Here is a 144179-nt window from a genome sequence, read left to right as displayed (position 1 = left end):
GATACCATTGTTTCAGGCAAACAGGAAATGGCAATCATTGTTTCTTGAGAATTACCAGTGCAAACAGCACAAGTATAGGAATGAAGTATGGCCCATGTAATTCACTGTACTGGTCAAGAAAAGGTAATTAGTAGGGCTGTCAATTGACCTGCGTTAACGCCTGCGATTAATGCAGGACAGGATTAACACGTTAATTTTTTAAACGCATTAACTGCAGGCGTTAATGCTGCACTGCCCCTTTGAAGTGCTGCACCAGTGATTCAAAGGGGCAGCGCAAGCGGAGCCGGCGTGCAGCTGGAGTCCCCAGCTGATCCCCGGCTCTGCTGTTGCAAAGCCCCTTTAAAGCGCCAGAGCGGCACATCAAAGGGGCTTTGCAATGCAGAGCCGGGGTTCAGCTGGCGTCCCCTAATGCGCTGCCCCCTGGAAATGCCGCCATGGTGCTTCTAAGGGATAGCACTGCATGGAGCCTGGGGTCAGCTGGGGACTCCAACTGATCCCGCGCTCCAGGCAGCACTGCCCCGTTGAAACGCCACCGCAGCATTTCAAAGGGGTGGCACACGCAATTAATCGCACGATTAATCATGATTACATTTTTTAATCACTTGACAGCTAATTAGATTTATTATAACTGACATATCTTGTAATGTCAAGTAACTTTTGTTTTAATTTTCCAAGTGTGGAATAGAAGTAGCTGCAAGTTAATGCAAAAATTCATTTCAGAGAATTGTGCAGACAGCAGGCCATATTCTCTCACATATACATCTGCAACACCATGACCACTGACTTCAGTGGGATTGTAGTGAGGCAGCTAAAGGCAGACTGTTAGCCTAGGAACTCTGATTTACAGGAGGGCTAAAATCCAGTGACAAGGACGATATTCAGGGCTTAATCCTACAAAGGGCTGATCACTTTGGTATCAGTCCAGCAAAGTGCTTAAACACATATTTTTCCAATAGCAAATGTAAATTTAAAAAAGGGATGCTTCATTTCCCCCCATGCTATCGACACATTCTTCAGTACATCAACTGATAGCGTTGGTTAATTAAAGAGATTCCATCAACTTGAAAAGAAAATTAACTAAGAAGATACATCAAGGCTTATCGTATTTGTCTTGCTAGAATAAAGGTTGAGAGATGTTCAATTTCAGTTAACGTATGGATCTGATTGATCATGACAATAGTTTTTAAGCATTATCATATATATAGTAGCCCAATGTCTGTGACTCTATAACGCTGAAACGCTGGCTGTTTTCTCTGGGCAGTGCTGTTGCCTCCCGCCATGGTGCTCGGCTGACTTCTGCGCCGCTCAGCTGGGCCACTGCGCAGGAGCGAGCGACACAAGCGGCTGTTTGGGCACCGTGCTCCCCATGCAGCATGACTCTCATGTGACTCTCAAGTCACTCTCATGCTGCATGGGGAGCACGGGGCCCAAACAGCCGCTTGCGCCGCTCGCTCCTGCGCGGCGGCCCAGCTGAGTGGTGCAGAAGTCAGCCGAGCACCATGGCGGGAGGCAACAGCGCCGCCCAGAGGGACCAGCCAGGGGGCGGGGCCTAGATGAGCGTGCATCTCTGACGTCAGGAAAGGGCACCAGATTCAAAAGAAGGAAAGTAGAGCAGACACAGAGGATGCAGAGGAGACCAAGAGGAGAACAAAGGAGGTGGAAGACAGTGAGAGAGAGAGAGAGAGAGAGAGAGAGACGCAGCAGGAGGAGGAGAAGAGAAACACAGAATGAGAGGCGGGAGGGGGAGAAGAAAAAGAGAGAGAGACAGAGAGAGAGAGGCAGGAGGCGGACAGAGCTGAGAGAGAGAGAAGGTGAGGCAGGAGGAGGAGAAGAGAGAGGCCATTTGCGCCACTTGCTCCCGCGCGGCTGAGCGATGCAGAAGTCAGCCGAGAGCCACGGCGGGAGGCGAAGGGGGGAGGGGTGGTGACGTATATGTCGGGGGGCAGGGCCTGGACAAGCGTGCATCCCCAACAGAGACAGAGGAGAGCAGAGAAAGAGTGAGAGGCAGGAGGAGAAGAAGAGAAAAAGAGAGAAGGAGAAAGAGGCAGAAGGTGGAGGAGAGCTGAGAGAGAGGGGATGAGGCAGTAGAAGGAGGAGAGACAGACAGAGACGGAGCGAGAGACCAGAGGCTCAGGAAAGAAGATGGAATAAGATCCTCCGGAAAAGGGCGCTTTTTCCGGAGGATCGGGGCCAGTGTAGACGCTCTTTTCCGGCTTTTCTAAAAGCCGGAAAAAAGCGGCGGACATTTTTATTTAAATGCCGCGGGGGATATTTAAATCCCCCGCGGATTTCCCTATTACGATCGCTGAAATTACCATGCCCCTTCCGGAAAAGGGGCCAATGTAGACGTAGCCTTAGAGTTTGGTATGACATGATACAGTCATAAGATCTTTACTGTCTCTTATTGATAAGCACTGGCAGTTTGCTAACGAGATAATGATGTTCTTTCATTAAAAGCTTTTTCTTTTTTCCTCTAAATAAGTTGGTATCACTGAGGCCAAGAGATACCTGCATAGAAGTGAGCCTAGGTTTGGAGTCCCAGATCCTTAAAGGCATTTAGGAACCTAATGTTCTTGATTTCAATGGGAATTAGGCATCTGAGCACCTTAGAGGATCTTCCTATGTCTTCTGATAGACCACATGGTGGTCAAGAAGCTTGTCAAGTCTTTGGGCCAAAGTAATATCATGCTGTTTAAAGTAGTGTAAGTGGATTCACTTACACTCAGACTCCCATATGCTTGGTTAGTATAGGACTGCTTCCAATTAGCATAGCTCTTTTTAGCTATTTACAATTACCGACCAGTATGTAAATGAGCAGAAAGAAGACTAAGAAACTGTAATTTACACAGTAGGAACTGAAAGGAGTACTAATTAGAGAGCTAAGAGATTCTTTATCTTGCACAGTTTTACACCTTCTTACTACCTGGTTTTCTTGACACATTCTTGTTTTTGGTCCCTCAACACATCACCTCTGAACAGCTGGTGCTGCTGCCCAGCTCAGGCATGTCCTCCCCTCCCAACTGGCCACTCCATCGCTGTGGGGAAAGCAGTTGCCAACTCTCCCAGATCGGACAGACCAGATGCCATTTACTGCAATGGTGTCTGGTCTAAGAGACTTGGCAATGCAGGAGCAGGACCAGAAAAGAGGTGGGGGCCAGAGGAGCAGTAGGCCATCACACAGTCAGCTGGAGAGAAGCAACACTTTTAAGAGGACCGTGCTGGTTCTCTCCAGTCTCTCGTTGCATGGCTGACCTCTGCTCCATCCAAGTGCTCTGGCCCCGCAAGTACCTCTTGCCGCAGTTTGGTGAGTGGATGCTGAGCCCCGAGGGAGTGTCTGGGGAATGGGTCTGAGGGATGCCAGACTAGCGCTGAGCTAGGAGGAGCATCTGAGGGATAGGTTGGGGGCTGCCGGATCCCCCTTCAGGACGGGGGGTGGCCGGAACCCCTGCACTGAACCTGTGGGAAGGTGTATGGGGATAGGGGCTGCCAGAGCCCATAAGCAGCATGCAGCTGCATAGGGTACCATGAAATTTGGGACATTTGGTGCCCCAAATTTCATGGTGCCCACTTGGCTGTATATTTTGCTGATTGTTACAGACAGCCCTGCCTCTGAACTTGAGCCTTTGTATTTTTGTGTATTGCACATAGAGGAAGTAAGCATCATTTCAGGAAGTGACCAAACTATTATTTTAAAATCCTGTTGCTACATATGTAACTAGAACAGAAGCCTGCTGTGCTGCTGATCTGGCTTGTGATATGCAACATTGTTTAGTCTGTTTAGAAAATTGGCCTGTATGGCATGGTGAAAAGCCTAGCTCTTTTCTCCCGCTCTACCTTGAGGGAATGGATTTAATCAGTAGAAGTATTTGTTTACACTACAGTAGCGTCCAAAATGTGCTAGGTGCTTTAGTGACACCTAGAAAAGGACAATCCTTCCCCTTCAAATCTTGGAGTCTAACCACACAATAAGCTATTTGCAAAAAAGGCCTGAGCACTAAGGACCCTAAGTCTGAAAGTCAAAGAGACTAAAGCTCCTAACGGCCAGATTCTGTAAAGGGATCTAGAGACAGAGATAGATGTCTAGTGAGATCGTGAAAGGTACCAAGGCACTGACTCCCATTGCTTTTTCCTATGTGCTTTCAAAAATGCATCTTTTACTACGTAAGCCCCAATGTTCTTTCAGACCGCTTCACTATGTGAAAAAATGTCCACAAAAACAAGCACAGAGGATCAGGTAAAGTACTTTCATGGGAAGTTAATGCAAAAATATAGTATTCTTTGTTAACTATAGTGTTTGGTTTCCAGCTAGGCCAAATAGTTTGCTTGAAAAAGGAGGATACAAAACTGTTAGTAGACCATAGGAATGTTATTTAGTTTGTAGACTTCTCTGCCGTGGGGATTCCTGGCTTTTGCAGATATGATGTGAATTCTTCCTCTTGTTTTTAAATTACTGCATGGTTCTCATCCTCACAGTGTAGAGAAGGGCTTTTTCTTCCCACCTGTTCTCTAGGTCAGTGGTTCTCAAACTTTTGGCCCATGACCCATCCTGCTCTATGCAAACCTTTAAACAGATCATCAGTCAACCACCCATGATGACAAAATGGGTGCAGGAGGGGTGGGAGTGTGGGATCTGCCCGGAAGGTAGGGTGCGGGAGCAGGCTGGGGCTCTGATCAGGAGGTTGGGCGCAGGAGTGAGCAGCAGATCGGTGATAGTGGGAGGCTGAGTGCTAGAGTGAGGTGAGGGTCTAGCTGGGAGGTGGGCTGCAGGGGTGGGCATGTTGGATGCAGGAGGATGTTGGGGGTGGGGGTCTGGCCAGGAGGTAGGGTGTCAGAGCAGGGTAGCGGTGAGGGGTCTGGATGGGAGGATGCAGTAATGAGCTGAGGGTGGGGGGTCTGAGAGGAAGGGAGGGTGCAGGAGTGGGCTGGTGATGGAGGATTTAGGAGGGAAGAAGAGTGCAAGAATGGGAGGGCTGAGATCTTGGCACTCCAACATCATGGGGAGGGAACGTTGCAAGGGGGACGAGCCCTGAGCCTGCAGCCCACCTACAAGATGGTCACCGACCATACTTTGACTATCTGGCTGATGGAGCGGTTTGCTGCAGCCTCAGCTCAGCAGAAGCTACTGGAAAGGCTGGTCTTCCTCAGTGAACAGAGAATGTCTCAGATTCATTTGTATTTCTCCTTTTTTTTCACCCCATGGATGAAGAGGCTACTGGATTTGATGAGGAAATAGCAATGGCTTCCTCTTCCCTTTAGAGAATCCAAAGCTGGTATTCAGCCACGCTCTGAAAATGACTGTGGTTAGATGAGACCCAACCCGCTGTAGCGTCTATGGAGAGCAACAGGTATAACAGCAGCCAACTAAGAGGAACAGAGAGGGGTTGGGACTTTTGCTGTCTAAAACAGCTCTATAGCAGCAGCCTAGGATCCATCTCAAGTTGGGGACAGGTTTGGGGGAAAGTGCTAGTAAAGCCTGAGCAACTGAAGTTACAGAGCTAGATTCTTACTTGTAACACAAGCTTCATAAATCTGGAGTAACTCTATTGAAACCACTGGTGTTACTGGTTTTACACTGGTGTAAAGATCAGACTCTGACCCTGGTCAGAATCTGAATTGCAGCAGAAAGCTGTAATCCACCATCATTATTGTATTCTCCTGTTCATGGATGTTTTGCCTTGTTTACCTCACCTCGACTTGCTCTGAGCTATCTCCTTGCAAGCTTCTTCTGTACTCATTCTCTGATTACACAAGTTCCTTGTGCTGACCATGCAGTACAGGAAGGATTTCCTGAGGGGGAGTGTTTCCTGATGACTTCTTGATTAACTTCTGTGGAAATCAGCTTGGAGAATGTGATGGTGAATCTTTCCCCTCTCCTCCCATCTTTTTAAATATCTTGCACTATAATTTTTTAACTTAAAATGATCATAATAGAAATATGATTCCTAGCAGCTGTAAATTTAGGTTTTCCCCTTTTGGAGGAGAGTAACAACATGCATCACACCCCCCTATCAGTTTTCTGTTATTGCCTTTTTAAAAGTTTTGCCAATGTGCAGCATCTTGTGTTTTTTTATTTTTATCATTATTTGAACAAGGCTTTTGAGGATTAGAAATATATATAGCTGAGTTTGTGATGACTGTGAGAAATTCACAGTGAATTGTCTGGTTGGTATAAAGATTGTGGAGCTTTTGTGACATCTAAACAGACTTGTGTGCGGGGAGGAGCGGGGGGAAAGAGACAGTGGATGAGGTAAAAGTGACATAGGAAAAAGTAGAAGAGAGATCCTGGTGGCCAAATTTAGGCTGCTGGGTAAGATATTAAAGCCTAGGATCTCCATTATAGTGCTTCCTGAAATCTTCCAGCCCCATGTGCAGGACTAGTTAGGCAAAACTACAGTCTCTCATTTTGAGGATGAGACAATGATGTAAGGAGGAGGGTTTTAGATTGATTAGGAACTAATGCATTTACCCGGTGTTGTTGCAGTCCTTAAGGAGGAACTCAGGGCAGGGGGCTGGGGCTGTGAGGGGTGCAGGAGTCAGAGTTGAGCAAGGTTGCCATATGTCCAGTATTGAACCAGACTGTCCAGTATTTTCACCTCCTTTCCAGTAAAAAAATTCAGAAAATACTGACATCTAAAATGTCCAGTATTTTCTGATTTTTTCCTGGCCTGGAGGTGAAAATCCCAGGTGCTTACTGGGTTCTGCAGGGGAGCTCTCTGGCCCGGAGCAGGGAGGCAACATGGCGGGCAGCCGCCAGCAGTTTGTTAGGGCCAAAAAGCCTCAAAAGTGTTTCTTAAAGGGGCCATGCTTTTTTTTTGGCTCAACAACTTGGCTGTGTCTAGACTGCATCCCTTTTCTGTAAAAGGGATGCAAATTAGACACATCACAATTGTAAATGAAGCGGGGATTTAAATCCCCCCGCTTCATTTGCATAAAAATGACTGCTGCTTTTTTCCGGCAAAGCTCCAAGCCAGAAAAAAGCAGCAGCCATTTTTATGCAAATGAAGCGGGGGGGATTTAAATCCCCGCTTCATTTGCAATTGCGATGTGTCTAATTTGCATCCCTTTTACGGAAAAGGAATGCAGTCTAGACACAGCCCTTTGGTCTCTCCCTCAACAGAAGTTTTTCCCAAGGGTTTTTTTTGAGGGTGGGAGGGGGGGAAATGGTGTTCGGTATTTTTGGTTAAACCATCTGGCAATCCTAGGGTTGAGAGGTAAGATGGGACTCTGGGCAGGGGACTCCATTGGAGGTGGGCTGGGGGGGCAAAGCCCCCCCATGCTGAGTTTCGTACCAAGGCTGCTTGCTCTTCCCATTCCTGTCCGTCAGGGAGTGAAAGCAAAGTGCCCAGCTCATCTGCCCCCCTGCACTGCCCAGCCAGTGAGGAATGCAGCAAACTGTGCACTTTCCCTTCACTCCTGGATGAAGGGGAACAGGCAGCAACATCTCTATACAAGTCTGGGGGCAGAAGCCCTCCCTAAAGAGTGCCTGAGGGTGGGAGTCTCAGGCAGTCTCAGATGCGGCAGGAGTATCTCCAGCCAGTACCTTTCACCTTTCTGGTGACTGTCACTTTTTTGTATGGTTTTATGAGAAGCAATCCCATTCCAGGCACATCGGCTGTGTCTAGACTGGCAAATTTTTCCGCAAAATCATCTGCTTTTGCGGAAAAACTTGCCAGTTGTCTACACTGGCCGCTTGAATTTCCGCAAAAGCACGGACGATCTCATGTAAGATTGTCAGTGCTTTTGCGGAAATACTATGCTGCTCCCATTCGGGCAAAAGTCTTTTTCTGAAAAACTTTTGCACACAAGGACCAGTGTAGACAGCAGAGAGTTGTTTTCCGCAAAAAAGCCCCGATCGCGAAAATGGCGATCGGGGCTTTTTTGCGGAAAAGCGCGTCTAGATTGGCCACAGACGCTTTTCCGCAAAAAGTGCTTTTGCGGAAAAGCATTCTGCCAATCTAGACGCGCTTTTCCGAAAATGCTTTTAACTGAAAACTTTTCCGTTAAAAGCATTTCCGGAAAATCATGCCAGGTAGACGTAGCCATCCTGTTTCCCTGGCACAGCCAAACCCTTACCTTACACTAAGTCATGATCAGAGGAAGCTATATAACTCCCAAATATGTAGCCTATGAAACTTTTTGGGAAAGAAAACTATAGAGGAAGGTTGGGGTCCACTTAAACTCAAACAGAACCAGATTGCTGGCATGTAAAATTAAAAAGTTTGTTGGGAGTTAAACTAAAAGCTGACAGAGGAGTACAGTACATGGTTCAGACAGACATCCCTTAGGGGAGGAACTCTTAATGGAGATTCTCTATATCCTAGTAAACAGGAGAGGATAGAAGCAGAGGAAATAAAGGTAGGAGTTGAAGAGAAAATCAAATGAAAAAGAGTCCAATTTAGTTAATCACATGGGGGTTAGACTAGATGACCCTTGTGGTTCCTTCTTATCCTAAGATTCTGTGAAGGCAAACAGCTAACTATTGACAAATTTTATCAGTGCTTATGGGTGGAGAACTTTTTTTTTGATCAGGGGCTGCTGAGCCACAGGGGGGAAAAAATCAGTCAGGGGCCCGCTCACAAGTGAGAAGCAACAAAAAAACCAACCAAACCCCACCATATCAAACCCTCCCTGATGTGGCCCCCTACTGCAAAGGAGAAAGACACTCTCTACATTCTCCTCATACACCAGAGTCTAGGGGGCCCCGGGCTATAAGATGTGTGCTCTGGCCCCACAAGGGAACTGTAAGGAGGTGGGGGCTGGAGCCCCAGCATGGGCTCCCTAATGCTGGGGGGAGCCCTGAGCCTTGGGGGCTGGATCCAGGCAAGTTGGGGGCCACATCTCGACCCCGGGCTTTAAGTTCCCACCCCTGGCTTATGTAGAAATACAAGAAGTATAAATACTTGAGTCTCTGGTATTAAGTCTACAGGTTGAACTCTCTCATCTATGGACAAGCATGATTTTAGTTAGCTGAATGTCTACTTATGATTGTGGCCAAGTTTCCCATGGTCCCATAAAGTTTGTTTAAAACCACCAGTCCAGGCTCTCGGTGCTCTGTGCTGTTTTTTTAGCTCTAGTTTACCCCTAAACACCTTCTAAGACCCCAGTAAGGAGTGGAAGTTTTGATAATGCTGCTAGACAATATTGACCTCCTGTGGTTTGGCAAATTCTCTGGCTCAGTACCAGTCAGGTCCCAAAATATCTTGGTGGAATAGTGATAGTCATGGGATATGGTAATCTGAGGATATGAAAGAAAGAAGGAAAGAGTGGGTCGTAGAGGTAGGGGACTGGCATTATGTGTGAAAGAAAGCAGAGTCAAATATAATAAAATCCTTAAATGACTCAAACTATACCATAGATATCTATGGATAGAAACTCCATGCCAGACTAATAAAAATATAGCACTAGAATATACTGCTGACCCCCTGACCAGGATGGTGATAGTGATTGTGAAATACTCGGGGAGATTAGAGAGGCTACAAAAACAGAAAACCCAGGAATAATGGGGGACTTCAACTATTCATATTGACTGGGAACACGTCAGACTCCATTAATGACTGTTTTTAGACCCATTTAGTCCTGGAACCACAAGTGAGAGGCAATTCTTGGTTTAGTCCTAAGTGGTGCACAGAATCTGGTCCAAGAGGTGACTATAACTTAACCGCTCAGTAATAGCAATCATAATGGAATTAAATTTATCCTTGTAGGGTGAAAATACCACAGAAATCCACCAGAGGAGCATTTCACTTCAAAAAGGGGAACTATACAAAAATGAGGAGGCTAGTTAAATGGAAATGTAAAGGAACAGTCACAAGACTTAAACGCCTGCAAGCTTAGTAAAGGAGGCAGTTAGAGACAAAAATATATCTTTAAAATTGGAAGTCAAATCCTATTAAAGAAAACAGAAAGGAGCATAAATTCTGGCAAGTCAAGTGTGAAAGCATAATTAAGCATTCCAAAATGGAATTGGAAGAGTAACCAGAAAAGGACACGAAAATTAACAGCAAGTTAATCAGGTGCAGGAAGCCTTCCAAATGATCAGAGGGACCACTGGATGTTTGAGGTGCTGAAGAAGCACTCAGAGATGACAAAACCATTACAGAGAAGCCAAATGAAGTCTTTGTATCAGTCTTCATTGCAGAGCATGTGAGGGAGATTCCCATACTCAAATTGTTCATTTAAGGTGACAGATCTGAAGAACTGCCCTAGATGCGAGATGTCAATAAAGATGGTTTTGGATCAAACTGATAAAGTCACCAGGACCAGGTTGGATTCACCCAAGAATTCTGAAGGCACTCAAATATGAAATTTAAGAACTATTAACTGTGGCATGCAACCTATTGCTTAAATCAGCCTCTGTACCAGATGACTGGTGGATAGCTAACATAATGACAGAGTTTAAAAAAGGCTCCAGAGAAGATCCTGGCGATTTTAAGTCAGTAAACCTAAGTTCAGGATCAGGCAAATTAGCTGAAACTGGTTGTCAATGGGCAGCAGGCTCTCAGAGGCCTTTCAAACTTATTCTCTTTGATTGAGCGACCTAGCAGCCACCCAAACTATTTACAGAATTTCCCAACAGCCTCAGTGAATATGCTAGTCCCCCATTCAGGGTATCACAGCCCAGCAGCCTCAGTCAAAATGCACTAGAAAAACTCTCCCCATGCAGGGGTATCTAGGGAGCAGGTAGGGGACCCAGGTCCTCCCTCTCCTCTGGGTCCCAGCCCAGGGCCACGTTGGCACAGTCCACTGCTCACTCAATGGGGAATCCTGCCACAACATGCTGAGCACTCAGGAAGCAATTCCCCGCTCTGGGCCACTTCCTACCAGATCCTGGCAAACATCCTCTCTGTGCTCTCCCTCAAGTCCTGTAGCTTCTTTGGGAGCACTTCTTGGCCCAGCTGCCGCTGCTTGGTCTGGCTGCATTCCGCCCCCCCATGCCTCCTTCCCCGTCAGCAGTCAGCCCAGACAGAGCTGCTCCAGAAGCCTTTATAGTCAGTCTCCAGTTGGAGCATGCTCAGCAGGGTTGTGGGGTGGTGCCCTCTCGGCCAGCTGGCCCAAGGTAACTCCGTCAGCCTCAGGGTGGGGTTGATACACCCAGTTACACTGGTAAAGAACAGAATGATCACACATTTAAATGATCATGATATGTTGGGGAAGAGTCAAGGCAGCTTTTGCAAAGGGAAATCATGCCTCACTCATCTGCTGGACCCAGAGTCATCCCATTCATAGGAGAGGTTGGGGCAGCCACTCCAGGCCATGAATTGGAGACACCCCACAGATTGTGGGGGCCCTGTGCAGGGTGACAGCAGGGGTCAACCTTCCCCTCCTCTGCACTTACTACGTGGGTGGCAAGAGCTGGTGTGGTCCAGTAGCCTCCTCTGCCCTGCCCCGCCCCCGTATCCTTTGTGCTTGGCTTCTCAGTGGCAGTGGGAAGCTGAGCAACCCGGCTCCAGGGCGTTCCATTTCCCACTACTGCAGAGAAGAGGGGCGCAGTGGGCTGGGAGAAGGTGGCAGAATGGAGCAGGCTGCTGAGCAGCTCTGGCTCCAGCCATATGCACGGTGTGTGTGTGTGTGTGTGTGTGTGTGTGTGTGTGTGTGTGTGTGTGTGTGTGTGTGGTGGGGACCCCTGCTAATGCTGCACCAGGCTTCCGAAATCCACCAGGCTGTGTTGCTTGGGGGAAGGGGCAAGGGGACAGAGCAATGGCAGAGCATGGGTGGGGCTTGGGGAAGGGGTGGAATGGGGGCTGGGCCGGGATGGGGCCTGCAGAGGGTGCGGTTATTCAAACCTCTCTTCTGGGGCACTGGGGTGGGGTATTGCACCAGTCCTGTGCCCCCCTTGGGATGGACCTGCCTGGACCACTTTGAGGGTGTCAACAACACATGCCGAAGAGTGATCCAATGAATTTAGTGTACTTGGATTTTCAGAGAGCCTTTAACATGGTCCCTCATCAAAAACTCTGAAATAAAATAGACAATCATGGGATAAGAGGGGAGGATCAGTAACTGGCTAAAAGATAGGAAACACAGAGTAGGAATAAATGCTCAGATTTCACTCTGGACACGTAAGTAGCAGGGTCCCCTGAGGATCTATACTGGGACCGGTGCTATTCATCATATTCATAAATGGTCTAGGAAAAGGGTATACAGTAAAATGGCAAAGTTATTTGCTGTCTTTGTGCTGTAGGGAGCTCAAATAAAATTTTCAAAAGTACTTAGTGATTTGGGGAGCTTCGGTTCCCAACCTGAGGCACCACAAAGCAGCCCAGTTTTCAGAGGGTGGATGTTCAGCACTTTGGAAAATTGAGACATTTTAAGATGTCTCAGTTTGGTAATCCAGGCATGGCATCACCCCAAAATCACTAATCCCCTTGGGAAATCTTGGCTCTTCTGTCCCTAAGATGGCTCAGCTGGTATCCTTCCAAACATTACATTGACTTGATTTTTTTTAATGGATCCCAAAAGCATAAATGTCCAGGAGATCTGATGATTCTCTATCATCAAATAGGATGCGGAATCTCCATCTCTGGAGATATTTAATAGCAGGTTTGATAAACATCAGTGAGGGATGATCTAGATCAGTGGTTCCCAAACTTTTTGGCATCCTGCCCCCTTTTTGATTTTCTAGAAAACCTCCCCCCCAATAGCAGCAAAACTTGTTGAGCAAAACAAGTTTTGACTGGGGCCAAAAACCAAAAATAGCAGCACAACATGGGGGGGGGGGGAATTGACAGGGTGGGGGGACTGGGTTGCTTTGTGCCCCCCCCTGGAATTTCTTCATGCTCCCCGAGGGGAGCACACCCCCCAGTTTGGAAACCCATGAGCTAGATGGTGCTTGATCCTGCCATGAAAGCAGGGGACTGGATTTGATGACCTATCGAGGTCCCTTCCAGTTCTAGTGTTTTATGATTCTATATCCCTAAGTTTCTTGTAGGGATACCATCTGTCCCAGAGCAGCATGCCAGTTCTGGACTTTGGTCTAACAATGTGATGTTAAAAGCTGTGTTTGCCTTCTGACAAATCCTCTAGCTTGGGCAGGTTGCCTTGTGTGCTGCCTAAATTGGATGTTTTGTCATTCCTATGGCCCTGTAATTTTCCAGAACCTTTCCCTGAAAGAACAGCTGTGGTCTGCAAGCAGTGCCTTCTCATAGTGGGAGCTGCAGACCAGCTAGCAAAGCAGCTCTCTTGGTAGGTCTCTTATTTTTTTTCCCGTGGGAGACAAAATACGAAGTTGTGAAGAGTAGTTCCCCTCCATCACAACCTGCTGTTCTCATAGGGAAGGAGGTTATAATAAAATAATAATAATAATACCCTCTGTAGACTCAGTGTGCTCACAATAAGCAAGTGCTCCGGTTTTCCAAGCACGAGTTGAATGTACTTCTGAATTAACACTCCTTTCTCAAACATATATTTCACGTGTACAATCCTGAAGATATGCAAAAGACTAATGAAGTCTATTGAAACCTATTAAAAGTCGCCTGTTGAATAAGTATATTCCTAGCAGTTTTACCAGGGAGAGAGAATTGTACTGTGTAACAATAAAAACTAATTTACCAACACTTTCCTAAAGGAAAGATTTTACCAGCTTTCACAATGGGTGACTCATCGGTATTTTCTGACCATCAGCACAAATCTTGCTGTCAAATCTTAAAAGAAATAAAAATTTTAAAGTAAAAAAGAACAGTAAATTCAAAGTTCAGTGGTTGCTCCTGCTTTACACTAGGGATGTGATAGTGTAAACATGTAAACGGTTAATGGATGAGCCTGGGCTCATCAGTTAACCTTGACGGTTACACACAGCCCCCCTACCCTGCGCTGCTGCTTCTGTTACAGAGGCACCAGTGTGGGAGAAGGAGGGGGTCAGACAGGAGCCCGTACATGTGGCTTTTAAGCCAGCTCCCCATGGCTGTGTCCAGACTCAGGGGTTTTTTCGAAAAAAGTAGCCTTTTTTCGAAAAAACTTCACCTGCGTCTAGACTGCAGCCGCATTCTTTCGAAATTAAATTGAAAGAATGCGGCTTTTCTTTTGACGGTGGTAAACCTAATTCCACGAGGAAGAATGCCTTCTTTCGAAAGTGCTCTTTCGAAAGAAGGCGTTCTTGACAGCAAACAGGCTTTTTAGAAAGAGAGCATCCAGACTCACTGGGTGCATTCTTTCGAAAAAGCGGCTTGCTTTTTCGAAATTCCGCGTGCAGTCTAGACGCGCTCTTTCGAAAGAGGCTTGCAGTCTAGACATAGCCCATGTGTACTGGCCCCCATGGAGCTGCATGTCATCCCTGTGCTGCTGCCTCCATATCAGAGACAGCAGCAGGGGTGGGGGAGTTGGTGCTCTGGGGAGCTGGCTTAAAGGAGCACCAGCTCCCGTCTGCTCCCACCCACTCCCCCTGCAGTGCTGCTGCCTCTGATAAACAGGCAGTGGGGGGAAGCAGCTTCACAAAAGCCGCCTTTCCCCCACATGTAAAGATTTCAGTGGTTACACGTCTACCAAAATAAACGTATTTTAATATCCCCCATTTATACCACATCCCTGTGATCAGTTCTCCAGCTTTAACATGGGTTGCAGCATTTTGGGACTACTGAGGTACACATAAATGGCTGTCCTTAAGTATGACTGCCTGACATTTAGCAACAGACTCACTAGTGTTTGTTCCAAGAAACTGGCTGTGACGTAGTGGGGGTACCTGGCTGGTTTCTATGCTGCTGGCTCTGGGGTAACCCCCACTGGCTGCTGTGGGTACCACGACCCAGCAAAACAGGATGAGTCACTATGCAAAGCCGGTATGGCCAGACACCCCCCATGGAGAGGAACAAAGGAAGGTGGAATGCTGCCCTGGCTGGGGGGCAGGGCTGGAAGAGTGTTAGTTGGTTGCTGTCTGGGAGCATGGAGGAGACAGCCTAGGGAAAGGGGCTGGAGTTTAGGGGCCCAGTCTCCCCCATCTCAAGGGGGCCTGAGGCATCCTAGCCCAGCTCTGTGACCAGATCACATCTGTGCTGTACTGTATCCTGGAGAGGCAATAAACTTCCTCTATTCCACCGGCTGGTGCAGTCTGTTTGTGCCATTTCGGGGTGCAGGAGACGGGGGACTGGCAGAGCTGCTTTGGACTCTCTTTAGAAAGGAAAACTTATCTTAGGCTTATCAAAGCACAGCTTTTGTGGTGCTTTAATCATATTGGTGTGAAACTGGTTTAGTTACATTGGTAGGCTGTGTCTACACTGGGCCACTTATTCCGGAAAAGCGGCCGCTTTTCCGGAATAACTTGCCAGCTGTCTACACTGGCCGCTTGCTTTTCCGGAAAAGCAATGACGATCTACTGTAAAATTGCCAGTGTTTTTCCGGAAAAACTATGCTGCTCCCGTTCGGGCAAAAGTCCTTTTCCGGAAAAACTGTTCCAGAAAAGGGCCAGTGTAGACAGCACAGTAGTCTTTTCCACAAAAAAGCCCCGATTGCAAAAATGGCAATCGGGGCTTTTTTGCGGAAAAGCGCGTCTACATTGGCCACGGACGCTTTTCCGGAAAAAGTGCTTTTCCGGAAAAGCATCCTGCCAATGTAGACGCGCTTTTTCCGGAAATACTTATAACAGAAAACTTTTCCATTTTAAGCATTTCCGGAAAAGGGTGCTAGTGTAGATGTAGCCGTAGAGTAAACACAGTTATAACAGGATAAGCTGTACTAATCTACGACACCTTTTTACTGTCATAACTGTGTCGCGAGAATCACAGGTCCGATAATGAATACCCAAGGGGGGAAGGACAGAACCAGGTGGACAGTTTTACCAAATAAAAAATATTTATTTATGACAGTGGTGAATTTATAGTATTATTCTAAGATTTTTAATAGACCGTGTTAATAATGAATTTACAGTATTTATTATATTTATTCTATGGTTTCTAGTAAAACGTGTCAGAGATATAGGGATGGGAATGGCAAGGGGAATAGTCTCTAATCTTAAAATATCCAGCTACAGTAATAAAATAACCGTGATAACTACAAACTCTTATGTACTACCCACAAACAACTACAACACTAAGCTTATACAACAAGAAAAAATCAAATCATACATACCAACTTACACAGCACACTGAACATTTCACAGATATCGGTTTGGTTGCGAAGGCCTTGGTTACGCCCAAGAGTCGGGGGAGGTGGCTGGTCGGTTGATCAGGCTGGCAGCGCTTTGAAGTATACGAGAAGGCACACGCACGGTGGTACATGTGTTGCGAAGACCTCCTAGAGCAAACTGTGCCATGGGTATTTATCCCCAAATCTGCACATCGCTTTCCCGCGCTTGCATATTACCATATATGGCCCAATGGTCACCAAGTGGGGGTATGTCTACACTAGAAAGTTAGTTCGAACTAACGGACGTTAGTTCGAACTAACTTTCCTATGCGCTACACTAGCGCTCCGCTAGTTCGAATTTGAATCGAACTAGCGGAGCGCTTAGTTCGAACTAGGTAAACCTCATTTTACGAGGACTAACGCCTAGTTCGAACTAGCTAGTTCGAACTAAGGGCTGTGTAGCCCTTTAGTTCGAACTAGTGGGAGGCTAGCCCTCCCCAGGTTTCCCTGGTGGCCACTCTGGCCAACACCAGGGAAACTCTATGCCCCCCTCCCGGCCCCGGACCCCTTAAAGGGGCACGGGCTGGCTACGGTGCCCGTGCCAGGTGCAAGCCTGCCAGCACCCAGCTAGCAGACCCTGCACCTGGCACGGCACAGAGCCACCCACCCGATGCCCCCCAGCCCACCCCCTCTTGCCGGGACCAGGCTGGCGGCTCCCGGGAGCTTGCCCTGGACCGCAAGAGGCGGGCACCTTCCTGGGCTAGTGCGGACATCGTGGACCTCGTCCACGATCTCCGCACTAGGCACAGGAAAGTGGCCGGCTAGGGCAGGAGAGCTGCCAGCCTGGCCACCCAGGACCAGGTGTGCATGAAAATCAAGAGGGTCCACTGAGACCCCCGACACTGAGCCCTGAGCTTACAATGGCCGTACTGGGTCAGACCAAAGGTCCATCTAGCCCAGTAGCCTGTCTGCCAACAGCGGCCAACCCTAGGGACCCTGGAGGGGATGGACCGAAGACAATGACCAAGCCATTTGTCTCGTGCCATCCCTCTCCAGCCTTCCACAAACTTTGGGCAGGGACACCACTCCTACCCTCTGGCTAATAGGACTCCATGGACGCAACCTCCATCACTTGATCTCACTTCCCTTTCAACTCTGTTCTAGTTCTAGCCTTCACAGCCTCCTGCAGCAAGGAGTTCCACAGGTTAACTATTTGCTTTGTCAAGAACAACTTTCTCTTACTAGTTTCAAGCCTGCTACCCATTCCTTTCCTTTGGTGTCCTCTAGTCCTTCTTTATGGGAACTCATGAAGAACTTTTCTGAATGCACCCTCTCCACCCAACCCCTGCTTTTAGAGACCTCTATCCTGTCCCCCCTCCGTCTCCTCTTTTCTAAGCTGAACAGTCCCAGTCTCTGTAGCTTCTCTTCATCTGGGACCTGTTCCCAACCCCTGATCATGTTAGTTGCCCTCCCCTCTCCCAGCCTTTCTCTTCCCCTCTCCCACCTCCTTTTCCCAGTCTCCCCCAGTTTTTTTCAATAAAGACAGAGTCAATGTTGGAAGAAACGTTATCTTTATTTTGTACATCAATAAGAAGGGGGGCTAGGGAAGGGCAAGTGGAAGGAGGTGAGGGAGGAATGGGGTACGAGCCCCCGATGGGGAGGACTGGGCTGGCTCTGCGGGCTTCTGGGGGTGGAAGCTCTCCTGCAGCCCCCCAATTACTCCCTCTCCCCAGATGGCAGCCTGCGGCAAGTGCAGCCGGGCTGATGGCCGAGTGGTGTGATGTGCCCAGTGTGGGCACTCAGGGCACTCCAAGCCAGAACTTCTTTGCAAGCGGGGCACCCCTTAGAACTGTGTGTCCGGGGTGGGGGTCGGGACCCTTTAAGCGCAGCCCTCGGCTAGCCTGAGACAGTATCTCCATGCTCTAAGTCCTCCTTTTATGCCCTGCCGGCACTGCTTCCGGCCATCATTAAGCCCTGTTCAGAGTCCACTCAATGTGGACTTACTAGTTCGAACTAGCAAAACGCTAGTTCGAACTAGTTTTTAGTTCTAGACGCGTTAGTTCGAACTAGCTTAGTTCGAATTAACTAATTCGAACTAAGTTAGTTCGAACTAGCGCTGTAGTGTAGACGTACCCTGGGGGATCTGTGTCCCAGGGGTTGGGCCGAAACTGTGCAGGTTTCATGCGACCAGGTAAGCCCTGCAGTTCTCACGCCAAGGTGACGGGTGAGAGAGTCTGAGGCTATTTTCCCCTTTTCACACCTTTCCTTTTTCTAAAGGCAATGGTATGCAGGAAGGGTGAGGCCGGTTTCTCTCAAGGAGTACTGCAGAACAAGAGCGGCCTGGCCAAACTTTTTTTACTGGGGGGGGGGGGGACAGTTTCTTTTCTCTAAGGGTATGTCTACACTACCCCCCTAGTTCGAACTAGGGGGGTAATGTATGCATACCGAACTTGCTAATGAAGCCCGGGATTTGAATTTCCCGGGCTTCATTAGCATAAAGCCGGCGCCGCCATTTTTAAAAGCCGGCTAGTGCGAACCCCGTGCCGCGCGGCTACATGCGGCACGGGCTAGATAGTTCGGATTAGAAGCCTAATCCGAACTATCTGTACGCCTCGTGGAATCAGTTCTTCGAAGTGAAGAGGAAAAAATGTGGCAGACTAAGTCAATGAAAGAGGATGAAGCATTTCCAGGCAAGTCATAGTGCCTCCCCCTTTTTGCTTGGTATATGACATTGGAAGCACTTAGGAATGGAGGAAGGTTTTCACTGCGCAAAAGTAACTTTGATTTGGTAACCTGGAAGTTCACTGTGTGACTTTGTTCTTCAGCAAAATTTAAAGGTTTTGGGGGATTTGTTTGGTTCGTTTTTTTCTGAAAGGTTGTTGGGGGGACTGCAAAAATGCCAGTAAACAAAGATGGCGAATCTTTACTGAATTTGCATATAAATCCAACTGCGTGAAACCTTTTGATTTGTTATTAGCAATCACCTTCTCTCCATGCCACTTATTACCACTGACTTTGTACAGTAGGTATTCCATTCCTGGGTTAATAAAATAGTTTCTTGAGTTTGGTACCAGACCAACTGCACATTTCCTCTATGATTGTTATTCATAGAGTCAAATTCAGAGATGAGTAAGACCACAAGGGCCCATTAGAGTATGTAGTCTGATCTGCTAGGTTACACAGGCCACAGAATTTCACCAGTTATCTATTTATGGGGCCCATTAATTTCAGCTTGATAACACTTCATATGGTTCCTCGGCAAGTGTATCTGAGTTTTCATCAACATCACTCTCAGTTCTTATAGTCTACCATCTTATCAATAGCACAATGTATATCTAGCAAGCACCTACCATTCTTAAAATAACCATAGCGCTAAATACCAGTAAAATATTTTCCAAACCTTCTCATCACTTGTGGGTATCTAAAAGGGATACTAATGTTGAGACACTTGGACCGTACCTTGTTTTGGCCTCAGTGCTCCTGAGAGAGGTATGTTACCAAAGTCCCAATCTTGCCAGCATTTTTTGTGTGGAAATCCCATTAAAATAAACAGGAGTTCTGAGCATTGAGCAATTGCAAGATCAGCCCAAATAACCACCACACTTTCTGGTTAGGTCCCGATCCAGCAAAGCACAAGCTTCATTTTAACTTCATGCAGTTAATTTGTGTGCACGACACCCCTCGTTGGCTGGCATTATCCACATGTTAAAGATACAGAAACAGAGGCTGAGAAACTATGTCTATACTACAGAGCTTTTGCGGAAAAACAGCTGTTTTTCCGCAAAAACTTGTGGAGAGTCCACACCTCAAGCATGTTTTTGCACAAAAAAAATCAAAAGAGCAGAGTTCCTCTTTCTACGAAGAATAACTTTTTTGCGCAAGAGCTCATACAATGAGGTTTACCAGTTATTTAGAGAGAACAGTTTTCTCTCAAAATAAGTGTCTTAACAGCGTCTGTTATTTCAAAATAGCGCCATAATGCGATTATGCAAATGAAGTGCGGGATATTTAAATCCCGGCTTCATTTGCAATTTCAAATGTCTTCATTTGCATCCCTCTCTCAAAAGGGGGTAAAAGTGTAGACATACCCTAAGGGTGTGTCTAGACTACCTAGTTTTGTCGACAAAAGTGGACTTTTGTCGACAAAACTATACCAGCGTCTACACTACCGCTGAGTTCTGTCGACATAACGTCGACAGAACTCAGCAGTTTTGTCGACGCTGGTATACCTCATTTTACGAGGCATAACACCTTCTGTCGACAGAACTCTGTTGACAGAAGGTGTTATTGCCTGTAACATTGCGTCCAGACTACGGAGTTCTGTCGACAAAGCAGCTTGCTTTGTCGACAGAACTCAATGTGTCTGGACGCTCTTTGTTGACGGAAGTTTTGTCGACAGTATCTGTTGACAAAACTTCCGTCGACAAAACGCGGTAGTCTAGACGTACCCTAAGTGCTTAACTCCCACTGGTTTCAGTGGGATTTAGTTTCCTAAACACCTTTGAGGATTTGGACCTAAGTGATTTGCCCACGGCCATTGAGAGAAGTCAGTGCTGGAGACAGAATTAGACCTAGGACCTACCACCACTCTTCTGCCCCCTCTCTCCCAACTGGCACATCCCAAACCACCAGCAAATGATGTTTCTGATATGTTGTTGTATAACATCCGTTTGCAGACAGAAGGTGCATAAATAGTATTTACCATGAACCCTTCACATGCAAATAGTAAGAAAATGCATTTAAGAGAAAATGAATAGAAAAAAGTGGAAAGGGGGGTACTTCTGAGAGCAATCTTGATACTCAAAATCACTAAAGATCAAGCTTAAATTTTATCTTAGTTTATTAGAAAAAAAGAACACAGTTTAATGTGCAAATATATACAACAAACACCACAATGAAACAGCAGGAAGACAGGATCACTCCCCTCTGCTTAATGACTTTAATCCTTCATACCAGAGATGACTGTTTTAATGCTTTTCCAAAGATGTACATATACTACGTGTAATGCTTCGTTTGCACAAGACTGCATCTATTTATTTTTACCTGAACAACAAATACTCTGTCTTTGAAATTGAAAAAGTCTGTTATTTTGGTGACTTTTTTTTTATTATTAACCTGAGCAATTTCACAGAACAGGGGAACAAAGAAAAGGCATTGCCCAACACCTCATTTTGATCACAGCATCTGGTGGTCTTTTAATAACAAACCCACTGAATTATTTAAAATGACTGCGCTTCCAACATCCACATCTGTGACAGCGCTAGCAACAGTGAAGAGCTACCCCTGGCTGAAGTGAATGGATTGATAATGCTAATCTCAGGTTAGAAACGTGCTGAGATTTTTCAGCGCTCATTTCTGCCCCTAATGTAAATTAATGCTGTTACATAAAATGGTGACCTTAGACATAAGGGAAAATATAACTTTATCCTTCTGAGTGAAAGGGCGCTGTGTCCTGCTGCCCCTTGCTCAAATGACACATAGGCTGCAGAATATGGCTTAAATCCCATGCAGGAATGAATTGAAGCATGTGCTTAATTTTAAGCAAGTGCTTAAATCCCTCCCTGTTCATAAGCATGTGATTAAGCAGGGCTGAAATGCTTTTGCTGAATTAGCACTTTATTGCATTGTGGCAGTGTATGTCTATGCTGCAGTGTGTGTCTATGCCTGTGCTGCAGCTGAGAGGTGTGATTCCCAGCAAAAAGAAACAGACACACGCCAGCTTGGCTTCAGCCAGTATACTACAAAGAGCAGCATGGGCATTGTATCATGGGCAGGAGCTCCGGATAGTTGGCCAAGTCCAAGCCCATTTGCTCCTGGGTCTGAGTTCAGATGGCTACTCTGAGCCACTGCCAATTCCACAACATGCACACTGCTGTTTTAGAAAGCCAGCATGAGCCTGTCCCCCCGCACTAGGAATTCCACCACCCAGCTGCAATGCAGACATACAGAAATTCAGGAGCAATAGTTCAAATCTGCAGTGTTTACTGGGATCAGTGGAAGTTTGGTCTCAGTGGGTCTGGCCCAAATATCTGCACTAAGGAGTTAGAATTGTATGGTCCAGCTTGCTTATTCAGAGAGCCGATCAGCTCATGCTAACAACGATTTACAAATGGGACGACAGATACATTATGTGGCTGAGGAGATCGGATCCTACCTCTTTAAGAGTTAGCACTGTAAGGCAAAGGAAGCCAGCAGGGGAATCCGTCTTCCTTCTTCCAATGAGTAGGCATTAATGTTCTGGCTCATAAATCTGCTGTGTCCTACATCTTGGAAAAATCCAGCTGATCAACATAACTTTCCAACCACGTGGCTCTCTCATGATAAGCACGTGGACTAAAACCACGTTGCTTGTTTACTTTCCACTTTGCCATGCTACTGAATTTCATCTGAATGCTCCATTGAACCAAGCTACATTTATAATTACACAAAAAGAGTTAGGTTATCTGATGCTCATCCCTGGCTCAAAAAAAAGTGGTTGGATAAAGCACTGCTGAAGGACATGTGCTGGACCAAACCTGACACAGATTCCCTCTAAGAAAAGCATGTTAAAAGAAACGACAGCCCCAGCTGCTGTTTGCTAGATTTCCCCACCCCAAACCATACCTCCCTCCTGAGCTGTCTTTCTTTATATTTTTTAAATAAATAAATAAAAATAACTAAATAATAAAGAATTCGTTCCCTATTAAGGAAGGATGTAGTTTGTGCCTCAGGAAGCTGTGGTTTGGCCGATTCCATAACTAGAGCCCTACAAATCCTTCAATATCCATTTTAGATCTGTGGGGATCTGCATCTGCAGATGTGGATGCCGATATCCACAGATCATTTTTGCGGCTCCAGATGCGGATAGCAATTTTGTATCTTCACCGGGCTTGATCCATAACTAGTACTAAAGAAGGATTCTCAGAGTAGATAGTATTTTCAGAGGTGCCACTGTTGAAAACTAAATCCACTTGCATGTGCTTTTCTGTTTCCCCTTTCTCTTTGGCTGAGGGATTGTGATGAGTGTGTTTAATAAATAAATATAAGCTCCTTCTTTTTTCTTCTGCCATCAGGTCAGAGTGATTCTGAGAATTTTGATGCCACAGTAACACACTGTCATGCCATATCATTACAACTATCTAACAGACAGAAGTGCTGATTTACAAGGGGGTGCAATTGTATGCAGATGGAAACCTTGAATAACGGCAGGTTAATACACACAGTGTACGGGAAAGTAACACTGCTACTCTTGTTTGTCACATCATGGCATTTGAGTTAAATGGAAAAACTCAGTTTCTTGCGAAGACGCATGTCACTGTGATCAGATGCAGTCAGCACTGCTTTCAACTTTTACCCAGTCCCACACTCAGTTGCTTGCATTTTCCTATGTTATACCCCTATGTTAATGTCAATGAGCATTATCGCCTATGCCAGGGGAAAATGGAGCTACATCTAGACTGCATCTTTTTCCGCTTTTTTTTCCAGAAGAGGCTTTTTCGAAATTTGGCCAGTTTACATGGGGCCAAATTTCAGAAAAATCTGCTCTTTTGGAACATTCCTTATTCCTCTCACTGAGAGGAATACAGGGATGCCGAAAGAATGCACCCGCTTTTTCAGAAACTGTTCCCTTGACGTAGTAGAGTTTTTCTGTGATCGTAGAATCATAGAGCTGGAAGAGACGTCAGGAGGTCATCAAGTCCAGCTCCCTGCCCAACACAGGACCAATCCCAGCTAAATCAACCCATCCAGGGTTTTGAGGAGATCAGGAGAGATCTCAGAAAAACTCTACAATCTAGACATAACCTGGGTTGCTACACTGGATCATGGGGGAACAAGTTAGTTCTGTATAAAAAGTAAAGATTAAAAGCAGCACAGCATTGTTTGATCAACAACTGCAGGATGTTGTGATGCCAGTAGCAGGCAGGAGGTACAATGACATTAAAGATAGACTCATGATCAGGGATATTCAGATCCAAGTTTACAGTTTGGGCCCATCTTTCAGAAACACTGACAGAAAAGACACTTTCTAGACTCCTCAGTTGACTCTTCAACGCACCTGCCAAAGTTTAAATATTTCAAAGAAATAAGAATAGTGTGTGTGGGGGGGGGGGGAGGGGGAGAGGGGGGAATCCCACTCAATTTTCTTTAAAACTATTTAATTTCTGTTTTTCTACTCCAGAGTAATTTTTTACATCATGGAAGAACATATTCCAATAAAATACAGAAGGCTTTTTATTAAAATTTTACTTTGACCAAGAGGGCAGCTTGCTATCACTAAGCATTTGGGAGCCAGGGAAGTGTAATGGAATTTAATTCCCACTTCTGGAAATTGAGTTGCACCTCACACTGCTCCTAAGCAAGCTGCTCTTTTGCTGAAAAGCTCATCTTGTCTTGTGTTTCCTTAACTCTGTCAAGTACATCATCAGCACACACAAAGCACATTCAGTGACAGTCCATTTGCATAGCCCTATAGACACAGGCCGATATTTTGCCTCCCTCCTCGAAGTAAAAGGAATGCTTTGGGGCATGAAAACAAATCTCTTTGTAGCTGTGATACTTTCGATCTGTGCCAGCCTCCACAGAGGTGTGCTCTGCACCACTGAGTACCGGCAGGCTCCCTGAGTCCTGCCTCCGATGCTGCAAAACTCGATGAGGCTGGTAGAAGATTTTCCTTTTTCTAACTTATCAACAGAAAATTGATTTTTCAACATTAAAATGTTCATCAGAAGTGTCTGCTTTCTGCAGAAAAGACTGAGTTTTCCTCTATACCTTTCTGTCCAAAACGGTCATTTTCAGGGTTTTTTTTGGGGGGGGGGGGGGGGGGGGCGGTTTGGACATAAAGTCATTTTCTACAGACTGCAGAAATACCCCATTTTCTAATTAGCTCTAATCCAGTGGTCCCCAACCTTTCGTGGTTGCTGGGCCCCCGGGGGCAGAGCTGCTCACTCACCACGCTTCCGGGGGTGGGGCCACGCATACGCTGCGTGCCCGGGGGTGAGGCCGCCCACGCACCACACGCCTCAGGCCGGCACCACGCATGTGCCGCGTGCCCAGGGGGCAGGGGCCACTCATGCACCCTGCGCCCAGGGCTGGCACCGCACATGTGCCGTGCGCCCGAGGCAGGGGCCACCCATTGCGCCCTGCGCTGGCACCACGCATGTGCCATGTGCCGGGGGCGGGGCCAGCCCAGATGTTTTGGCGGGCGCACATAAATGCCCCGGCAGGTGCCATGGCACCTGCGGGCACCGCGTTGGGAACCACTGCTCTAATCCATGACACTTTTTGCCTGCAAACTGGGGGATGTGATTTTCCTCCAATCCAATAAATGCACAGATCACCCCCATCCTTCTCACTGGCAAAACCAAGCCAACTTTCTTTGCAGGCTCACCAATGGGTTTTCCACTGATGAAGCAGCAAGAACGGCAAATACTTCAGCTCTCTTGAGGTAGGAGAAAATGATGTTTCCATCAGCTAAACTGCCCTCTTCTAGCAATGCAGTGAGAATCAGGTAGTCATGGCTTTCAAACTTCCAATGGGCTCAATTGTGTGACGATAACACAAAAGGGGGTTTGCATGAAATGCACCAGAGAAGCTTGAAAGGCTAGCAGAGACATTTCTTTGCTATAAACAACATTTTTTCTACTCCCAGTTTGGTAATTCAGCATTTTTGGGCTGTCAATAATTTACAGTAACATAGTGTGGTATCAGCAGATATGAGGAGGAGGAATATGAATTTGGATCCAGCACGAAGGGAAATCCTCCGTAAAACTCCTATTACTGAAGTCCTCACTCACAAGAGTGGTTCTGGGAAACCCAGTGGGTTCTCTAGCATGAGTTATAGACTAAACCCAATGGGGTAACTGATAGGTGGCAGACTTTCTTGATTTCATGGCTCATACACATTTGAACTAAGGATTTTAAGCAAACTGATAAAGTTAAATACATTATAAAACGCACACTTATCTGATCCTGAGATTGTCCCCATAACAAATACCCAAGTAGAGAAGTTTCCTGAATACATGTCTTCACATCACTGAAGTGTATTAAATGGCTGTTGTACACAGGCAGAGCTGCATGCCTACCAATGCTCCTTCCATCATTATTACCTGATTGCCTGACACATTTGCTAGGATGAGGCTAACAAAACTCTTAGTCCGATCATCACCACCAGGAATTTCAATTGCAATTCTTCTTTTGCAGTTCAGACAAAAACATTCTTGATGTTTTGCCAGCCTTTCCAAGACTTGTAGAAACAGGCGCGCACAGCTTCCTTTTTTATTTTTTGGCCATCCAAGAACTGTGTGTCTGCAGCTTCCTGTCACAGGAGCTGCTGTGTTGTGCTGAAGAAAGTCCTCACTGGAGGGAGAAAACATCAGGAGCAATTGGACGGGGAAGACGATGACGTGAACCGCAACAGAAAAAGGAAATTCAATATGATGAACGTCAGTCAGGGTGTTGACTGCTACGCATTCCAATTCCATCGGTGCAAAGACCTATTTATAGTGTCTAACAGTGTCACTCAACTCGGATAGTATATCTGGGGGGAAATATGCTCCAAAATTCTGTTTCTTAAGCACAATATATATATTAAAATGTTCTTTTTGTTTTTCAGTATTTTAGCCCTTAGTCAATTAGTCACCAACACCTTTCTGATACCAGAAGCTATAAACAGCCTTAGCACCTGCAGTATTTGTAGAAAACAGCCGTAGCAAAAAGAAGTTACACAATACAGGGAAGATAAGATGGGGTTAAATGATCAATGCAACATGTAGTGACATTTGTTACAATTAAATGTGTGGTTGCTGCAATCAGGCCAAAAAACTGTACCATGTAACTTGCTTGCAAGGGGTGGCAAAGAAGATTAATGTGTTACTTTCATAATCTACAAACCACTCAACAAACCAGCTGAACTTGAAGGTTTTTCCTTCAGAAACCACCAGGATCTTACATTGTCTTCCTCTGAATTCTGCTGTTACAGCTGCTTGGTTAAGAATGTTGTTCCAGTGCAAAAAAATGAAACCCCAAATCTTCCTCCTTTAAACCTTAGATTGCCTCACATCTGTCCATTCCTGTTTAGTGTTCTGTAGGGCCTGAGTCTTCTGTTCATCTACTTGGACATAGTCTACTCTCTGCTCTTCCGAGAGAAAAGGTTTCTGTAAGGTAGAGAAAGAAACAATTGTTTTACACGAGAGAGAACATGGATGCTAGTAAAACTGTTTTTTCTCCCCTAGTCCTCCTTTTCTTTCTTTTCTGGTCATTTTGCTTCACCTTGAAGATACAGTAACATCAGCTGACAAGAGCATTGCTTTGCAGTCTGTTTTTATCCATCTTTCACTTTGTCACCCAGCCTCAGCACAGTGAGATACGAAAACATGCTCTAGGGGTTAACTCCATCCCAGAGCAAGGATAATTATTTTTTTGCCTTCAATAAGATCCTGTTGCCTCCATCAGAAAGAGAAATCAGGATGTACAATAAATGGTGGGATTTGCATAAATGATTCTTACCTTCTGTACAGGGGATGGGGAAGCAGAATTAAAATCCAATGATAAGTAATCAAGGTTGGACTTCCTTGACCATGGGAAAGCACCACCACATGGAGATGTTGCCTGCTTGTCTTCCTGTTGTGGAATGAGAGAAACTTTTAATGAGTCATTTAAAATCCTAAAATCAGGAATCTCAAGGGAAAAAGTTCAGACTGTTCAGTATTATTCCTAATCCTGCAGTAAGCAAAGGACAGTTCTGGCCCACGTGACTTCCATAGTATGTCAAGGGTACATTCACCAACTAATTGCAAGATTTTAGCAATATCTAATTATGTGACTGTACAAAGAAATTCAGAAACTCTGATTCTGGCTAATTACAGGAATATGGGCAAAATGGAGTGGGTGTGATTTTCATTCAGATTTAGCAAAACCTTAGTAAGGATTTTGTTTTGCAAAACCAAAATTGGGGTGGCTTACATTTAGATCCTATTTCATCTAAGCCATCAAAGTTCTGGGGGCATGGCTAAATGGTTCTGGTTCATCTCCGACAATTGAATATCAAAATGAAGAGTTACAGAAGTTCAAAACATTTTAAAGGTTTTAGCTTTTTGAATGATACAGTTGGATTGTGATTATGACTAGAGCTGAGTTGACAATCTAGTGTGTAGGTAGAGATCCAGACAAGTTTAATTTGGAGCTGGGAGTGAGGTTTCTGTTTGGAGTGGCCAATCGTGTAAACTATTTGTGCAATCATATCCAACTTGGAAATGGAAAGCTGTTTCCTTTGGGTTTTAGATTTAGAACCAAATCTGACAAAGCTGGCTCAGATCCAGGCAGGGCCAGCTGGATCATATAGGGGAATTAGGCAATCACCTAGGGTTTCAGGCTTTAAGGAGCACCAAATTAGACAGAAGTGATTTTTTTTATTTTAAAAAATATATCAACATGTTATCTCTTATAAAGGAAAGTATCAAACATTGTACTTGAGAAACAGTGCATCATTGCCATGTCAGAAGTTAAGTTTCATCTTGTGGAGCATGGCTGTATATGTAAATACAGGTATAATGTGTCACAGCATAACTTCAAAAGAGCACTGACTGGATTTGCTGCCTGGGGGAGGGGTCTGGCAGTTCAGTCACTCTCAGTAGCCCAGTGTTGGCCAGTCATACAGTTGAGTCAGTTTTGCTCACTTCTGGAGGCCATTCAGCAACCCACAACTGCTGTTCTGCCATCTTATGAGCCGTGATCCTAAAGGTGCTGTGCCCATGAATAATTTGAATTGTGTTGGACTTGAAAAATTTGGTAAGAGGTTATAACAAGATTGTAAAAGGAGAATCACATCTACTTATGAGATTAAGATTGTGTATTTATCTTACACGATTACTATTAATGTAATAGTAAAGCCCTGCAAAAGGGTTACAACTGAAAAACAGACTTCATTCAGTATGAAGGAATAAAGATTTTTATAGCTTCCCAAAAATCAGTTCCTTTGGAAGGAAGACAGTTGCAGCTTAAAATGCAACATTTCATAGAGCTGACCAGAAACGCTGTGTGCAACTCAAAATGGTTAAAATGTCAGCCACTGGGCAGTTTACCCCATGCAGTATGATTGTGTTAGAATTAATGAAAAGTTGAAAAAAATCAATAATAATATTTATTTTTATTTTTACATTGTTCATTTCTAATGCCAAGTAAATAAAGATACAATTTCATTCTATACTTCTCATTTTTCTCTATATTGAATGAAGCGGAGAGAGGGTGCTGCCAAAGTCAGAGCTCGTGTAGGTCACCAAAAACCCTTGTGCCAGTCATGAATCTAGGAATTCTAGATCAACTCCACCTGAAATTTGGAGGGGATTAGGTTCTGGCCTATTTCTAGAATTAATGACGAAAAGGGAACCACAATGCCAGGATGTTTCTATTTTATGTAACGGGAAGTAGGGTTAAAACAGTGAGCCAAAACAGGAGTAATAGGAGACTTTAATAGGAGTTCTGTTGCAATACAACGTTGTGTGTGTTCCTTTAGGAAGTGCACTGTCTGTCATTTCCTAGGAGATTCTACAGGGCACCCTGTAAAAGGTGAAAGGACTTCGTTTTCCTTTGCTTTTAATGAGTTCTCTTGTAAATATGCCTGATCCCTTGGCACTGCTCAGCAACGTTTGTGGGGAAACAGCTGAGATCTGCATAGCAGAAAAAGGGCTTCCCTTATCTCTTTATAAATCAGACCCAGTGTTTTTAGTTTAAAACCATTTGATTTTTTTTAAGAGGGCAAAGGACAAACCTGCTGAACATTTTTCTTAGAAAATGAACTTCAGAATTCTCAGGCCATGTGACAGAGCAGAATAGAGCAAAGGATAGCTGTGTGAAAGTGAAGATTACCATTTGAATGTAACTTTCTTCCTCTTCTCCGGAAACTAAATTGGCAAATATTCTTGCTGAATTAATACCGTCTCTTTCTGGAGAGATAAAGCTTGTTCGATTGCTAGGAAAAAAAACATAGGAGAGGTTAAGGAAGCATCTTACAGATGCTCTGAAAAGCAGCCAAAGTCTGACATGGCCCATATGGTGAATAAACCCACTCTCATTCTGAAGCTTTTATGTAGTAGCTATCCAAAAACATTATTTACCTATAAAGTGTGTTATAGTTACATCAGTAACATCTCTGGTGGATTTCTCATTTCTGGGATTTATCTCAACACTATAAAAGTTTGCCAGTGACAGCATGACAAAGAAGAAGACATCAGAGCAATTCCCTAATAAGGAAGGCAAATGGTACAGACATTCATCTGTGTAATATGTGCTGATGGAGCAGTTACTTTGTTGTATGGGTATCACCATTTCTGAGACTGAAATGAATTAATCAGCTACTGCAGATGCATGCAAAGCAAGCTGGCTGGCTTTGAACACAGTACAAACACATGTTATCTATGCTTTGGAGATCTCTGAAATTTAGTCCTTTTAAAAGTAAAAAAATTAGCTGTTAATCTGTCAGAAGCAGTTTGTATAATATAATTGAAACCTACTACAAATCATCACAAAATTACTGCATCTTGGCAAACATGGCTGGTAAACCAGAGATTAGCTGTGTACTTCATACAACATAAACTTTTTAATCCAAACAGTTATCCTTTTGGTTTTCACTTTATTTGTTCTGAACTCATGTGGTCACTTAAACTTGTTTGGTTTGTTTATAGAATCATAGAATACTAGAACTGGAAGGGACCTTGAGAGGTCATCAAGTCCACCCCCTTGCCTCACAGCAGGACCAAGCACCATCTAGATCATCTCTGATAGATGTCTATCTAATATGCTCTTAAACCTCTATACTGATAGAGATTCCACAACCTCCGTAGGCAATTTATTTGTGTTTAACCTCCCTGTTCGTTAGGAAGTTTTCCCTAATGTCCAACATAAACCCCCCTTGCTGCAATTTAAGTCTATTTCTTCTTGTCCTATCATCAGAGGCCAAAGAGAACAATTTTTCTCCCTCCTCTTTGTAATACCCTTTTAGATACTTGAAAACTGCTATCATGTCCTCTCTCTGTCTTCTCTTTTCTAAACTAAACAAGCCCAGTTCTTTCAGTCTTCCCTCAAAGGTCATGTTTTCTAGACCTCTAATCATTTTTGTTGCTCTTCTCTGAACTTTCTCCACATCTTTCTTGAAATGTGGTTCCCAGAACTGGACACAATACTCTGAGGCCTAATCAGCACAGGGTACTGCAGAAGAATGACTTCTTGTGTCTTGCTTACAACACTCCTGTTAATGCATCTCAAAATCATGTTTTTGTTTTTTTGTTTTTTTGCAACAGTGACACACTGTTGACTCATATTTAGCTTGTGGTCCATTATGACCCCTAGATACCTTTCTGCTGTACTGCTTCCTAGACAGTCACTTCCCATTCTGTATGCATGACACTGATTGTTCCTTCCTAAGTGGAGTAATTTGCATTTGTTCTTATTAAACTTCATCCTGACCATTTCTCCAGTTTGTCCAGCTCATTTTGAATTATGACCCACCCTATCCTCTAAAACACTTGCAACCCCTCCTAACTTGGTATCATCTGCAAACTTAATAAGTTTGTACTCTATGTGCCAATATCTAAATCATTGATGAAGATGTTGAACAGAACTGGTCCCAAAACAGACCCCTGAGGAACTCCACTTGTTATGCCCTTCCACCATGACTGTGAACCATTAATAACTACTCTCTAAGAATGGTTATCCAGTCACTTATGCACCCACCTTATAGTAGTACCATCTAGGTTATATTTCCCTGGTTTATTGATAAGAAGGCCATGCAAGACCATATCAAATGTCTTCCTAAAGTCTAGGTATACCATGTCCACCACTTCCCTCTTATCCACAAGACTTGTTATCCTATCAAAGACAGCGATCAGATTGGTTTGACTTGATTTGTTTTTTACAAATCCATACTGACTGTTACCTCGCAACTTATTATCTTCTAGGTGTTTGCAGATGAATTACTTAATTATTTGCTCTATTATCTTCCGTGGCACAGAAGTTAAGCTGACTAGTCTGAAGTTTCCTGGGTTGTTCTCATTTCCCTTTTTATAGATGGGCATGACATTTGCCATTTTCCAGTCTTAGTATGAATCATAGAGCTAGAAGAGACCTCAGGAGGTCATTAAGTCCAGCCCCTTGTCAAAGGCAGGTCCAATCCCAACTAAATCAACCCAGCCAGGGCTTTGTCAAGCCGAGACTTAAAAATCTCTAGGGATGGAGATTCCACCACCTCTCTAGGTAACCCATTCCAGTGCTTCACCACCCTCCTAGTGAAATAGTTTTTCCTAATATCCAACCTAGACCTCTCCCACTGTAACTTGAGGCCATTGCTCCTTGTTCTGCCATCTGTCACTACTGTGAACAGCCTCTCTCCATCCTCTTTGGAATCTCCCTTCAGGAAGTTGAAGGCTGCTATCAAATCCCCCCTCTTTTTTCTGCAGACTAAACAAACCCAAATCCCTTAGTCTCTCTTCATAGGTCATGCACTCCAGCCTCCTAATCATTTTGGTTGCCCTCCGCTGGACCCTCTCCAATGCTTCCACATCCTTTCTATAGTGAGGGGCCTCACCAGAGCCGAATGAAAAAACCTGATCTTTATAGTTTACAATGTATTAGCTCCTCAATGCTCCTCTTCCCTGCAGACCTTGTATGGCAGTAAAATATATCAGATTTCACTACCCAGGATATGCTGGCAGGGATGTTCATGAGGCGGCACTGACCTTGTGGCTTTGCCAAATACGCCAGGTACACAGCACCTAAGGGGTTACCCAGTTTTTAACTGCTAACCTGGAAGCCTGGGGAAGATTCTGATGGCAGGCATCAGAATGCCTGTCTCTGACAGATGGACAGCTTCTCCCAAGATAGCAAGCCCTTCCTTGGAGGACCTGACAAGTCAGCTAAAAGGCAGTATTGGACAAGCCACGGTTCAAGTGCCAGGCACTAAAAGGATCCACACAGGAAAGCTTGTGAGAATTTTCTGCTCTCCCAGATATTTTTAAGGGAAAAAACTGGCAAACTACTTCAACCTTTTCCCATCAGCTCTGAGAACCTATTGCTACCATTCTCCATGCCAGTGCACTTCATCCCAAACTACCCGTAAGCTTCCCTTCATTGCTTCTGTCCTACCAGCCAAGAGTTCCTGGCTGTAACTCCCTTTGGGGCCCACTCATACCATGGCTTTGTCATCACTTGGGGAGAGAGACTCAAGGCATTTCCTCCGCCCTACAATGGGTTTGCAGTGACAATAAATGAGGAGCAAGAATAAAGTCTCCACTTCGATATGGCAGCGCAGAACGTCAGCCCCGGGTCATCAGGCCAGCCAGGCCTTTACATTAGTTTAGTTTTCCTGCCCTTTGCCACATTCATCTTCAAGAACAAAGATATTTGGAAAAATGTTAGCAGGCCTGAGGGCTAACATTGCAGCAACTGTACCAGAGAACAGATTAGCTCCAGTCTCCTAGAAACTTACATAAGGAGGCTTCAAAAAAGAGTTTAGGCTTTGAGGTAGCTCTAATATGCAAGAGATCCAAAACACAGAATTTCTCACGGCACTGTCTGAAGGGAGTTCACTGTGTCTGTCTTTAAAAGGAGCCTTTTTTTAATGGCAGCAAAAGCCTGTGAATTGCTGGAAGGAGCCCCATGGTATTTGCATAGCATGTTTGTTGATAGACTTTGCCAAAAAACTATTTCTTGTGGAATGTGATGTTATTTATAACTCCATTTCACAATACTCATGCTTAAGAGGTTTCAATGTGAGATTTCTCATCTACTCACTAAGGCACAGTCCACATCCTGGTCAAGGTAGCGTGTTCCCGGATTGTGGAGAGATTTCTCAGATCCAGCGGAGGAGGTCGTGCTACAAATGGGTACAACAGGAATTTTAAAAGCAGGATTTATTAATGGTTTAATAACATAAATAAGTGGGTGACCCTCCTTTAGCCTGGTGGTGCCGCCCACATGTGGCCTTGATGAAAAAACTGCAGATAGAAGCCAGCTAGAAAATCCAGCTGGTAGGGACAGAAACAGCCAAAGCAGGGACTGTCAGAAGCATAGAGAACATTCTACATTTCTGACTGGACCTACTCTGCCTTGTACTGAATGGCTGTTTGCTCCAACTTCTTCAGCCTCTTCACCTCAGCTTTACTCAGGATTTGCCCCTCTTATCTGCATCTGCCCCATCCTGTTCCCCTCCTCTCATTTCCCTTCCTATTTAGCTGGTCACCTCCTAACTAAACCCTCCATTCCACCTGCCAAAAAGTCCTGGAACTAACATATCATTTGCTGCCATCACATTGTTCACTTTGCTCATGTGCTCTTCCTTTTCCCCACCTTGCATCTGTGTTATGTGTTTAGACTGTAAGCTCTTCAGGCAGCAACAGTCTACTCCTGTGTTTGTACAATGCCTAACACAATGAAGCCCTATTCTTGGCTGGCACCTAGGCACTATCATAACAAACATGTTGGATAATAATGGTTTTCTGCCCTGGAGACTGAAGTCTTCTGTGGATCCTAAAGCAAGCCGCTAAACAAGATGGATAGCAGAAGAGCAGACTTTCCAGAACGACTGTGAACATGCTTGTGAACTGTGAACATGCTTGAACCCTGTGATGCCTCCACAGGGGAAGGGCTACTGCAGTCTCCAGCTCCAGCCAGTTCATAGCCTGCCTTCTGAGACCGTCACTGCCCATTGGGGCACTTAATGAGGTGGTGTTTTCTGTGATGTGAACATCTCTCCATTGGGAAATGGACTGAGGCCTTCAACTCATTTCACGAGGTATAACAGTTTACTCGAACTAAGGACTTACTTCGAGTTAACGTTTGACTGCCGTGTGTAGCTGCGGGCAGTTAGTTCAGATTGGGGGGATTTAAAAATGGCGTCCAAATGGGAAGATGCAAATAAAGCCCGGGATAGTTAAATCCCGGGCTTCATTTGCAACTTCGAATGCCTACATTAGCCTCCCTAGTTCGAACTAGGGGGCTAGTGTAGACATACCCGATGTATGTGAATCACTGAGGATTTGGAGGTGGCATGAGGCTGGGGGAAAAAACCTCTCCCCTTCAACAAAGCACTGGAAGGAAATTGTAAAGTAAAACCTATGGATTTCTCCTTCCCCCAGAGTCATCCTTAGCCATATAGTAGGGGATGGAGCCCCTAAGTATGCAAATGTTTTGTTGCCACATTCATGGAGTGTCATAGGACTGTTGAATACAGGTCGTCCCCGACTTACGAACGTGTTGACTTACGACCGTTCGTATTTAGGACCAACCTTCCATTAAGCCGGTCCCTGAGTTACGAATGCGATCCATGCTTACAAACAGCACGGTCACATTTAAATGAATGGGATCCGACTTACAAACAGATCGAGTTATGACAAAGTGTTTGGAACATAACTCGCTCGTAAGTCGGGGACGACCTGTATCAGTTTTACAAATATACTCAGTGCTAGGGCTTTTTCTCTGGCTTTTCTCCTGTGTCGCGAATGGACAAAAGCAGTGGTCCCTAAACTTTTTACATCATGCCTTAACCCTTTCTTCCCCCACCCCAGGAGCAGGCTGCGATTGGGGCTAGAGTTGTGGAGGGGGCTATGGCTGAGAGCAGGGCCGGGGCTGGGACAGAGGGCTGGGGGTTGGGGCTGAGGCTGGAGCCAGACCGGGAACCAGGGGCCACAGTTGTGGCCAGGCTGTGGTGGGGAGCGGGGCTGTGATGAGGCTGGGACTGGGACTGGAGCAGAGCTAGGAATGGAATGAGCCTCTGTGACCCCCCCCCAAATTCCTCTGTGTCCCCCACCACAGTCTGGGGACCACTGGATTAAAGCACATCATTCAGCATGCCCCAAATTTAACAGCCAGTACACAGCTGTTATTGCACTAGGGTCTTTCTTTAAGGACCTTAAACATCCCAGCAAAACAGAGGCCAGCTTGGTGTTTTTTTTGTTTTTTTTTTAAATTTTCATGGCATTTTTGATTAAATAAGTGGTTTTTCCAAGGGTTGTTGGCCAAAAATGTTCTCCCCTCCAGGCTATTGGCTACCACTTTCCACCGCAGAGCTGGAGACACCTATAGCATGTGACATACTTTGTGATGCCCTGGGATGCCAGGTGCTACAGAAATGACAGCAGTAATCAGGGCTAGCAATGTACTAGCATCTAATTGCTTACTAGGTTGGTATAAAGACTTACATTTCCTACGGGGCTTGAGATCTCGATTCACTGGGGGTGGTTCCAGGTCTGTGGGAAGCTCCGGCAGGGGGCTGGAGAGCTTTTCATTGTTGACTACAGGAAAGGTGAAGGTCACTGAGCTTGGGCTCATGGGAGTGTAGCCGTCAGGTGAGCAATCAGGTCCTGGGATGGGTGGCGAGGTGCTAGGGCGCATGGGAACATAACTGTCCTCTGTGCTGTCTGATGCTGAAGAGTAGAGTGGGGTGAACCGACACGGCTTTTGCAAAGAGAAGGAAAAGAAAGAGCATTCCTGTTAACTGAACAGCTCTCATAATTAGGAAAGGCTAATCCAGACACTGCTACAAATTAGCTTGAGCTAAATCCCATGCTTGCATGGCCTAAGCTGAACTTTTGGGGTGGCCCATCTCTAGAATGATATGAACCAAAACTACCAAGACAAGGCTCCCTGGACTTTGGAAAAGTTCAGATCTGAACTTGGCAGCTCAGGCCACGATGGCTGGAAACCCAGGCACAAACGTATTGCTAGCATAAGCAGGTTCAAAGGGACTGCTTTCCGTGAAGGACTTGCCTATACCAGCAGCAAAGCTGAGCCACAGAATGAAAGGAAGCTTATAATTTAAGGAGCATGTTCACATGTCAATCATCTAACAGATAACATCTGGAGAGTTATTCCTTTGCAAAGGCAAAAGCTCTGAGTGCAGAGACATATGCTCAGGGATTACATTTAACGGCTGAGGATAAACCCTGCAGATTCATATTATGCTGCTTAATGCTGGTTGTGTATCAAGAGGTATTGACTACCAGTGGGGTAGGATCCATTTAAAATGTGAGAAAAACATGGCATCTCTCAAAGACAACAGAGTCTGCATCTGGCCTTAGCAGCCTAAAGGCAGCATAGGGCCTTCCCATTTGGGAGAATCCAGTTCTGGTTCGCAGGCTCCATGGATTGGTGAGGCAGAGGCAGCATGCTCAGCTCTTGGGGGCAGGGAACACCTGGTGGGAACATCACTGCCTTCGGTGTTTTCACAGCAACACTGACCAGCATCAACTAACCCTCAGCAGCCAAAAACCGGGTTAACAGGCCCTAAAAGAACATAACCTGCATGATTCTAAAGTGAGACAGAAACTTTCAATACATAGGGCTCCATTCTCAGTTGTGATCTATCCCTTTATTACAGAAATACCCCTTAGTGCCAGGGCCTCGGTGAAGAGCGGACCCACATGTTCTGCTCTACTCTGTCTCCACGGTTGCGGCATAGGGGAAGCATGGTGGAAGAGAAGAGGTGTTCTAGGAGTGTCAGGAGGGGCATGGCCAGGCTACTAAGAAAGACATCCGAAAGAGCAGTGAAAAACCCTAGTACCAGAACATCTGTGCAGCTTCTGTATCTTACAGCAGGGGCTGGACGAGCCGCTACACACACCAGAATACAGGCGGTGCGAATGTGATATAAAGCCGCCTGTGCCCTCTGCTTCCAATCCCGTGCTGAGCACAGGAGAGGAGTAACAGAGCAGCAGGTCACAAGACAATTAACACGCTTTATTCTGTTTTGTGCCAGTGTTTAAATATATGCAAATAGAGTACTTACCAAATTCAAACTAAGCCTCTTATCTCGACTTCTTAGAGAGCTTCCTTCCATGTCTGCTGGGGGGGAAAAATACCTCAGTGATTAACAATGTGATAAACAAAAGGGGAATGGAAGTGGAAGGATATAATTTTGGAGCAAGGCATATGGGATTAAAATAATTATGACTTTCTAAAGCTCATTAAATATCTTGTTAGTCTTCCTGGAATGGTAGAACCTGATGAAATATGAGATCCAAAATAACTTGCTATATAATAAGTGGGCTACTTATAATGTTATATTAGTTTTAAGCACATTGACAACAAGAAATCGTCAATGCACTCCTATAATCCTATTCCGAGTTCTCTCTAATCATGTCTAGATGAAGAGTAAGATCTTTGTCTACTGCACAAGGACTCAGAAGATCTGAGACTTAATTCCATGTCTCAGCTTTCACATCTGTAAAATGGCCACAATTATATCATAAAGGGGTGCTGGGAAGCTTAAATCATTATTGCTTGTAAAGTGCTCTGAGATCTTCAGAGCTAAGGCATTAGGCAAGTACAAATTATTTACAATGGAATACATGATAGTATGCACTATGGGAGGAGAAGTATGTCCATGTGCTAATGATGAGCAATCCTAATACACAAGTGGTTTAGAATAAATTCACCTTCCATTAAGTGAAAAGGTCTCTGTCACAATGACTGCTAGTGCAAATTTTGTTTATGCCACTTGTGTTTTCTTTTTGGTTTTTACTGTGTTTGCTTTTCAAAACAGATGCAAAAATGGTTGTAAAATATATTCAGTTAATCAGCCACTGGACAGAACTAGAGTGATTGTTTCCATTGCCTACGGGATAGAGGTAGTGTCCCTGTGAAGCAAAAGTGGGATTGAGTGGCAGATTGTGTTTGCTTGTTAAGATTTGCTCTAAATCTATGGCTGTACATTGGCATTTGCTTTTGGGGAGTTTATTTAGAGAAGAAAAAAATGTAACTGGGAGAGTGAAAGGGCAACTGGCTGCCTCTTACCTTTCAAACCCTTATTTTTCTCCCTGTGCTTAACCTGTCCATCTTTCCCCCTTTGTAGATAATATCTATAATGGAGAAATGGGCCATTTCCCTACTTAGATTCTGTAGTGTAGAGCTTGTCTCTGGAATGCCATAAAATATTAAATAAATATTAGGGGTATATAGAATATAATGGAGTATGATACAATCTGACTGGGAAAAGTTCTCGTGTAGCTGGATTGGGGTATTTTTTTGGTAGTGATACAACAGTGTAATAGACAATAAAAAGATGAAAAAAATTAAAGAAACTATATTATCAGTGCCTAAAATAAACCACTTTCTAGACAGTATTTATTAGCATCTTGTACTTTCTCAGTTACACAGATTTTGTATTTCTAGAACTATGCTGATCAGAAGAATGATTTTTTTATCAAAATAGTTACGTTGCTAGTGTACATACCATAGATTAGTCTCCTTTTCATATGGGAATAAGCTATGCTTTTATAAAGCATCTTTACACTTGTAGAACTGAGTTAACACTAGGGGGTTGTACTGCTTTATTTATACTGGGATAGTTAAAGCTGTACAACTTGCATGTGATAAAGCTTATGAACAGACAACTCGCCAGGGGTAAGCTCATTTCATCATCTCAACTAGTGAGAAGTAGCTGGACCATTGGTATGTCTACTGCAGATCTCAATTTTGATTCACATTCATATTTATATTTTAAAGTCAGAAATAGCTTCAGCTACAGTTGGAGTATAAAAAGAAGAAGCAATGCTTATTAATTCATTGCTGCCCCCTGTCAGGCAAAGATAACCTTGCAGCACGTTCACAGAATATGACATGTGGGCACTTAATCCTCTTAAATGCACTTCAGCGTAAATTAAAATGGAGAAATATTAACTATCTCCAGTTAGATTGTGTTTGTGAGAGAGAGAGACACACGCCCATTAGTACATAGAATATTTCGCAGGCAGCCTTCAATTATAACTGATTATTAAGAACACTATTTCCAGCTATGGGTGTTTCTTCTAAAAGCTTCCAAGAATTGCTTAAACACTGATAAACAGAGTGTGCAAACCCCTCTATGTTTTGGCCTTAAAAAGAAGATCTAAACACACAGGCTCTGTGCAATGTATGGGTGACAGTTTAAACTGCAGAATAAAGGAACCCAATCAATAATGCTGAATCAACCTGTTGTTGCCTCCAATTAGAAACTTCTGGCTTCTGTACAACACATTTGATAGTTTCCAACTAGACATTTTATCTGCTTATCCTGTTCTAGGGCTCTTCAGAACATAATTATATTGGTGTCACACTGTAGCATGACTCACACTTTCTTTCTTGGGTTCCCCCGCCCTTCTTATTCTAGCAAAGTCTCAAGAACAGGTGGAATAGCCTTGTTCTGCTTCAGTGCAGCAGAGTGTCCTACTTTATACCCAGTTTTCTAGTGAGGCTTATTGAGATACAGGGGCATCAATAGACTGGCTTACTATCACACTGGTGTCACTGGTTTATCACCAGCTGTCCATCACCAGCTTCTTCCTGTCTTCCAGGCCTTTGCTCTCAACATGCCAAGTGATGTCTTCCTTCCATGGAGTGTACTACATGGAGCAGTAGAGGTACTGCACTTAAAGGGGCATTTCACTCAAATAAGCCTGAATTTTTATCATTTAAGGATGTAAAAAATTCCGAGAGCCATGTAAGTGGAAGTTAAGGCTTGGAGTTAAGGTTGACAGGCAGGCCTGGTTGGGGTTGTTTTGTATGTGTATATGTTTGTTAAAAATTAACAAACAGAATTCACAGATTGTCACATTTGGGGACATCACAGCTAACACTTACACGGTTAATCCTACATAGAGGAATAGGTGCTGTATGCAACTGAGGGATACCACATGTGCCTCCAGGCTGCATTGATACTTGGCAGTGATACTTGGCATACCTGTCAGTGACTCACTGAACTGCACAGTGGCCTGCGGGGTTACTAATGCACAGAAAGGCCTGCGCCTGTATGTAGTGGCCAGTTTTGCAAAAGTGCTTAGCACCTAGTTTTCAAGGCGAGAAGAAAACCGGCTCACCCAGGATCACTCCCCTAGCGTCCCAGAACCAGGGGAAGAACATAAAACTCCTGCCTCCCACTCCTTCACTCTCACTGGGCAGCACAACCTGCAACCTCTGCCGCTTGGATCCCCACTTTGGGAAGTGCACACTCTCCAAGGCTTGGCTTTAGACATGAGCAAATGAAGATAAAATAATTAAACATACTGGGGATAAAATACTCATTTTAGTTCCTAAATTTCACATCTATTGTTAGGCTGAAATGTGCTAATGGCTGCCATGAAGCAGAGCTTTGATCACAGACCTGAGTAAAACTGATGGAGGTGATCACAGTGTCATGGCACAGCAGCTCAGGAGGGGAAGGGAAGAGTTACCTTTCCAGTGACGCACGTTATCCAAACTGGACAAGGAGATTCGTCTCGGCACCAAGGCAGCCTGAGCTCTGCAGATCCCAGCATGTCCATTCTGAAAAGCCACATTGGGTGGCTCCTCCCCCCTCCGGTCTGAGAAATGGGTTGGTTTGGGTGGCCGGGGCGGTGGCGTGTTAGACAAAATATCCAGGTTGGTTACACCATAGGGCAGTGTGGTTTGGTTTTTCTCAATCTGGAAGGTCGGTGTTAAAGGAGGCCCTAACAGTGGAGAGGAGGAGGAGACATCACTGAATGGCCCGTTAACATCTATGCTTCTGGGCAGAATCCCATGATTTGCTGGCTGGCCCCCATCTTGGTGCATGATGCCGTTGCTGGATGACAGTGCATGAAGGGAGGGCTGAGACTGCAAGGCATCAACAAAAACGTCATCTGATGAAGTCTGCTCCAGGGATCTGTCGGAATTGGACCAGCTGTCACATCTGGATGGAAGACAAAGACCAAATTCTGTATCTGTGCTCTACCACTGTTGCAAATGAACTAGTATGTGCTCCAATGAGTTCACACCAGTGTTCCCTCTATGCTGAGCGGCAGCACAGCTTCACAGGTGATTAATCGCCCCACCCACTCAGAGGCTGAGGGCTCCATGCACAGAGCTGACTGACTAGGTGGGGCTGATTAATCACCTATAAAGCTGTGCTGCCATGCAGCTTAGACTGGCTCACACTGTATGCCAGATATATGTATACAGAGCCCTGCACAGATGTGGATAGCCACAGATATAAAGGAAATATCTGCACATTTGCAAGGTTCTAGAATCTAGATACAAATGTGTATCTGCATCCATATCTACAAAAATAAGTGGCGGATATCTGCATCCACAGCCGTGGATGTGGATACCCATGGATATAAAGCAGCTATCCACAGGTTTGCAGGGCTCTATACATATTTGCTCATTGGACCAAAATAACACAAACAACCCAGGGCTTCAAATGCTTCATACAATTTCCTTTTGGAGATTTTTAAATTTAAAATCCAGCCTCACTAGATCGAAGTCAGCTCCTGAAACGAGCCTCATACTTGGGCTCTTTTTAATCACACTTGTGAAACTGCATTTATCATTTAATTTCATTCCTCTATTGTAAGCACCTACCATGTGGCAGATTCAGACCTGTTCTCTCTTGACAAAGGACATGGAGCAGTGCAGCGGAACAGCACTGGGGCACTGTCCATAAGAGGGCTGTGCAGATGACTCTCAAGCTGAGTGGTGTGGAAATCTGCTCTGGTTAGTGTGTGGCAACATGCTGGGGAAACAGGGTAGGGCCAAAAGTACCGCTGCTGTGAGAAACTGCCTGCCACCCTTATCAGGATGGAGTCATAGAACACTAGAATTGGAAGGGACCTTGAGAGGTCATCGAGTCCAGTCCCCTGCCCTCATGGCAGCATCAAGCACCATAGGGAAGACTGTATGAGGCACTGAATAGTTGACTCCACACATCTGCCTGGTACCTGGGTGGGGCTCTGGGCTTTGAACGTGAGCCTAAAATCTTAAGTACAGCTCAGTGTAAGCCTGGTTGCTCCCTTTTCCTTCCTATTTACTAAATCCTTGTTCACCAGCCAGATAACAGGCTATCGGGGCAGCCATGATTTCAACTAGGGTCTGATCCTGTTCCCACTGCAGGCAATTGGAGTTTAGACCTCTCTGTCACTGTGACTGGTAGCATACATGAAAAGGGAAGACCACCATTCTTGGGTCACGGTGCTACTGGAGTTTCAACCTTAACCTCATGGCCAAAGAGGCTCTAGTTCCCCAGACCATGGCTAAGTGGCCTCCACAGCATTATTTCAATACATCAAGCAGCGCTTCTTCTTGTAGAAACTCCAACCCAAACCATGGGGGCTTTCAGGACAACAAGGGAAGGATCAAGCTTGCAAAGGAGGGGAGGAGGCAAAGGGGCCAATTGCCCCAGGGCCCAATGATTCTAAAGGACCCAGTGCTCCCAACTACTGCCACTGCTACTGCAGCAGTGTTCGGAGCCCCAGACACATTAACTCTTAGGTGACTCTAAGGGCTGGGGGAAGCGGGGGCATGGCATGCTCCAGGCGGCGCTGAGGGCTGGCTGCCCGTGACCCCGCCCCTTCTTCCTGAAGCCCCACACCTTTTGGGAGCACAGAGTCCCTCAACCCCACATACACACCTTGCCTAGAGGCTAGGCATGGCTGTCGGCTCCCCAGGAAGGACTGAGAATATTACCCTTGGCTAAGGCCTGTGCCGCCTTTCACGGCATAACGAATGCTGATGGCAGAATGATGCTACCTGCTCAAAAGTGCAGCAGGGGCTAAATCCTGCCCTCTCCTTCATGGGTGTGGAAAGTCCCCACCTTTCCCTGAGAACAGATGAGGATCCACTTGGAAGACATAGGAGGCAGGATGAGGGGGCTGTTCACAGAGTGCTAGTTCAGCGGGGCTCCTTGCACCCCAGCACCTAGAGAGGTTTTGGGGCAGGCTATGGGCAGCTTGTGGATCCACAGATACTGGAGTCCACAGGCTTTCAGCACATGTAGGGGCAAAGTGCCAGATATCACTGCTGCTCCTGCCACTCTGTGGGTATTTTCTGAACTTTTTCCAAATGGAATTGGCAAAGGTCCAGAAAAGGGCAACACAATGATTCGGGGCATGGAACGGCTGCCATCTGAGGAAAGATGAATAAGAGTGGGACTTTTCTGCTTGAAGAAGAGATGACTCAGGGGGATATGATAGAGGGTTACGAAATCATGACTGGTGTGCAAAAACTGAATAAAGAGAAGTTGTTTGTTCTCTCTCAAAACATAAGAACCAGGGATCACCAAATAAAATGAGCGGGCAGCAGCTTTAAAACAAACACAAGGAAGCACTTCTTCACACAACACATCGTCTCATGTGCCAGGGCCCTTTAAAAACTACTGACGATCAAAACCCCAGTTTTACATCCTCTCAGAGAGATGGCCCCTCCAGGAACACGTGGCCCTAAAGCAACAGCCCCCTTGGACCTGGGGTCAGTACTGGCTCCTGGGGCTTCCTGAAGCCCAGTGCTCCCTAATGCCATCCTGGAGGACTGGGGCCAGAAGGGGCAGAATGAGCTGAGCTTTTCTTGGGTCTTTAAGGTTTCATTCTGCCAGTTTGAGAAGAAAGTAAAGAGTGTCAGTATACTAGGAATATAAACACTGGAGCATATTACTTTGTGTGCTTCCTCCCCTGCATGCTGCTCGGTGGATGCCAAAGGGCTATAACCAGTCCCCAGGGAATTTCTTGGCGTAAGAGGGTACTGGGGGATACAGAGCCAGTGCTAACACCCTACTGCTCACACTCTTGCAGCTCACGAGACGGATGTGAGAGAAAAGGGTCATGGCTGGAAACATGCTAGTCTCACCTGCAGAGAGGCCCCTATAGAGCTGCTGTTGTATAGTGTAAATTAGATCAGCCCCAGGGCTGCTTTAACCTATTCTTGGAGTTGTATAGGACGATGGTAACACCCAGAATACAGAAGGCACCTAGGTGGATTAAAGCCACTTTATGCCCACCTTTGTTCCCTGCATCCAGTGCAGGAATGGAATAATGGTGGAACTGTAGCTCATTGGCAAGGAGACATATCGACTGTAAAAAAGCGTTAGAACATGATGTGGTTTACCTGGTATGATTGAGCTTCCCTGTTTTGCAGTTTGATAGGAAGAGGTAATCGGGGAGGAAGACAGACTCCGACTCGCTCCTGGTCTCTTCAGCAGTGGAGGCATCTGTGGTGGCACTGCCTACAGAGGAGGAGGGGTCTGTGATCCTTGAGGTATGGATGGAGATGGCTGGTGAGGGCTGGAGGGATGAGGTGGTGTGAGACAGGCTCTCCACAGAATCTGCAAGTTAATAGGATTGCACCTTGTGATGGATTTGCACAGCCTCCCTTCCCAAGAATGCTGCGTGCCCGCCCATTTCCAAAGAGCACTGAGAGCAGTCACAGACCACACCAGGTGTTGACACTGACTGGGAAGGCAGCTTCCCTCTCCTATAAACAGTGTCTGGGAAAGAAGGCCAAGACATTGACTCATGTGAGGTTCTAAATAGTGAAGTGTTTACCCAGTAAGAGACGCTAGGGTCCAAAAATCAGCAGCCAAAACACTTCCCACAAACACTCTGCATGGACAGTCACTAGAAAGAGTCAACAGGGCCAGTGAACGTGGGATTATGGGCCAGGACACAGACCCCAAGCTCTGCACTGAAAGGCAACTGTAAAAAAAGTTTGAGTCGGTAACAAACTGCATTCAGCAGGTACCTGAGGTACTGGAAATCCAGTCTAAGAAAATGCTTGCCTCTGCCTCTTGGCAGCCTCACTGTCATTGCTACAGTGGTCCCTGAGGTGTTCACCGTACAAAGCAGGAGAATGCTCACATTCTAACTGTACTGCATATTGCACTTCACCCCACCCTGACTAGAGATCCTAGCAGCGTCCATGTGAACACAGGTCCTTCCCAGGCCAATGTATGGTCCAGCCAGGGCCACCTCTCACAGCTCCTGAAGGTCCTTTTTGTTCCAGGGAAGCACTGTCTTAAACTAGAGATTAGCCTAAAACAAAACCTCAGATCTAAAATACCCCTGAAGCCCTGAGGAGATACGGATCCAAACTTTCTGGCTGCCCTTCTCTCTTGAACGACCTGAACCTAGATCAAAGCTTTGCTGAACTGAACACTGTGGATCAAAATCTTGAGGCTTGGAGCCATCTCTCCTTAAAATCCCTGAATGCTCCTTTTCTAATGGTTTCAGTTGTTGCACTCTTCTCCCGGGTGGGGAAGAAAACGAATAGATTCTTCTGCAGAAAGCACCGAGATGGAACAGTCTGTTTTATCAACGGTCTGGTTTTTTGGACTCCTCTGGCAGAAATAAAGAACCAGGAGACCTGGTCATCCTGGGAGCTGTAATCAGCATGCCCATATGATGTGTTTGTGGGCTCCCTGTCTGCATCTTTTATCAAGCCCGATCCTGCACCCACTGAAGCCAATGACAAAGCTTGAGTTGGGCTCAGTTCTCCCTCTGACTGGACTCTCCTTGGGCAGGAACATCAGGGAGACAATCATGTCCCCTTTATTGGGAACCAGCTGGCCTCAGCATAAGTAGCAGGCTTCTGGGAGACTGGGTGCTCCTAGCTGACAGATGAGCGGAGCTGTACTGTGCCACACCCCCAATGGCAGGGCTGGTGCAGGAGCAGCTTCCACAAATTTTATACCAGCAGTGGGTTCCCGTGCACCAGGATCTGGCTACTTTGTGTCTCCAGAGCAGCACCAAGCAGCCAGAGCAGAAAGTGTGTCCCTTTGATTTCAGGGCTAGTCTCTCCTTCACACACAGTGATCTTTGTGTTTTAATCCTTTGGGTATGTTTGAACATGGCAGTAAGTAGCTTAGTGATCGAAGGTGAACGGAGAACTGCATAAAGCCGGGTCTGACCCATATCCCTAGATATGGCCCCTATCTTCCCCAAACCTTGTGGGACTTTAGATTGACTCCAGCAATGTGCAGTTTGGGCCCATTTTTGTAGCCAAGCTTCTTTGGCACAGGGACGGTGAGTTCCTGTGGAGTTTGTACACAATTCCCCATAGGCTCTGACATAATTCTTCCTCCCCCTCTCAACAAGCTGTGCTAGAAGATCAGATACATGGGAAATTCTGAAAGTATCTGAAGAAACTACAAAAAGCTTTCAATATAGAGCCCCATGATACTGCACTACCCCATTACGGCCGCCAGATGGCGTGCATCTTGTTCCACGACCAATTGTTATTGCTATTATTAGTGTTACTCTGCTGTTAACAAAGCACGTCTCAAAAAACCTACACATTGCATAAATCAAAGCAGCTGTATTCCACCAAAAACCCTAAGCAACTGATAAATACAGAACTCTCCAATACACTTTCAAAGTCCTGGATATTGCTAAATCAAGATTCAGTGGTAGCAAGCATGTCAATTTCTCCAAAGTCCCAATTTCAGGGCCTGCCAGTTAGAAATCCTGAAGACATCTCATTGTCAATGGGCATTAAAAGATGGGCTAGATTTTGCTCTGTAGACTAGATCCTGAGGTCCTTACTCAGATTTTAGTCAGTCCTTCACCGGACACAGTTCCAGCTGGCATCAATGTTCTTGTGACATATCTGATTTACGCTTAGTGCTTTTGACTTTGTAAGCTCCCCAGAAAGTAGTTGATAGATACAAAGTATAAAAGTAAGCACCCCAAAAAGGAGAGAATCAAGATTTGGCCCTGTATACATTGATGTTAAGATAACCCCATTCTCTTCCCCATCCAACAAACAAAACAAAACAAACAAAAACCCGCCACCTAATGAACACAGAAATATGTTTCATCCATAGCAGACTCTGGACCAGCTCCTCAACTGGTTTAAATGCAGCACAGCTCCATGGAGTACTTAGGCTAAGAGTATAAAACCCCATTCAGAGCCACATTTTGGCAGCCTAATGTAAAGCAGTACTCTATTGACTTCTGTGGGACTGAGAGTAAGATAATGCTCATACACAATCTAAGTAATGCCAGTACAATTTGGCCCAGAGCACTCAAACTACTATGTAACAATGGCTCTGGCACTGGTACCTTTAATAGCTCTCTAGGCCAGATCCTTTGGGACCTGACCGGTGCCGAACCAGAGAATTTACTGAACCACAGGAAGTCAATATTGTCTAGCAGCATTATCAACACTTCTAATATCTTATAAGAGCCCAGCAAGCACTGGGAGTAAATTAGAGCTAAACAACAACACAGAACACTGAGAGCCAGGACTGGTGGCTGTAAACAAACTTTATGGGATTGTGGAAAACCTGGCCATGTCAATGATAAGTGGAATCCACCTCACTAAAATCATACTGGACCACAGATGTTGCTGAACCAGAGAATGCCAGACTAGAGAGGTTCAACCTGTATAAAGTTTAACAAAGGAGTTATCAGGGGTTTGCATTTTTATTTCCAATATTGTATCTGACAATTATTTCTCCTTGCTAGATTAGGTTCCAGTCCTAGACAGGCAGTCCCCGGGTTACATGGATCCAACTTACATCGGATCCCTACTTACAAACGGGGTGAGGCAACCCCGCACTAGCTGCTTCCCCCCAGCAGACCAGGGAGACGTGAAGCTAGCGCCCGCCCCAGCAGACCAGGGAGACGCGGAGCGGCTTTTCTCAGCAGACACCTCAGCTTGAGAATAAAGGACTGAGGGAAGTGAGGTGTGGGAGAATAAAACTGAGCTCTGGAGAAATGTTTGGCTAGAGTTTCCCCTACAATATGTACCAGTTCCGACTTACATACAAATTCAACTTAAGATCAAATCTTCAGTCCCTATCTTGTACGTAACCCGGGGACTGCCTGTATACAATTAAGTCCTGATTCAGCAAAGCATATAGGCATGTGCTCAAATCTAAGCCTGTCAGGTTCCCTTGAACTTTAGGCACATGCTGAAATGCTTTCCTGAATCTTGTATCCAATGCTTTCAGCAGCACTGTTCACAGCACCGAGCATTACATCTAAAAGTGTTTTCAGGACCAGGCTCTCACAGCATATTAGATCTGCTGAATAGCGTGGTTGGCCCAAAGCATTACAAACAAGCTAACGAACTTTTCCAGAACTTTAACCACCAAGACTCTCTTTGCAGGTGCAAATGGTGAACTGAACTGCTCAGACTTTGAATTCTTAGATCTATATCCTAAGGCGTGGCAACTCAAATATACACTGAGCTAATTCTGTGGGAAACTCAAGAAAACATGTTCAGATCACCATCTCTCTGCATATAAAAAAAATGCAAAAGGAGAAATCAGAAGTGGCTCGCTGGATTATTTATACTAACACAAAATTGATAGGCACTAATGCCATCTGCTATTCACTATCTCAGAGGCGTAACAAGGGTGTTATGTGCCCAGGGGCAAAGGCAAAATTTGCACCACCACCACCACCGCGAACCTGGCGCATGGCTGAGCCCAACCCTGGGAGGAAGAGGTGGAGCTTGTACCGTGTCTTCCCTTGCCGCCTCCAGTTTTGGGTCAGGCTCCTGCACGCACTAACCCTCCAGCGGAGATGGAGGAGGGTCCAGCCAGTGGTGGTGGGTGGAGGAGGAGCAGGCAAGCCAAGGGATGACAGGGGGAGCAGAAGGGGACTAAATTGGCGCCCTCCCAGTATAATGCCTGTGGGCAACTGGCCTCCCCCCCACCGACCCTCTCTCCCCCCCGCTACACCACTGCACTGCCTTTGGCATCAGACTTATCCCAGTCGTAAGCCTCTTAGGCCTGGAATATATTGTAGTCCCAGTCAACTGTACTAACGGGAAAAAAATGGCTGTGCCCTTTTGTAACCTTCGGGCTGTCCGGACATCTGTAGTCAGCTCCCAAGAGAACAGGTCAGCTTTGCGGGCTTTGCTGGTAATAGAATCGGTGTGCATTAAAGTTATACTGCAGCAGCCGGGGAGGATAAATTATGCATGTCCATTTTCTAGAGAGAATGCAGAGAACAGGCTTTCTGCTGTTTTCCCTCCTCCCACTCCAGCCCAATAAGACAGTGAGCTGACTCTGCTGCCAAAGTAACTGCTTCATTTAGTGCTAATTACCACAGGAGAGCTGGCGGGGGGGGGGAGGGAGATTGCATGTAGCACCATCCCACCCAGGTTCGGGCTCTGTATATTACAAAGCGGTAACAGAGACGCACCGTTTCACAGAGGAGTTCATTTGTGAGTTCAGCAACAGCAAGGAGTATAAATCCAGACTCTGCTGAGCAGTAGATACTGGATGACTGATCTCCCCATTGCACTCTTAGTGGGGGTGATCTCCCTTCAATGTATGTGCATAACTTACCTCAACGGAGGTTCTTTGCCTTTCATGTGCTGGTTCAAAGCCAGCTCTAAGACTGAAATTAGTCACTACCTAAGAGCTGTCTGGGGATGTAGGTGAAATGACATCAGCTTGCAGGCGCAGACAGGGGTCCCCATCGCAGCACTCACCCAGCTGGGCTCCATGTTAGCCATATCAGTGGAGACGTCAAGGTGATGGAAGTACCCTCCCACCTCTCGTGGCAATGGACCAGACCATGGCATTAAAGAGTGGCCCTATTCATGCTGCCTCTGAGGGAGCTCAGGAAGGGCTTAGGCCCTGTGCAGAAGGTGCAGTCCCTGCATTCTTCAGGAAACACTTCCCCTCAAGCCCACCCAAGATCCAGGGCCATCTAGCCCAATAGAGGTAAGTCGGTTGTGCTGCTTGGCAGAAAAGGGGTGCTGTTCTGTGGGTTGCAGCCACATGGAATGAGCACACAGTTCACATGGAGAAAAAGAGAGAGAAAAGAGGGAAAAAAATAAGGGCCCCTCCCACGAGATGAAAGCTACGTAGGGCCTGACACACATGCAGCGGAGAGAACAGCCCCTTTGGAGGGTGTCTTTCACAGCAGGCGGTTAGACTGGAGCCTGGGAGGCGCTGTGTAACTCACTCTTCTCTGTCAATGAAGCTTATAGATTCTCAGCTCCTCTCAGGATCTTTCCCTCTCGCCCCCTTCCCCAATTATTCTATGTTTTAACCAGAGACAAGCGACTGCTACCGCAACAGCTGCATCGCCAAGGAGCCTGTCAGAGTTACAGGAACCAACTGTACCAGATACAGCAGGGAACTGAATACCAGACGGGGTTCTATTTTTCAAGAAAAGGGGGAGGTTTTCCCAGGCTAAGTCTGCAGTCAAAGCAAGACCTGGAGGGGCCAGAGGATGGAAGAATCCCACTAACAATTCACTCATTAACAGTGCAGGGTGCCAGCATAGTTCTTACACTAAGAAGCCTCTTGATTTACACTGCACCCCCAACACCTGGCCAGTGCACTGACCCTGAGGAAGAAGCCAGGGGTCTCCTCTCTGTCGGCATTTTGCCTTCCATTTGTCACTGATTCTAAAGCACAGACCGCGTTTATTAGTCTCCTGTGCTCCTTCCTACTTCCAAGCCCTGAAACAAAAGGGGAATCAAGAGCAATAGCAAGGTACTGACCTTCAGCTGTACTAATTAGTCCTCATCACACCCTAAGGAGTCTCACTTCTGCTTCACAGAGGGGAACCTGAAGCAGAAAGGTTACTTGGCCAAGCATGCAGAGTCACAATCAGAGGCAGGATTAGGATGCTAGACTTCCTGGATCCCCTTGTTCTGCTCTCACTGCTCACTTTTTAAGTCGAGCTCACTCATTTCACATTTTTCAAGTTACCTGCCCACAAACATCTCAGTGGCACCCACAATGCAAATGCAGCATATGCTTTATTAACTTGAATAAAATAACACCTCTGAATATCCTGATAATCAACAACTATCTAAAGAGAGCTGAAGAATAACACAGTTATTGGCTAGAGACCCATGGCGTCCAGCCACTTCTGAAGCAGTAGCCAATATAGGGACTATTGCTATAGCGAACTAGCCACACTCAACCAGCCAAATAGTCACATTGTTCAAGTCAACTAGCTACACTCAACTGTCCAAATAGCCACACGTGGCTAGCAGCTAGTGTGTTGGACACCACGGGTCTAGACATCAATTATTCTGTTTGGCCAGCCTGATTTCAGAAATCAAAATGTGACACCCTGGCTCTCACAGGGGTTGCCCTTTTACAAAAGTAAATGGCTTCTCCCTGGATACCAAATGCAGTATGGAGAACCTAGGTATCCATACTTTGTCTCCAGAAAGGGTAGCGTTAATCCAGCACTTACTGCTGATTGTAACACTGCATTTTTCTGACTGGCTTTCCACTAACCAGGGGCAGTGTTCCCTGTAAACTATGCACTTGTGCGGCCACTCAGAAGAAAGTGTCATGCTGCCTAGCTGATTGTTTTTCTCCTTGTGGTGCACTGTCATATGTGTCTTAGTGCACATAACAAAATTGACTCTGCACATGGATGGAAGAAATCCACACATGAATGGAAAAAGATTAGAGGGAACGTTCCAGGGGAGCCAACAGCTTCGCTATGCCCCTGGAAAAGGTATGGAGCAATTGGCCCCACAGTCCCAGAAGGGGCCGTGCCACAGGCGGAAGGGGCATGTCCTGGGGAAGCCAGCCCTCAGAGCAGCGCAGAGTGCACTGCGTGGCACTCCATCAGCGATTTAAAGGGCCCAGGGCTCCAGGTGCAGCTGCTGCTGCAGTAGTGGCAGCAGTGTCTGAGAGCCCAAAGCTCTTTTGAATCACAAGACCCTGGGGCAGCTGCCCCCTTTGCCCCACCTCTCCCTCATCAGCAGGCCTGCCACTAGCATTAAGCCTTCTCTTTCATGCATGTTCCATTTCACTTACATTTCCAGACTGATTCTCTTCTGTATACTTGGGCTACCCTATTTTCAGATAACATATTGCACAATTTTCCCAATAGATTCCATGTGTACAGAAAGGCTGTATTGCCAGAAACTCTCTAAGAATGGCCCCTGGAGCCATTATTAATTGGCTGATGGCTTGTAGGCATTGCAGCAGAGGTAGGGCTTGCAGATGGGTCTGAAGGAGAAATGCCTAGGTCCTGTCCGGATGTGAGTGGGTAGGCTGGCACCGACTTGTTCCTACCTGATTTTGTACTTCTTTGCCTGGCACCTGTAAAAGCTGCCAGGAACAAAGATGAGAGCCAGCACGACATGGCCAATCAGCGGTCAAACTGTGCATCATCAGCATATGCTCTGCAGGCCACCCTTTGGGAACAGCTGGTGTACAGCAAAAGGATAACTCAACAGCAAGTGGGGTTGGACTCCTCTCTCAGGGAATGGATCCTGCCCTCCATGGTGATGGGACTTGATGATATCATGATAGGTTTCTCTATACTCCTATACATTGGTCCCCGTGTGCCCTATGCATGCAGTAATCTATGGCCTGTGATAGGGAAACAAGGAGTATAATCTGTCTGTTTAGGTTTTATACTGTGCTCCCCACAGTGGTGAGGTCTTAATTATTTTCCCCTGGCCCATTTTAAGCAGTAGGCAATAGTGCTTCCAAGGGAGTTCTGTCCTGCCATGCCAGGGATGGGAGCAGACTGTTAAAGAAAGGAAGTAGGGAAATACTGGTGTGGAGTTTCACAACTCCATCTGGACTCCACTAGAGTTCCAAAGGGTGCAAAGCAGAAACATTAGGGAGGAATGCACAGTTCCTTCTCTAGCTGCCATTTCCTAGTGTAACCAGTAAGTGGCATGGTTTCTTGGGTTGCTCAAACTTTGCAGCCTGACAATTACACACACAGGTGCTTCCTGACATCTGTTTGGAACTTGCATTTCTCTTACTCTTTGCTGTCCCTCTCTGTGCTGATTGAAAACAGCTACTTGCGGTGGGCAGTACAGCCCCCCTGTAGAACTCAAACTGCAATTCAGGTTTGTCCTGCTGTAGCTGTAGAAAAGCCAAATTAGTGGTTCTTTGATAAATATGAGGCTGGCTATTAACCCAGGTTTTTCTCCATTTGAAGGGGTTCATTTGAAACAGGAATATGGCTGAGTCACTGGGTAAACCTACCACTACCCTCTTGCACACATCATGCACAAATAATCTGAAATTACACTCTGGCCTGAAAGTCACAAAAATGTAAAAGGTACATGGATTATGAATGATCAGGTTAGCTACATAATATTACCTTGGAGATTAATTTTAATGCACTGAAAAACATCAAAATTTCCTGCAATTGACACATCTCTGATATGATGATTCACTCCTGGGAATATTTTTACATACTAGCTAGCATTAAAGTCAAAAAAGCACATGGCATTTCAGAGCTCCCTTCTCTTCTGATATTCATTTTTATGGTAATTTGTTTAAATCTACAGACACTTTGAGGAGGTAGGTGCTTCTACTAAGCATGAGTAATCAGCAGCTGTTTAAAAATTGATGCACTACCTATGCAACTTTATAGATTTGATGGTAAACTGGACAAGAACATAGCCCTGAATCCACCCCTTTTCCAACCTTCACCAGATCAATAGGAGTTCCAGGGAAAACTAGATAAGGTCATAATGATTCTGGAGATAATGATGGTCAACCTGTGGAACTTCTTGCCAGAGGATGTTGTGAAGACTAGGACTTGAACAAGGATCAAAAAAGAGCTAGATTCATGGAGGTTAGGTCCATCAATGGCTATTAGCCAGGATGGGTAGGAATGGTGTTCCTAGCCTGTTGGTCTGGAAATGGATGACAGAAGAGGGATCATATGATCATTACCTGTTGTGTTCACTGCCTCTGGGGCATCTGGCATTGGCCACTGTTGGCAGAAAGGACACTGGGCTAGATGGACCCTTGGTTTGACCCAGTAGTTCTTATGCTCTTATTAAAGGTTTGAGTAAAGGTGAGGTGTGGCAGCAAGAGACTCATGATGGTTTATCTGTATTAAGGAATGTGCACAGGCATAACAACAGATTCAGTAACTGAATTAAACTGAATTTAAGGCTTTTTAAAACCAAGTTAAGAGAGGTCACGTGAAGTGACTGAACCAAATTAATCAGTTTCTAAAGCAATTGGGAGGCCCGATACACGATTATACTGGCATAGTTAAACCAGCACAACTACCTAATGAGGACACAGAAATATCAGTATAGAAGTGTGTATAATGCTTCCCTTGAATTATTTCAGCATACCTGTGTCTGCACTACAGACTTGTGCTGGCGTAACTGTGTTGCTTAGGGTTGTGAAGAGATATTATCCTTGACCAGCATAGTCACTCTGGCAGAAGTCCCTAGTGCACATACAGGCTATGTCTAGACTGCAAGCCTCTTTTGAAAGAGGGTTTTTGGAAAAAACTTTTGAAAAAGCCTCTTTTGGAAAAAAAAGCGTCTAGACTACAACCAGTACTTTCAAAAAAGCAAGCCGCTTTTTCAAAAGAGAGCACCCAGGCAGTCTGGATGTTCTCTTTCGAAAAAGCACAGTTTGCATTACATAGCACCTTTTTTCGAAAGAACACTTTCAAAAAAAGGTGTTATTCCTCGTAAAACGAGGTTTTCCGTGGTTGAAAAAAACTGCCGCATTCTTTCGATTTACTTTCGAAAGAACGCAGCAGCAGTCTAGATGCAGGGGAAGTTTTTTTTTAAAAAGGCCACTTTTTTCAAAAAAAACATGTAATCTAGACACACCCTCAGTGATATCAACAGAGCCAATATAGTTATGCCAAGAAAACTTTCATGGGTACACAAAGCCCTAGATGAGAGGCACAAACTGTGAGAAGAGAAAGCTTGAGCATTGCTTGAGCAGTAGGTATCCTGTCTTCGGGCAAACTCTTACTGTTTTCATAAAGAGTTCACTTCAAATCCCATAGGAGAAGTCCTCTGAGCAAACTACAGCCCAGACCTTATCAACTGGGCCTCCCTGAAATGAACCTCCATCTGTTCTGTTCTTTGGCTTTTCATGACTTCACTCCTTTATCTCACAGGAGAAGGATATTGTTCCTCTTTAGCTTCTCAGGGACAGCCTTACCCTAATTTTAGACTCTTTGACAAAATTATACATAAAATAATAACATTACAATCCAGCAACAAAACTCCCAAACCTCACAATTTCAGCAAGGTTAAGACAGCTTGTTTCTGAACCATCCTCATATTTCATTCAAACTCAGGTGAGCAAGTGATTCCAGCCCCCTCACGGCTCCTAATTTGTGCTGCCTGTGACTAAGTCCTACTTTGCTAGTTGAAGATACACTGGCACATACCAAACACACCACCAAGTTTTCCTTATGGTCAGACTCTAAACTGAATGTGAAAATGGCAGCTATCAGGGATTACAACAGGAAGCACTCTGCCAAAATTTCTCCATTCCCTTTCATCCCCCCTCTGAACATACTAATGAAGAGAAAATTAAAGAATGCATTGGGATAGAGGAAATTAACGCATCCCAGCATGTTCTTCTCTCTCCTTTCAAGTTTATGAGAGTAAAAGTGCTATTACCCCTTTAAATGAATGAATTCCTTCAGCACCATCCACTTCTGTTGTTGCAGTGGCCTTCTTCATGACCTTGAGACTCAATCTGACTTATTTCCTTTGCTACTTTGAAATCATTGCTGCATCTGCCCCTTGGAAATGTCAGGGACTGTTTGCATTTATCTGAAGCTGAATAGCTTATTTTAAAAAACAAACTAATGATACAGATTCCTGTTAGGGATGTAAAATACCGGTTAAAAAGTTAACTGGCTAAACAGAATGTCAAACATTCCATTTAACTGGTTAACCGGGATCCTATGGGCAGTGGCCAATCCAAAAAGAGTGATGCTTAATGGATAACCAGTTAACCGTTTACCCGTTAACATCTCTAGTTCGTGTTTTCAATTAATGGCCAGATTCAACCTGTAGGGCTAATTCTAGGAGGAGCTTCAACAAATTCACTATAACAAACTTACAGGATCTCTCTATATATGGGTGGAGATCTTGACAAAATACTTTGTCCTCATTTTCACCAGCAGGAACATATCGTGGGTCTCTAGACACACATTCCTACCACAGTCCTGGAGTATTTGATTCTCTGCCTCTTTTTTCTGCCCTTTCTCCTCTTTACAAGATTAAAATGGCTCTCTAGCTTTAGCATTAAGATTTATGGATCACATCTTGTAACGCTTTAGACAATGTGAATTTTGTAGGACACCTTCTCTCTTTGAGATGGGTGTCTGATGTTAAGTTAAACTAAATAAATACCAAACATGTAAAATTTTGAAAGTTTGTCTGTTTGATCAAGAACTCCTAAACGGTCAGAGCTATGAACACCAAATTCAGCATAGAGCTTCTCTTATCATAACTTAAAGCAACATAAGGGTTTAGTTGTGCCAAGACAACAGGAAGTGCTTGGAATGGGATTACTTCTCAGAAAACCAAGCGGAAATGTGACAGAATCACCAAATCAAGTACATTACTCATAACTAACATAACTGAGTGAATGTTGACAGAGACTGAACCAAGATGAGCCAGAAAAATAGGACAAACCTGGAATTGGATTGCTTCTCAATAGACCTTACAGAAAAGAGATAAAATGGAAAAATGTGGAGTAGTGCTCTGTTGGCCCTACCAGGCAACACTGGTTAAACCTGCTAGCGAAATATAAAGCACCATTAGATAATGTTCAGTCAGTACTGTACACAAACAGTAGCTTCTCTGATAAAAGAAGTGTTGGTTTATTCCAAAAGGAGTTAGTTCACAGAAGTGAGACCAAAACCAACTGGCTATTTATACCCAGCAGAATTGATAGCTTTGATAGCGTTAATCAAACTTTCTAGAATCAAACCAGTTGACACTGGTTCTATGATGTTCCCCCATGGAATAAGACTCCACTCCCATCTGGCCATTGTTCCGCCTGAGGAAGATTCCAGCACTAGGTTATTTCCACAGAGCTTGAGCCGTAATTCCATTCCTACCTGTGCCATCTTCTAAGTGTCCGAAGTTACAGATCTGACTGATGTTGTGCACCCATATCTGCATTTCCTCCTCTGTTTTGGCCACCAAGTAAAAGGAGCGATAGGTGGTTTTCACAATGAAGACAAAGTTATTCTGGAACTCTTTCTTGATGAAGTTGGGCCCTGAATGCTTCAATACTTCACACTCATTAAGGTCTATGATCCGAATGGGTTTTTTGGAATGGTTGTTTCTGTAATACTCCAGAACGTCCGGGTTCCCGCTCATGCGGCCCCTGCGGAGCACAAACCAGCGCTTCCGCCATGCCTGTGTGGGAGACACAAATGTACACAAGTCACTGACGGAGAATTTGCTTCCTGCTTCAGCCTTCAAACTGGTTGTCACATTTTGTCCCCTAAACATGCATATTTTCTTTAGATTCTATGCTTATCTTAATCACTAGGCTGAACTGTGACCGGTGATTGGAAAACCATCCCCATAAGGCACGTCTATCCTAAGAAGCAAGGTAGGCAGTTGTAATTTTAACATTAGTTTGCATGACAAGGTAAGCTATAGGCTTCTCCATAGTCTCTGCCTCAATCTCATACCATGAGTTAAAGCTACAAATGGTCTTACCTTTGCTAGGATTTTAGCTACCATATGTTGGCTAACGTGAAGTAAGAACACACCCTTTATCTTAGTGAAGACAAGGCATCCCTAGGGTTTTATCCTGTGTTCAGGCCCACTGACGAGGGGGATGTCAAAGGGGGCAGCTGCCCTGGGGCCCAGCAATACAAACAGGCCCAGAGCTCCCAGCTGGTGCCGCAGTAGCAGCAGATGGAGCCCCGGCCTTTTACATAGCTCCAGGCAGCACTAAGGGCTGGGGGCAGGGTGTGCTTTCTGTGTGGCGCTGAGGGCTGTGTAGCCCCAACCCCATCCCTTCTGCCTGAGGCCCCACTCCTTCTGGGGTGCAGAGCAATGTCAGGCCTGTTAGCTGTGCTAGGCCTTTTGGTCATCATAGTTACAACACCCAGAGAGGTGGGAAAATTGACACCCCTGAGGGATGCAGCTACGCCAACCTAATCCCCCGTGTAGATGCAGCTAGGCTAAGAGAAAACGCTTTCCTTCAGCTAGCTGCTGTCACTAAGGGAATTGGTGTTACCATAACAACAACAACAACCAAAAAACCCCAAAAACCCCAAACTCTTCTGTTATTCTAAAACTGTGTCTACATTACTGAATTATGCCAGGATAATTATGGTGCTGTAGCTATGCCACTTTTCCCCATATAGTAAACATGGCCTTAGTTACCAAGTGTTAGCTAACACCTGTTAGAAAACACCTTTTCTCCTAGTAAAGACAAAGCCTTTAGATCAACCTAACATGTTTCCATCAGATGGTTTTCAGCACTAATAAAGAGCTGTTAATGAGCTTGACAGTTACTTATGCAAATTAAGGAGAACAGACCTTGAGGGGGCTGCAGTGCTAAAAAGTTAAACAGATGACTTCAGAATGCTACAAAATCCTGTATCACACAGAAAGGCTTGTATAACTCTCTCTGCCCAGAACTGTAATTTAATAAATATTTATCTCTTTTTGGCCTAAATGATTAATAGCTGGATTTCACACAGTTAAGTAAAGTCACATATAGATTAAGACACCGTAAGATTTTAGAAAGTTGTATGTAGGATTTAAAAAGGAAAAAGAAAAAGCCATCTGACTGTTTTCCTCCATTTCACCAGCTGTTTCAGTTCTTGTACAGGGCTGTCTTGGTTACAGCTGTCACAAATATACTTACTATAAGATCCAGAAGTGACCCCCTTCATATTCCCCATTCCATGGACAAAAATTAAACTACAAAATTAGGAGCTACTAAATTTTAATAAAGAACGCAATTAGATGAAATGAGGTCATATGATCACAAAAATGCTGTTTGTCTTTGATGGCTGGCAGAGGGAAATAGGACAGTCCCTATGATGTTACCACCCATAGAGCTGTTTCCTTCCTTCGCAGAGCTTCTATTATACTGAATAACGAACCCCTGGCCAACTAAGTACATCAACTATCACTACGCTTCATAGTTGATCAGCAGGAACTTCACAGTGACAGCAGAGACAAAACTCAGGTACCTTTGCTCCAAAAAAGCACACGAATTAAAGGAGCCTCTTCACTGGCTACAAGTCGTGTAGGAACTATGTATGACCTTTAGATGAGAAATTCTGATTCTACCCACACACACTTTAGCCAATTCACTGCATCTGCTAAATGGCCTTTCATTAGAAATTCAAAATGGACAATAAGAGAAACAATTTGAACAGCAAGAGAAGAGTTGATCTCCTTGTCTGACTCTTACTCAACTACTGTTTACAAAATGATTAGTCATCATAACACAAAACTGAGCAGTTTTCTGTCATTTGAGAAATCTTAGTCTGAGGTATAATTACACCCGTTTTGTGGTAGGAGGCTATTTTAAATCTGGCAAACAGGTCCAGCATCTCTTGAGACCAAGCAATTGATTGCAAAATGTTTTAGATGGAATGTAAAAATCCTCATTTGTGCACCTTAAAAGTCAATACAATTACTAGTCGGTACAATGGCACCTAAACTATGGAGAAAAAACACAACCTTATGGCCTACATTAAGCCACAAGAAAAGTTAACAAGACCCCTCAAAATAGCTGCCTGACAGTGAAGGCTTTTAAGCTGATTTCCATTATTCTCATATTCTTTTGATGCAAGTATACTGACCTCGAGGGATCTTCAGTCCTGTCATGTCACATCAAAACTTTGAGAGTCTACCACACGAGATACACATGGAATAAATACTCCAATTAAATATTTATGGACTAGGCTTACTTAAAAGCCTATCCATTCAATCAGTAATACCACGACCCACTTCTAAAGTACAAGGCTGTCCAAACTAGGGACAGAGACTGAGATAATGTTGTACAAGAATTTTGAAAGCCAGAACTATCATTTATCAGCCTATGCAAAGAAGTGAGTTTGAAAAGGGAATTTGAATGAGGCTTGGTGGGCCAGAGCAAACAGCGGTGTGGGGGTAGAGTGGACAGTGCAAGCACTGGCAATGCAAACTCTCCCACCCTGTCCCCGCTGTCCACTGTGGTATACTCTTGATCTTTTTGATCTCAAGACATTAGAGAGTGATTTGATCTCTTCACCCACTTGCACTTCTGTTCCATCTTCCAAGCAGGTTATTAGCTAGCATGTTTGTGGCTTTTGAGATGTGGAGTCTTGTCCTCTTGAAAATGGACAGAGTCCACTAAGGACTATTTCTCTTAAGGCCTAGAGATTTAATCTCTTTTTTTAAAAGGACAAATTGTGAAATTTCATACCTTAGAAACATTATTACGCAAATACCGACATTGTAAAGTTTTTGACTAATGATTAGGCCTGTGAAGCAGGACAGCTTCTGACAGCAAGTCAAGATTTAAACATCTGTTTGTTTGTGGAGAGACTCAGGGCACCTTCTGGAAAACACCGTCAATTTCTGAAGTAGTCTGGTACATATTATACCCACAGAATACATACATCTCTCTCCAAACCAACTTCTGGGCTTCTCCACCTATTGCACACAGTTCCCAAATTGGCAGTTGACCTACAGATGTTGATTTCCTCTATCTCTGGGGGGGGGGGGGGGGGGTGCTCAACCCCCCTCCTGCCCTATCCCACCCTCACTCCACCTTCCTCCAAGTCCCCACCCCTCTTTCACTCCTTTCTTCAAGTCCCTGCTCCTGCACCTGTCCCTTTTTGCTACTGACCCTATCCCCACCATGCTTCTTCCAACCTACTGCCCCAAGTGCATCATTAGCTTCAGGCTATGTCTAGACTGCAAAGAAAAGTCGGAAAAATATATGCAAATTGTGAACCGCAATTTCCGTATCTTTTTCTGCCTTTTTTTTTTTTTGGAAGAGGCTTTTCCGAAATTTGGCCTGTCTACACAGGGCCAAATTTTGGGGAAAACCTCCTCTTTCGACACATCCCTTCTTCCTCATACAATGAGAATTACAGGGATGGCGAAAGAACGTGTCCGTTTATTCAGAAATTGTCCCAGAAAAGCGGACTCATTCCTTGGACGTGGCAGAGCTTTTCTGGGAGTGTAGTGTAGACATAGCCTCCATGAAGAACACTTTATATATATTTCATTCTCTCTTTCAAGGCACATGTGCTTTAATGAAAAAAGAAGATAAGTACATAATATTTGCCATTTTTTCCCCCAATGTGCCCTATGAAACATTTTGAAATGCTGGCTAGGGACGTAAGCGACTAGTTGACTAGTCAACTACCCAATAAGCAAATACTTATTGGGTAGCCAAGTAGGAACTTGACTAGTCGCTTCCCCCTCCCCACCTTGCTGCATCTATCTGAGAGAGGCAGCAATGGGGGGAGCACGAGTTGGTGCTGGGGGGAGCTGACTTAAAAGACAGTTCCTCCCCCAGCACCGTCTCCGTGGTGGGCATGGGAGGCAGGGGGCAGCGGGGAAGAAGCGTGAGCAGGGATTGAATCAGAAGAGACACAGAGGGGAACCCGTGCCAACAGGGACTTCTTTGCTCCCTGCTGGCACGGGATCCTGCTGCATCTCTCCCTTTGAAATATACAAGAGCTGCGGGTGGTTCCTGTACATTTCAAAGGGAGAGGTGCAATGGGATAGTGAGCATCCCCCTTATCGACTAATTGAGTAGTCGATGGAATTTCCATTGACTACTCGATTCGCTGATTCATCAAAATTTAACCTCCCTAATGCTGGAACTGAGGATGTGCCACCTAGCTGTGGATTGTGATCCAATCTTTCAAAATATAATAGAACCAAGTTATGAACACCAGAGTTACAAACTGACTGGTCAACCACACACTTTGTTTGGAATGAGAAGTACACAATCAAGCAGCAGACAAATAAAGGCAACTAGAGTACAGCAGTGTGTTAAACATAAATTACTCAAAAAAGGGGAAGTTTTGTTTTTTGGTTTTTGTTTTTTTTTTTTAAAAAAAACCCTCTGACAAGGTAATGTGTTTCTGTGCTTGTTTCCTTTAAATTAAGATGGCTGAAAGCAACATTTTCTTCTACATAGTAAAGTTTCAACAGTATATTAAATCAATGTTCAGTTATAAATTTTTGATTGAACAACCATAATGTTTTGTTCAGAGTTACGAACAACCTCCATTCCTGATGTATTTGTAGCACTGAAGTTTTACTGTAATCACCGTTTATGTGGGGGATTGCCCAGAAGTTTCAGATATGTCTGATCACATTAGAGCCAAAGAATTCCTGGTCACAACCCAAGAAAATGCTGTTTCACAAGTTAAGAAATGAGATACTTGCTGAATAACCTAGCAGGGAACCGGCCAATATTCAATGATATATCATGCTTGTGTCATGAACAGCTCATCACAAAACAAAATATACAGGGCTTGGAATTTGGTCCATTAGGGCTCATGCGGTACGTCTAGACTGCGGTGCTATTTCAGGATGCGTCCGGTATCCCGAAATAGCATTTTCAGTGTCTTTACAGCATGCCCATTATTTCAAAATGCAATAAAAATAACGGGCATGCTATTCTGATGTCCCGGTAAATCTCGTTCCACAAGGATTAAGAGACTAGTCCGAATAATGGTCTATTTTGAAATTTAGCAAAATTTCAAAATAAACTATCTCAAAATAAGGTACGCAATTAGCGTAGCTCAAGTTGCATAGCTTATTTCGAGTTTAGCCCCGCTATGTAGACGTACCCTAGATGACCAACAGAGAATTCCCATTGAACTCCTTGCTGATGTAAACCCAGAGGAAGCACTCCCATGCCAGCTGCTCTGATTCCTGCAGAGGAGCTTCTCTAGGCTGCTCTGATTCTGGAGGTGGACTGGCACAGAATCAGGGAACTGTAAGAAGCTCCCTCCCTTCACTCCCTTCATGCTGAGTGGAGGTTTGATGCTGGGGAAAAATCAAGCAGACAGTCTGAGACATAACATTCCTAAGTAGGTCAAGGTACAGTGCAGGACCGCCCAATGTCTACATTTGTTTAGACTTTATGCTTTGCTGAATCTCAATTCTGTAGGATCTCAAGCATAACTCCAGAAGCCAGGCCTAGAGCCTGGAACAGACTTACATACAAAGTGTGTCAAAACTGTCATTTCAAAACCTTGGGCTAGATTCTTCACTGTTATAACACGATTGTAACCACATTGGTTTCACTTTCACACTCTGGTGGCCAGAAGGAGTTAAGGCAGACAGAAGGGAGCTTGTGCAGAACCCTGGCCAATCAGGGAGAGCTTTTTAAAGAGCCAATCAGGGTATAGCTTGCTGAAGCAGCCCAGTTTAAAAGAAGCTGCCCAGCAAAAAGTTGGTAGTTGCGTCCTGACCAGAGTGGGTGTAGGACTGGCTTCTTCAGAGAAGGCACTTTTGATAAAGCAGTGCTAGGCGGGCTCAGGGAGGCTAGAGAGAGAAGTTCCAGCCTGATACCTGCTACTGGCTTTGCTATAAGGTTCAAAGTATCACAGGGAAAATGGTCCAGGGAACAAGAGCAGTAAAGGGGAGTAGGGACCCAGAGTAGTGGGTGAGCCTGGGCCCCCTTGCACCACACTTTGTGGCCAATACAGACTGTGGCTTGCTTCTGAGACAGCGGGGCTAAGCTGGGAGGCCACAGAGGCAGTAGAGACTGAGGATTGCCGATACAACCCCTGGAAGGGGGTGAGACCACTGGAGTCGACGCTGTTGAAGAGCAGTGTCCTGAAGAGAATTCCATGGTCGGGGAGCGACAAGAGTCCAGACTAAGAGTGTGGAGCACAGAGGGGGAGACACCAGCCCAGAGCAGTTACATCAGTGGTCTCCAACCTTTTTACACCCAAGATCACTTTTTAAGTCTCAGAACAGGCGAAGATCTACTGCCCCGCCCCTTCTTTGAAGCCCCGCCCTCTCTATTCTCCTGTCCATCACTTGCTATCCCCAGCCCTTATACACTCTGTTAAACAGTTTATTTTTAAATTATGCAATATATAAAATTAAAATCACATGTTTATAGTTATGAAATAAATGCTCTGTTTTTAATTCATGCTATTTAAATGTCAAATGAAGCATTTACAATTATACATTTTGTTCTCTGCCATTTTGTAAATCTAAAATCAAGTATTGATAATTATATATTTTTCTTCCAATAACAAAGTCTCAATGTGACACCTGTGACTGAACAATATCTGCCAGCGTCTTGAAGTCTGGGTTGTAGTCTGAGATCGCTAGTTGTATACAGTCCATCAGATGGGCATCTGTGATCCTGTGCTCAGCCTGGGAAGCTTGCTCCAGCACAGCTGGAGCTAGATGCAGCCTCCTTGGGCTGAGCGCAGGGCAGCAGGGCTGGAGGGAAGAGAAGTGGCTGCCCGGCCAGCTGGCCATGGCGCTCAGCCAGGGTGCACCAAGCTCCACGTGGGCAGGTGCAGAGGAGAAGCTGCCGATCAGCTGGAGTGTGGGGCAGCCTCTTTCAGCTGAAAGCCACAGTCAGCTTGCTGGGGTGTTTCAGCCCTCCCAGTTCCCACCATTCCTCGCAGCTACTCACCTGTGTTGTTGCTCGGTGAATAGCTGCTCCTCAAATGAGGAAATCTAATGTAAATGTACTGCGCAGGCGCGCAGTTCAGAGAGGGCTCAAGAGCTACTCTTAGAGCCCCTGAGATCTACCGGTAGCTCGCGAACTACTGGTTGGTGACCACGGAATTACATACTTAGCAGTAATGTAGGTTCCAAGCAGATGACTCGTTTTATTTCTTTTCATTGTACAGTGTCTCTTAAGGGCACAGATGACTCCAAACCTAGTCATATAATCCATGGTAATTTACTCTCCCTTACCAAATCTATAAGGAGTTGAAAAAAAAGACAGAACAGTATAGGCCTTTGGGTCTTGCTAATCCCAGTCCTGTCATTCAAAAAGATGACTAAATGCCTAATGTACGTTATTAGGGCATTTAGAGTAAACAATAGTAGTAAAAGGCAGTTTTTACTGCTACACTATTTCTTTTTCTCTGTAATCAAATTTCTAGGCTTCTAAGATGCTCTTGTGGTTTCTAATTATAAAGAAAATGAGTAATAGAACATGCGTCAGAAAATGCCACTGCCTTTGTCCAGGTTAGCATACATAGCAAGTCACAAACGTGCTATGAGCCTACCTGGAGGAGACATTGCCAGGTTCCTCAGGAACTCATTGAAGATAACTTAGCATCAGGCCCCACCAGTCAAACCCTTGGATTCTATTCCTAATTCTGTCTCACCATTTTAGCCTGGAGAAAAGGCTGAACTGTTCAGTGTCTCAGTTTACCCATCAACAAAGTGAGTCTGAGACCTACCTCAAGAAGGTTGTGAGACACTTAATACATTAATGATTGTTAATGAGCGACTGCTGCTTCCCTAGACCAATATCTCTATATCTGCCAAAAAAACTAGCACTGTGATCCTTAGATAAAGAGCTTTAGAGCACACCTACTTTCCTTACTATGTAGATGGCCTTCATTACCATAGGCATCTGCGCACCTCCCAGACCTTAATGTACTTATTCACACAACATGCCTGCAAAGCAGGGAAGTGCTGTTATCTCCATTCTACAGACCAGGAACTGAGTCACAGAGAGACTAAGGGCAGGTCTGCACTATGGGGACAGTTTGTTCCATGCATGCTACACAATTTGATTTATGTTAATAGCATAATTCAAATTGATGTAGCTTAGATCTGTTTACTGTGGGGTCCATCCCATGCTGGGTCAACAACTAAAAAACCCTCTTCTGACAACTCCCCTTACTATCTTGTTCTGGTGGAGCACCAGAGTCGATGGGAGAGCAACCAGCTATTTATACTAGACATGATGAATTGTCCCTCACTTGACTGATCACTACCTCATTGATCTGGCCCATGCTGAAGACATGGCCTAATGACCTGCCCCAAAGTGCTGGAGGAGGGACTTGGATCCAGGTTTCTTTAAGTCCTGGGCTAAATCCTAACCACTTCACCAATGCTCCCCTCTCAAGTGACAGCTATTGTCATTTATTTTCAACTGACATTAATACTTTCCATGTGATACAAGGGCTCATAAGATGCCGTGTCTCACGCCTCTGGGGAAAGACAAGCTCAGTCTTTCACTTGTGTCTAGGTTTTCATTTGGTTATCTGGACTTCTAATACTCCTGTCATCTGAAGAAGTGGGTTGCACCCATGAAAGCTTATGATACCATCTACATGTCTTTAAGGTGCTACTAGACCAGTGGTCCCCAACCTTTTGGGGCTGCTGGGCACCGGGGGCAGGGCCACTCACACACCGGGCAGCTAGGGGCGGGGCTGCACACGCGCCCGGGGGTGGGGCCACGCACGCGCCCAGGGGCGGGACCACTCATACGCCGTGTGCCCGGTGCCACCCATGCACCGCACTTCCGGGGCTGGCACCGCTCCTGTGCCGCACACCCAGAGGTGGGGCTGGCTATGCCCCACGCGCCTGGGGCTGGAACAGCCCATGTGCTGTATTCCTGGGGATGGCGCCACCCCTGTGCCACGTGCCCAGGAGCCGGCAGTGCCCATGAGCCACACGCCTAGGGCAGGCGCTGCTCCTGAGCTGCGTGCCCAGGGGTGGGGACGCCCATATGCCGTGAGCCCAGGAGCCGGCAGTGCCCATGAGCCGCACGCCCGGAAGCAGTGCCGCCCCTGTGCCGCAGGCCTGGGGCTGGCACCATGCTTGTGCAGCGCGCCCAGTGGCCAGCACCACCCCTATACCACGCGCCCAGGGTTGGCAGAGCCCTTGCGCCGTGCACCCGGGAGTAGGACCTCCCATAAGCTGCACGCCCAGGGGCCAACACCGCCCATGCGCAATTGTGCTCGGGGCTGGGCTGGTCCCGATCACTCGGCGGGCGCACAGAAATGGCCCGGCGGGCGCCATGGCACCCGCGGGCACTGCGTTGGGGACCACTGTACTAGACTATTTGTTGTTTTTCAAGGTTTTTTTAATTTTGTTAGTGAGACTGTTTTTCACCTTTTCCCGTTTACATTGTTATCATGCCACCATATCGTGGCACTGTTAACAGAATGGATTATTTCCACTTCAAAAAGCTTTCTACACTATTATGCCTCTAATCTGCAAAAATATTTTTACACTAAAATGATTTTGCACATTCAGCTGTGCTAAATGCATGATGTGCTGAGAGTCTGAAGTGTACATAGACTGCATTGCAAATATTCAAAAGGGTTACCCATTTGCCAATGTGCTATATGCATGCAGTTCTATGAGATATGCAAATCTGTTTGACTTTGTAAGTCTCGGAGGGGTAGCTGTGTTAGTCTGTAACTTTAAAAACGAGTAGTCATGTGGCACCTTAGAGACTAACATTACATTGCCCATGAAAGCTCATGATACTACATATATTTTAGAAGCTTCAGGGGGTAGCGAGTTAGTCTGTACAGGATAAACTTAAAAACAACAAATGGTCCGGTAGCACTTTATAGACAAACAAAACATGTAGATGGTATCATGAGCTTCTGTGGCCATAGCCCGCTTCTTCAGATGACCATGGGCTGTGCCCACAAAAGCTCATGATACCATCTACATGTTTCGTTAGTCTATAAAGTGCTACCAGACCATTTGTTGTTTTTTTAAGTTTATATATATATTTTTGTTGGTCTCTAAGGTGCCACAGGTCTATTCCATATGCTCACCTTTATCTGCAAACATCTGCATGTGTCAAGCCTTCTCTGCCTTTCCTTGGAGTCTGTTAACAATGGCTGAAGGCCTCTCCTATGCAGTGTAAACGGGATCCAGAGATTGTTTGAATTCATTCCTTGCAGTCCACTCAAAGTGCTGCTCATTGAGCTACCAGTTATGGCACCTCCTCAGCAACAGTTTCTGTTGCTGCTCCAGTTTGTCAATACAAAACTAGCAAGTGGCTGGCATTCTGAGGGGCGGGGCAATATTGTGAAAGCTGATTGTGCTGAGCTTCACCAACATGTAAAAAACCAGCAAAACCAGAAGTGGGAGAGTGGAGGTGGGGATAGGTTGGTTTCATCTTATCAGAGCTGGGAGAATTTGGGAAGAGGATTGTTTTTGTTTACATACTTGAAACTAAATACAGTGTCAAACTGTGACAGCAGTTTAACTCACCTCCAGTGGGAAAAGGGCTGGGATCTTTCCAACAAAAAATTCCTCAGTTGATTTTGGTTTTGCTATTTTAATGTACAGTTTCTAGGTGGCCATGAAAAATAATACTTTTATTTGGTGCCTTTCAAAATTGCTGGGGGCTTTACTGTGTGTTTACATAGCTTCAGAAGTAATCAGAAAACCACAACTACTATCAGATAAGAAAGAGGTCACATAAACTAATAACTATTTTCATCTCTCCTTCACAACTGGAATGCTCCATTGCCTTTGAGAGAGGAGCTTTTAGAGCAGTGTCAGTCTGATGCCCAGTGTTGCTTTTGCTGTTTTCTGACTGGCTCTCCTCAAGAGAAGAGGAATATCTCTATCATTATTAGTACATCAGCATTCTTCCATGAGTGACTGCTGCTTCCGTAGACCAGTATCTCTATATCTGCCAAAGTGGCGTGAGGTGTGAAGTTGGTGTCTGCTGACTGTCAGTCAGGCAAGGCAGGCCACAAAGCCAACGGCAGTGTACTGAAAAACAGCTAGAGCTCTACTAAACAACAGCAAAATGAGAGTCATCCAACAGGGGCTTAGTTTCAACGGAAGAGGTGACTCATTAGCATTTTGTTTGGTGAACATATTTTCATTCCTAAATACTCCTATGCAAAATACACACTGACTACTAAACAGATAATAGATCACATACTAGCTATATAACATGATAGAACATTAGCATAAAGTATGCTGTCCATACTTCATATTTTTTTAATCGCAGCCCTTTTTATTCAAAGACGTGAAAGGTCGTCTTCATCACTAACTTAAGACGCCACGCTCCCTGGTCAGGCAAGGAAATATTATCTCATTCTTTTTTTACAGATGAAGAAGCTGAGGCAAAGGGGCATTAAGTGATTTGCTTGGGGATGCAGAGAGGAAGTTTAGAAAACAACTGATGTGTCCTGCTTTCCAGCCCCATCCTTCCTGGGAAAGCGATTTGTGTTAATCTATTAGTCGAGAGAAAACAGGTTCAGAAATGAATTCCTAACACGCACACAAAGGGGCAAGAGTTCAACAATGGGTGAAATTTAAAAGAACTGAAAGTTTGTGACAGGTCTACACTTAGAAGTTCCCATATTTAGCCAAACTAAGAGGCCTAGCTGAGCCTCTAGGAATGGCTGGGCTGGAAATTCCACATGAATAAGGTTGGGCAACATTTCACTCCCGTTGAAGTTCTGGTGTCCTGTGATCAGGCTGTGAAGCACGATACTGAAAAGAAAACAATGCAGTGTGATGTGTCACAGGGAGCCAGGGGATTTTGGAGCCCACCAACATCCTGCAAGAATGGCTCAGGAAATGCGGAGTTGTGATCAGGATGACCTGGGAGAGGCCAGGACAGAAAGCAAGCCTGAACATAATGGGGAAAATGAACTGAACTCATTTAACACTCAGAAAAGGGGTATGTTTGGGTGCAAATTAAGATCTGACTAAAGTTTTAAGTTCATTTTAGTTGAACAAGTTCAATGACTCTTAATTAAGATACTAAGGGCTTAGTTCTGGCTGTCCTGACTGGCTGCACTAGGAAGTGTGCTGAGGAGAATCCCTTCCCCCACTGCTGCTTACGCTGCAGTCAGTAATACAGAGGGAGTGCAGGAGTGTACCAGGAGTGGCTGCAGCACTCCAAACCATAGAAACTGCTCTCTCAGTAGGGAAAGCCCAGTGTAGAGGGTGTGGCTGCAGAATGGCATGGAGGCACGCCGGGGAAGCAGCATAGATGCATTATACTTTGGGGCTGCTGCACTAGCAGCGTTCCTTGTGTACTCACTGTGGCTGAGGCTTCTAGTGCTATGAGACAGCCCTGATGCGAGTACACTAGCCGAGCAGCAAACCAAGTCCTACGCTAGCTCCATCTTTCAAGACTGAAGCTTGCAGTGCTTAAAAGAATAAAGCAGGAAAACACTTTAAAAGGGTCGCTGGTAGGGTGGAAGGACATTAAGAGGAAGGGGACAGTAAGAGGAACTTTATAGTGTTTCCTATAAATGATTTTAAAAGAGGAAGTTAAAATTCATACACAGACAGTTTGAAAGCAGCTGATGTCTAGCCTATTGAGGACATAAGTGTCAGTTTTTCTCTCTGGCCAGCCCAGGGAGATGGAGTAGAGCATGGGACTGAGGAAGGAGCTTTGAGGCTTCAGGACCAAGCTGCGAGGAAGTAAGCCTGAATTCAAAGGGAATGGGAATACAAAGTAGGTGTGGCATGTGCTGTTGGAGCAAACACTTTCCAAGACAGAAATTGGGTAGCAGTTAATAAACCATGCTCGCTTGGATTATAAGCACTGCGTAGCAGGAACCGTGTCTTCCTCTCCACTGAATATTGTCACACAGCACTGTGCACTGTGAAAGTGACCAATTCAGCCATCTAGTCCATGCCCCTGCCAGTGTTATTGCTAAGTGATTTCAACCGTGGCTCTTGGATTACAGCTCCCATCAGCTTTACACAATTAATCTCCCTGTAATGAGGCTGTTTGCTTATGCCTTCTAACATAGCACTTCCCAAATCCCGTGGCAGCTGATTTTGCTTGGTGGTGGCGCTGGAGCTGAGGCAGCTGCAGGAGAAGTAGGAGGAACCTCCCCCCCAGGTAAGATGGTAGCCCAGCCAGGGCTCTGCACTCCCACTCCTTCTGCCCATGGGAGCATGAGACATATTCGGGTAGGGAGGGGGCACGAAGGAGGAGGGAGTGTACATGCTGCCAACGGCAGCTCCCCCTGCCTGCACAGCAGTAATGGACATGCTCCCTAAAGGGGGAGCCTCGCACTGGGGAGTGCAGGGGTGGGGTGGGATCAAAAGGGTGTTGGGGTCACAGGGCAAGAGGGTGTTGGCATAGGATGTAGGGGTCAGAGGTTGAAGGGTCAAAGGGCACAGGGCATAGGGCAGGAGTCAAAGGGTGTTAGGCAAAAAAACAAAAAAACCACCCCAAAACATCACCACCACATACAAGGAGACAAAAGTTTTTCAGAAAAAAAAAAAACACATGTCTGGTATTTTCTGGGTTTTTTTTAATGAACGGGGCCAGAAAAAATGGACTGTCCAGGCGAAAACCGGACACCTGGCAACTCTGGTTAGGCCCTGGGGAGCAAGGGGCTGGCTGGGGCTAGAGGTTAAGGGAGAGGGTTAGGGCTCAGGGAGGGCAGGGGTTAGAGGTCAAAGGGCGAGAGGGGGTGGGTTGCAGTGGGTCAGTGGTTATGAACCCAGGTGTGGCACAGCCTGTGCTTCTGTCTCGGGGCAGCAGATCTGAGGGTGTCTGAGCAAGGTTGGGGGGGGGGGGCTCAGAGCTTGTGGAACAGGCAGTTGCAGGGTCATGGAGTTTGTGGAGCACGGGACACTGGGGGTAGTGGGCTAGGATCAGGGAGCGGTGGGGCAGGATCCAGGGAAATGGGAGGCTGTCAATTTAAGTCAGGGGTCGCTGGGACACAGCGTACCAAAGTAGGGAGTGATAGCGGATGCAGGACAGGCTCCATACAAGACAGATGTTTGACCAATGGAAGTTGGCAGCAGGGGGTGTTGGGAAGCGGGAGACAGTAAGCACTGGGATAACAGGCTTGGCAAGACAGACTTGTGAGGTAATGGAGTTAGTGGAATATAGGGATATACAGAGACACAGAGTACCAGGGTTGGCTGAACAGCGTCAGAGCATTCTGGGGCTGGAGGTAGATGGATGTGCCGTGAGAAAACGGTGTCAACGGATGAGTGGGTTGGCAGACAATTAATGTTTTATTTGCATATTCATTTTTCAAAATGAATATGCAAATAAAATGTTACCAGTCTGCCAAAAATTTGTGAATGGGTTTGCTGGTCCGTGGTATAAAAAATGTTGGGAAGCACTGGTCTAACATATCCCCATGCAATACTCTGCAATCAGTTTGGCTGTTTCCCCCTCTGCCTGTACATTTAATTCTTTACTCCTATTTTTTGGTAGTTGATTTACATACCTAGAGCCATCAATTATCTCTCTAGGATTGCACCCTGTGCCGATCACCACAGCATCAACATACTGAACACTGTGCAACAAAAATCCAATTTAAAGGTGAGAACACACTTTCTTCTGGAGACTAGGATTCCCTCTGGCTCTGTGGCCATGTAATCCCAGCAAATGCAACCCAGGGTGGGGCAGGAAAATGAGTGATTATTCTGCAATTGCTTCCTTTCTGTTGACAACCAGGCTGTGGACTTAGTGATGAAGGCAGAAGTCCAGCCTACCAGTTAAAGCTAGGTGCAAGGTGGGCGGAGTCCAGAAAACAAAACAAGGGTCACTAGCAGAGGGGCAGAAGTCAAATGCCAGATCCAGAGGGTCAACTAGAGTTGTACACCAGAGACAGAACTGGGGGGTCCAAGCCAGAAAGAAACAGGCTGGAGCAGAGACTGGAAGCTGGCTGTTATAAGGATAGAACAAGAAGAAGCAGGAGGAGCATGTCCTGGAACAAGGACAAGCACAGCTTCAGCCATGATTTGCACTGAGCAGTCACTGAATGGCTGCACAGGCCAGGACTGCTAACCCAGCACCCTCAGGGTCTGTGGCCACTCTGGGTTCTAAAGCCAAGCACTGGGGCTCCTGTCTTGTCCAGCAGCGCCATTAGAGAGCAGGCCAGCAGCTGTTTGGTCCCTGACACTTCATTTAATGACGGCCCTCCTCTGGGAACCTGAGAGTGGCAGCCTCTATTCCCCTGAGCAAAGACCACCAGACTAGGCCGCAAGCCAGAAAAAGAAGTCGCAAGATCACATTACGCCGTCCACTCTGAGCCCTGCACAACCGTCTTGCAAACCAGACATTGCACATTTTGGCTAGTGTTCATCCCACGTGCTGGTCCTGGTGAGCAGTCCAGGCATCTTGCAAATCTCTGGGCATGTCAGGCTCCAAAGGAAACAGCAGTAAAGCCACTTGTGTCTCTTCTTCCATGCCAGGCCCTCGGACACCTTGGCCAATGCCAGCACCAGCCCTTCTGGAGCAGGGTTAGTTCTGGCAGATGCTCAGCTTCCACTGCACTAAACAGACTGCTGAGCACTTTCTGTTACTGAGGCAGCTTCACAATACCCTGACATTCTGCTACCCTGGTTACCCAGCCACGCTGTTATCCTGCCTACTCAACTCAACCACAGTTGCAAAGGTGTGAACTCGCCTTTCCTGCTCCCCTTCACTCCTGCCACTCTGCTAAGATTTCTAATGGCCCTCTGGCTATCACCACCCACCCCAAGGCGAGTGCCCATTTAGCAGCAAAGTGAGACTCAAGTTACAAAGCTAACTTTGTGCTGAGTCCACCACCTTTGTGCTGCTTATCTTATATCAGATGACTGAGCAGATATCCAGATCATTTTAGGATAGACTGTGTAACCTCATTGCATTGCAGACTGCTGATAAGTGAATCATTTACTGAGTTTCACTAGGACTGTTAAAATGACTTTATTTCAGGAAAGTCAGCAGAAATCTTGCTCCTAGGATCTACTAAGTTTCTACCGGTGCAGAGTCAGAGGGGAAATACCTTGTTCCTTTCAAGGCGATACATATACATTTAATTGACTGAAACTACTAGCCTGAACATTTCCTGCACCACAGTGTGTGATGGCTGCATTATAATACAGCATATGAGATGACGTCTTTGTGAACCAGCAGGCTCTTCTCTGTTTCTGTAATGCACAGAAAGAAGCCTATGGCTTGCATAGAAAGAAAAGATTGCCACAAAATGAATAAAACCAAAGAAAAATGTTGCCTGCTTCCCCAAACACATTCCCATCACATATTCCACATCCTAATCCATAATATTTATGGTACTTTATATATACGAACATCTGCAACTGAGTGAGTCATTGCTATTTAATAAACATGCAAATTCTTTGTAAAGCTAATGTTCCTTTGGGCATGCAGGGTCAAAGTCAAAGTGACCTGAAAGCTTTGGAATTTTATGACTTAAAAAAACCATTGAGAAGAGCTCAAAAGTTCTTAAAGTAGAAAAAAATGTGTCTAGATATATAGATTTTTGTGGGGAGGGCATATGAAGATGTTTAATTAAATCATCATGTAAGTGTCATTTAGTCAAAAGTGGGCAAAGAAACAGGAGTCAACACAGTGTTCACCAAATTGTCAATCAGGGACCAGGAAAAGAGACTGTCTTCTTCCTTCCCATAGAACTACCTCAAGCAGAAGTTTCTCATTAGGAATATCCTGGACAACAGAAAACAGCTCCAGTATCTATCTCTTCCACTTTGTCTTCAGTTACATTTAGGGCCTTCCTGAAGACAAGCTGTGTTTATCAAAAGTCTCTCCAATAAATGAAGAATGTGAATATTATTGGCACGGGGATAGTGTGAAAATGTTTCCAATCTTTAGAAGGAAGGATATTGACTGGAAAAATTCCAAATATGTTCCATAAATAAGCAATACTACTAGTGGTTATTCCAAAGTAAGGTTTCCTTAATCTTCCTGGAGCAATAATAAAATCTTGAAGCTCTTCTGCCAATAAATGCCTGTAAATATATGAATACTTTTCGTTTCATTTAGTAATGACTCATTACTAAAAGGCACATGTTTAGTGTGTTGGGTCCTATTTATTACAAGCCAAAGTCTGGGTCCCTATTAAAACTTTTGTAATGGCAGCTGGTCTTTGGATCTGCTCTGGGTGTTTTTTGTTTGTTTGTTTTGCTTTTTTGTTCTGGGCTTATCTTCCAAGTTTCAGTAAAACAGTACAAGATAATAAACACACAAGATGACATCTTTCAAGCATAGTCTGGATATTATTTTACTGTGACTAATGTAGAGTGGAAACAGATTGAGGTGACAACGTTCTGAGAAAAGTAACAGTGATTGTCTTTGACAGAGCATCATTTCAAAAGGATCTGCAGACTGTCAAAAACCAGTCTGAGAACAATCAAGCCAGCCTCTGTGTGAAATCTGCCAAAGCCCAGAGCACACCCATCCTTTTTAACGTGTCACATGAGATTCCTCTGAGAATGGCAATCTCATTACTTTACTGCTCATTTACTGCACCTATGACTAAAGTTCCCTGAAGACTACAAGATTCTTTTTTTTTTTTTAATACAGATGTAAAGCAGGTTCTGATTCAAAATGTAGATCCCAAAGGCAGGAGAAAGAGCTTAAACCAGCAAAGAAGGAAGTTGGGTTTAAGTCATTTGATGGTCTCCCATCTGCTTTGGGCCTCCCCTATGGTCATGGAGCACCTCTTCTAGTTCCTTCCCTTCCAAGGTAAATAAGCTGAAAAAACTCTACTTCTCACTAGTCCTCTCCCAAATTGCACCTTCTGAATGCAGCTAAATTCTCCCAGGCATCCGAGCTCACTGACAGTGAAGGCTTACAGGCAAGACTCTTTATGTGAGGATGTTTACAGATAAGCCAGCTAGCCAAGGCTTTTAGTTCCATTCCCCTTCTCCCATCCCAACAGCATATTTATGTGTAAATATGGGGCTGTGCCCCCTGCTCGCTACACTCACCAACCCCCACTCTCTCTGGGCATAGATGTCTGGTAAGTGGGGAGGGAGCAGAAGCTGGCTGGGGGTGTGAGGTCTTGGTGGAGGGTGTGTGTGAGGGTGCAGAGTCTCAGTGGAAGGGGTGTGTGAGGGAGCTGGGAGTGGGAAGTCTCGGTAGGGTAGTGAGTGAGGGGCTGGAGGTGTGGGATCTCAGTTTGGGGGTGTATGAGTGAGTGGGCTGGGGGCACAGGTCTTGGCTGAGGAAGTTTGTGTGGGGTTGGGGAGAGAGGAGTGTGAGCAGCGAGCAGCTCCTGCCTCCCCGGAGCACCGGGGACGGGGGAGGCAGTGTGGCTCCCACCTCCTCAGAGCACTGAGGATGGGGGAGGCCACGCAGCTTCCACACACACACCCTCTCCTGGAGCACTGGGAAGTGGGGAGGGAAGGCAGTTTGGATCCTGCCCTCTGCCTCCCTGGAACATGGGAGAGGGGCGAGGCCATGTGGATCCCGCTCGCCTGGGAGGGAGTGGGGAGAACTGTGTGGATCCCGCCTCCACCTCCCCAGAGCACCAGGGAGTGGGGTGGGGGAGGAGGCCAGGCAGCTGAAGGCGGAGGGGCAGCGGGACGCAGAGTGACATCATCACATCACTCTGTCATCCCACAGGAAACGTTTTTTTATCTATATAGAGAGAGATCTAAGATGACATGACTGTAACTTATATTCCCTTTCACCCAAAAATCCCAAAGCACACGATAAACTCTTGCTGATTACAAGCTATGTATGCAATGACTAGTCTACTCATCACTGGAATGCATCCACCTCTGGGTCAGTGATCAACTCCTATACAAATCAGGCCACTTATTTAAGTGACCAAATGTGGATTTAGGTGCCTAAATATTATGTATCCAACTGCAACTTTGATCTTCATCTCTGTGTGGCTCAGTTTCTTCATCTATATAATGGGGATAATTAAACATACCCACGTAGGTAGGGTGGTCTGTGAGCTACCGATGGAATATTCCTGCTCCATTCAGTTAGGATCTCATTCAGTTTGACTAGAAGTTAAAGTAAAACTTCCACTAATCTCAAAGGGGCTGGAGTAGGTTCTTTACATACACTGGATAAGAAACAGGAAAATGTGTAGAAGAACCAATACATTTTCCCTCTAGTGCTCATAGACAGAGTAGTGTTGCTGTCATTCACGATTTTGCCACTAATGCCACTGGCACCCCAGTGACAATTTCTTCTGCAACAGCAACATCATTTCTGTCAAATGGGATGGCTACATTGGAGATTTCTGCAATTCATTTACAAATGGTTTATTAATGCTCAATAAAGTAGTAAGACCATTTAATACTGAATATAGTATAGGTAAATCCCTGTTCTCCTAAAACACTAGTCTCTAAACTTTACATTGTGCCCCTTACTCCTGTCTGTGCCCCTCTCCCCCCCAGCCCAGGCCTGAGGTTGGGGCCAGGTCATTGGGCGAAGGTTGGGGGAGGGCTGTGCGTGGGGCACAAAGGCTGAAGGTAGGACCGGAAGTGGCTGCCAGACCCTGTGACAGAGCAGGTCTGGATTGGGGCTCGCTCAGGTCCCTCTACCAGGCCCGGACAAAATGTTTGTGGGGCCCAAGGTGGCATGTTGTGGTTGGCTGCACTGCATGGTTGGGCAGCTCCCGCCAGGGCAGTGAGCGAGCAGCCGGGCAGGCAGGAGCTGGGCAGCATGGGGCCTTGAAGGCCCGGGGCCCAAGACAACCGCTTTGCTTGCCTTGCCCTAAGGCCGGGCCTGCCCTTTACACGCCACCCTGCGGCAGCACACACCACAGTTTGGGAACCAATGTCCTAAAGGCACACTATGGCCTAATCTACACTACCATGGGCCATCGATCTAAGTTACACAACTTCAGCTTCGTGAATAACAGCGCTGAAGTCGATGTACTGAAATCTACTTACCCATGGTATCTTCACTGTGGGAAGTCAACAGCTGATGTTCTCCCATCAACTCTGCCTACACGTCTCATTCTGGTGATGTACTGGAGTCGACAAGAGAGTGCTCAGCGGTCAACTTCTTGTGTGTCTATACTATACGTGATAAATCAACCCCCCTGGATCGATTGCTGCCCGTCAATCCTTCTGGTAGTAAAGATATGCCCTTAGTCCCATCTCTGAAATTCTTATGGAACTCCAAGTGATTTTTAAAGGTTTTGGCTATACCCTGAGATCTTCACGAATATCACCTTGTTTTGTTTATTTCCTCCATGTAATTTAAAAGGGCAACTGCACTGTAATCCTCTGCTGTTGTAATGTAACTGAAGGAAATGGAGAATTTGTTTCTTATTCTGAAGGGCTGGGTGGGAAGTGGCTTGTATTAAGGGAACTGAACTTTTGAGAAATTTTGAGTAAGGCTGCTAAAGTAATGGCTTTTATGGAAAGACTCCAAAGCTTTTTTTGCTGAGGAAAAAAGAAACAGTGGGGACTAATGCCCTTTCTTGTAGCTTGTAAGCCTGGTGTAAATACAGATGTGCAACACAGTTAAGGACTGAAAAGATCTGCAGGTGTCTAGAGCCTATAGATTATGCTGTGTCTCAGGCTGACATCCTTCTCTTTTTACTTTACCTAGAACTGGCAGTTTTCTCAGTACATTCTACAGAAACAGAACAAATTTTGCTGTTTCACCTTAACTGAGCACGTGGTACGAGGTCAGCAACAGTCATGCAGCCTATCTTTAACCGTCTGAACTCACATGATACTATAACTCTGAAGAGAAGGAACATAAACAGGAAATTGGGCAAAGTGACTCTGGTAGCAAGAGCCCCACAATACTTTTTTTTTAAAACCCCACTCTTCAGCAATAGTCACGTTTTCTATTGAATTACCAAGGTAACTGGAATAGGGGAGTTCAGAAAAAGCCACAAGAGTTTATGTTATGATGGTGGTGGCTGATATTAACAATACTGCCCCAACGGGAATGTAAGCAAAGGATTGACATCCAGGATTTCACTCATGAGTTTTTAGGAAATTCTCAAAGCTTGATTAATAGCAGAATGAAAAGGTGACAGATCAAATATATTTTTAAACTATTTTAGGCACAGATCTTGGTGCTCTTAGGCATGTCTTACTGTTTTCACTAGTACTATCTGTACTGTAAGGTGAGTAGAATTTGTTTCCATGTCTAATTTCCCACCAAAAACTGCCCGGGGAAAGAAAGATCCATCCAACTCACAAGATCACTATACATGATTTCTTTGGGAGGTGATCAAATCTGGAAATATTTGAGTTGTTCTGAGATTTCTTCGGGAAGCTTCAACACCCTCCCTGTCTTAAATTACGAGGTTGTTCAGGGCAGATTTGTCCTGGAGTTTATGCCAAAAAATGCAGACAAGAAAGACCAACATTCCCAATATATACACAAAGAAAAGAAGATGGAAATAGATCATCACTAAGTTCCAATACAGCAAAGCACTTGAGTATGTGCTTACTGCAAAGCACTTAATTAATTCTGTTGACTACAGATGGGACACACTCACATACTGAAAAATTATGCAGACACCTAGGACACTTCTTCATTAAGTGGAAGATCAATGCTGCTGTGATTGATCTTCCAGAGTTTAATTTAGTGGGTCTAGTAAGACACGCTAAATCGAACTCAGAGAGTGCCCCCCATGGCAGCCAGTACTCCTACTACTGAAAGGAGTAAGGGAAGACTACGGGAGCATTTGCTCCAGTCAACCTCCCACTGTGAGGACGGTGGAAAAATCCCAAATTAAGATACACTGACCTCAGCTATGTAATTAACATAGCTGGAGTTGTGTGTCTTAATTTGACCTTTCCCTTTTGTGTAGATCTGGCTTTATGTACTTTTCTGGATTGGGGACATGGTAGTTAGCACCATGCAGGAATGAGTGACATGATAGCTCCTTTCAAGTATGTAAATGGGTGTTACAAAGAAGAGGGAGAAAAATTATTCTCCTTAACCTCTACGGATAGGACAAGAAGCAATGGGCTTACATTGCAGCAAGGAAGGTTAGGTCAACGCTAGGAAAAATTTCATAATTCTCAGGGTGGGTAAGCACTGGAATAAATTGCCTAGTTGTGGAAGTTGTGGAATCTCCATCATTGGAGAGATCTGAGTATCAAGTTAGGTGAGTATCTATCTAAGTTAGGGATGATCTAGAATGATGATGGCTGGTCCTGCCATGAGGGCAGGGGGACAACAGGACTTGATGACCTCTAGAAATCCCTTCCAGTTCTAGTGTTCTATGATCTCTGAGTCCTGTAGGAAATATGCATTCTTACTGGGTGAAATCCTGGCTCCACTGAAGTCAATGGCAAAGTTGCAACTGACTTTAATTGGTGCAGAATTTAATTTGTTGGGCCTGTAAAAGTATAATAGAAATCTCATGGGAACAGGTCTTCTGGTGAGATTTCTTCCACTTCATGCTTCAGGGCAGACAGGGTGCTCGTCACATACCCGCCTGTCAAATCACTCCACATTCTGAAAGTCAATGGGAGTTTTTCCACTCATATCAATAGGCCAGACTGTGTATACACTTATTCTCAATGAATAACTTCACAAATAGCCCTACTGATTTCAATGGGACCACTTGTGGACTAAGATATGAATTGGACCAGAAGTGGGTCTTATGTTTAATCTACAAATTTTTGCATCTTGGCCTCAGGTCAAATTTTGGGAAAAGCTTATTTTCCCATCTGAGCTGGCTTGCACACCGCTGTTGTTATACTGTCAGATATAGAGTTATACTGTCCATATCTGTCTATAGCTTTATAAATAGTTCTGGATTATGTCAATATATCAGTCTATAACATAGAGAAGAGCTGTATGCATACATATAACACTGCAGGTTATTTTCCAGAAGTATTTGTTTTAATTTTTATATGAATTCTTATCAGCTGAATTTATGTCCCATTCTTTGAAGTGTCTATTCCACAAGTTTACTGACAAGAATGGCTGGGGCATCAGCAACCTTTAAGTCAATACTGGAAAAAGATATGGTGAGCTATCTGGGCAGGGAGTAGGTTTTCATCTGTGTGTGTACAGTGCCTGGCACATTGTGGGTACCACAAGAGCACAAGTAATAAATAATTAACCCATTTTAAATTTGTAAAGATGAGCATTTCCCTGGAAACTTGATGCTACTAATCATACTACAGTAGACTTCTAGTAATCCGGAACCTATGGGACCTAGGTGGTGCCGGATTATCAGATATGCCGGACTATCAGGAGGTACTATAAACTGGTTATATATATACTGTATACATTATATACTGTATATAAAGTGTTTTTAACCCTTTTTATTGTACATACTGTATACAGTATACTGTAATATTTTAGTGTTTTTAAGCCTTTTTTACCCTTTTTGCTCAGTTCAGCTGCTGCCGCTGTTACCTTGTGACTCATTTTTTGCTGAAGCTCACTCACTAGGCTCTTGCCATTTTGATGCCGGACTATCAGGAGTGCCGGACTATTGGATGCCGGACTATTGGAGTTTTACTGTAATCCACTTGGTGAATAGAAATACACCATGTGATTTGCGCATCCAATCAAAGCTAACCAACAGATCTCAAATTTCAGTAACTGAATACAAGTACTTATTAAAAACAGTATCTAAACAAGTTACAGATCAAGACTTAAGTCTAAGTATGAACTTACTCAAGAATATAGCAATAAGCTTGCAAGTAATTCACAAACAAAACAAACAAACAAGACAAAGTGATGGCATTTGTTGATTAAATTATATGCTCAAATTGTACAAATGTATATTTGAATTTGGATCTGAACTCCGCCGTTGGGCCCTTCTATATTTTGTATATTGGCATTATTTGAAAAATACCAATGATCATGCAATAACAATAGGAACCTCTGAATAGTTGTTATACATGAGACTGCTTAATTTGGAGTGCATTACTAGGATAATTACAAAGTTACCCTAAGGAATTAAAAAAGCTGTTTTATTATCCTCTCTGTTGTTTTTAACTGGTTTTTTACTGCCTAAGATGTGTTCCTTTCTGTTTCTGATTAGTAATTGTTCATTGTTAAGCACTTATTCTTTTCTTCTTTAAAAGCTACTTTGAATTAGTCTTCTCTGATTTTACATTTTATAGGAGAGATAAACAGAATTTTTGGCTTTTGTTTATTTTTTGACCCTATTTAGTTTGTGGAAACATGCTAATCAGTCACAGGTCTCGCTAGAATAACACATCAACATTTATCTGCCTTTTAAATTTTAAAATACACAAAATCTAATACAAAATAAAAACAAAACTCTGTGTGCAACTTTTGATTATATGTAATTAATTAATTATTTTTTAAATAATTCCTTGTGAGTTGTTTGGTTTTTGTTTTCTTTTTATGCATTATATGGCTCTTGCAAACAAGCAAGGTGTTGAGGGGAAATAAAGTTTTTAAAAATAGTATTTTCATATTCTATATGAAAAAAAATCTATTTTCCCTTTGGATTCTAGCTACGATTTTTAGCTGCATTCTACACATGGGTAAAGTCAGCTCCAGCATCTAGGCATTTATTACTTAAACTTCTCGTGCTCATGAAATGAGCCTGTGTGAAGTTCCATGGTCTGGTGTGGAAAGGGAACAGGGATGTGAAATTCTACAGACAAGTGCTTTGTTTCTCAGTGTATCTATTTCACCCTCTTCCTCTCCTATACCAGTAAATATATTAAAAGAGTAAATTGGAATTGGAACTTAGGGCATGATCCAAAGCCCATGGAAGTCAATGAGCTTCTTTTTGTTGCCATAAAGAGGTTTTGGATTAGATCAGACAGGACTAAGTCCTTCACTCACACAAGTGGTTCACATACCGGTAAAGACTTTTTAATATTGCCTACTAATACTGGTGCATTATGCCTTTGAATCACACAATGCGTCACTTTCTTGCATACCTTGCATAATGTTGCTTTTAATTTCTGGACTGTGATTTCTCTAAGGTAATGGAAAGTCATAAGACTACATCAAATACTAACGAGGGTGTATTTGTTATTTGTTTTAAATTACATTACTCTCTAACTTCCCTTGCCTTACCAAAAGATGAAATCACAGTGTTCAGAAATATTATATCATTTCCTCACCATCAGAAGAATATAATAGCTCAGAAATGGAAAACAATTAAAATTGGCACATTGCACACTGAACCTTCCTAGGACTGTTATTTTCCCTTTATATTTCTGATACACACAACATTATGCTCCTGTCACAACCCTCAGTTTGAGCTAACGTATCGTATCCCTTGATATATCACCTTGGAATTTTGAGTTCTTCCCTTCCCAGTCCAACTCTTTCTAGCCACATCAAAAATGCAGTTTTGTAAACTATAAGCAGACAGAATTGTATTCCCAAACAAGTGGAGGTATCTTACGCAGCTTCCTACCATTTTTTAAAGCAGACTTTGCCAGTGCGGCTGAAGTAAAACTCTGCATATAACTAACAATTTGGGGGAAGGAGAGTGGAGGGGAGAGAATGTTTTGGAAAGAAAAGTTCAGAGACTATAGCTTGATCTGTTAGAAACAATGTGCAATTAAATGTGCTCAATGATACCTTAAATATATGTAATGTGGGAGAAGAGTAATAGCTCCTTTTATATAATTTCTCAAACTGTCACAATAGTAATATTTGAGACAGGGCCGAATTCTCAGCTGGTGCAAACGGGCAGAATTCCACTTCAAGTCAATGAAGCTATGCTGATTTATACTTGTTTTGGTCCGGTGTCTTAATCTTTTTCTTAAAAACTGTTACACTATTCTCAGTAATCAGCGACAATGATAAAAATGTGTGTTTGTGGAATGGTTACTTGAGTTCACCTTTATGAAAGTGCAGATAACAAACCAACAGGGTTTTTCCACCATCATTTTCAGAACTGCAGCTCTTGTTTCTGCTTTTCTGTAACATCTCGCTCACTATCTTCCCTGTCATCTCCTCTCCTGCTCTTCCCCATCCCTTTTTTCGCTGAAGTCCCACAAGCCCATGGTTTTCACTGTCTGAAGTACATCCAGTGACAGAGGTCACCATTATAAAGCCTCAAATCCCAGTTTGCTAAGCATTTTCTGGTGGCTTTGCTAAGCATTTTCTGGTGGTCTTCTGGTTGGCGTAATCCCAGCAACCTATGCCTCTTAGCCTCTGCATGCATCTGACTAGGGATAGAGCAGCAAAGCTGAACATATGACAGACTGTAGGGTTTTATAGCATTTATTATTTGCATTGCTGCAGCACATCGATGCCAGGGTCCCATTGTGGTAGGCACTGTACAAATATATAGTAGACACATCAATATTTTTCAGAGGTAAGAACCGGGAAGTGGGGTGTTGACATGAGAGTGGATTCTCTGATCTGCTTTGTGCAGCTCAAGCCATGTAGAGCAGCAACTAATTCTAAACCTTTAGCTGAAGATATCCATCATGTTGAGGAGTCCTCAGCTGGTGTGATGCTGGAATATCTGACCACTATGCAGCTTCTGGCACAGCGAATAGGTTGGAGCAAGCGTGGAAGCTGCTCTAACTGATGCACAGGACTGGGAACAAGCAGGAATAAGGCAGCCATCACCAGCTATCTGTCAAAGCTGCTTATTGACAGAAAACGGGTGGCATGGGTTTGTTTTTGTTTTTTTGCAGAACATGTCTGCTTTGGCTGGGGACATTCGTGTCCTAGAACAAGCATGTCTAAGCCAACGTTATCTTCAGTGTCTTATTTAAAGAGAATGTTCATTAGAAGATTAGGTCCAAATTGCAACACAAAGGGAAACACATGGAGTCCCGGCCTAATAAAGCATCCATGCCACTTCCTGACGGAAGGGAATGGGTGGAACAGGAAATCTGAACCAAGAAGGAAAAACGAGGGAGCAAGATACAGGAGTCTGTGAGCATGTGGAGAGATGATTGGGTTCTTCAGAAGTACTGGAAGACCTTCCCCCTCCACCCTACCTTTTACTGGTCAGTCAGAAAAGCCAAGTCCCAAGAGGGTTCAAGGCTAATCAAAGTTAGGAAGAGCTCTATACAGAAAGGAGACGCCTGCCCAGGGCCACCAGAAGTTACTGTCATGGTTTCATTTTTCCAGCTATATAGCCCCAAAGTCAGTGCTTACAGGTTTCAATATCCCACCCAATTCTCCCTTTCCTTCTGAGCACAACTGTGACCACAGAAACATGGTGCTTTTCAAAATCAAATCCTCAGTCTGTGATGGGTGGTGTAACTCCAACTCACACAGAGCGAAAGTAGGGAGCAAGCAGTTACTTAAACGGTATCAGACTTTTCAGGAATGACAGATCACTGAAACCCACATCTTTATCTGAATTGAGAGGACATATATTTAAAAAATCATGTGATATAATGTTGCTGAACACTAAGATTACATCTACACGACAGTCCAGATCAACACACTGAAATCAGTCCACCAGCAGTCGACTTAGTGTGTCTACAGAAGACCTGCTAAATCAACTGCAGATTGCTCTCCTGTTGATCCTGTTACTCCACCCCCAATGAGAATAGTAAGGGTAGTTGACATAAAAGTTTTTCCTGTTGACACCACACAGTAACTCAATGTAAGGTACACTGACTCCAACTATGTTGCTGGAATTGGGTAGCTTAAGTCGACTTTCTACTGTAGTATAGATGTAGCCTAAAGGATTGGGGGTAGTTTGAACATAATGTCACCAGATTGTCATCTCATTAAGGAAAGCCTATAGGGCTACGAAATCCTAGGAGCTTTAGAAACTACATTGCAATCGACTTTCCTTATGCTGAACTGTTTTGCTAGCATGCAAGGACTGAAGGGTAAAAACTAAACAAAAATCTTTTGATGAGACCTAAACTAACTACATATTGCTCTGAGAGGACGGGCATGTGGTTAGGAGCCAATATGAATTTGCTTGGCAAAAAATATTAAGAGTCCTGAGGGACAAGGAACTGTATGGAATTTGAAGAGAGCTGCTTTGGTACATTTTATTCTTCACTCTCCCAGGGCTGCTCTTTGATTGAAGCAGCTTCCATAGTCCATTCTGAGCTCCCACTTGCCTTCACTTCCTTTGGAGTCTGTGATCCCCTGGGATCTGGAGTCCAGGCATGTCAGGATGAGAGTGAGCAGAAGGCTGGAAGTCACCAGGACATGACTGCTTGCTACATGCTCCCCTCTGTTCTGCCTTGCGATGGCTGCTGCGACTGCTAGGGCTGATATTGCTGGCAAAGTTGCAGCCTGGTGTTTTTTGACCTTTTACTCTTCCAGAGATAGAAATGGGATTTGTCTGAGGCTTGGAATAACTTCCTGTGATTGTGCTGGAGAGGGCTAGTCTGACTGGCTAGATAGCTATGTCTGTCGGGTCTGCTTAGGAAAGGAGAAACGCGGTGTGACTAACTGGAGAAAGATATAAAAGATCCAAAGATGCCAGATGTGTGGTAGAGACGAGTGAGCTGACAGAATTGTGCAAGGGTTCAGTTTGCCCACCCTGCCGTGTTAGGGCTGTCGTGCTTTGCACTGCCATTGAGCCAGTAATGCAGAACCACTGACAACTCTGAAAACTGACCTCTTGCCTGTATTTTTATAGCTATTCCTCAGAGGCTAACTTAGACATCCTCTTTGGAGTAGCGAGGGGCACGTGTTTGTGCCTGCGTGTGTATGAGAATGAGAAAAGGAAAACGGATCCTTTGGGATTCTAGGAACATGTAACTGTGGTATCCCCTCCCACACCAGCTCTCGTTCCCAGTAAGGCACGGACTATGGACAGAAGCCGGAGATCAGGGGAGGCAGGCCCAGCTCCAGCTATATCAAACATTTTCCTGTGGGGTCTCTATTCTTTCCCAGATTTTACACTCCTCCCCCCCCCCCCCCGGGAGATTCCTCCTGCACAAATTTCAAGCAGAAGAGATCTGTGTAGGGGTTTGGGAGTCAGCAACTCTTTTGTTGTTATTCTAGCTCTGACGAGGACTCCCTGTGTGGCCTGGAGAAAGTCACTGGCACTTTCTCTGCCCAACTGTAAAATAGGGCTACTCATTTTCAGGCGTACTGATGGGGAGAAGAAGCAAAGGGAGAAGTTACCCTGGTGCCTGGTGATTCAAAGGGGCCCCAGCTCTTGGCTTCAGCTGCCGTGGCAGCAGTGGTAGTCGGAGCCCCAGGCCCTTAATATTGCTATCAGAGAGTGTGGCTCTGAGGGCTGGAAGGGTCCCAGCACTGTGGTCCAAGTAGTGCTGAAACCTGGTCTCCACTTGCCCTGCCCCTTCTGCATGGCCCCGCCCCTTCAAGGACATGGAGCCCCCCACATACACACACACTTTGCCCTAAGGCCTGCAGAAGCGGTCAGCTCCCCCGCTAATATTTACCTGATGGGGGAAAATTAGTGCCTGAACAGTACAAAGAGCCACATATACTGCTCTTATTAATATGTGTTCCATAGCAGCCAGGCATGGTTCAGGGCTCCATTATGCGAGGTGATGTACAAACAACAATCACTGTCCTACAGAGTGCACAGTCATAAGTATTGCACTCAAGTACCAAGTGTTATTCCTGTCCCTCTCCCAGGAAGATGAGGATGGGAAACTGGACTATGCTCCCTCTGCAGCCCAGGGAACAGTCTTCACTTAATTATCCAGCATAGCAGCTGTTACTGTTGTTTAAAGCATCATCTCTGATGCTATCAGCCATTTTCTGGCATGGTGAATGAGGGACCAAGTGAGGGACCAAATTCTGGATGTCATTCTGTTGGCAGGTAGAATGACTGGGAGCTCCCTCATGAAGGGAGGGCGAATCTATTTTAAACAATGGCTTTTAAAGCAAAGTCTTAGGCTGCACTGTGTCAGATAAATTAGTTGCTAATGTTGTACTAATCAGCAGGCAAATGACTGTGTGCAAGTCATATGTACTGGCACTTTCCTATGTGACTCACCCTGCAGATGGACTGAATCTGATACCCTTAATATAGACAGACCCTTAGTCAGATTTGCCTCGGAATTAAACAATATATCCATCAAGTTTTGCTCCTTGACACAAGAAGTCAGGATTTTTCCTACTTTTCCACCCAAAGCTCCTGGATCCACTAAAAACACAATAGACTTATGCACATGTCACATCATGACATTTTTTAGAGAGATTCTTCTTCACCATTGTGATTGTCTCATGACTCACTGAGCAAATTCTGTTTCAGCAGCAGAAAGTAACACTGTCCTTCATTTTACGCTTGCTTTCAAGAGGAATCTCAAAACCCTGTGCAAACAATGGTCTAGAGAGGTTGGATACAGAGTAGATAGCCACCCCATATATGTAGACAAACATACATCACCACAAAGATTTTTGCTGGATCAGATGTTCACAGCAGTATAATTCCCATACTAAGCTGATGTAAAATAACATTATAGACTATCCCAAGTCTTTATTACTTAGGGTGAAGTCTGTCACTCATCTAGTACTGCAATTTCAAACTAGACCTTTGCGGAATAAAATGAATTAACACCTCAGCATTGCACAATCAATGCTCCCAATCTTGCAAAGTCCAGGTGCCTAATATCATGCATTGTGAGCAACCCCTCTGAGGTCATTGGGATGAATGATAACCAAACTACATCTAAAATTGTTATTGAGGCTTTCACCAGATTTGAGAATAGGAAACAATGTGGTTCTAACGTATTTTTCTCCAAATGCCATCCCTTTCAAATGCAGGTTTGTTCCACGCGGTATTGTCTGACGTACAGTTCTAATAACGCAACACTGCTTCCTCCTATGTCCACCCTGTCTCCAGTGGATGAAAACAGCATGACGTGTATTTGAAATGTTTAAAAAAAATCTTAATATAAGAAACCAAGGGAATTTTCATGCAAAGATTTTTACACTGCAAGCCTATTTACTTGAAATCACAAAAATCATTTGTATGCATCAGTCTTTCAGAGTAGATTAAAACAAAAATAAGAAAAAGAAATGTACTGCAATAGGTTAGAAAAAAATAAAAAAGTCAGTTGCCTCTTTTCTCACCACCCTTCCAAAGTTACACACATGGGAATTTGTTCTCAATAGATTTCCTTTCTGGTGCAACTGTATATTTAGAAATAACGGCCTATATTTTCAAAATTGACTAATCATTTTTGGGACTTCTATTTTTTTAACATAAATCAGATCCATTAAGGCAGGGGTGGACAATAATTTTTGATGGCAGAGGCCACGTCAAGATTTTGGAAAGTGGTCAAGGGCTGCACTCTTTCATAATATTAATGGAGATGCGGGGTCTGGAATGGAGGTTGGGTGCAGAAGGGAGCTTGGGGTAACAGACAGGAGTGCATGAGGGAGAATGGAGTCTGGGAGGGAGTTTGGGTGAAGGAGGTGGTTGTGACCTAAGGCAGGGGACTCGAGTGCAGGGATTTGGGATGTGACCTAGGGTAGGAGGGGATTGTGATCTGGGACAGAAGATTGGGGTGCCAGAAATGGGAGGGGGTATGGCTGTAAGAGGGGGACAGAGGGTTTGGGTATGTTGAGTGGGAGGGCAGAGAGCTGAGGCAGGAAAGGAATGGGGTTCCAGAAGCAAAATAGCCTGCCTGCCTGCCTGCAGAGCTTAAAATGTTTTCCAGCCAGCCAGCTTGCTTGGCCATGTGCTTCATGAATAACTGAGCGTAGGAGAAGGGGCGTGATGCTTCTTAGCTGCCTGTTATTCTAACAAGCAGCTCTCATTGTCTGGTTTCTGCCAGAAACTGGCCAATGGGAATGAGCTGGAGGTAGTGTGGCTCCTAAAACTTCTCCCCTCCCCTCCAGTTTTAAAACAGAAATGGAGCCTTGCAGCTGCGTTTCTGCACGGCGTGCGGGGTAAGCTGGGGAGCCTGCTTGGGGCTCCCCACTGCCTTCACGGGCCAGGTCTGGTGGCTTTGCAGGCTGTATCCTGCTCACGGGCCGTATTTTGCCCAGGCCTGCATTAAGGCATCTCATGTTGACTTGAACATGTAAAAATAGAGGAGTCACCAATAAATACATAAATACATAAATAAACAAACAAACAAAAACAAAAAATCACCATTTGCTTTAAAAAAATGTTGGCCATTCGTTCCAATAACTCAACAAGTATTTACTTTTGGAATTTGATCTCGTTCCAATTTTGGCCGCAGAATGAGAAGCTGTGCTAATCAAATGCCACGGTGTGTTGTGCTGTGATACTGGTAGCTTCATGTTAACAACAAAACTCAAACACAACCTGAAAAATGTATAGAATGCACCAGGCGAAGAGCCCGTCAGCACCTACAAGAGGAAGTGTGAAGTTCACCGTGACCAATTCTGCTGGCTGCATCACAGAAAAAGCGATGTGAGAAAAGGTTTGTTTTTAGTACCGAATAAAAAACAAACATGGATCTTTTGATCCTTAACCCTCAGTTGAGTTAATGCTATTTTTGAAAATGATCTTTAAGTCTAACGGGGAAAAAAAATCAGGATTCAACCACCCAGTCAGAAATCTGAAGAGAAATGACTCCTTTTTGGTTGACAACAGTTTTGAGTACCAGTGAAGCCATTTAGCCAGCACATTTGTCCTCAAAACGTAGACCTCAACCTCAGAGAGTACTTAAGCATACACTTAACATTAAGCTCATGAGTAGTCAATCTTCAATGGGAATAGTCATATTAAAAGTTCAGCATGTGCTTATATACCCACGTTAATACGTCAGGGCCAAAATTTGAGTGTTTTGCTCTTTTTTCATTGTTTGAGGTCTCTGAGTGTTTGGGTGAAAACGTCCAGAGGACCTTAGAATATGGTCCCTCCCAAAAAACTGAATTGCTCCTATTTGACAGTTCTTCATAATATAGAGATAGGCACATAATATAGAGATAGGCACACTAGTAACTAACTACATTAGTTACTAGTGCTCAGTCATATTTAGTGTAAGGCAAAAGCAGAAACCCTCTGAAGCAAATTCTATGCACCCAATGGAAATGAATGCATCCAAGAGAGTGACTATCATATACTGAACTAAAGCCTCATATCCTTATTCAAACCTGAGTGGGAATTCAAGAGGATTGTGTAAAATGATGGGCCCACTCAACTGATCCTGTGAGAACTAGACACCAGGAAGGAAATTTCCATAGGGTTTCCTCACTGAAATTACTTCCATGAGGATCGGGGTGGGGCTTACCTATCCATAGACAGACAAGTCATGGATCTAGCCCCTGAGTACCGCTTGGGATCCACATGCATCCAAAGGCATCAGGTGCAGGAAGAGTAACCTGTGTGTATGGATGTAGGGGTATGTTTGCCCTCTGAGTGAAGGCCTTGGGATATGGCCCACAAAATGGATTTCGAACTGGAGACAAATGCCCAAGGGGATGGTTCTTGTCACTGCTACAGCAATGTAATCTCCCTTCTATCTCAAAAGCCACTGGGTCTATGACTCATGCCCATAGCCATCACATTATTAACACTTTATTCCAGCTAGTTATTTCTGGAATTGGGAAACCAAAATATTTAGTGCTTCCAGCGTCACTATAGAAATGAAAACAACAACAACAACAACCACCAGCTGACTGATCCTGGGTCAGGAGAAAAACAAGATCTGAAGAACTCTAATTTTTGACCTAACATGATGTAAACAAGTGGAGAGTGAATTTAAGCCTACATGACAAGGCTGTCATTTACCAGCTATTTAGAAGATGCTTACCAGCATTAAGAAACATGAGAATACTGATATTTTCCCTATTTGGTACAATATGGGTCCAATACAGCTTCTATAGGATATTAATGGCCATCCTTCAGTGAGAGCAGAATCGGTCATTTTTTGTATTGTGGACTTTCTCTCTCTCTCACGTTTCTGATGTTGACTTCAGTTTCTTAAGCCCCACTGAAAGTTCTGTCCAGTTTCCTTTGCATCTTCCACACACCATCTGTAGGTTTCATAAGAAGTCAGAGCATAATCAGCTGCAAAAATAAACAGATCCTTGGATTCCAGGAAAGGAGCTTTTCCAGGGGAACCACTATATAGGTAATTTGATTTTTTATTCCAAAACATTCAGTGATGTTTCAAACCAAAATGTGTGATTGTGACTTGTCTTTCTGCTTTATTCCAACACAGTTCTACACTTCTTCGCCTTAAAGTCTCAGTTAAAATATATCTATGGATTTTTTTTGAAATTTTGACTTATGATATTACAAAAAGAAAGCAGATCAAGAGCAAAATACTTCCCAGATAGGCTACAGTGACATGGGAACCATAATAATAATAACCACAGCAGCAGAACAAATACGGTTTGAGCTTCAAGAAGTTTGAATTCCCAAAAATATAAATTACCAGCCAGATTTCCAGAGGTGCTGAGCGCTACAGTTTCTCTCGTTCAACTAGAGTTGCAGGTGCCTACCATCTCCTAAAATAAGACTAATGTACATATTACAAGCCAGAATGAAATAAAAAATGAAGCTTATAAAGTAACAATTCCAATTACTGTAAAGTATGGAGTGGTTTTTTTGCCGCTTTACACATTGTTACAGTCGTTCCTTACAGTAGCAGTTCTGAAATGTATCTCTCCCCTCTACCCCCCCAAAAAATGGCTGGTTATACAGAGGGAAGAAGTTATTGTGAGGTATTACTGAGGCACAAGAGAATATGCCCAGCTGGGCACAGAGGATTCTCATAGTGAAGCAGGAGTAGTGTCAATCCCAAATGGAGTAGAGCTAATCCAGTGAAGCCTTCCAGTTCTCCAGCATGATACAACTCATATCAATTGAGACTGGCCCACGCTAAATTCAGTTCCATTTACCAACATGTACAAAATAATTAAGGTCTCTAAGGATATGTCTACACTGCAAAGTTAATTTGAAATAACAGCCGTTATTTTTAATTAACTTGAATAGCGTCTATACACGCAAACCGCTATTTCAAAATTAATTTGAAATAGCGGAGCGCTTAATTTGAATTTGGTAAACCTCATTCTATGAGGAGTAATGCCAAATACGAAATGGCTATTTCGAATTAAGTGCTGAGTAGACACTTAATTCGAAATAGGGGGCCTCTAGCCCTTCCTAGGGAGCTCTGGTGGCCACTCTGGGCACAACCAGGAAAACCTACTCTCCTCCCCCCAGCCCCGGAGCCTTTAAAGGGGTAGACCCTGGCCACAGTGCCTGTGCCAGCTCCAAGCCTGCCAGCCCAGAGCCAGCAGTCACTGCCCCTGACCCACTGGCCCCAAAACATGAGCCAGCAAGCCATTGGCAGCCAGCCCTCCACTGCTCCCCAGGAGTAGTCTGCCAGCTCCCAGGAGCTTGACAGGGGCTGGAGAAGGTGGGCACCTTCCTGGTCCAGGGTGGAGATCATGGACCTTATTCAGGTTTGGGGGGGATGCCCCCAACGTCCATGATCTCTGCACTAGACGGAGGAATGCGGCCGTCTATGGCAGGATAGCTGCCAGCCTGGCCACCAAAGGCCACATGCGAACCCAGGAGCAGGTTTGCATGAAAATCAAGTTGGTCCAGCAAGACCCCCAACCCTGGATCCTGAGCTTCCCCTCCTCCTTCTTCCCCTTGCTTCTCCCTTCCAGCTCCCTCCTCCCAGGTTTCCTCCTCCCCTCTACCACCCTCTCTCTTCCCCTCTCCCACCTCCTTTTCCCAGTCTCCCCAGAGGTTCATCCCTCTCCCCTCCCCCCCCCATTTTTTTCCAATAAACCCAGTTTCTATTTTTGAACATACGTGTCTTTTATTTGACATCAGGAAGGGGGACTAGGGAGGGGTAAGTGGAAGGACACGAGGGAGGAATGGGGCATGAGCCCCCAGTGGGGAGGACCGGGGTAGCTCTGAGGGCTCCTTGGGGTGGACGCTCTCCCTCAGGGCCTCCTGGATCCTGATAGCCCCCTGATGAACCCCCGGGATGGCAGCCTGCAGCAAGTGCAGCTGGGCTGATGGCAACGACCCCACGAGACGCACCGGTGTGCCCAGGGGCAGCTCTGGCTCCGTGTGGCCAAGTGCTGTGGTGTCCCGAGTGTGGGCACTCAGGGCACTCCAAGACAGGACTGTTTTGCTGTCCCTCATTGAGGTAGACAAGTGGGAACCTGAGAACTGTCTGTCCGGGGTGGGGGTCGGGTCCCTTTAAGCACGGAGCTCAGTTAGCCTCAGGCAGCAGCCCCACACACTAAGTCCTAACCTGATGCCCTGCTGGCACTGGTTCCGGCCAGCCTTAACTTCGGTTCAGGGTCCACTCAGTGTGGATGTGCTATTTTGAAATAGCAAAACGCTATTTTGAAATAGATTTTGTGTGTAGATGCATTAATTGGAATTAGCTTAATTCGAATTAACTATTTCGAATTAAGTTAACTCGAATTAACACTGTAGTGTAGACATACCCTAAGGTTTTAAGGATAAAAGGAAAATACAATGAAGTTCTGATTTCTGTGAATTGGATGGAAATTCCATTTTGCATAAAATTTTGAGATCTGTAGTAAAATACAAAATAAAATATTTCAAAACAAAAAGTTGTTTCACAGCAAAAAACCAATCATTTCAAACATTCATTTGACAGTGTCAAAAAATGTTTTTTCTGGCTTTGTTCCAAAATAAAATTCCAGTGAAATCCAGTTTCACAAAGGGTTTTTTATTTCAACAGAACCACATGATCTGAAGGAGCATGGTTCCACTGAAGTCTCTGTCAGTAACTGAGTTGATGGTGGTCTTCCCTAATGGTTGTAACAACAATAAGATCTGACAGAGCAGAATACAGCTGGGTTGGAGTCCTGTAGCAAAGCCACAGGTCAGAGCCAGGATCAGAAAGAAAAGTCTACGTAAAAGTTTTAGTTAGAAGGCACATCCAAGATCCAGAAGCCAAAGCATTAACTGGAATCACAGTCAGGAGGCATAGCTGAGGATCAGAGCTGGAAGTCAGAAGCAAAGAGAGAGCAGGATGTTGGGACAGGATCAAGCACAGCTGCAAGCAAGAAACACACTGATCAACTGATGGTAGGCAGCTGCCGCTACGGAGCTTAAGGCTTTGTCTATATTTACCTGGAGATCGATGCTCCAGAAATCAATATTCCAGGGTTTGATTTAGCGGGTCTAATAAAGACCCACTAAATTGACTGCTGATGACATCCCAGTTGACCTTGGTACTCCATGGGGTCGTGAGGAGTAAGGGAAGTCAATGGAAGAGTTTCTCCCATTGGCCTCTTGCAGTGGGATGTTGTGGTAAGTCAAGCTAAGGTACGTAGACTCCAGCTATGCTATTTATGTAGCTGGAGTTGCATACTTTGGTTTAACTTTCTCCTCCAGAGTAGACCTGGCATAAATATCAGCCTGTTGACTCCTATAGCCAGCCAGGTAGTTCAAACAATCAGATAACTTCTATCTAGGTCAGCTATGCTCATTTGGTTGCCAAGAAATGTCAGGCTGGCCCTGACAGTTTCTCCAACTACTTTTAGTTAGAAAACTAACTTCAGACACCTACTAGAAAGTCCTGGCTATAGAGACAGGCAAAGAAGGGTTGGTCACTCCACAGTGTGTGTTGCTCAGCAACCTGTAACAATGGCAATTGAAGGAACAATGTCACTTCTGTCCCAAAATTTAGTTGTAAATAATTGTTACCTGTAACAACCACAATGGCTGTAACTGAATGAAAAGAGAGAAAAATAATTTTTCAGTTTTTTTGTTAGTGTATTGGACAGAATTTTATGCAGAGCCCATTACCCTGTTTCACCTACATTGCCAGTTTCCCTTGTTTGTTTGGATGTATCACACAGCAACAGGGTAGAGCACAACATTTTTAAAAATAATAAGAAATGTGTCTGTAAAATCCAGATTGGCAGGGGAACTCAGGGGCAGTCAAGGTACCTGAAGCCACCCTCACTTCAGTTTTCTAAAATTAACTAGATTTTTGGTTGGTGTCCCATTAAAGAACAAAGCTCTGATAGTGCTTTGAATAACAAACTCCTTAGGCTTTACAGTGCAATAGGCACTTTTATTATTGTCTTATTTACATAGTCATATCTCATTTTCATACAATTGACATGAGCAGCTACCTTTCCTGGAAACAACAACAACAAAACTACAAAAACTTCTCCACCCTAATCAACCCCTATGCTATTTTTTTAAGGTAAAAGCCAATCCCCAATCACACAGGCACAAACACCCACAACAGATTTATCTGAAAGGAAAGATTGTAGAAAGAAAGCACACACTTCTTTCCTTTTTCAGGCTTCATAAGTTATTTGTTTAAACCACAGAGAAACATTTGCATGTTACCCATTTCTGGGCAGATGGAAAAAAAAAAGGCAAGAGCAAATAACACCCAACTGTTTACTTTCATGGTTAATTTTAACCTATGCACCACTTTAGTAAAGAGCCACCAGCAGAAATAGCATTTTGTAAAGCGACATAGAGTTATCACAAGATTTCTTTTCGGAGCATTGTGAAAAGAAACAACTGAATTTCAATTATTATCTCTTTTTTATTTTAACTTCCATCCTACACTTGATACAAATTTAGATGTGAATTCTGAATTCCTCCTACTCTTCTCCTTCGCGTACAACTTTCTTGCTGTGTTTTTCAGTGAAGTGATTTGTGGAGTGTGTGTTAAGGATACGGTATAAAAAATAAAATATACTGTGTGCAGCAAACAAAAAGGGCTCAGATGAAGGGCTGCACTCAGATGTGGTTATGAAGTGCTTAAACCCGACAACTAAAATGGAGAGGAGCACAAAAAACAAATGCCCATTATTAGTGAAAATAACTTAAATAATATGTACTTAATTTGTCATGTTAGCCAGAGATAAGTGAGGTTTTAAAAAATAAATAGAAATGTTAAGGAACTCAACCAATGGATGCAAATATGAGATGAAGATTATATAGAGGACTAGGGTATGACTCTGATGGCTTCACGATGCTTCCAATAGAGTCTAAAGGATAGGAAACACACCAACAACCTTGTAATGAAAACAGATAAGATGAATACCATTTAGACTAGAAGAAAAAATGAGAAGGGAGAAGCTGGTGCCATATTTGAAAACCTGGCCACAATAAATTCAATAGCAAATTACCATGGACTGCAATAGGGGCAACATTTTTCCCTATTAGTTAACCAAAGGAAACCAAGAATAAGGATCAGTGTGAGACCATGCAGTGCCTCAAAGAATTCATTCTGAAATGGGTGGGTTTGCTTTACAGGGAGTCAATGAAGTGTCTTAAAACGGATGGAAATTTAAGAGATACTTACAGCTGAGGGAAATATTTGCAGCAAAACATATAACTAAGTAAACAGTATCTTGTTGGGGGTTTCAAGTCAAATATAAGAGTGAGTCAAGGAACCATAGGTCCGTTATGGCTTTGCACCAGAAACCATGTGAAATTTGTGGTTTCAAATAGTTTCACTACACAGCCAGGTAAAACTCAGCAATAGTTTTGCTTTGAGTATAAGCCAGAAACTCAGAGGGCTGTGAAGCCCACAAAGTGCAGAACTGAGGAAATATTCACCAAGAGACCCTGCACAAACCAAACTAGTATGTTTGGCAGAGCACTCCACCTACCATGAGCAGGTACTCTGTTGGTGCACTGAGAAGAACCTTCAAGTAGCAGTATATTATTAACAGCATGCTTCTTGCTTTGAGTAAGGACTGATGAGAAGGACCATGCTGTGAATAGCTTAAAATCTAAACAGATGATGCACAAATGAAAACTTGGGATGGGTTGGGATGGGATGGAAGGCCACAAAGCACTATGATTGACAGTGTTCAGCTTTAGAAGTCAATACCACGTCAGCTGTATTTCCGAGATGTTCAAAAAGACAAAAAGCGAACAAGATGATTAACAGCAATGCCATCGATTACACTACCGTCCCTAAATTTTGTTGTGTAAGGCTATATCTACACTGCAACCTATGCTGGCAATATTTATGTGGCTCAGGAGTGTGAATACTCCACCCCACAGAGTAGGGTTACTAGATGTCCAGTATTGGCCTGGACAATCCAGTATTTGTGGCCTCTATCAGGTAAAAAAAAACAGAAAATACCGGACATATTTTTCTCAGATGGAAGGCCACTTGGGACAGTCTTCCCCATGCCGTGTCTGGGGCAGGGGGTGTGGTGCACATGGGGATTTTAAGGTGCAGTGACTCTTTTTTTGTGTGTGCGGATTTTTTTTTTTTTTCCTCAACCAATTTTTTTTCCCGCCATGTTCGGAATTTTTTGTGAAAGTATCTGGCAACCCTACCCCAGAGTGACATAAATTACACCAACAAAAGCACTTGTGTACATAGCTCAGGGGTGAGTAATAAGCAGCTGTGAACTGCAGTTAATGGGAGCTGTGAGTGGCCATACCTGCAAATGCACAGGTAAATAAAGCATCGGGCAGCCTGCTAGGGACTAACCCCTGCAAACTGCGTCTGACCTGTGAACTGCTTATTGCCCATCCCTGATATAGCTTATGCTGCTCACAGAGGTGGGTTTTTAATGCTAACAGGAGAGCTCTCTCCTGTCAGCACAGACTTAGAAAGTCTTCACCAAACATGCTGTATGCGTAGGCCTGGCCTTAGATCAGGGCTACTCAACATGTGGCCCTTTTATTTGCAGCCCATGGCGCGGTTTGTGTTTATGCAGGGCACAACACGCGGCCCCCAGGTAAGAGCCAAAACCAAAAAGTAGTCAATATAATGGTCTTCAGTTGCGTTTTAGTAGTTAAATTCCTAGACTGTCATTGCTCATTAAAAGTGCTGTCATATGGGTGGAAATCGGGTAAATGTTGCATTTTATTAATATCAGCAGAACTGACTTAAATGGGGCCTGTGTGTTGTGTAGTCTTGCCTTAATCTTTGTATTCAAGCCTGTCAGTGTGAAAGCAGCTACTTGCATATATATTTACATGTATATGCAACCATGCTTAAGTTGTGGCCCTCGGTAAATACTGAGAGTATTATTGTGGCCCCCGAGGCTTCCAAAGTTGAGTAGCGCTGCCTTCGATGATCAGTCACAATGGGGTGGAGTAATTTAAATCAAAACGATTTAACTCACTGATTTAATAATGATTTAAATCAGCAAGGAGGAAATATTCATTTAAATTCCTGATTTTAATCATGGTTTGCATTTTGTAATTTTTAGTTATCTTCCTAAAGAAAGGTCGATTCTAACTATTTGGTGTAATTTCATACTTTTTTTTTTTTTTTTTTAACTAAGCAGGAGGAAATATCTGTACACATTTACACATTTATTTAAGCAATTAGATAGCTAAAACATTTATTCAGATTCTTAATTTTTATTTTTATTATGTTAGAAAATGGTGAATGACATTTGTTATTTACCAAATGATTATTTTTAACTCTGAATTTGATGGAATTCAATTAAAGAGGAGCAAAACCAGAATTTCAAAATCAATTCTTATTATTCAAAAAAAACTTCCTTAAATGTGCTAGATACACAAGGAAAAAAGTATGTTTATCAATGCCTGATTTGCTTTTAAAACTAACTGATTTATTAAACAAGAAAATATCATCAATAGCTAATGAACTGAACTGACTGATTGTGGCCACCATGTCCTACAAGATTTTAGAAGTAATAGGTCTCATCTTTTCACCACTCATTTTTATTCATAGATTGGAAGAAAATAAACTTTCCTGCTTTTTCAACTCTCACTTGGTTTCTCAACTTCAAATGAACTAATGATTGCATTTAACTAGTTCAATAAACTGAAATGAAAATATTCTCTGCACTTGCGGAAGAGGATACTGCTGTCAAAAGTGGTTTAGCACAGTGTTTCTCAACCAGCGGCGGTACAAGGAACCCTTAAGGATACTTGAGAGAAGTCTGAGGGGAGGTCAACACAACTGAAATTTGGAGAAAACTTTCTGGTTTAAGTTTTACAGTGCTTTATGGAGAAATACCTATCTCATAGAACTGGAAGGGACCTTGAGAGATCATTGAGTCCAATCCCCTGCCCTCACAGCAGGACCAAGTAACATCCCTGACAGAATTGCCCCAAATCCCTCCCTCAAGGATTGAACTCACAACCCTGAGTTTAGCATGCCAATGCTCAAGCCACTGAGCTATCCCTCCCCCCAATTTATTATTTCTTTTGTACTTTTTAAAATTATTTTTGTACTTTTTACACTCAAAAATTTCATCACCCACCTGGCTATGATTAAAATGTGTTGCAATGGTGGGGAAAAAAAAATTGTGTGTCTGAAAACTGTAGGTACTACAGTACTTATAATTTTTTTAAAGTGGTACTTTATAAAAAAAGGCCAAGAAACACTGGTTTAGCACTTTAACAAACTCTAGTTTCAGCTTCCATATGCTTAGTGTTCTAAAACTTCAGCTGCAAATATGTTCTAAATTATATATTTACGGTTGCCAGATCATTTAATCAAAAATACCGAACGCCTCCCACCCCCAAAAAAAAACACCAGGGAAAAAATTATTTTGAGAAAAAAAAGCGGGGGAGGGGGGAGGAGACCAAAGTTGTTGAGCAAAAAAAAGTTATTAAGCAAAAATAATTTAAAAAAACAGCATGGCCCCTTCGAGGCTTTTGGGCCCTAACAGGCTGCCGGCGGCCATCCACCATCTTGTCTCCCTGCTCCGAGCCAGACAGCTCTCCTGCAGAACCAAGTAAGCACCCAGGATTTTTGCCTTCTGGCCAGGAAAAAAAATCAGAAAATACTGGACATTTTAGGTGTCCGGTATTTTCTGAATTTTGTTTTTACCGGAGGCGAAAATACCAGACTCTCCGGGTCAATACCGGACACCTGGCAACCCTAGATATATTTATGTCATTTAAATTAGTTTACTAGATGTAGTATGAGGTTAGTCCTTAACAATGTAACAACAAGCTATGTTAATTTTACTTTTAAATAGTTTTATTATTAAAAAAAGAAACCATTTGAAAATAATTGATTTGATCCACCCTGAGTCAAAGCGTCATTAAACGACTTTTATGTGAATGGGAGGGGTTAGCAGGCATTTTTGAAAAATCTTTGTCACCGTTGATGAATAGATCCACTTGAACTTCACGAAGGGACTGAGGTGGCCTCAGAAGGGACAGCAAGAAGCATCAGTCTGAATGCCCCAGTTCAATGTACAACATCTAAAAATAGATGCCAAAAGGAACATATATTCAGGTGACAGGCCATGTTCCTTATAGTTTGTATGTGTGTCAGTTTATATTTGAAAATTGTTTGGGGGGTTAGCAGTATCATACGTCAAATATTTAGATAGGCTTTAACACAAATGAACATAAAAAGGGAGAAACTTTCTGACTCCACAGATTAGAGTCATTACCATACTTCTTTAATGAAGAATGGTAATGACTCTACAATGTCATGGCTTTTAAGGACTTTTAAGGGATTAATATCCCTGTTCACGGTAAAAAGCAGCTTGTCCAAAGTACTGATGTGTGTAAGAAGCCAACCCAAAGCAGTATAGTGAGTCATACCGTAGCATTTTTTGAGGTTCTGCAGAAAAAACTCCAATTTGTAAATCAAACATCCTACCACTCAGATGTTTATTTACAAAGATTTAAATAATGCTTGTATCCACCAATCTCCCAGTGCTTCAAAACTACAGCAGTGACTATGCCAGCTAACTATTATTAATTCTATTTTACAGATGGAATAGCTGAGGGAGCCTAAGTGACTTGCCCAAGGCCACAAAATGAATTTGTGGCAGAGCTGGAGAAAGATCTTTTGCCATTCACTCTTATGCCTTTTCCACAGGCCATCCATAAAAGTAGAGGGCCAGAGGGAACCTCAACAAATTCTTTAGAGATGTGAGAGGTCTAGTGAATGTATAGTTAGAGCTTGATTTTCAAGGATACTTAAACACCAAAGCATAGACTGGAGCCTAGTGGGATGTTCAAAAGTGCCAAAGCAGGCTAGATGTCTATCCAGAAACATCACTTGGTATTGGGCACCTCCACCACTGAGGCACTTCTGAAAATCTCACTAGGATTCTATCTGCATCTGCACCTTAGGGCACAAAAATGTTCAGAAATATTTTCATCAGCATTGCTCAGAAAGGCCTTCTACAAATCAAATAGGTTAGTAATTGTCAATAAATGAACAACGTCATGCTTATTGTTACATCCTGGTTCTGCATTCAAAAGATAAAATATGGATCACTTTCTCCACTCCCTCTGGAAAGAAGGCAAGCTCAGAATGTATCTTCCCAATAATTTATTCATGTAATATAATCAGCCATGGAATCTCAGCTAGCTTGGGAGAAACATGACTTCTAGATCTGCTTGTGGCTTTCGCTTTTAAGAATATTTGCGTAGCTTCATGCCAGTAATCATTATAGTGATCTCTGGCTTTGAATTTTTACCACATAAAGAGCTTTCAGTTTGCTTCTTTCAATCTTCATCACAATGTATTTTACACTAAATGCGGAGGACTGTTTAAGAGTAAAATTAGTGGCAAAACCACTTGCAAGTTTAAAAAAGAAATTAAATTAAGCTTTAGTAGCTTTAAATGGGAGTTCACTGTTTCAATATCTAACTTCATAGCTAAAGACGGGCAAACAGTCTTTTCTGTCTCAGAGTCGATAAGTAAAGGAACAAATGCAAGAAATACTTGGAAGTGTTTGCACAAGATCTCCTCTAATTTACTGGAAACAACCCACAAAAATATTGAAAAATTACTTGAGTGCATTAACGTGGCAACTTTTAGAGCTTATGGCCTCATTGATAGTACTGTCATTTTTTAAAAGAAAAAAATATTAATGAGACTATTTAATTTCATGTGTTTGTTATTGATCCAGGTTGAGACATATGCATTGTAAGAGGATTAAAGGCTAAGGCAGCACTATTACGATGGTAAATTTATCCCATGCAGAAAAATATTTAAAACAAAAAACATTTCAAGTAGCATTTTAGCTTGTCTGGGGGCAGGAATTGAAGGATGTGTCTACTTTATTGGCTTCTGATCAGCCACCAGATCTAGTACAAACTTACCCCACTAGTATTCAAAACACTCCATGCAATGGTTTTATCCTACTTCTTTGACCTCCCGCTACTGTGGCATCTGCTTACTTCACTCCTGTCATCTTGGTGCCCAATTCTCCTCTTGCTTGTGGCCCTATTAAAGTCAATGGGAACCCTGACATAGACAAGCCCGATGCATCTCCACTAGGGCAGAGCCTCAGAACATTTTCACCAGTCGATAATCTGCCCCATTGTTTTCCAAAGTACAGGTTGGATCCAGACTTCTCTTGTTCTGCAACATCTGGGGGCCAGCATCTCCGTGAGTGCTCCCAGGGAAAAGCCGATGCCATGCAATCAACAACACCTTCCCCGTTCTCCCAGAGTATGGCAAATAAATTATTCCTGGCGTTCAAACTGAGGGAAGGTAGGGGAAGAGCAGAGTTTGTGGGATGCTCAGGGGAAGAGGCAGGGTGGCTGTGGATCACTGCGACCAGCACCCTGGCAGCCACAGGGCTCAATATGCTCCTGTAGAGCTAAGCATGTGGCCCCCCAGAGATGGGGCTCTGCAGCCACCCCTGCCTCCTCCTGAGTGCTCTCCCTGGCCCTTGCTCAGGCAATAGCTGGCATTGACCATTCCTGGGCCGTCAAATTCCCTGGTTCGGAATGAGTCAGATCCTGAGAGTGCTGGACCAAGGAGGGCCAACCTATAGTTACAACAGTGAGGAGAATTAGGCTCTTGGACTCCACACTTTTGCCTCTCCATGATCTGATGTGGGGCTGAGAGTCACTCTTTGACCTGTTCAAAAGCTGCAGAGGGGTAGCCGAGTTAGTCTGTAACTGGAAAATTTTAAACAACAACCTAACAGTCTAGTGGCCCCTTAAAGACTAACCAAACATGATGCCATCTACATGTTTCGTTAGTCTTTAAGGTGCCACTAGACTAGTCGTTGCTCTTTGACCTGTGTTACTCCATATCTGGATTTTTTTTCCTGTTTGATCCTAGGAGGTACTGAATCCTCTCATCGAAAACTCTATTTTCTCTCTTTACCTTATGACTGACTCTCTAAAGCATTTTTATACCTAGTGAACACTATGTTAAAGTCAAAGCCAAGATAGTATATAAAACATCATCAGTTGAATGGCTAGCTGCCTCATTTGCATCTGCAAAATAGGAGGCCAAATCTTTGAAAGTTTAGCTCACAATATGTAATATATCTTTCTTCCTATTTACACTGTATTCCTCATAGGCCCGCTGCCCAGCAGGAGTGGGGGGCAAAGAGAGCAGTTGTCCCAGGGCCTGGCAATTAAAAAGGGTCCAGGGCTCCTGGCTGCCACTACTGTAAGAGCGGCAGCAGACAGGAGTCCTAGGCCCTTTAAATTGCTGCTGGAGAACTGTCTGGCAAGCTCTGGCCAGCTCAGAGCTGCCTGGAAGAGAGAGGGGTCAACACAACATGGTGCTGAAGGCTGGCTGCCACTTTCACTTGAGGCACCGCTGCTTCTGGGAGTGTAAAACCAACCACCCACACATACCTTGCCCGGCGGCCCGGAAGGTGTGTTGGCTCCCTGATTCCTCATTACAGTACAAGAGCATCTATAGCAGAAAACTTGCACTGTAGAACAGCCAGAGAAAAAATCCAGAGCCCCCTTATTCCTATACTGCAAGTAACAGAAGATCAGATTCTCCTCTCCGTTATGCAGGTGTAAATGCAGGTGTAAATCTGGAGTAATTCTAATGGAGTTAATCTTACATGGGAGTATATAACCCCACACATAGTAGATGAGGTAGATAAGAACAGAATCCAACCCAGCAATAAACACAAAACAGCAGTCAACTGACATTCCTATCTGTTCTGCTGCCTACGTGAAGTTTTTAATGGTGACATGCTGCAGCCCTGGCTCAAATCACACAAAGCTTTGGTTCCTAATTTTATTAATTACATTCAAGGCAAGGTAAATAGCTGGCCTACTTGGATATTACTAAAGAATTCAGACTACAAAACTAAAAGAAGAAATAGGATGGTGCAAGTCCATACAATAACTTAAAACGTCAAGAACAAGAATTTTTAAATCAATGTGATTTAATTGAATGTCAGTACAGGAACTCATCAGGAGTAAAATCCAGCCTGATCCAACTCCATGGAAGTCCACAGGGTTTGACTCAGATGCCTACTGCACTCTTGAAGCATAAGAATAACATTAAGATGTGAAATTCATCCCAGTGCAGAAGGCCAGCAAAAGGTCTATCCGTCACTTATGTCCACCTTACATTTTGTTTGGAGTATTGATATAATACATAAGCCTTGTATGGCCACTCTGCACACAGGTGAATTTCAGCTCTACAACATAATACTGTCTGCCATATTCTAGATGTGCAGCATCAAAGGTAAAGTGCTCTGGAAAACAGTGACAATGTAACAGCAGAAAGAATCACGTTGCAAACCAGCTCAAAAAGGTTTCCACCTCACAATACTGAGAAAATCTCAAAAAGATTGCATGGGAAAGCCTGACATGTAGCAGGGTAAGCTCTACACAATACACACTATGCTGTGGGCTGATCATGGAGATAAACAATATTGCCCCGCATTGTTTATAACCTTCAGCTTACAAGCAATGCAACCACAAGCAAGTCAGTAAAGATCATCAGTAAAGATTTCCTATGTTCCTGTGTCATCAAGTCTTTCTTCTCTCCATCTCAGTTTGCATGGTAGGTAGGGTTGCCAGGTGTCCGGTATTCACCTGGACAGTCCGGTATTTTCAGCTCCTGTCCGGTAAAAAAAAAAATTCAGAGAATACCGGACACCTACAATGTCTGGTATTTTCTGAATTGTTCCCCAGACAGGAGGCGAAAATGCCTGGCACCTGGCAACCCTACACACTCAGCGCCTGGCCTCCCCCGCCCCAAGCCCTCCTCTGGCCCCCAACACCCCCAGCCCCCCTGCTTACCTGGTTTCCCAAGGCTGCCAGCACAAAATGGCTGCCAGCCAATGCTTCCCCTGGGTCTTAGTACTCAACCTCTCCCCTGTCCTATTCCTGCACTTAAAGGGGACGTGCTATTTTAATGCTGTTTTATTTTAAATTTTTTTTTTTTGGCTTAAGTTTAAAAAAAAATTTTTTTTTTTTTGCTCAACAACTTTGATCTGCCCCCCTTTATTTCCCCTTCAACAGAATTTTTTCCTGGTGTTTTTTTTTTTTTGGGGGGGGGGGGGGGTCAGTATTTTTGTTTCAACCATCTGGCAACCCTGGTGGTAGACAAATGAAGCACAGGAGCATCGTTTTGAACTTAGACATCCAAACTGACCAAACCCAGGGAATACAGACTTAACATTATATATTGGCAACAGTGTGACAAGATATGCAGACTTCCTGTTCATTAGGATGAGAAACTTGCAGTATACTCTGTCTGATAATTAAAGACTCATTAAAGACAGGATAAGCGGGTTATGCTAGTTTTCTTAACTGATATTTTCCCTTAATCTTTGCTTATGGAATGGTAAAGATCGGGGGGGGGAGGGGGAGGGTATCTATGCACATACTCACATGCACTGGAAGTAGAAAATGGTCCTACTAAATGCCCATATCATAATCTTCTTTGACCTTTTTCTCATGAGTTTTCCTTTATTAAGGACAGCAGAATTGGGCCCGACTAAATGGGCTTAATTATCTACTATCTCACCAGTGGTCCCTGCAATGTATCATATAGTTTCATGGGATGTGACAAAGTCAGATCTTACAGCTCTAAGAGAGGTGTCTTATTAGTTTCCAGAGAGTGGGTAGGTACAAGCTAAAGGTCCCTTTCCCCACTTAACGGGAGGAGCTTCTGAGCCCAGGACTCAAAAGTATTAGGGACAACAACAACAAAAGAAACTGGAACAGGTGTAAGGGTAAAAGGATGAAAAATAGGGAACCTGAAGTGGACACTCAGTAAAGAACCCCAGACAGCACCCACTGCTCCTCAAAGATGTCAAGGAAGCCCAGTGTTGCAGCCCAAAGGAATTCTGCCCGAACAGGGAAACAGAGAGAGAAATGGAACACCCCTTCAACCAGCATCCTCTCCTCAGTATTAGAAATCAATACTTTGGCCATTGTTAGGAGACGGTTGACAAGAAGGTCTCCGGGTTTCGTGGGGCCACACTTGCAAGTGTAGGTTCAGTAGGAACCAGAAGTCTAGGAATATGTCTACACTTGTACCCTATTTCAAAATAGGGATGCAAATGAAGACAGTCGAAATTGCAAATGAAGCCAGGATTTAAATATCCCATGCTTCATTTGCATATTTGCATTATGGCGCTATTTCGAAATAGAGCTATTTCAAAATAAAACGTGCTGTGTAGACACGTTATTTCGAGAGAAAACCCTTTTCTCGAAATAACTGTTAACCCTCATTTTATGAGGAATAAGGGTTATTTCGAGAGAAGGGTTTTTTCTCGAAATAACACGTCTACACCATGCGTTTTATTTCAAAATAGCGCCATAACATGAATATTTAAATCCCGGCTTCATTTGCAATTTCGAATGTCTTCATTTGTATCCCTATTTCAAAATAGGGTACAAGTGTAGACATACCCTAAGAGAGCAGTGGAAGGCAGGTGTGTCAGCTCTCGAAAGGTAAAGGCCCATTTCCCCAAGGGCTGAAAAGAAGCAAGCTCCAGTTAGCTTAGGACACCTGAGTTCAATTAAGGGTGGCATATAACCTTTCCTCTCCCTCCTCCCCACACTAATGATAGGAAAGGAGCTTAGTGGCAGCAGGGAGAAAAGGCTTATCCAAGGTGGAAAGCTGCTTTTCTTCCTATAGGAAAAGCAACTAAGCTAACTGTCTATTTGAAGGACTGGCACTCTGGGGACGGCATACCAAGGTAGTATCCCAGACAAGGAACAGGGAAAGGTATTCATTTTGTATGTGTTATGAAATTGCTTTTTGGGTTTGGTTGAAGACTGCTCCTTGGGTCCACCCTCAAGCCTACCTTGTAAATATTTAAAAATACAACCCAAATGAGAAATAAAAACTCTCCAGTGTGGAATTGATTCACTCTATGTCCCCTCCCTGGCCACGTGAGGCTAAGGAGGTACACTGCCACTGGAGTTTCCAAAGAGCAGAGGGATAAAGCTATAAAGGTATTGTGAAGGCCCAGTTAGCTATGTACCTGATACCGCATCTCTTCATTTCACACAGTTAGTAGACACTGCAGTTTTATCACACTTGTGGTCTTGACACAAATTGGATGCTAAGCACTTGAAGAAAGTCGTTACCAGTTATTTGCTCGCAACATCGAGTCAACATTTTTGTTGAATAACTGGATCATTAATTGACATTTTCCCCTTTGTCCTTCACTGACTCCCTAAAGTTCATCTCTGGTATTTGCTGACTAATTAAGAGAGCTCCGTACATGTTCTCCAAAGTGGAGAAACAAATTGCATAGCTCAGCATTTTTAATCTGAAGACAAAAAACAACACATTTTATGAATCAGAGGATAAGTAGCAACTTCAAATGGAATAGATTTTTACATTGTTATAAGAATAGTTATGAAAGAACCCCACACTCCTCTTACCCCTGCTCTCCTCCCAAAATAGGGAATTTCTTCTCATGCAAACAATCACTGGTGGTCTTGGTCCTGCTCCCATTGATATCAATAGCAAAAATGCATTTGTCTGCTGAATTCAATGGAAGTAAGATAAAGCCTTTGGATTTAGAGCCAAGAGAAATTTTTCTTGGCTAAAGCTTTTTTTAGCAAAAAATGCAAAGTTTGGCAACACTGAAACATTTTGGGTACGTCCACACTGACATTATTCCAAAATAACATACTCTGCATCTACACTACAAGCAGTTATTTTGACACAATGTCAAAATAATATCGAGATGAAGGACTTTTTACTCTGACTCCTGTAACCCTCATTTTACAAGGAGTAAGGGAGTCTTTACAAGAGTAGTCTTTCTCGGACTTTCTGCTGTGCAGACAGTGCCAAAAGCCAAAACAAGCTATTTTGACTTCAGTGACGCAACTGAAGTAGCTCAAGTTGCATAGCTTATTTCAACTTTAGCCCTGCTGTGTGTGAATTGTCAATTTCACCTAATTGTTTGTTTTAGAAACAAACAATTCAGAAAAAATTAGAATATTTCCATCTAAATTTCAGTATGAAATTACTTTTCATTTCGACGTGTCCTTAATTTTAAAAATTTCAAAAATGATCAACACTGAAATGTAACATTTCAATGTATCAGAACAAAACATTTCATTCCACCTGAAACAAAACTATTTTTCGTTTTGCTGAAAAATTCAAAAAATATTCATTTTGAGTCTGAACACAAATTATTTTTTTCAACTTTTTGCAAGGGCAAACCACCTCTTGCTCCCATCATGTGTAATGTACCCAGCACTATGTGGATTGCCCTAGAATCACCTTATGAAGAACTGGATGTTCTGACTGTCGTGAGACTAAGAATGCTGAGTCATGCTTTGTGGTTAGCTACTTCATGCTGAGGAGATTACCTATAATACCTAAAGACTAGTCACATGAATTGAAGGTCATTGGCTGGGATCCTTCATTTGTCTCATACTCAGGGGAAGGAATTATCAGACTGCTTGTAGTGGGATGCGTATATGTTCTGCTTTATGAAGCCAAGTCTCAAATGAGAAGAGGTCTCAATGCCTTTTAACTGAAACATTTTGGGTCTGTTCTTGCTGGTTATGTCTACACTACAATTTTTAAGTTCAAGATTTGAACTCAGGCTCAACCCTGAGCTCCCTTTCCATCTATATACAAAGTGTGCTAACCCAGAAGTTGGATCCTGGCCATCACAGGAGTGGAGAGTCTCAGCCTGAATCAAGCTGGGATCCCAGCATTCAAGCCCTACTGCTTTGCGGTGTAGACAAAGCCCCACAATGTCTGGGTGTATGTTTTCACTGCAATGAAACACCAACCACTGGCCGGCGTCAGCTGACTCATGCTTGCAGAATTTGGGGTGCAGGGCTATAAAACTGAAATGTGGATGAGCCAAAGCCCTGTCTTCAGTCCAACTCGAACATCAACCCTGCAATTTTATAGTCCTACCTCCCAAAACCTGGAAGTCTAAGTCAGCAGATGCAAGACAGCTGCAGACGTTTTAATGCAGTGGAGATATACCCCGGGAATCCACAAAAAGAATCCTACAATCCCACAGGCCAAATTCCTATGCATGGGCATCTACTTGCTGTACGGCACTGAGTGTTGCTGCTCCCAGTGCCTGCCCTCCCCGTGCTCCAGGGCTGGAGATGCTTGGGACGTTAAGGCTCGGGATATGCATGCTTGCCATGGTGGGGAGGACACACGGTGCGCTACCCTACCTCCCTGTGGTGGGGAAGGGGCCTCTGCAGAGGGGGCGGGGGTTGTAGTGGGGCTGAGGGCTCACCTCCCCCAGCCCTACCTTCACTGACTATCTATGTTCCTATGTCATCTGGATAGTCAAGTTTGGTGGATGGTCAAGTTTTCCCATAATGCACCACCAACAAAGAACTCGAGAAGCCACGTTTTGGGAGGGTACTAGGAAGTCTGGGATATGAGTAGCTGAACATGTGCCTGGATATTGTATTGTAGATGCTGGAGCCCCAGGCTGGGACTCAGGTGTCAATAACTGCTAACCTATGGATACAAATCAGTGTAGATTCTTAAATCCTAAATGAACAAAGCCAGAGTCTGCCAACTTGAATGCTAAAAACCATGGGTTTACAATAAGGGCAGGTCTACACTATGGAGCTAAGTCAATGTAAGTTACGCAATTCCAGCTATGTGAATAAGGTAGCTGGAATCAATGTAGCTCACATCTACTTAGGGCAATGTCTACACCATGCTGGGTGGACAGAAGACACTCTCCCTTGACTTACTTTCCACTTCTCATTCTGTAACAAAGTAACACGGTCCATGGGAAAGCAATCGGTGGTCAATTTAGCATGTCTTCTCTAGACCCACTGATTTGACTCTCGGTGAATCGATTGCCATAGCATCAATCTCCCAATGGTGGAGACTGTCATTCCACAGAGCCAGGGCCCAACAGGGTTGCAAATTTGCTTCAACACTGCGCCAATTAGGGATAACGTACTTTATTAAGCTCACTACTCCACTGCTACTACACTTCACAGGGTACGCTCTGGCAAGCGAAAGCACTACAGAACAATGGTTAAAGGTCTTTGGAATGCTTATATCTGTTCAGGTCTGCAGAGAGTCCTGTTCTGGTTACCTCGCACCCAGCCGCAGTGGACGTGGCTCCAGCATGGGGGAATCCCGGTCAGCCCTCGAGGTTGGGGCCCCTGTTGAGATTCAGCTAGGGGTGGGACTTTCTACACTAATTATACTACAGTTGTTTACCGGGTGTGCATGTACCTGGCTCAATGCCATGCTTATCACTCTTATGGGCTGAGACCGAGGTCAAACTTATTTACCGCTTAGTAGATTCCCAGCTCAAGGCATGGGTTAACGCTGATAAAGCCCACAGCTGCTGTTCGGTTTACAGTGTCCCACACTATGCTAAGGTGAGTACAGCAGGGATGGAAACTTCCATCCTAGGCCTGCTAAGCTGCAGGACCCCCATATGACTTTTATGTGACATTGGTAAGCCCTCAAATCAATGGGAATTTTTACTGAGTGATGACTGCAGGACCAAGCCCACAGAAAAAAAATGCTCTTGCTTCGTTATAATAATAGCGCCAGACAAGATCCTCTTAACTGAATACATTTCCCACTGTCAACAATTCTATTGGCCTATGTAAAGCAACAACAGCTTTAGATTCCTTAGAAGTGACTAGCCTAATTGCAGGACTTGTTGAACCATGTAATTTTCCAGATGGTCACCAGTGCTTCAAGGTGTTGGAAAAAAAACGTGGTCAGATTGTTTTATGCTAACTATTCTACCTCACAGGTATGTTACGGAGGAGAAACCCATTTTAATGTCATGAGGTATTCCATCATTTCTTATTTAATTGCTTTACTGCATCATGTCCTGAAGGTTCATCTTCTTTATAAAAAATGATAAAACATAGTAATATATTTTGTAAAGCAACTGTCTGCTTCCTCTCATTAAAGCATTTGTATCAGATGATGTTTAATTGACGGTTTCCCTAGACTCTTTCACTTCCTCTCACAGCCCTACAGCCTGAAGGGCTACAGTTTGGGCAGTATCATTATATCAGTAGTTCATTGGGATTTAGTGATTTTTGTGTATTGTGTATGAAGAACTTGATTTAGGATGGCAGTTAACTTTACATCAAGTTCTCTGACAAATATTTCCTTCAGAAGCACCAAAATGCACCACGCTCATTGATAAGCAACACAACAAATAAATAGCACCATTAGCAAAGTCACATACTCACATACTGCTTTGTAGAAACCCTGCCATTTGGGGTTGTTCATGGCTCAGGGAATGAATGCTCACTAGCTACATTGTTGGTACAAAGACAAACTAGATTAAGAATGACAGAAAATGGTTACTACTGGACTATGCGAAATGAGTTTGGTTGGTCTTGGTCCAGTTTCTGGTGGACAGATCCCCAAACTGACTGGTGCCAAAGGACTGAAAACTGAACTACACTCTTGTGACCAAAGGTGATAAGAGGCACACTAGCAGGACAGTGGGAGAAACATGAGTGGCGCTACTGACCTGCATGGATCAACATGGCATCAAATCACCTCTCATCCCAGTCAAGCAGCCTTATAAATCTTCTATGCACAGCCACCCTGTTTCACTTAACAGTCTCATGTTCTCACTCAATATTCTGATACCTCACAACTCATCTGCTCTGCCATCTGCTCAGCTGTCTGCAGTCTAGAATTAGGAATGCAACTTTCTGTTCATGAAGTCCTTAAATTTTACACCCTTCCATTTGGAAACCTTTTATTTCCTGCTTAGTCTATTATAGACCCTCCTCTTCAGCTAGGATAAACTTCTGCCTATGCAGCTGCTTTGAAAGCTACTGTCATGGGTCCTCACTCCACATATTATCCCACGAAGGGGAAGGCTGGTAAATACACAGGTATGGCCCATTTTGTTTGACCTCATCAAATAAGCTCATTGTTTCAAGGATACTATGATAATTCGCCAGCTTGCAACTGGCATCTGCTTCTGAATTCTCTCTCGGTCCTCAGCAATAGGTATTGCTTCTGATTATGAGTCATACAAAACCCACACTATGCAAAACAAAAATGGTTACTCTGTGTATACATTTTGATCCCTCAGTTAGAAAGTGAGAGACTTTCCAAACAGTGACAGTTTGTTCTTTTAAAGAGATTAATTTCTCTCTGATTCTGTTCTTTTTTATCACCATAATGATATCCAAATCAAATGGCTTTTGGTGGATACTGTTTGTACGAAAGATCTGTTCAAAAGAATAATGAATTATACTATTTTTTCCTTCACTATTCTTAGACTTTTTTTTTCTTCAGTTTCCAATTATAAGCTGACTATGCATCACAATTTCTATATCAATGACTATATCTCACAGTTATACTGCAGACACTAAGGCTACGTCTACACTGCCCTCTCTTGCGCAAGAAAATATGCAAATGAGGCAAAGCGGTGAATATCGCCACACCTCATTTGCATACTTAATGAGCCGCCATTTTGCACAAGTGGCTTTTGCGCAAAAAGGAGCCATCTGTACAGCTCCTGTTTGCGCAAAAATCCCTTCTTGCGCATGAGCTGTTCTGCCGCTTTTTTTCAGGAAGAACGGCTCTTGCACAAGAGGTACACAAGTGGTAAAAAAGTCAAATTATGTATCTGCATAGGTCCCACTTTCCACTGCCCATAACTGATGACATCTTGTCAGAACTTTACAAAGTCAGAATTTATAGTCTGTGATACCAGGAACATAATAATGGTAAGGTAAAATTTATGGTAAGTGTCTATCACACACAGAAGTGTTCCTTCTGGCCCATCCCCCTTTGTAGCATTTTTTGGCACACACAGCAATGCCCCATAATAGGGGTGCCAAACAGCCCAGTGCAGGCACTGATGTGATGAAGGACTAAAACCAGGTGAGACTGGTTGCAGCCAGAAAGTATCAGGACACTGTCAGAGAAAACAAGCACCATACAACAACAGGTCAGCCAAGGACCTCCTGGCCCAGGAGACAGGCTCTCCTGTGAAGATCCAGGCATCAGGAATGGACTACAGAAGTTGTGAGGGTGCAATGGCCTCCAGGTCATTTGAAGAGATGACAAAAGAAGAACAAGAGTTCTGAAGTAACAGGAGGTGCTAACATGCCACCGGACACACCACACAAAATTGTAGCACAGGGGGACCAACCACACAGAGAGGGAGGAAACTCCATGTAGAAAAAGAGTTTGCTAGACTCAGAGACAGGTGACAGGGAGACAGAGATAAGTTATTCCCAGTGTGGTTGCCTGTTGAGGAAACTATGAAACCACCTGATACTGTGGTAAAGAGGAGACTCCAACTTGGCTATATACTAGCAACCTCCTAGAAACATAGGGTGGGGCTCTGGGTGTCAGTTACGTATTGTATTATTTATATTTAAAATGTTTGTAAAATAGGGAAGCTGTACCATGATTAGTGGAACTACAGTCAGAGGGCCAGTGCTCTCTGGAAAGACAGTTACTGAAAAGTCACAAGAGGGGAAAAAAAAACAAAAAACAAAAGGAACACAGGGAGTTAGGTTGCAAGCAGCACTGCCACAAGGATAGAACAGCTCACAGGACTTCACTGTGCTCAACTTCTCCTGCAGTCAACGTCACACTTTGCCAGTGAAAGAGATACTCAAACCAAGCACTCTTTAAAGGGAAAAATCTGTAGCTCAGTTCTTACAATCGAGTCCATTTTTTAGTCATGACAAGAATAAAACTTGTGATCGTAAACTACAGTTAGAAGCAAGGAACGAGTAGAATAAATGTAAGTATTGCCCACAAATTTTACTAATGTAAAAATCACAAAAGGTTAAGACTAAGGATGTTAAATTGTATTTAATCAGCTAATGATTAATTGAAAAGGGGGGAAACTGCAGAGCCACAGCGGGGTTAGCTCCCGGACTTAGGAGCTAACCCCGAGGTGGCTCTGCCTTTTAAATGTAGTAAGAGCTGCCCAGTTGGCTCATACTACATTTAAAAGGCAGAGCAGCAGTAGGGGACCGGGCACGAGCCAGGACTCAGCTGTCCCAGCTCGCGCCCAGTCCCCCGTTGCACCTCTGCTTCCCCTTCCATCTGAGGAGACAGTGCTGGGGAAAACCAGCTTTTAAGCCAGCTCTCCTCAGCACCAGCTCCTACTCCCCCCTTGCTGCCAAGGCTTCCTGGGTAGTTGACTACTCGACTAGTGGCTTACATCCCTAGTTAAGATGTGAGAAGATTCCAGCTTATTTGGGTTCTCCTCAGACTCCACTACCTTTCTCGTTTCCAAGCAGCCTGAGATTACATTTCTTTTCAGAATGAATACTGTAAATTATTTCATTAAGCACGAGAATCCCACAGGAAATCCCTATGCACAAGGACAAAAAGGTATTTCACAGATATGCGAACCAATGGATCCAAACAAACACCCTCTGCCTGGTTGAAGTTTGACTCCAGACCTGAACTTTGTGGTCCAAACTTGTACATTGTTCAATTTAAGTCTATCAGTTAAAGAGTGAAGCTGTCAGAGTTCCTTGCTATCATTACTTTATTATTTGCAATGGAGATGCTACAACTCAGAGTGCTGACTCGGTCCATGCTCAGGCCCTGCCTCTCCGTATTTACTTGCTGCTGTATCGCTGGAACATGCTCCCTTTTGTCTTTGCACCACAACCACAATGACCTTGCCCCACTGACAAGGTTTATGGGTTTCACTGAAGGTAGCTCCACAAAGCCATATGCCCCAACCACTTCTCACACCTTCTCAGCAGCAACTGAAGGTGACAAGTTGCTTGATACAGTCTGCCACAAACTGATCCCTGGCACACGATAAATACTGACCTGCTTTCATCTATTGTGTATTTCTTTCTAAGCGTGTGTGAATTTTTTAAAAAGTGCACTCTCTCCAACAACTACATTCTAACCCAAAGCAAATAATGGTGTTCTCACAGAATATCGCCGATCCCGCGTCTGGAACCCGGAAACCCACATGAACAAGGAAAACTAAACCTTGCCTCTGGGCTCACGAGAAATTCTGTGCTTGGGAGAAATAAGTTTGCTACTGATCAAATATTTATATAGTTCAGGCACTATAATGTACGTGAAGTGTTTGCCCACAGTTGGTGCTAGGATATGTCATTTGAATGTGACTTTTCCCCAAGTTCAGATATACAGTTTAGTTTAGTCACTGATTTTCCCTCAGAGCCACAGTACTCCCCTAAAAGGGACTGTGCAACTTTAAGAGAGCTCTCTCCATTACCCCTTTTCTTTACCTTGCTGCACCTGCACTTGTACAGCTTCTGTAAGTCTTAACAACCTGAACTGAAGACAAGGTAGCTAGCTGCCAATCTCTATGTACAGTGGTGTCCTTAGAGATTTAGATCTGCTGCACACCACAAACAGAAAAACATAACAATTACGTAGCTCACTAGAGCTGACCTGGAGCTTGCCAGAGTTAGAGGTCTTCTGCCTGTTTGTCTCAAAGGTCTATGATTGAGCTGGAAGCTTATAAGAAAGGAATGGACAACCTTAGGCTATGTCTAGACTACATTCCTCTTTCGAAAGAGGAATGTTGTTTAGACGTGCCCTTAGTGACAGCATGCTTGGAATAATAAAATGGATAATAATGAAGTTATCAGTAAGGAGATTTGTATTTATGTATAAGGCTAGATGGTCATTTTAGGCAGAGAGAATCTGGAAGTACAGTACAAAATGAACAGGACCTTTACAATTATAAGGGAGCTAAAAAGCACAGGGTTTAGGGATGTTAAATATCAGTTAATTGAATAGTTGAGTAACCTCATGAATTCTTATCTGTTAGTTGACTATTCTATAGTCCCTCGGGGCAAGGCCAGAAGCCAGTGTGCTCCAGCCTCACTCCCAAGAAGACCCCTGCCACTCCACGCTGCTGCCGCTGTATCAGACACAGCCGCATGGGATGCCAGGTGGGAGCTGGTCTGTGAGGGGAGACAGTTTAAAACCCAGCTCCTCTTGTGGACCTGTGCTACTGTCTCTGATAAAGAGGCAGCACTGCAGGGTGACAGCAGCCCCTGTCTAGGGGGTGGTCTGAGCTTCTGGACTCAGTGCAAGCAGGAACTGAGCTGGGTTGTTAGCCAGACTGCTAAAAAATTTACCGGCAAGTGTGTGTGCGTGGGGGAGGGAATGCGTGTAGTCTATAGCATTAACTTATAAGCTTTTGTTTATCGGTTAATCCTTTAATCGACTATACTTTTACATCCCTACTAGGGTTCAACTTAGTTAATGTTGTGATTGGTGCTCAAAGTGGGCAATTCACTGAGCATGGTGGGGACTAGGGATGTAAAACATAATTTGAAAATGTAACCCTCTAACTGCTAAAAATCCTACTGGTTACATGGTTACATGCACTGCAGGCTCTGCAGTTTAAAGTTTATATACAAGTTTAAGAGCCAGTGTGTAATCTGTGGCGAGAGGCCAGGCTGGGCCTGCCATGGGCTCCGCGAGGCTGGAGCAGCCCCCTGTCCATAGCAGGCAGAGAGCTGCTTCAGCCCAACCAGTTAACTGGAACCAGTGAACCTCAAAAGTTAAGGACTAACCTTTTAGCCATTTACCTCCTTAGGGGGACATTGCTCTTGTGGGCTGATTTCAGGATTATTCTTGGCAGATAATTTCTGTGGAAAATGCTTGATACAATTTAATTCATTCCAAAGGTAAATAAATACATGAATCAAGCAATAACAATTGCTCTTTAGATTTTCTTGATTAGTCAAGGGTAAAATTCATCCCTTGTGAAGATGGAGGATTTGGCAGTCAAAGGAACAGATTTGAACTCTTTTTGGTTAGGGAAGCCGCTGGCACACCCCCTTTTGATTTGGAGTTGAACACTGGTTGTGCTACAATCCCACCCTTATACCAAAAATTCTGTGGGGGCAGGAACTAAGTTCTATTTTTGCTTCCCATACATGTGGAACTACATAAATAATGGCAAGAAATCTCTGGATGCGGTTGCCGTCACTGAACTGTGTTGGTCATGGTTAACTTTATCACAAGGCTGTAGAATCTATTCCGAACTCATAAGGAAATGTCAGATGCCCTGTATTGTACGACGTGAATAATTTGTTTAGGACTCTTTGGGCTGAAAAGTTAAACACGTTTAATTTACAATTTGCTTCGTGGTATCAGTGCCACTTTGTGTGTGAAAACTGATATCGGCTTGATTTGTGCCTGTTGATTTACTGACACAATCTAAACTGATAGGAGCGTTCGCACTCAGCTCAACCAATTTAACTAAAGGCTTGTGTTCACAGGGGAGCCGACAGCCGCACCAGACTCCTGGAAGAGATGGGTCTCTGGGAAGAAGGAGAAGGGGCGGGGTAGCCAGCCCTCAGCACTGCCAGGAGAGTGCCACCCTCTCAGCCCTTGGAGTTACCCCAAGCATGTTGCATGGCACTCCAGCAGCGATTTAAAGGGCCCAAGGCTCTCAGTGCTGCTGCTGCCACAGTAGTAGCAGTAGCAGCTGGGGGGCCATAGGCCCTTTAGAATCTCTGGGCCTTGGGGCAATTGCCCCTTTTGTTCCCCCCCCCCCACACACACACACATCGGCAGGCCTGTGTGCATATGGTAGTGCAGTCTGCACAAACTGCATCATGTAGGACCTGCCAGCACAAACTGAACGGTATCTAGTTCACATTGATGCAGTCCCATTTCAAACAGAACTATTGCTATGTCCATACTACCACCTATGACAGCAAAACTGACGTGGCACAGAGGTGTGAATATTCCACCCCTGAATGACACAATTTACACCACCAGTAGAGTGTGCACATCACTATGTTGGCAAGATAGTTTATGCTTATTTTCAGTTTAAGAAGCAAGCAAACTTCAGTAATTTTGCTAGCATTTCCTTTGAAGATTTGGATTGGAATCTGAAACAAACAAAACAAAACACACCAAAATGAACTCTTGGAGCACCAGAGACCCAAAGCTTCTGGGGTTAGCTACAGCACTTATTTATGCCCAGAAACACTCTGCTGGTTTCTTGCAGAGCAATTTGGGGTGAAGAAACAGAAGAGAGGGATAGGGAAGAAAAAGTAACTATTACATTTATTTTTTCCCAAATGTCACCTCTGACCTGGCTTTCTATTTTTGGCATGGATTGAACTCCCTTTATTTATTTAGCAGCCTACACACTATTACAGTAACATAGCAACAGTATTTTCAGATGTCAGTTAAAAAAAAATCCCATGTTTTTCATAAGAAAAGTCTGCTAAAGAATTTCAGTTTAATAACCCTCTAATAATGTTTTTTATTTTCTGTCCAATATTACTGCATTTCCAGTTTGGGCAAATTTTCAAAGTACAGAGAAAGGAGGCTGTTCCTATAATAAATTTCTTACTTTTCCCCCTTCAACCTTTATTTTATAAACATCTGAGCATTATTTCACATGGTATCAAAACATAGAAGAGTGACTTTTCGAATACTTCAAATTAATAATGTAACTTAGTAAAGTGTCTTTTCCAACTTTTCAAAAATGGTTCGCTATTATTTAAATATCTATAGCTCCAGAACAATGTGTTCTCTAGAAAGTAAAAATTGTAAAAGTGTCTGAGAGCTAGATCCACAAAGGGATTTAGGTATGTCACTTTAAGTGCCTAAGTCCAAAATTCAGATCCCCACTTCCCTCCTCTCAGCTGCCATTAACTCTGTATGTGCCTAATTCCCCTAGGTTTTTTTTTCCCTGAGACAAGTCGCCTAAAAATCACCAATTAATATATACACAGTCACCTGAGTCCTGACACCCACTATCTCACACCTAAATCCCAGTGGGGCCTTCAGACTAGGTATTCCCTTGCCTATCTCACCTTCAGGGCCCAGTCCAATATTCGTTCTCACAGACTGCATAACAGATTGTGCCCAAGAGGGAGGAGAGGAAAAAGGGGAGGCAGTACTGGTGCAACTGATCTCCTTATAAACTTTTTGTCCCCTCATGGATGTGGAAGCCCAGTCTTTGGAAAAACTTTGGACAAGAACTTTGGAAAAGCTTGTCCTAGGTTTCAGTGTAAATTCAGGCATTTATTATATCAAGTCTGGGTTCAAGCTGTTGAACTTACTAAAAGTGAAAATACTTATGGAAGCACCTAACTACTGCTGTCAACATTATTAAATAATAGATGTATTAGTAGGTTTAAAGAGGCTGTCATGAATTAGAGCATCATTTCTTTAAAAAAAACCGTTTTTTGTTTTTTTGCTGACATTGAAAATGTAGTTGCCATCTCAGTGCTTGTTTGTCTGCTCAGACTAATTATACTAGAGCACAATCTTTATGAACTCCGTGGCTTCTATATGGAATTTGAAGCAGATCCTGGAAAGGCTATTTCATTCTTTTTATAAGGGTTCAGCTTTTGCAGAGTTTACAAGTGTGTCATTTCAGGGATAGCGAGCTCAGAATCTTTATTAAAAGCAGTTACTTTCTGCTGCAAATGTAATGGCTGCAAATGTAAGAACAGCTAGTTCATGACCACTGTGAATTGTTGATTTCTCTTTGACATGTGTAGCAATTGTCAGCCTGGAACTACAACATCACAATTGTAAGCTCCTTGAACTTTTGAGAAATAACTTGTAAAACTCTTGGAGGTAAAAGCAGCTCCTTCATGAGCTATATATCCTGCTGAGTTTACAACACTGCTTCTCACAGTCCAATTATGACCATTACAAAGTCTGTTCAAAGAATTTATATAATCCATAATAACTGAAACCTTGGTTTCTCAGAATGTATGTCTGCTAGTTACAGAGCTTATGGTAGCCATTAACTTTTAAAATGTATTGTGTAAAATCAATTGTGACACTGTATAATACTGTTCATTTCTATCCCATTTAAATTAAGCCCTTGATTAATTCAATTTTGAATCCATTCTACTTATGACAAATATTTACTGTTTGCAGTGTTGCTTTTGCGGTGTTGGTCACAGGATATTACAGAGCCAAGATGGGTGAGGTAATATATTCTATTGGACCAATTTCTGGTAGTGAAAGAAACAAGGTTTCAAGCCACACAGAGTTCTTCTTCAGATCTGGGAAAGGTTCTGAAAGAGGACAGCTAAACCTACATCTATCTATTGTAGAGTGTCTGTGTGTCTGTCTGCGAGTCTGTTTGTTCAAGGACTTCTCGTAAATGGTAAGAACTAGGGCCACTAAATGTGGTATGCTGCTTCCTCTTCTCATAACTTAAAGCAAGGTCAGGGTTTGGCTGTGCCAGAACAACCAGAAGCCCTGGGAAAAGAACAGTTTGACATAACATGCAAAGGGAGGAGCTGCTGTTCAGAGGGATGCGATATGAGAGTCTACACTGGGGGCAGCAAGCCTGCAGAGGAAAGCTATCCTGCACCATGTCCACTGGGGGCAGCCCTATCATCAAGAGAGTGGCCAACAAGGCTCCGCCAGCTTGCCTGTCAGCACATAGGTAAGTAACCTTCCTGCCTGAAACACTTCCTCCCCTCTCCTGGCCCTTGGCCACAGAACCAAAGTGTGGTGGTGGTGGGGGGTGGAGGCCCTGGGCTCGCTGAGGAGCCGGGGGGAGTGGGGAGGAAGGAGAGATCTGTCCCCAGACAGGGTTGTGGGGGCATGGGTGTGAGAGAACAGGCCCCTGGTGGGCTGTAGGGGGGTCCTGGTGGGGGAAAGACAAGCCTATGGTGAGCTGTGAAGGGGATGTTGGGGGAGAGGAAAAGAACAGGACCCTGGCAGTCTGGGGGTGGCACAGAACAGGCCCATGGTGAGCTGGAGAAGGGGGGGGAAGGGAAGGTGTGGGGAGGAATAGAACAGGACCCTGGCAGTCTGGGGGTGGGAGGGGAGAGGCCCATGGTGAGCTGTGGGGATGGGGAGGTCTGGGGGGGAAGAGAACAGTCCCCTGGTGGACTGAGGAGCTGGGGTGGGGGTGGGGGGAACGGTGGGAGAACACATTAGCACTTTGGCAGCCAACCTGCATGAGGGTGTTTGAGCCTCGTTTATGCAGACATCACTATCCCTGCCAATGGTGGTGCCCTGCGCAGCCCAACAACTCCCTCACGGGGACAGCAGCCACTCCACAGGGGGTGAAGGAGCTGCAGGGGCCAAAGCTGGGGCAGGGGCAGGGGCAGGAAGGGAAGCCATCTGGACAGCCTTAGGGCAGCAGGCACCGGTGATGGTGAGTGGCGTGAGCATAGGCCAGAAGACTCAGAAGCATTCACTGTTTCTCTTCAGCTGCTGGCTGTGTGGCTGCCCCCCCAAGTCCTCTGACCCACACTCATGCTGCCCGGTGAGTGGGGACTGGGAGCAGCCTTTGGGGATTGGGTCCTGGCTGGGGGATGGGGCTAGCTGTCAGTGCCCATATGCAGCTGTATGGTTTGTGTATCCGTAGGGACAGCCCTGCGAGCAAGCATCAGGCCCAAAGACTAAGATCAGAGCTAGAGTCATGGGACAAATCCAAGGGTCGAGCTGGAGGTCAGGAACGGGCGGAAGCAGGGTATCAGGCAAGAAGGGACTTAAGGCAGAGCACAGGTTCTAGCTTTTAATTTTCCCCAGGGGTGCTCACCCCTGCTCCAACCCAATTCCCAAATCGCACCCCATCCCACCTCTCCCCTGGCTCTGCCTTTACTCCTTTTCTGCCCTTCCCCTGGGCACACTTGCCCCTGTTCTGCTTCCTCCCTCCCTAGGCCTCCTGCATGCCACTGAACAGCTCCGCTGCTCAGAGGATGCACTGGCAGGGAGGAGGAGTTGATCGGCAGGGGTCACAGGCAGGTGGCTCCCAGTGAGTGCTGTTTTTCTCAGTGGATACTCCAGCCTTGGAGCGCTCATGGAGTTGACACCTATGAGGCGAAGGTGAGACAGAAGCAAGATTGGAAGCAAGGCAGGAGTGGCAGGAAGTAGGTAATATGGGGGCAGGTACAGCAACAAGAAAGGATATTTAAGCTGCTACTCACTGCCAGTCTTCTGGGCCCTGCCGCATAGGCACCAACTTTTAATTATGCCAATAAGTTCTCAACTCCGCTCCAGGCCCTGCCTCCACTCCAGCCCTTCCCCAATTGGGAGCAGCGCGGGAAAACAGAGCAATGTGGCTCCGCCCCCTTGGCTGCCAGCCGCATTATTCAGAGGAGGGGTGAGACTCTCCTCCCCACTTGGCAGGAAGTGGAGCGATTCGGCCAGCAGCTTGGGGAGTGGAGTGGGCTGTGGTCACATCACTCTGCTTTCCCAAGCCCCACTGCTGCTGGTGAGTGCAGGGGGGCTGACCCGTGCCATTAGACCCCACTAGCCCCCAAGTAGCATCACTGTGGGGGTTGCTGGGAAGAGGCAGGATGGAGCCATGGTGGGAAAGAGGCAGAGAGAAGGTGGAGAAGACGCAGAGCAGGGACGGGGCGTCGGGCGGAAGGAGGGGTGTTCTGGCCCTCCCAGGCTAGGGATGGCATGGGGAGGAGTCACATGGTGGGGCTGGTCACGTGGTCGGTGACCTCCTCACCTCCCCATCTCCTTCCTCACCAGTCACCCCGACAAACACACTCTAAGGAACCATCATTCATGGTGAAGTGGCCTGTTAACACCAGTCTGTAACCCAATCATTTTTGTTGCCCTTAAGCTGTTCCATAGCCCAATCATTTTTGTTGCCTTTCTCTGTACTTTTTCCAATTCCAATATAACTTTTCTGAGCTGTGCTGCTAAGTCAAGTCAGTAGTACAGACATAGCCTTAGGGCTTGCCTTCACTACTGGCCAGATCCACGACACAGCAATCAATTATGTCTATTATAGATATGATAACTCAAGTATCGATCACTCTCCCATACTCTGGTATGCACCAGAACGAGAAGCACAAGGGGAGTCGATGGGAGAATGTCTCCCGTAGATGCACCGTAGCGAAGACACCATGGTAAGTAGATCTAAGTAAGTCAACTTTAGCTACACTAATCACACAGCTGAAGTTGCATGACTTAGATCCATCTCCCTCTCTAATGTAGGCCTGCTCTTTATTGGCCAGCAATTGCCAGGATCACACCTGGAGCCTTTTAAAAAAAAATCACCATCACATTAGCTAACTGCCAGTCTTCTGGCACAATGGCTGACGTAAGCAATAGTAGTTCTGCAATTTCATAGTAGAGTTCCTTCAGAACTAGTTTATTCTAAGATGGCCTTAATTGATCCCTCAATATGGGATAGTTCCTCAGATTTGTCACCTGGCAAAATGAGCTTGAGAGTGGGGATTTTTTTTTACATCCTCTGTAGTAAAGACTAATGCAAATAATTCATTTAGCTTCTTTGCAATGGACTTTTATTCCTGGAGTTCTCCCTTAGCATCTTCATTGTCCAGTGGCTCCACTGATTAGAAACAGGAAACCTGCCAAACAATGCAATCCTCCCTCCCCCACGCTGTTCGTTATTGTGTCTTTTACGAGTTGCTCTTCAAATTCTTTTTTGGCCTGCCTGATTGTACTTCACGTTTGCTCATCAGAGTTTATGCTCCTTTCTGTTTTACTTGGTAGGACTTCCAATTTTTAACATCTGATTGGCAGCCAGCCCAGTGTGGCAAGTGGATGCTGAGTACCCTCCTATTTTTTCTGTGGGTGCACCCAGGGAATTGGCACACATGGTTCCCTTATTTTAAATTAAATGCTACTATGATAGATTTCTTTAGCATCACCCTCCACAACGATGTTAAATTTAATTCCATTGCAATTGTTGATACTGACTGGTCCAGCTATATTCACCTCTTGGATCAGATCCTGTACACCACTTGGGACTAAATCAAGAATTGTCTCTCCCTTTGTAGGTGCCAGGACTAGCTGCTCCAAGAAGCAGTCATTAATGGAGTCGAGAAATTTTCATCTCTTGCATCCCATTACAAGGTGACAAATTCTCAATCAATATGGGGGATAGTTGAAATTCCCCATTATCCTTGGCTTTTCAGACTATCTATTCTCCCTGAGCATTTCACAGTAACTGTTCTTATCCCAGTCAGATAGTCAGTAGTATATTCTTGCTATACTCGTATTCTTCAAGCATGGAATTTCTCTCCCTAGAGATTCTATAGTACTACTGGATTCATTTAAAATTCTTACTATATTGACTCCACTGCTCCACCTGCAACCTACTCAGTTATTTCTATATGTTTTATACCCTGCTATTATGGTGTCCCATTAACTATCATTTCACCAAGTATCTACCAAAATTATGAATTTAAGCTCTTTTGAAGGTGTTGTGCAGGTTTCTTTTGAAGATGAGGACTGAGAGATGAGACAGAGTGATTGTTTTGTGAAAAGTGTTTGCCTATTAATCTGCAAGGTTAATTAGCCACTTTACCTTGAATGGTCCTTTAGAATATATGTTAATTACATATGCTAAACAATCTTTCCAACCTTGTATTTAGTTGTAACACTGAATATCTTTCCCACACCTGAAGAAGAGCTTTGTGTAGGTCAAAACCACAAACACAAGTATTTTGTTAAATTTCTAGAAAGCAAACAATAACAAAGTAACAAATTAAAATAGCAAGTGATAAGTGTTGAGTTCTTTAACAAGGAAATGAACTTGCATTCATAGACATAACATCAACATTATTCTTCTGAGTATTACTTATGAACTGCAAATTCTACAGGAAGGCAGCCCCAGAAAAGCAGGGTCCCATGTAGTCTGGACCTTAATCTGGGACCCAAACTGCAGTTTTTCCTGCAATAAACTAGACATTCTGTTGCACATTCAAGTACATTTTAGAATGTGGCTATTTAATAAGTTAAATCTTCAATAAATCAGCTGTTTCTTATGTTATTTGGTATTTAATTTAATTTTACATTGCTTCTGTATTTTCATTTTTCATGGTGCTTTGATGTTTGCAGTGGAAATGCAGAATTGCATTGTGCAAGTTGGCGGAAGAGTAAGGGGTGAATGATGTGACAGTTCAGGGCAGATGGGGCTGTTGACCACCAGACTGTTATTGATAAGGGTGGAATCTTTTTTGCCCCTCCCCATTTTAGGAAGGTCAATGATGGACTTCAAATGCTAAGAGTGAGAGAAATTCTTGAATCCCTTATTTCAACAATTTATGATAGTAGTTAATTGCACACTCCCTCCCCCCTTCAAGTATGTGCCAATACATCCAGTAACAATGGTTATATATTTCAGAGGGATAGCCATGTTAGTGTGTAACTGGAAAAACTTAAAAAACAACAAATAATTTTGCAGCACCTGAGGGTATGTCTACACTAATGTAGACATTAGTTAATGTAGGCAACCGAAGTTGCAAATGAAGCCCGGGATTTAGATATCCCAGGCTTCATTTGCATCTTGCCGGGCGCCGCCATTTTTAAAGCCCCGGTAGTTCGGACTCCGTGCCAGCGGCTACACGCGGCACGGAGTAGGTAGTTCGAATTAGGCTTTCTAATTCGAACTACCGTTACTCCTCGTGGAACGAGGTGTACCGGTAATTCGGAATAGGAAGCCTAATCCGAACTACCTACTCCGTGCCGCATGTAGCTGCGGGCACAGAGTCCAAACTACCGGGGCTTTAAAAATGGTGGCGCCCGGCAAGATGCAAATGAAGCCCGGAATATTTAAATCCCGGGCTTCATTTGCAACTTCGGTTGCCTACATTAACCACCCTAGTTTGAACCAGGGTGGTAGTGTAGACATACCCTTAGAGACTAACAAAACATGTAGATGGTATCATGAGCTTCTGTAGGCACAGCCCACGTCTTCAGAAAAAGGGAGTTTATGGGGTCCAGTTTTCAAATAAATAGCACAGAGAGGGCATGGGGAGAAGAGGAAGAAAAAGGGAAAAGAAATTGTATATTAGAATGTCCATACTATATGAATAAGAATACTTAGTAACCACTCTCAGTACCCTTTATTTTTAAGACCCTTTAAATGCCATTCATCTGAAGAAGTGGACTGTGCCCACAAAAGCTCATGATGCCATCTACATGTTTTGTTAGCCTCTAATAGTTAAATATATTAGCTTGATGACCAGCAGGGAATAACTAACAATGTTGACATTACCATTTGCTTCACAATTCAACAGCCTGTTGACACAAAAGAATGAGGCAGCTCATACCTTGTAAGAGCTATTGTTTCAGCTCTGCTCAGTTATCCTTCCCAATGGTGAAGAGAGCATTCTCCACCAGAGCACCAACACCTTAAAACAAAAAACCCTGAATGCAGAATTAAATGATCATAGAAAGCCCAGCCTGTTACCTTCCTTATATTGTAAGTCAGGGCCCTTACCTTTGAGGCTACAGGGTGGTAACTATATTTCATCCTGATTCTACTTTCAGTGGGAACTTTACACCACTTCACCATCTGCACATTAAGGCTACGTCTACACTGGCCCCTTTTCCGGAAGGGGCATGTTAATTTCAGCTATCGTAGTAGGGAAATCCGCGGGGGATTTAAATATCCCCCGCGGCATTTAAATAAAAATGTCCGCCGCTTTTTTCCGGCTTTTAGAAAAGCCGGAAAAGTGCGTCTACACTGGCCCCGATCCTCCGGAAAAAGCGCCCTATTCGAAGTAGGAATAAGATCCTCCGGAAAAGGGCGCTTTTTCCGGAGGATCGGGGCCAGTGTAGACGCACTTTTCCGGCTTTTCTAAAAGCCGGAAAAAAGCGGCGGACATTTTTATTTAAATGCCGCGGGGGATATTTAAATCCCCCGCGGATTTCCCTACTACGATAGCTGAAATTAACATGCCCCTTCCGGAAAAGGGGCCAGTGTAGACGTAGCCTTAATGTCCAAACGTTACACAGTGCTGCCAGCTATCATGGTTCTATTGCAACTCATGATATGTGGCATTTCTCTTAAAGCTTCATCTCATGGAGTCACGTGACAGGGAGAATCTCAGATCTAATTAAAAAAAGAATAAGTTTCTAACCCTAATCATTATGGAGAAAAGTTTAAAAATATGGACTCCCCCTCCCCCCCCCCAAGCACAAAAGCCAGAAGGCTTATTAAAAAAAGTTAATTCTTGTTAAAACAATATCATTACTTTTTTAGGATCTGACTCATGGCTTTGAACATGTGAGGCTGGTTATATTGTAACTTACAAAACCCTAACAATACCTCTCAACCTTTCTGCTTGATATACATTTGGAAAGTCAGTGGTGTCTTGGTGCAAATTGGGCGAAACAGAAAACCAACCAAGGCAGTGTTTTAAAAAAAATAATAAAACAAACACACAAATTAAAGCATTTTATTCAATAGTCAAATACGACAGAACAAGTTTACATCATCTCCCTGGCTGCAATGTTTTGACATGCAAATTTCATTTCTAATTTAGCATGTGTGGGGTTTCTTTTTGCATGATCATATTACTAATACGCTTCCAGCACAGATGAAAATCCTCTTCTGAAAAACTTTACAAGTGTAAATTTGCTGCATAATCTCCTTTCCCCCAAAACAAATAAGCATAAAACAAATTTGCACAGAACACATAAAAGGTGGCAGATGCTCTGAGATGACCAATGCAAATATTGCACTCTAGCAATTTTTTAAATAACAATATTGGGTAGTTTTCATAGGCTGTAACAAAGAACCTACCACACAGCCACTACTTTTAACAATTTTTTTTCTCTAATGAATTTCTGATTGCATCACTAGGTTAATTACTAGTAAGTTAACATTTCCTTCTCCACTTCAGTTTGTAGAAAACTGCCCTTTTTAAAAAAGTATTTATTTTCAAATGTAAAGACTTGATAACTTCTGTGCTTTTGTTTTGAAAAGAAACCAATAGCTGGACATTCCAGGGCACTGAAAACACGTTGTTGAAGATTAAACAGGGGCTTCAGAGCTATTGCAGCTCCACCCAAATTAATAGTCTGACGGAAATTTTGATATTCAGGATGCCAAGAACAGCAGTGGTTATTATTTTTTACATTTTTTTCCTAGAATTAATCGCCATCTCAGAAGAGTAAGCATTGTATCAAGCCACCAAAACATGGTTAAAATAGGATAAAATGATTTCACTAACTCACTGAATTACGGACATTTAATACTAGAGAAGGAAACTCTGCCCTGAAACAACCTCACTCTTATTTGCTCAGTGACATCAATCTTTCTAGCGGTTTAAAACACAGGAGAACATAGTCCTTGCTCAAAAGGAACTTCCACTGCAAGAAGTCTCCATGTGGTCAGTACCTAATTTTTCTGTATCCTTCTTAGAAATAAGTTGAATGACCAGAACGCCAGTCAGGTGTTAGACAGCGCTTTATATCAACAGAGAGAATACACTACATAGTTGAAGAGCACACAATTTATAACTTCCACCTAAGGAGACAGGGGTTCTTCTATTGTCAATAGGAGGTATATGCTTTTGGCAGAGTCGGAACAGCTGACTCACTGTGGCAACTGCAAACTGTTGACTCCACAAGAGCATAAAGGGTAAAGGGAAGAGAGCAAAAATAAAAGTAGGGTTAGAAAGAAACTTAAGTTCAGGATTCTCTTATGTTAGTTTAAAAAATACAAGCTACCAATTAAGTCAAACCTTACTAACAAGGTTAATTTCACCTGTACCTAGAATGTGCAGACTTTGGAGCAGAGTGGAAGTGTCCCCTGATGATACCAACTCGACTGGTAGGGAATCAGATCAGTCTGGGATGATATTTTACATCCCAGCAGTCTCCAAAATGTTTTTGATTGAGATTTTTGTTTCCATTCTTGAGCAAATTATTCCCATAATAATTTTTTTCTTGGTTTCTTCGTAACTGTTAGTAGCTTCCTGTATGTTCTCCTGACAAATACCAGAACTTCAGCAAAAAATGGAGAAGTTGTTCAGAGGAAACAGTTAGCCATTCTCATATCTTTTTAAAGCCTGGCACTCAGCATCAAACCATATATGAGGATCACGAAGCTTCATATATCTGACTGGAACTGATGTTATTTACCATCCCCTAGCCTAGCCACTTAGCTAAACCATCAAAAATCCAAATCAAGCTTCAGTTCACCACATTATAACACAGAAGCTCCAAGAAGGCGTATGGTGAGAAATGCAAGTTAAGCTATACTTACCTGGGATCTATTTTATCCCATTTTAAAGCTCCGTACAAGGAATCTTGATTGTCAGTGGTGTTTGAAATATCCATTCATCCAAGCCAAGTGGGAACTTGGGCCTGGTGAGGAAGGGGACCTACCCCTTCAGTTTCTACAGTACTGAAGCGTACAGCTGCTGGTAGTTAGTGCAGCACTGACTTCAATGGAGCTATTACCCTGATTTACATCAGCTAAGAATCTGGTTTTAGAGCTTCTAATGATTTGGGGGTTGGGAAAATATAAAAAAGCATCTATAGGGGTGGGCTTCTCACCAGGGTGCTAGTCCTGGAGTTCACAGTCTGGATCCCCCTTTTGTGTCTTTCTTAGCTAGTAGGAAATGCAATACATTTCATGCCCTGATGATACCCCTTCTCTCTTCTAGGCCATGAAACAGACTTGTTCTTTATCTCAATAGTGAGGGCTTGTCTTCACTATGCAGTGGATTGATTGATCCACCAGTGGTTGATTATTCTGTCTAAGCAGATGCAATATTGATCGCGGAGGAGTCTCCCATTGACTCCAGTACTCCACCAGGGTGAGAAAAGTAGCCAGAGTTGACAGGAGAGCAGCACCAGCTGATATTGATGCACAGAAAACACCACGGTAAGTTCTTCGTTATGCAGGTTAGAGCAACGGGTGTTTAATTTAGACAAGTCCTGAGAGACTTTGTTTGTTCCCAGCTACATCTGCAACAGTAAGGATACCAAAATGCTTCCTCTTGTTCAGGACTCAGATTGTATAACTGATCGTAAGTGAAACGTCCATCCCTGCCTGCTCTTCGTTTCTGAATTCTCATTGCCTTATTTACAAGTTTCTAGAGCCCAGTTTGGGCTGGAAAAATGCACAAACTTTATTCTGCAATAAGTGCTCTCTCCTGTAAGATGTCACATGCTTACTCAAATTTGCTGGCTTGTTGAAATGTACTAAGTGCTTATCAGGGGAATAAAAGCACTCCAACCTAAATATCCCAGGCCCATTTTCCGAACAACTTAATCCTGTTTCATCCAGTATGGAATCCTGGGCCCATCAATGTTGACGACAAAAAACCCATTGACTTCCATGGGGCTAGGATTTCACCCAAAGTATTGAAATGTCAAAATTCCAAATGCACTGAGCCTAGTAGTTAGAATGCGTATTCTAGGAAACTATGGTCACCAATGACACTGTAACCACTGCTTTCACAGTTACACCCCAGCATTTTTCCACCTTCACCAAACCCTGCACCAGCAACTTCCAGAACCTACACAGATTAAATCAAGGAGGAAAGCCCACAATGGAACAAAGTGGGGAAATGAGAGCTCTGCAGTTTGCAGGTCATATTTATTATGGGACAAAGAGCTACAGCAAACACCAACAGTCTCCAGGGATATTCCTTGCACAGTTGAGCATTTAGATAGGCTGATGAAAGATTAATGTTTGAAGACAGCAGTACAAGATTGTATAGGATATTAAAATAATGTTAAAGTATTTCCTTATAAAAATCAAGTGTCCTGTACTTTCTAATGAGTTCTCTGCATTTAGCATTAGGCTCTGTTTTTACAGAAAGTTACATGTTGGTAATTAATCTCATGTTCATTTCCTGCACATGTAAGACAGCACCCTTTGTTAGGGAATGATAAGACACTTCTAAGAATAGTAATACTAAGAGTGTTAGCTTTGAGAGACATTACAGGAAAAATACAGACTCCAACACCTGTTTTTTTAGTTTTACCAGGCTACAAAATAATTTTATCCTTATTTACTGCCAAATACTGACTTTGTTCATGCTCACAAAACCTAATTAAGTTCGTTGGGTACAAGCGTCAGGCCACGTCTGCACTACGGGTGCTACAGAAACACAATTACACTGCTGCTATGTTGCTATAATTCCCATATTGTAAACACTTCCTAAAGCAACTGAAAGGGATTTTCTGTCATTGTAGAAACTTCAACTCCCTGAATGATGGTAGCTAGTTCAAGGGAAGCATTCTTCTGCTGGCCTAGCTGTATCTACACTGGGTTAGGTCGGCATAGTTACAGGACCCCACGATATAAGATTCATATCTTTGAGCACAGTAGATGCATTAACCTAACTTTTAAGTACAGACTGTTTGGTCCCAATCCTGCAAAGATGTACACATATCCTTATTTTACACTCTGCAAGTAATCCCAGTGGCATACTCACAATGAGTAATATTAATGCACAAGTTTGAATTTGGGGTGAGGTCTATTCCCTTCTCAATATACCTTTGCTCCTTATTCCATTGAAGTCACTGAGAATTTCCCAATGGTTGGAACAGATACAGGATTAGGAACCACTTGGGTGTATAATAGGGAGAGTACCTGACCCTATATGGCCCTCATACTATACTCAAATCAGTGTAACCTGGGAGCAACACTAAACTTCCATGTAGAGTATACATTCTGACAACCAGACACAAAGAGTGGTGCAAATCTTTCAGATTAGTATATGGTTTCTGTCCACAATCAGAGCCTACAACACTTTGCAGTAAGCAGTTTGTTACTATTCCTAGCAAAGTCAATTCAATTAGTCATTCTTTTAGCATTCTGGGGGGTCTTTATACCAGAAAATATTGGTGATGAAACCATAATATATTTAAAAAATCTTTTAATGTGCTTTGAGCGCTATGGATGAAAAAATGCTGTATAAGAATTAGATATTACACTTGTATGTCTTTAATCCAGCAACCTTGGGAAATAGGCTGTGCCGGATTATGAAATTTTCTGGATCGCGGGTGTTCGCCATAATGAAGGATAAATAAATTGTGTCACTAAAGCTTTTGCAAGTACAAATCATTATAGAGTACTGCACATGTATAACATGTCATAAGAAAACCTTAATGCACTGTATTTAAACTGCTATTGGGTGTGGGGTCTTGGAGGGCCATGCAGGGGTCTGAATCATGGTGTTCTCGGATGACAGACACTTGGATTAAGGAGGTTCAGGTGTTAATTTATTACCAAAAATTATTCACCATCCACACAGGGATAAGAGAAAGGGTGTTAATCTCTGTACTGAGGGCAGATTTGCATCTGCTTTACTGTGAACAAGGCAGCAGTTTATCCCTTTGAGGAGCAAACAAACATTAATCAGGAGAGATCCAGCTAATCTAATGGCTCAGGTTTGAGGAATAGAGTAGACTCGATTCCACTGAGGTTTGTAGTGCAAAAGTCTAGGACAGCTTTTGCAGATTGCAGCTAGTTTTGTGAGCTGATCACTGGCCTTGCTGTGACCATTATATTGACTGTATAAAGGGGGCTTTCAACTCACAGCATTGTCACATTCTGTTTTTTCTTCCTTGCCTTTTTATGAATATTGAGTCATCAAAAATAGTTTCACTAATACCAGTTTCTAATGCTACCAGCTGGATGAATCAGTGGCTTATACACTGTCTAGTGGTGCCTGCTGCAAATCAGTCTTAGTATGCTATTTATTACAGAAAATACTACAAAAACTAGATTTCCCTATTTAAATGCTGCTCTCTCAAGACAGACTTCAAAGACAAACTGATGTTAAGAATAAGTTGGATGTCAGTTTTATCGTCAGTAAATTACTTTGTTTTTAGAAGTCCATTGCAAAAGAGCTGTGATTTTATTCTTCCCAAGACAAAGCAGTTCCCCATATTACTAGAAAAAAGCTAGCATCAGCGATCCAGAAAAAAAATGCTAATAAACCCATGCAAATATGACAAATGATGTAAGCCATGTAAATGGCTACAAAATTATGACAGAAACATATGGTGGCATCCTTCTAGTCTAGGGAAGTGCGCTAGGGCAAGAGAGATGGAAAGTGCATTTCTTAAGTGAACATCACACAGTTCCAAGACTGAACAATAACACGCCTGAATAAGGATTTTCATAAATGTGCAAACAAAATGGCCCAAGATGGGTTTAAGTTTAGTGCTGTTCCAAGCAAATTTAAAAAGGAAAAAAAGGTCATTTATTTCTGCCTGGAATGCCTTCCCTGTAGCCCTGGAGTGATACAGTTTCCTATGTTTGTAACACACACCCTTCCCCCCCCCCTTCAGAAAAACAGGCAGATAGAAAATGAAACAAGAGGTCCCCATTGCTGCTATCCAGGCTTGGAAATCCTGGTTTTGTTTTGCTCGGTCCATTTTACCTAAGGACCATTTGCAACTTTATAGCAAGACATCTCCTATCACGTCTTTATGACAGGCAAAAGAGTAGCTGTGTCAATGCAACTGAAATGGCAATTTGGTAAACAAAAAATGTTAACAGGCATTCACATTGTCAAGTGTCATTACCAGCACATAGCCTCTTAGCAAAACATGTCATCCTACTTCAAGCAAGGAGTTAAAAACATAAGGACAGTAGGTTCTTCTCAGCTTCTGAACAAGATACCTCTGAGTGACTGTTACAAAACTGTTATAGTTATGGCAACATTAACTGAAACTGAAATGTGGTTTAAACCTAAGCTCTGTTGCATAACATACAATTTAAGTATTCTGATCTAGCCAGCCGCAAAAGGTTCCTTTTAAAAAGTGACAAAAATGTTACTGAAAATTAAACTGCTTAATACACGCCTAGACTTTTCCCTTATTGTTTTGGTCCTAACAAACACTTCTATCAACGACACATTTCAAAGCAAGAGTTAGACACGGAGCAGATGCAAAAAAAAAAAAAAAAAAAAAAAAAGCTCTTGGATGGAAGGAACAATATCAGGAGAGCCGCGTTACTTACATATCGCTTCAGTTTCTTTTCGGGGGGCGATTTAATGAGCCATCCAGTGCACACAACGTCCCCCGAGCTCATCTTCCCCCCCTCTCAAAGAGAAGGGACACGGCACCCAGGGTGTGTGTGTGTGTGTGTGTGTGTGCGTGTATTGTTCCTTCCCAGCCAATTTGAAACTAGCAGCAATCGGCTTCCTTCAGCTGGGTTCCAGCGCTGCTACCGCGCAAGGAGGAAGTCACAACATTGATCGCGGCCCCAGGCAGCTCCCCCCTCCCACTGAAAACACAATGCAACACACCGAGCACGTGACGGGCCGAGAGGCCAGGGATAAACAAAAACAAGCGTGTGCCAATGTCCCACACCCGCCCTGAAACTGACACGCCGCCGGCTCGGTGAGCACCTCGGGCGGGCAGAGCGAGCTCTCCCACGCCCCACCCCTGGGGGCACCAGCGGCCCCCGCGTGTCTCCCCCCGGAGCGGGCGAGGCAGGGCGCGGACGGACACGCAGCGAGGCGGGGGAGCCGGTGCAGGGTTCAGGGCGCGCCGCCCGCAGCGCGCTGGGAGAAGGAACCTGCAGTGGCGGATCCGGGCGGGTCGGGGCTCCGGCCGGGGGGCGGCTCCCAGCGAGGCGATTTCGCTGCCTGGAGCCGCACGCGAAGCAGGGGGGCGAGCCCCCCCCCCCCAGCAAGAGCCCTCCCCGCCGGCCCGGGGCGCTCCGAGCCACCTGCCTTGCCGCGGGGCTGCCAGCAACGCTGGGCACGGACCGCGCCCGCGCCGGGGAGCTGTCGCGTTTGACCGGAAGCAGGGGCTCTGGCCGCAGCCCGCCCGTGCTCCCCCTCGCCCATTGACCGGCCGCGCAGGGAGCTAGCGGGCTGCAGCCTAGGACCTGGCCCCGAGGGGGCTGCCGGCTGGGAGTGGCTGGGTTCCATCAGGGTTGGCAGTTTAGTTCAATGGCCCTGAGCGCTCCGCCTATACAAATTGTGTCGGCCCCTCTTGAGGTCAGGAGTCTTCCGCTCTTCCCTCCTACTGAGCAGTTCCCAAGGACACTGGGTTTTCGACTCTTTCTTAGGCCACAAACCCTTTCCCAAACGAAGTAGTCTACTAGGTCCCTCCCTCTGGTCATAATATAGTAAAATTGGCAAATCTTACTAAATAAAACGTGTTGTCCCTCCTTACTGGATTTTTCTCACATATCCCCCTTCCACCCCCCAGAGTTTGAGTACCTCTAGAGGTAGGAAGCTTATGTCAGTTTTAAACTCCCCTTCCCCCCCCCCCCCCACTGTCCTTGTGGTGTGCATCTGATGAAGTGGGATTTACCCACAAAATCTTATGCCCAAATGTATTAGTCTTTAAGGTGCCACAGGGCTCCTCATTGTTTTTGCAGCTCCAGACTAACATGGCTGCCTCTCTGAGACTTGTCCTCCACTGCTCCCATTAGTTTGGCTAGAGTGAGGAAGGGTCTGTCTGTGCACCTTGCTCTGAAAGGGGTCAGATGCTGGCTTAGTCCGAGTTCCTCTGGAGGCTCTCATTGCAAAGCCCACTCAGCTGTGAGCAATTCATCCCCTGGTTTCAGACTCCTTGTTCTGGGTTTTGTGAGCAGAACTGGCCCAGAGGCATGCAGCTGCCTTGCTGAGTGATAGATTAAATGCTGTCATTACAGCTCTGCTAGGTCCCACTGAACAGTTGAAGGTTAGGATTTCTTACAGCAGGCATAAGTTATGGAGTTGCCAACATGTAATCTGAATGTAGGGCCAATAGTTTCCATCCCATTATCAACTTCAGCCTGGACCAGTCCACACAAGAGATCCACTTCCTGGACACTACAGTGCAAATAAGTGACACTGGACACTACAGTGCAAATAAGTGACATAAACACCTCCCTATACTCCAAACCTACTGACCACTGTACTTATTTACATACCTTCATCCTGCATCCTGAATACATCACAGATCCACTGTTTAGCCCAGTGCTAAGATACAACCACTTTTATGCCAGTCCCTCAGACAATCACCTACAGGATCTTATCAAGCATTCTTAAAACTACAATACCCACCAGGGGACGTGAGAAAACAGATTGGCAGTACTAGAGGGGTGCCCAGAAATAACCTACTACAGGACAACAAGGAAGGTCACAGAACACCATTGACCTTTTCCTATAGCTTCCATCTAAAACTTCTCTTGCACATCATCAACAATCTACAACCTATGTGGAAAATAGTCCCTCAGTCTCATAGACCTTGGGAGGCAGGTCAGTCCTCACTTATAGACAGCCCCACCTGAAGCAAATACTCACTAGCAACTATGCATCACACCACAGAAACAAATCTAACACAGGAACCAATCCCTGCAACAAACCCCATTGCAACCTCTGTCCACATACCTACTCAAGTGACACCATCATAGTATCCAACCACATTAACCACACCATCAGGGGCTCATTCACCTGCACATCTACTAATGTGATATATGCCATAATGTGCCAGCCATGCCCCTCTGCCATGTACATTGGATAACCTGTACAGTCTGTGTGAAAGAATAAATGGACGCAAATCAGACATGGAGAATGGTAACAAAGGAAAACCAATAGGAGAACACTTCAATTTCCTATTGACACTCAATAACAGATTTGCAAGTCCAATAAGTACTTAGCAACTTAGAAACTAACAAGGCTATGTCCACACTGGCGGGTTCTAGTGCAAGAGCTCTTGCACAAGAACATGTCCACACTGCCATGTGCTTTTGCGCAAGAGCATTCATAGCAGTGTGGATGCGCTCTTGTGCAAGAAAGCTCGGATGGCCATTTTAGCCATAGGGCTTTCTTGCACAAGAAACCCCTGCCGTGCGTCCACACTGCCCTCTTGTGCAAGAGAGCTTACACTTGTTAGAAAAGAGCGTAGCTCTTGTGCAAGAAGCCCTCTCTTACCATGCTTTATTGTAAATCTTCTTGCTCGAGAGCGGGCGGGCAGTGTGGACGATCGGCTATTCTTGCGCAAGAACCTGCCAGTACAGACATAGCCCAAATGTATATAGATTTGCAAGTGGTCATCCTTCAACTAAAAAAAACTTCAAAAACAGACTTCAAAGAGAAACTGCAGAGCTGTGGTTTGTTTACAAACTTGACACTATTTATCTGGATTTGAATAGAGACTGGGAATAGCTAACCCACAAAAAAGCAGTGTTCCCTCAGTTGGTATTCATACCTCCTCATCAACTGTTGGGAGTGGGCCACATTCACCCTGACTGAATTAGCTTTATTAGCACCTAGCACCAGTCCTCCACTTAATAAGGCAACTCCCTTTTTTCATGTGCCTGCCTCCAGTGCATCTGACAAAGTGGGTTTTTGCCCATGAAAGCTTATGCCTAAATAAATCTGTTAGTCTTTAAGGTACCATAGGACTCCCTATTGTTTTTGCAGGTACAGGCTGATATAGTTACCCCTCTGATGAATGCAAGGTGTGAATCTGACATGACAGAGAATAAAGTGAAACACACAGTCCAGATTCTGAAGAAGAGTGAGGCAGCAGGATCTGATGCAGTGACAGCACACCTGGTGAAAGTCTTAGATCAGAGAGACATAAAATGAATGAGTACAGTGGCTAAGGCCATTCAGCAAGACAATGTTGGCCCCAATGCATAAGGAAAAATGCCTATGAAGGGAATGCAGAAAATATAGCGCGGGATGAATATATTGAAAGACATCTTAGATACTAGGAGCAGAGAATGGCAAAACCCCTTGTTGAACAAGAAGGCTATGTCTACACTGGTGTGATCTTGCACCAGAAGTATGCAAATGAGACTAAGCATGGAATATCGCCAAGCCTCATTTGCATATCTAATGAGCCTCCATTTTTGTGGAAGAGGTTCTTGTGACAGAAGGAGCTGTCTACACTGCCCCTCCTTGCACAAGAAAAACCCTCTTACACAATGCCATTATTCCTGAAAATAATCAGCGTAACAGCATTGCGTGAGAGGGTTTTTCTTGCACAAGAAGGGGCAGTGTAGACAACTCCTTCTGGCGCAAGAACCTCTTCTGCAAAAATGGCGGCTTATTAGATATGCAAATGAGGCTCGGCGATATTCCACGCTTAGCCTCATTTGCATACTTCTGGCGCAAGATCGCGCCAGCGTAGACATAGCCGAACAGTTTAGCTTGCCACAGATGCCCTGTTTGTAATGAAGCAAGTGATAGACAAGCAGCTTGCCAACAGGACAGCAAGGGTTCGTCTACACTACACGCTTATTTCAAAATAAGCTATTCTGGAATAGTTATTCTGAAATAGCTTATTTCAAAATAGCACGTCTAAGCTGCAGGGAAGCCACAAAATTAGTCCGAAGCAGGCTTCCCTGATGTAGATGTGCTATCTTGATTTAGAGCCCCAGGAGGCACTGGGGAGGAATAACGTAGAATGGCCCCGGTGAGGGGCTATTTTGTAATAGCAGCAGTGGAGTGTCTACACACACCTTATTTTGAAATAGCTATTTTGGAATAGGAATAGGCGCTATTCCTTGTAGAATGAGGTTTACAGATTTTGGAATAAGCTGTCTGTTATTTTGAAATTATTTTGAAATAACAGAATGGCTGTGTAGACACTCGCACTGTTATTTAGAAATAATGCTAGTTATCTTGAAATAACAGTGCCGCATAGACGCACCCCAAGTGGATAGAAAGATGCTCACCCCAGTACTGAAGAAATACAAAGCGTCTGAGAATACTATGGTGACTATACTATATAGATCACTTAAAATAGTTATCCAAATACATTTGGGCATTTCAAGCACCTTTGAAGTTAAATCAGACTGCGTCCGGGGTTAGCCCTCAGTACTCTGAGGTTTATCATGCTGATAGATTATGTCAGCAGGAAGGTCCCAATGGGAAATGGTTGGAAGCTGCTATATGCACAGTGGGGCTGACAGCCACCACAGGCACCTGGATAAGGTGTATGTGTGTGTGTGGGGGGGGGGGATCTCTGGGCCCCAAAAAGGGAGAGGCCTCGGGCAGAAGGGGCAGAGCTGGGGGCAGTCAGCCCTCTGTGCTGCCCGGAGTGCAGTACACCCTCCACCAGCTCTTATAACCATCTGGCGCACTTAGCATGGAGCACCAGCAGTGGTTTAAAGGGCCCAGGGCTTTAGCTGCCATCGCTGCTTGCAATAGCAGCAACTGGGAGTCTCAGGCCTCTTTGAATTGCTGGGACCCAGAGCAGTTGTCACCTCTGCCCTCCTCCCCCTCCATCTATGGGCCTGGTGGTAAAAATATTTTCAAAAGAAGACCTAGATAAGATAGTAAACTAGTGGTATGACCAGCTAAACAGGCTTGGGGTGAAAATGAACATGACTAAGACTGAAGTCATGTGGGTCAGTAAAGGTGTCACAGGGAAACTGGATAGAGAGATCCTGACTGAACCAGATTGACCAGTTCAATTACCTTGGCAGCTGGGTTATGGAAAACACTGAGCTTGTGTGAGGTACAGTTGACTGGTGTTGCAAGAATGTAGAAAAAACATCTCAGGTGTTGTGTATGACAAGTGTGTTCCATTGAGACTAAGTCCCACTGTGCTGAACATCGCTCTGCCTCACAGGGCTGTATGGTTCGTAGCCACAGGCAGCAAAGAGACAGCAGGTTCCAATCTGGAGGTATTTGAGATGAGATGTCTTTGAGTCATAAACAGAGTTACATTAAGGGACAGATTTTGAAACAAAAGCATTAGAATGGAAGTCAAAGTCTTTAGTGTGGCTGTCGAAATCCAGGAAGTGCAACTTCATTGGCTCAGGCACATAACGAGGACACATGAAGAGTTCCTAGTGACGATAGCAGGGCAGGACAGGGTGATTGGAAAGAGACTGCGAGCAAAGCCAATGACGTGATGGAGGGACTGCGTCAGAGAAGATCTAAAGCAGGTGGACCTTAGTGCTGCCTCTGCCAGATGAAGATGGAAGATGCTTGCACGACAGGCCAACCGCAGATATGGGATAAGGGAAAGAAGAAGATGTTGCTAGATTGGTTCTTTGAAGAGGAGCACTAAGGCCTTGAACTAGCCCGGAAAGCCCAGTGTGAGCTAGTGGAGAGACTGGAGCTCCATGGTGATATGTTCTTGTCAGTCCTTCCCCTCTCAACATTAGCTCTGCACTGTGACTGTCAACTTTTAGTGCATTGCAGCTGTTCCAGGCTATGTCCTGGTCCAAAGCCTGATTATGAGGTATTCAGGAGGGTGGCAGATGGCATGTGTTGTTGGAATTTGGTTGTTAAACTTTGTAAATAATTTTGCTTAAGGATGGGAAATTAAGGACAGGGTGGTGGTTGCAGAGCTCATATGCACTGATGTTAGCTTTTTACATTTGGAATTAGTGGTGGACACAGTTCTTCACTGGCTTTCACCAGTCAGGTGGTGGCTTACTTGGTCCTAAAGGCTTTCACCTATGTATGTGTATGTATTAGGTGGGACCTAACTCCATCAGAGCTCCTCACTTATGTGGTTGAGATTTTCTGCCGAGTAGGTTGAAAATGGTTCACATTAGTCAGTGGTTGAGTTAAGTGCTGGCATCACATGATCTCGATTTACTAGCTGCTTCCCCATGTAGATTAGTTCCATTGGCCATGATTTGGCGTGATGGCAGTGCAGTAGAAGAGTCTCTTTCCTTCCGTTACAGCAGTGGCGTAGTCCTGTACATAGTTTGTGATGCTAGCAGAAAGATTCAAACAGGTTTAGCCCAAACACATTCTAGTCTCCTGCCTATGCACTTCATTCACTATAGTTCTTTGTGAACCCTGTTAATCTTTCCTGTCAGTTTGGGAGAGAGGCTGTTTCAGGGTCAGGACATCAGTGGTCATGGTCACTGGGAAATGATAATGTTTTTGAGGAAGTAGAAGCTTTGTACTTGAGTAGCTGGCCTACCTAACGTGTGCTGAAAATATATGGGATGAAGCAATTCTTGGCTGAATTAACATTGTTGCTCCCTTTGCCTGATAGAGGAAGAAGAAGCCCATAATTTTTACCTGGATGACTGTTCATTCCTGTGTCCACACCCAGATTAAATGTCAGGTGCAGTGTGTCTAGCTGAATATGTGGAACTGATGATGGTTTGCATGAATTCCACAGTTTTCATACTGAGGCAGAGTCTGTACATTATAGCATCTTTTATTGTCTCATGGAGGTTGCAGTAATCAGGAACAATGAGCTTGTAGGATTCCAGTACTGTGCTACTCTATTAGGGTGTATCTACAGAGCAGCGTTATTTCAGAATAATGGCTATTATTCTGAAATAACAACGCAAGTGTCTACACAGCAATTCTGTTATTTCAAAATAAATTCGAAATAACAGACAGCTTATTCCGACTTCTGTAAATCTCATTCCACGAGGAATAATGCCTATTCCAAAATAGCTATTTCAGAATAGCTGTAGTGTGGATGCACCACTCCTTCAATTTCAAAATAGCTCCTCCCCCGGGCCATTCAGAGTAATTACTCCTGAATGCCTCCTGGGGCTCTAAATTGAGGTAGCACATCCACATTAGGGAAGCCTGCCTCGAACTAATTTTGAGGCTTCACTGAAGCGTAAAGGCGCTATTTTGAAATAAGCTATTTCAAAGTATTTTTTCTGGAGTAGCTTATTTTGAAATAACCATGCAGTGTAGACATACTCTTAGTTTCTTCAGAAGACTGACAGGTCTTTGTCTGGAAATCTTGAAAGTCCTAATTTGTTTTGTCTTTTGTCTCACACACAACATGGATGCATACAGAAGTTCTGTTCATGTCTCTGTGTTCATTTACACCCCTCTCACTTCTTGTCTGTGGATATAGCCAGGGTCAAACCCTACTTGTCCTTCTATAGTAGTGGTCTCACTGAGTACAGTTAGACATTCAATGAAAGCTGGATGATTTATATGCGTATGAGGGAATTCAGCAATACCAGAGACCACACCAAAGGACAATCCTTAATAACTAAGCTACTTCAGACATTTCCATGCAGAGCATTTTTGTTCATTCTCATGTTAATGCAGTATTTATACTGATGGCTGACTTCTCAAAAACCTATGTGATTTTAGGAGCCTAAGTCCCATGAGACTTAATGGGAGGGAATACAAGAAAATAGGTCAAGGCTAAAACAAAACTAAAACTGCAAGACAATTATGATATTAAAGTCAGTTCCCTTAATCGAGTTCCTTACAACCTAAAGTTGGTTTAAGCTCCTAAATTACTTAAGAGATTGCTTAAAACAAACAAAAGGAAGTTTTTCTTCACACAGCACATGGTTGGCCTGTGGAACTCCTTGCCAGAGAAGGTTGTGAAGACCAGGACTTTAACAGAGTTTAAGAAAGGACTACATACATTCATGGAGGTTGGGTCCATCAATGGCTAGTTCATTTAGAAGTGAAATTTTATCTTCCTTGACTTTTTCTGTTCCACAAGAATGATACAGAAAGCTCTGGCCATTTAGGCCTTTGTCACCAGGCTTTCTTCCTCTTGTACAAAAGTCAGTAATGAAGTCAGAATGTTTTCCATTCTGTTGATGTTTTGATCGCTAACTTGAGTGGGCACCCAGTAGATCTCACTCAATTGATTTACTTTAAATAGTACAATAGCTCTTAATGTCACAGATGTCTTGTTTGGAGTAATGCTTCTTCAGCAGTGTTTCATAGCGTTACTCATGCTTACTTTTATTAAATGCTTCTAGTTTCAGAGTCTGAATTTATAAGAATTGTTTTGAAGATGCCTGCTTCCACAGAACAAGACTCTTACCATATTCCTCTTTCCACTGTCATAGTCCTAAGGGGAAAAAATGGTTTTAAGTGTGTATCCAGACAGAAATCATAGGCCTGGTGGTGTCATATGTGGAAGGGAAGAAATTAATACTTTGTGACAGAACAGCCTTGTGAAAGCTTGTAGACATTCAAATCTGTGGACTTGTTGGTACAAATGGCTCAGTTGATCTCAGCTGCAGTGGGACTGCACAGATATGGCCTCTTGGGTGACTACATACGACTGTAAGATCAATAGCTAACTCCGGGAACTCCACCAATGAGCAAATAGGAAACCAGCACCATTTTGAGAAAACGAATTCAGCTCATACCTCATTACAATTATCTTTAAACCTGAGCCTCAGAAATAAGAGATAAAAATAAATCATGGCAAAGTCACATTCAACTCCTGTATCTGGAGTCAGAAAGCAGGCTGAGCCACCTAAAAAATTCTCTCAACTCAGGCTACACAAAGCAAGTCTGGAGAACGTTAAAACTAACAAAAGGGTCATGTGAGTCATTCAGTGAGATCTTAGTTGCATAAACAAAGCCAAGGACTTTACTCATGATTTAATCACAGATGGAGGATACCTTATTAGCCACCAGCCCTATATTTGACATGAGATGATTCCCTGTCAGCCAACTCCCACAGATTCAGAGAAAAGATCCATGTGGTAGTTT

General features: G+C 44.1%; 1 protein-coding gene and 1 long non-coding RNA gene across 4 annotated transcripts; one reads left to right on the top strand and one right to left on the bottom strand.

Moving 5' to 3' along the window:
• Window positions 1–24843: 24843 nt before the first annotated feature.
• Window positions 24844–135617, bottom strand: GAB3 (GRB2 associated binding protein 3). 3 transcript variants are annotated; one of them, XM_089781843.1, is made up of 11 exons: window positions 134774–135617; window positions 57554–57888; window positions 53494–53567; window positions 44887–45103; window positions 41226–41701; window positions 37805–37860; window positions 36219–36474; window positions 33814–33895; window positions 29896–29998; window positions 27538–27651; window positions 24844–27185 (listed from the first exon to the last, which is right to left on the bottom strand). In XM_089781843.1, exons 1-11 carry the CDS (start codon window positions 134843–134845, stop codon window positions 27069–27071), a joined length of 1902 nt encoding a protein of 633 aa, XP_089637969.1. In that variant the 5' UTR covers window positions 134846–135617; the 3' UTR covers window positions 24844–27068. The 3 variants fall into 3 exon arrangements, with proteins under 3 accessions (XP_089637969.1, XP_075797081.1, XP_089637968.1); XM_075940966.2 differs by lacking the exon at window positions 53494–53567 and having other exon boundaries at window positions 57585–57888; window positions 134774–135604; XM_089781842.1 differs by lacking the exon at window positions 53494–53567 and having other exon boundaries at window positions 37805–37857; window positions 57585–57888; window positions 134774–135604.
• Window positions 44922–76272, top strand: LOC149523643 (uncharacterized). Its single transcript, XR_016350619.1, has 3 exons — window positions 44922–45036; window positions 71208–71299; window positions 72676–76272. It is a non-coding gene; the product is annotated as an uncharacterized LOC149523643 (long non-coding RNA).
• Window positions 135618–144179: the final 8562 nt, after the last annotated feature.

This window comes from Pelodiscus sinensis, chromosome 13 (assembly GCF_052426305.1).
Source record: "Pelodiscus sinensis isolate ZL-2025 chromosome 13, ASM5242630v1, whole genome shotgun sequence".
Taxonomy (NCBI): Eukaryota; Metazoa; Chordata; order Testudines; family Trionychidae; genus Pelodiscus; species Pelodiscus sinensis.
This window is presented reverse-complemented; position numbering and strand designations above follow the sequence as displayed.

Coding starts and splice junctions, on each gene's coding strand:
- GAB3 (XM_089781843.1), bottom strand. CDS start 134,845: ATGAGCTCGGGGGACGTTGTGTGCACTGGATGGCTCATTAAATCGCCC. Junction 57,889..134,773: donor AAAAGAAACTGAAGCGATAT/GTAAGTAACGCG, acceptor TCTCCCACACAG/GCATGGCGGAAGCGCTGGTT. Junction 37,861..41,225: donor TAACGTGCGTCACTGGAAAG/GTAACTCTTCCC, acceptor TTTCCCCCCCAG/CAGACATGGAAGGAAGCTCT.